General features: G+C 36.7%; 4 protein-coding genes and 1 pseudogene across 4 annotated transcripts; 1 reads left to right on the top strand and 4 right to left on the bottom strand.

Moving 5' to 3' along the window:
- Positions 1–957: 957 nt before the first annotated feature.
- Positions 958–44,981, bottom strand: LOC123723372 (annotated as a pseudogene).
- A 22,339-nt stretch (positions 44,982–67,320) lies between these two features.
- LOC106717180 (gamma-soluble NSF attachment protein) lies at positions 67,321–71,759 on the top strand. Its single transcript, XM_045685864.1, has 8 exons — positions 67,321–67,483; positions 68,094–68,161; positions 68,471–68,625; positions 68,727–68,882; positions 70,668–70,738; positions 70,827–70,974; positions 71,184–71,432; positions 71,658–71,759. Exons 1-8 carry the CDS (start codon positions 67,431–67,433, stop codon positions 71,730–71,732), a joined length of 975 nt encoding a protein of 324 aa, XP_045541820.1. The 5' UTR covers positions 67,321–67,430; the 3' UTR covers positions 71,733–71,759.
- A 4,441-nt stretch (positions 71,760–76,200) lies between these two features.
- On the bottom strand, positions 76,201–77,368 carry LOC106717147. The gene is made up of 2 exons (XM_014510872.2): positions 77,094–77,368; positions 76,201–76,592 (listed from the first exon to the last, which is right to left on the bottom strand). Exons 1-2 carry the CDS (start codon positions 77,224–77,226, stop codon positions 76,201–76,203), a joined length of 525 nt encoding a protein of 174 aa, XP_014366358.1. The 5' UTR covers positions 77,227–77,368.
- A 7,889-nt stretch (positions 77,369–85,257) lies between these two features.
- On the bottom strand, positions 85,258–89,995 carry LOC123723002. Its single transcript, XM_045685545.1, has 4 exons — positions 89,806–89,995; positions 87,942–88,163; positions 87,431–87,556; positions 85,258–85,454 (listed from the first exon to the last, which is right to left on the bottom strand). Exons 1-4 carry the CDS (start codon positions 89,855–89,857, stop codon positions 85,258–85,260), a joined length of 597 nt encoding a protein of 198 aa, XP_045541501.1. The 5' UTR covers positions 89,858–89,995.
- A 17,488-nt stretch (positions 89,996–107,483) lies between these two features.
- On the bottom strand, positions 107,484–113,379 carry LOC123723000. Its single transcript, XM_045685544.1, has 5 exons — positions 111,899–113,379; positions 109,703–109,936; positions 108,312–108,402; positions 107,964–108,071; positions 107,484–107,637 (listed from the first exon to the last, which is right to left on the bottom strand). Exons 1-5 carry the CDS (start codon positions 113,022–113,024, stop codon positions 107,484–107,486), a joined length of 1,713 nt encoding a protein of 570 aa, XP_045541500.1. The 5' UTR covers positions 113,025–113,379.
- Between the last annotated feature and the right edge of the window lie 8,517 nt (positions 113,380–121,896).

Here is a 121,896-nt window from a genome sequence, read left to right as displayed (position 1 = left end):
TTTAGCAAAGCTGGGACTTTGTGAAGCAGAAAACCCAGGTACAGATAGGTACGATGGCCAGGTATAACATTTTACAATTACGATACTCAGTAAAGCTGAATTTGATATAATGTTACATATCTAAATTTTTTTCTTACCAAAGAGTCACAGGCGGTAGATAATTAAATTACAAGGCTAATTTGATAGTTGTCGCTCAGTTAGTTTTAAATGAAAAACTGTAAATTAATTTCGATAGTACTGAACTTAAGTACCTAATCATATTTCTGCTGAAAAAGTCCCAGCTTTACGGAAATGACGTCCCAACTGCCCGCCGTGGGATCCTGACCTATCATCCTCGCCATTATCTAAATATTTAAGTTAATTACCGACGTATTGGCAAATGACCCGTGCGTTAGTTATAACGCATCTCGCACGCGCACCGCTTTTCCGCAATCATTGTAACCTAGTATTTATTCGATAAAAATCTACTTTTATTTTTATCATATAGAATATATCTTCCTCATCACCATCGAATACTTACCAGTTAACTTTTATATATATCTAAAGCTAGAATCATTCAACGGCCCGTCCACGAACGGTGTACAATGCCGGCTCTCTGTCCCCCCTTAAATTTTTTTCAATTTTGTTCAGTTAATTCTTATATTTTTTAATAAAATTTCATGAAGACCTAATGAAAACGGGTACAGGAAACCAATGGCACTTTACACGGTACCTAGGCATTTCATAAATTATGTCATAAAATGACGACTAAAGAACCTATATATATGTAAATTTTTACTCCGTGACTTATAATTAAGTTTCGTTATAATACCTAATCACATCGATTTAGAACATTTGTTGTGTGGTAGTGATAGAGCGGCCCACGGCTTGTCGCTTGAGTCCATGAAACAAGAAGTTGGCGGCGGCCTTGATGGGGGCGACCAGCGGCGCCGGCGCACGCGCAGCTATCTCCCATTGTCAGACGTTGCCGGGGGTGGGGAAGCGCGGCGGGGGCAGCGGGGGCGGCGCCCGTCCACCCTCCCCGGCTCCCGACGACTGCTCCGACACTACACACAAATACATACATAAACGTAATCTGCAGTCACACATCCACCTATGTCACTAAATCATATTATCTAATACACCTAAGAAAGTATCTATGCTACCAGCATTTAAATACCAATAAGCATGTAGCGACCAAATATTTCTCTTCGAATGGCTTGAACCGAATGGAACCTAACGGAGTCTTTGAAATGTTATTGTGACGCAAGGTGTCTCGTTATAGTACCGAATTATAAAATTATAATTATAATTGTTAACAGCCCTGCCATTACATTACTATATACCCGATTGCATCTTTTCGTGTTACAACTTTGCAACGTTTGTTTATTTTTACAAATGTCAAAATATCTTATGTTATCAATTTTTAACACGCTTTGATGAGTAAGAAACGTTAGTTCAAACTCAGCATTGTGAAAAGATCCGTTAAAAATATCACATATCTTAAAAATATTTAGAAAAACCAGAAAACAATACTATATCGAACGCAAAACAAGTTAAAAGCATTTGTACACTTTCGAATTAAAAATGTCACCTCAAAACAATTTTTAATTTTGTACAAATCGACTTCGTTTGAAAATAAACCGCAGCTCGCTCCCGTCGCGTCGTCTAGCTAGACCACGTAGTTAGTTTCGTACAAACTCGGGCACAACATTCGACAAAAGAATATTACTATATACGAGTATATTTTATGTTACAAAGCTTTCGATACCAAAAAATAGCTTTCCAGGAAATTGTATTACATCTTAGTTAACTGGTGGTGTGATTTATTAGCTGACCAAATGTTTAATTTTTAAAAATGCTTTTCGCAATTCGCAACTATGCAAAAGACGTATCGAAGAATCACAGCCTTTTACTAAACTGAAATATCTTCGTTTCTTCGACTATTGTTTTTCGTTTTAAAAAAGCTTTTCTCTAAACAGCTGTGTAAATATTTTCCTTCCATTGTTTCAGAGGCAGTCTTAAACAGAGTGCCCACTTATTAATATTAAAGTTTGTAACAATAACTTTTTTTTTCGCATTTGTATAAATTAAATTATTGACGAGATGATTACATTCAATGAATAATTGTTATAAGCAAAAGCATTGGAAGAATATGTTGGGCACAAATATTCAATGGAGTGCGAATTCTGGTATGAAAAGGTAGAGTAGCAAGATAAAAATGTACTTATGACAATGATCAGCTTGGGTTACGTTAACCTTTACACATAAAGCACATGGTACACAAATTAAACTACACATATGTCTGTGGGTTTTTACTGCCGTGGCACTTGTATTAACACATATTGATGTCTCTGTTTTGTCAAAAAGAATGTAATACAAGTGTCAGTGCAGTTGAGTTCAGGGTAGCAATAAAAGAAGGTATGTACGAGTATACATACAAGTTTTTCTGGTTTTATAGCGTCGATAAAAGGTAGGTAATAGAAGTTTTATGTTCATTTTCAGTTTTATGTTATTTGATTTAAAATAAACTTTTTATGAATTATTGAAACTGTTTTAAGAAATCAAAGTAATTAGTTTTGGCTGAATAAATAATTTCATTAAGTAATCAAGGTAGTAGACGAGAGTGCCTTTTTATGTTTCTTTAATAGAGGCTAATTCCGTTTTTAGTCGGACTAGCGCGTATTGCGCGTATCTCCAACTTTTCTAAGAGTGTCTAAGTTCGGGCGTTACCACAGCAACCTCGACCTGGGCCGCTTAATACCATTTAAATTGTTATTAATGGATATGATATATGATTGTGGATTGACTTTTGAGTTTATTAATAAGCGAATGTGTAAAGGAGGGTTTTCGCAATGTGTAATTTTACTGATGAGTGCTAAAAACCCGAATTCTTCAGAATCATGCGTCGTGAAAACCCGCCTTTTATAAACTGTGGTTAAGCTATGGGTTGTGATAGGACGTCGTGTGGTGTAGTGGGACTGGGTGTGGTGTGGCGTGGAGTCACTCACGTGAGTCGTGTTTCTCGTCAAGGGGCGCGGGCGGCGGCGGCGGCGGCAACTGCTGCTCGAGCGCGTTCACGCAATTCATCATGCTCCCATAAAGTCGGCTGTCCCGAAAACTGTCCCTGGACATACCACCATCATCGTCACCGACCACACACCTCGCTGCGGCTCGCTTCGTTTACTTACAGCGAACGCACGCACTCCCATTTAATTTCCCATTTTATATTGTTTTATTGTTGGTATGGAAGATAGAAGATATAATTTTTTGTTTTGTGCATTTAATTTGAATGAAAATAACAGTTTACACTGTAGTTTTATCGATTTTTTTGTTTTTTAACAGTTTCTGAAGTAGTTTATAGTTTTAAGTAATGTCCTTCTTGAAAATTGATTTCAGGAGTCTTAATATACTCGTATATCTTGTCACTGTAATGAGTATTGTAAATATTACAAATATCTTGATAAGATGTGATGCCTGACAATAACAGACTTGTACATGTTTCGGATTTGGGAGAACATTCGGTGGTGCTTGGCGTGCCGAAGGGGGGTCGTCTCACCGGCGGCGCAGGCACGGCGGCGGCGCGGCGGCGGCGCGGCGGCAGTGCCATGGGGGAATGCAGTGTTACATGGCGATGGTCGTGTTTGACAGGTGTGAGAATCACGAGTGGTAATGATTAAAATAGAAACAAAAGAAATTGTTACACACGTCAAAAAATTTACTCACCTGCCGTTAGAATTACGGAACAGTGCCAAAATCTCTTCGTAGGTCTTGTTTTTTGTTTCAGGAACTTTTTTGTACGTAAATATCCAAAAAATTGCAAGGAATACACTAAAAGGCAGGAATGTATAATTTTCCAGAAGGGCCTGTAAATGAAATTATTTTTTTACAAATGAAATTTAAAATGTTATTATTTTTGAACATAGTAAAATAATATATGTAAAGGGTCACCTTCATGCTTGGAAATCCGATTCCGACGACAAAGTTAGCCATCCAATTAACTAGGACAGCAATAGCCATCGCGCTGGGTCGCGGACCCTGGGAGAAGAGCTCGGCGGTGATGAGCCAGGGTATGGATCCAGGGCCCACCGCGAAGAACACCACGAAGCTCAGCGTAGACACCACTGACTAGTAGCTCATCCAGTCTATCATCTCCTGCACATACCCGAAGAACTCCTATCAGGAAGTAGTAATGATGCTCTTTCCCGTCGCCGACCGGTTAAGAAATAAACAACAAACATAAATGCACATCACGCGTCTATCGGTTTTGTGTGAATATGTCTGTAAGCAATTATTATCCTTTGCTCGGACTTGTACACTGTCTCTGCTGAAGTACGGCAAGGCAACTAAATGCACTGTTCCATTTACACGGGCTTTCTATATTTCCCTACAGAACGGTAGGTCAAGTTCCTTTGCAGAAATGTCGATTTAACTCAATGTACTGCACTGAACAGTTCGGAGGTCCAAAACTAGGCACTGCGCACTGCATGTTGAGTAAAACCGTCATTGTTTCGGCCAAAGAAGTTGTTGTATTCCATTGTGTACGTCATTACCGGACAAAGTGTAGTGAAGCCCTTTGTTTTATCTGAATGCGTATGCTATAGTGAGAAGTGCTACGTCTGCTTTTGAGCAGTGTTGTATGTAAAAAACTTCGCTTTATTTCAAAGGCGTGCGACAGAGCTCCACGTGAAACTATCGAATTGGTTTCGTCATTAATTCGTGTAATGACCAGAATATGTGTATGGTGCTTTGTGACTGATGTGACTTACATTTATATTTGTAAATTTATTCCTTTATATTTTTACTTTCCTACCGGGACTCCGGCATCAGTAACAGGAAAGTCGCAAAGGGGGGGGGGGTTTACTAGCGTTAAGCAAAAGCAAATCAACGTGAAGTAGTGAACTGGTAAAAAACACAAAAACATAAAAGCCTTCATGCAAATATAGTTAACTGGATTCGGAGATTTATTATTAAGTTAAAATTGAAGCTTTTAAGAGCAAACTGTAAGCGAAAAGATAAATTGAATCAAAGTATACGATACAATTATCCCATCAAAGAAATGGATACATGACAACTATATACAAAATCTTACGTAACAATTTAATTAAAAGCGAACAATGAGGGCTTGAAATGTATTCAGTATTCATATATCATGAAACAAAATTAAATAATTGAAAGAGAAATTCGAATGAACAAGATAGTTACTTAGTTGTCGAGCACACAATAATTTTAACAATGTGAAAATAACGAACAAAGCGGTAAAAAGCGTGCTTAAGCAAATAGTTAATTCTAGAACAATCAGCTTCATGTTCCGCGCATCGTTGATACAGAATAAACAACAGCAAACAACGCGCGGATTACACGAATTGAAACCCACAGGGGCCTGCTCCTTCCGTAACAACATTTGTGTTTGATTTTAGACTGTAATTAATTAATTCCTTTAATGTAAAATGGAAGGAACAAGCCAGTAAAATATTACCGAAAAAACTTACTCAAATATGAGTTTAAATGTACGTAATTCTTTAATTAAAATAGGTACTTGTAAGCTTGATGTTAAAGATTCCAAAATTCTTTTCGATGTAAATCGTCAAACAAGCCGTGAAATAACCTTTAAGTTTAAAAAACCATATTCAAAGATAATGCCGTGTAGGAATCGATGCCAAGTGCAGCTACCTATCTATTTTGCTTGTGATTTGTCACAAGCAAAGTAATATGTATTAAGATAAAGAAATTTGGTTTTGTATTAACAAGATTTTATATTATTTTAAATTCAATCCTGAATTCCAAGAAAACACGAAAGTGAATGGTGATTTTTTTGGTGAATTCAGAAGGTTCTTATTGTTCATTGTCATTCTTATATAAGACACACCTTTATAAGGAAAGAGATGGTAATGAATATGGAGAAGATGAACATTCCTCCGAGGCCGTAGAGGTGCAGTGTACGGCGGCCGGTCCGGTCCATGAGCGGCAGAGATACGAGCGTCATGCCCACCATGATCGCACCAATGCCCATCGTTGCGAACTTTGCAGACTCCTCTGTTAGACCAGAGGACGTGAACAGCGAAGTTGAATAATAGAAAACCTGCAGAAAACATACCTACAATTCATAACTTTTTCATGTAGTCATCAATTAAAACATATTACGGGGTAACTATTGCCTAAAATAAACATCAATTTTGAGAGATACGACAGGTTTTCGTGTACCAAAAAGAGTATGAACCCTCATTTTAATATTCACTTTCGATCGATATTCAATCAACAATTCATGTTTAAACAACACTAGTTCGAACCGCATTAATTCCGCTGAGTTGCTGAGAGAGTTGCATGACGACCCCGATAAGCAACGGCGCTCGAAGCGTGGGGGAGCAAAGCAGTTCCCTCATCGATATGGAGGCTTCCGCCTGCTGCGCTCGCTCCTCCGCCCGCATCTCCTCAATATCCTCTTCCACCTGGAAGCAATTCTATCTCAATATACACGTCCGCTTAACTCACAATGGAACTTTTATTTTTATTTTCATACCTGATTGCTGGCGCGTAATCTCCGTAGTGCCCTTCGTGCCTCTTCTTCCCATTGACGAGTAATCAGCAAATAACGAGGCGATTCGGGGCAGGCGGGCAAGAGCAATAGTTGTAGAATAGCAGGACAGACCGCTAGACCTAAATCATAACAGTTACCTAAGCACCAGTAGAATTTACTTAAAAAATATTACTTAATGCTGCTTCTGCAAGTTAGCTGTAAAATTCGATTTTGGTAATGATACCTTGTCCTCAACGCGAACAAAGTCGTAAATAAAGGCTAGCATAAAGAAAATAATTGTTTTCGCATTTACAAGTGGTTCGTGATGCAGTACTAGCACAAAATAAGGTGAAGTAAGATTTTTCGTAAAGTTTTATAATATTTATTTTTCTATGAAAGCAGTATTTAATCAGTGTCTTGAAAGTCAACGACGCATATTTATTCTGCATCGAAGTTGGTCTCCACTTGTACAATACTTGCCCTGACCGAGTCAAATGTCGTGTAAACTTTACTTAAACTTGCTCGTAGCATTTTCCACTAAGTTTTATTTATTTTTCCTAGTTCACTTTTTCAACTAAAATATGATACAAAATCCAAAACGTTTTATTTGAAATTTATTGAGAAATTCTTTATGTATTTATATACAAAGGTATATAAAGGTAAGTATCAACCTTCAACCTAAGGATTGTGACCTGCATTCATCATGTATTTCCATTTTAACCAATTTACACAAAGCCAATGCGAGTTTGAGTGATTATCATCATCACCAACATTTGAGTCGATGGACGATGCACATCTCTTACTTTAAACGTCGTACTATTCACCTTTAAATCATTTATTTTACAAGTGGACAGATTAAATTTTCTACTTTCTATTTCTGTATAAATGTGCAAAAATGTTGAATATTAATATTTAGCATACTACATTTTTGCACGTTTATATTAGGTCCTTACATATGAAATTGGCGTTTTGTATGGGAGGAACAAAAAGTCGAATATTTTTTAATATAATATATTTAATTAATCAAAGTATGAACCATTATTTTCTATGCACTTTTGCCATCTCATAGGTAGTTCATTGATCCCTTTACTAAAAAAACCAGTCGGACGGGAATCAATAAAATCTTTGAAGGCGATTTGGACTGCCCCATCGGAGTTGAATTTTTTCCCTTGCAAGAAGTTATCCAAATTTCGAAAAAAATGGTAATCTGTTGGAGCAAGGTCCGGGGAGTACGGAGGATGTCTTAGACTTTCCAATTGAAGCTCTTCTAATTTAGTAGCCGTCTGTTGCGCAGTGTGTGGTCTAGCGTTGTCGTGAAGCAGCAGTGGCGTGGAGCGATTGACCAGCCTAGGTTGTTTAGCCGCTAGCTTTTCCATCATGGTTTGCAATTGCTGACAATAGACATCAGCCGTAATAGTCTGGCCAGATTTGAGAAAACTGTAATGAACAATACCGGCACTAGTCCACCAAACGGTTACAAGTAACTTTTTTGGGGTTAATTTTCGCTTGGGGCAGGATTTGGCTGGCCAACCCGTAATCTGCACTGAGCGGACCGGGGGCCCTGCGCACTGAGCGCGGGGCTGCGAGGAAGAAAACCTCTCTAAAAAATTACCCGGTGGCAACACCACACTTGGCCGTCCACTGGTCATTTTGATCGGTGGACGCCAAGCAAACCGTAATCCGCACTGAGCGGACCGGGGGCCCTGCGCACTGAGCGTGGGGCCGCGAGGAAGAAAACCTCTCTAAAAAATTACCCGGTGGCAACACCACACTTGGCCGTCCACTGGTCTTTATGATCGGTGGACGCCAAGCAAACCGTAATCCGCACTGAGCGGACCGGGGGCCCTGCGCACTGAGCGTGGGGCCGCGAGGAAGAAAACCTCTCTAAAAAATTACCCGGTGGCAACACCACACTTGGCCGTCCACTGGTCTTTATGATCGGTGGACGCCAAGCAAACCGTAATCCGCACTGAGCGGACCGGGGGCCCTGCGCACTGAGCGTGGGGCCGCGAGGAAGAAAACCTCTCTAAAAAATTACCCGGTGGCAACACCACACTTGGCCGTCCACTGGTCTTTATGATCGGTGGACGCCAAGCAAACCGTAATCCGCACTGAGCGGACCGGGGGCCCTACGCGCTGAGTGTGGGGTCGCGAGGAAGAAAACCTCTCTAAAAAATTACCCGGAGGAGGAGTACACGCCCATTGGGCGGTGCTAGGCGCGGCGTGCACCGAGGTGCCGTCGTGCGGAGTGGAGGGGTGTTTTTCCCGCGGGGCTATGCCGGACAGGGCCTCCCATACCGGACAGGCCCGCGAGGAACACCAGTAGACCCTGAGGGGTCGGAGGATGGTGGGTCTTCAAGGCCCTCGGCGCGATAGGGTTGGTCAACCCGGCCTCCCTATTGGGCAAAACGACGTTGTGCGGCAGCACTCTAAACTGCAGAGGACTTTGGTCGGTGGATGGCGGCCTTATAGGTCGTGCGTTGATGGAAGGGGGACCTCACCCTGCTAACAAAGGCGGTTTCCGGTGTCCGATAACACTGGACAAAGTATGAGATGGCAAGCCTACAAAACATACTACCCCAGGAGGGTACCTCCGGCACTGCCGGGGGAGAATCCCTCCCCGTGGCCTCGGCCGCGGGCTGCCCCGCGTATTCTGGGGGGGGCAAGGACTGCTTTTCCAATACGACGACTCAGGCTAGAATAATGGAAACGATTGCACGTGATCTGGATTCGGAGGTGACGAGGCGCCCGTCGCTGGACGGCGTCAAAATGAAAGAGGCGAGAGTGCGGCTGGAACGCTTGCCGATCGCGGCACTCAGCGATACATCGGAGGGAAAGACAAGAAGTGACAGGATGGAGTGCGATGGTGGAGCAGCGTCCGATTCGGACTGCAGCCTCACCGTCGCTGCCGAAAGGGGGCCGATTTCGGACGCCATGGCTGCAATGCTCGGCGCGAAACGACCCCGCCTCAGTGAGGGGTCCACGGACGATGAACGGACGGCGTCCCCAGGGATGGCAAGGTGGCGCCAACAAGAGAAGAGGGCCGCGGCCAAGGCTCGCGCCAAACAAAAAGAGGAAGACCTGGAGAAAGAAGCTGAGCTCGCTCGCTTCCGGCGCGAGACGCGGTCTGCGTTGTTTCCCCGACCTGACGATAGGACGGGAGAGAGGTGTGCCGCTCAGCTCCAAGAGCAGGTGCAGGAGGACTTGGCCATTATTGAGAGGGTCGCGTCCAAGTCCTCCAATTTGAAGGGCAACTTTGTGCGAGCCCTGAAGGACGCTGCGGTATCAATCAAGGAAGCCGTGGAAGTCCTCGGGGCCCGCACACTATCGGAGGAGACGTGCCAGCTCCAGGCGGACAACGCCCGCCTGCGGGCCGAGATGGATGCACTCCATAAGGAGCTAGCAGCCATAAAGGAGGATCTGCGGAAACGGGGTTCCGCAATCTCCTCCCACCCGGATACGACAGTGAAGGCCGTCCCCGCATCACGGCCCCCACAAACACCTAACGAGACGTCCTCCGTGGAGGAGATCTGTCGCGCAGTAATGGTCCAGGTCGGAGGCATGATGAACGCCCGCCTGGCCTCGCTTGAGGACAGACTCCTCCCGGAGAGGAACCTGCGGCCGCCTCTCGCGGCCGATAAGAAGAGAGACGGGAGCACGTACGCTGCCAAGCTTGCGGGGCAGCCGACGGTGCCCGCCAAAGGAAGAGACCAGGGAGCGGCCAGGCAGGCGGCGCAGAAAGTGCCAGCCCAGCCAGGCACCAGCGGCACCCAACGAAAGGCTCCCGCTGCGCCATCGCAGCGCCCGCCGGGCCCCGCCCAGAGCCGGCCCGAGACACAGGGCACGAGCGCCCCCTCACCCGCTACTGCGGAAAAGGGGAAGAGTAAGAGAAGGAGAAAGAGGAGAAAGAATAAGAAAAAGAACTCACCACCCGGGCAGCAGCAGTCGCAGCCCGTGGTTGGTGAGTGGATAAAGGTGGGGCCCAAAAGGCGACAAAAGGAGAAGGCTGGTGCCGCCAAACTCCACGCGCCCCGGTCGTCTGCGGTGGTCATTACGCTGCAGCCGGGTGCATCAGAGAGAGGTGCCACTTATGCAAGCGTCCTCGCCTCGGCAAAGGAGAGGATTAACCCGGCCGAGTTTGGAGCCCAGGGCGTTCGCCTTCGGAAGGCTGCCAACGGGGGTCGTATTTTTGAGTTCCCAGGCGCCTCCAGTGGCGAGAAGGCGGACTCCCTGGCCCAAAGGCTGCGGGAGGTCCTAGATGGTGAAGTCGTCCGCGTCTCCCGGCCTACTAAGTCGGTGGCGCTGCGGGTGTCAGGCTTAGACGACTCTACCACCGATGCCGAGGTGGTCGCCGCGATTGCTGCAGTGGGAGGGTGCCCCGCCGAGCAGCTGCGGGCCGGCGTGATGTCCACCGGCCGCGACGGACTGGGATCAGTGGTTGTCCAGTGTCCCGTCGCGGCTGCGAAAAAGATCGTAACCGCTGGTCGTCTTCTGGTGGGCTGGGTGTCCGCCCAGGCTAGAGTGCTGGATGCCCGGCCAATGAGATGTTTCAGGTGCCTGGCTCCCGGGCACCTATCCGGCCTGTGCCAGGGGGTGGACCGCTCCGGACTCTGCTTCCGGTGCGGTCAACCAGGGCACAAGGCCCGCGGATGCACCGCTGCGCCTCACTGCGTGGTCTGCGCTGCGGCCGGCATGCCGGCGGAGCACCGAGTCGGCAATAAAGCCTGCGTCTCCCCACCCAAGGGGAAGAGAAGTAAGAAGGGAGGTGGGGACGGTCAGAACCCGACGGTCGGACAGCCCACTGCCTCACCCCTACAGGCGGCACCGCCGCAGGCCGAGGAGGTTGCTATGGTCGTGGAATAATGGCCCTAAACCTCCTCCAAGCCAACATCAATCACTCCGCCAGAGCTCAGGACCTTCTGTTCCAGAGCATGGCGGAGTGGAACATCCACGTGGCGGTGGTGGCCGAGCCATACCGGGTCCCAGCTGGGGACGATTGGGTGGGAGACGCAGACGGGCTGGTGGCCATAACATCCCGGTCCATCGCAGGCTCTCCGGCCTTCGCGGACGTGGTCCGAGGCCGGGGATACGTTTCGGCCCTCGTCGGCGACATCATGGTGGTCGGAGTGTACTTCTCGCCGAATCGGAGTCTCGCCGACTTCGAGTCTTTTCTTTCTGAGGTCGGCGTCCTGATAGGCGGAAGTCGCTCCTCCCGGGTGCTCATCGCGGGGGACCTCAACGCCAAATCCTCGGCTTGGGGGTGCCCGGCGACAGATCCGCGAGGCCGGGAGTTAGAAGATTGGGCGGTGGAGACCGGACTCGTGGTCCTTAACCAGGGGTCGGTCAACACGTGCGTGCGGCGTCAGGGCGGCTCCATTGTTGACGTCACCTTCGCCGATGCCGTCCTGGCACGCCGTGTTCGTGGCTGGCGGGTGGCCGAGGACGTGGAGACGCTATCGGACCACCGGTACGTGAGGTTCGACATCTCCGCGTCCCCGTCCAACCCGAGCCCAGTCCCAGGCCGGCCCCCGAGCGGGGAGGGCCCACGCTGGTCGCTGTCGCAGATGGACCGGGATTTCCTGGTCGAGGTCGCTCTCGTGGAGGCGTGGTTCTCCGCGCCCCGAGAGTCTGTGGTCGAGGTCGGTCAGGAGGCGGCGCGGTTGGGTGCGGCCATGTCGCGTATTTGCGACGGGGCCATGCCGAGGGTCCGTTCCGTCCCCTCCAAAAAGCCGGTGTACTGGTGGACCGCCGAGCTCACGCTGCTGCGCGGTTCTTGCGTGGCGGCGAGACGCCGGTACACCCGCTACCGTCGGCGGAGGCGTCGGGACCCGACGGAAGAAGAGCGGCTCTACTCCCTCTACAGAAGTGAGATCCAGGCCCTGCGGGCGGCGATCGGCGCGGCGAAGGACAAGGCGAATGACGAGATGCTGAAGACTCTGGATATTGATCCATTCGGGAGGCCCTACAAGGCCGTGCGGCGAAAGCTCCGGTCTAGGGGTCCCCCCATCACCCAGAGTCTTCAGCCTCATGAAGTCGACACGGTGGTCGCTGGCCTGTTCCCGCCAGCAGCTGCCGGTTTCGTGGCGCCGGAAATGGCTGACCCCACTGTAGAGGGAGGAGCGGATTCAGGTGCACCGCCGGTAACGGAGGAAGAGCTGAGGGCGGCGGTGTTGCGCATGCGCGCTAAAAACACTGCCCCCGGCCCCGACGGTGTGCCCGGTTGCGCCTGGGTTCTAGCGCTGGAGCCGCTCGAACCGTGGATTCGGGCACTTTTCCAGGCCTGCTTGGAGCGGGGCCAGTTCCCGAGTGAGTGGAAGAAGGGGAAACTGGTCCTGCTCAAAAAGGATGGACGTCCGGCCCACGAGCCGTCGGCGTACCGACCGATCGTTCTGCTGGACGAGATCAGCAAGCTCTTTGAGCGTGTCGTTGCCGCTCGTCTCGTCCAGCATCTGGAGAGGGTGGGGCCGAATCTCAGCGCCAACCAATTCGGCTTCCGCACTGGCAGGTCCACCCTTGACGCCATTGCGCGGGTGAGGACCCTTGCGGAGGATGCCGAGTCCCAGGGTGAGGTGTTGTTGGCCGTGTCTTTAGACATTTCCAACGCCTTCAACACCCTGCCCTGGGAAACCATCAGGGAGGCGCTGGGATACCACGGTTTCCCGCCGTACCTCAGGAGGATCGTCGCGGCCTACCTCTCCGAGCGATCGGTCGCGTACCCAACCAGCGTCGGCTGGTTGCAGAAGGCAACCTCGTGCGGTGTTCCGCAGGGGTCGGTTCTCGGGCCGCTCCTGTGGAACATCGGGTACGACTGGGTGCTGCGCCTGCCCCTCCCAAGCGGTGTCGAAGTCGTCTGCTATGCCGACGACACCTTGGTGACGGCGCGGGGCAGCACCCACAGGGAGGCCCGATGCAGGGCCACGGCTGGCCTGGCCATAACGGTGGCCAGGATTCGTCGCCTGGGTTTGGAGGTTGCTTTGCACAAGTCTGAGGCCATGTATTTCCACGGGCCTCGACGAGCACCTCCAACCCAGTCCGCGGTCATGGTGGGCGGAATTTCCATCGGCGTCGGGGGCACTATGAAATACCTCGGACTCGTCCTCGATAGCCGATGGAAATTCGAAGAGCACTTCCGGCGTCTCGTCCCGAAGCTCATGGGGGCGGCTGGGGCCCTTAGCCGGCTCCTGACAAACTTGGGCGGCCCGGGCTCGCGGTGTCGCCGCCTGTACACAGGCGTGGTGCGGTCGATGGCACTTTACGGCGCACCTATCTGGGCGGATACTCTGACCGCCCGGACTCGAGCCCTGCTGCGAAAGCCGCAGAGGGTCATGGCGGTCAGAGTAAGTCGTGGCTATCGCACCGTGTCGTGCGACGCGGCCTGTGTGCTGGCGGGGACGCCGCCATGGGACTTAGACGCGGAGGTGCTCTCCGGCGCCTACTGGCGGAGAGTAGATGCCCGATCCCGGGGGGAGATCCCTCCCCCGGATCAGGAGAGTGCGTGGCGGCGGGCGGCGGAGGCGCAGCTCGTCACCGAATGGCGGGAGCGGCTGCTTACGGCGTCCGCCGGCCAACGCACCATTGAGGCGATCCGGCCCGTCCTCGAGCTCTGGACGGGTCGGAAGCACGGGGCTCTCTCGTTCCGTCTGGTGCAGGTACTCTCGGGACATGGTTGTTTCGGGGCGTATCTGTGCCGGATTGCGCGGCGAGAGCCCAGTGCGAGGTGTCATGAGTGCGGCCACGCTGAGGACTCGGCCCAGCACACTCTGGAGTCGTGTGTGCACTGGTCGGCCCAGCGCGCCGCACTCGTGGCAGAAATCGGGACGGACCTCTCGCTGCCTGCTGTCGTCAACGCGATGGTGGGTAGCGAGAGCTCCTGGAACGCTGTCGCCTCCTTCTGCGAGGAGGTGATGGCGCTGAAGGAGGCGGCGGAACGACGGCGGGAGGAGGACGCAGCCGCGGACCCTCTTCGCCGTCGACGCGATGGGCGCAGGCGGCAGGCGCATACCCGCCGTCTGCCTCCCTAAATGGAAGAGCTCCGGGCGATGGACGGCCTATTGCCCTATCGCCCGCCAAACCTTCGGGTGCTAGGCGCGCCTGGTATCGGGTGCGCCTTAAGACGTGTGTTGTGGGGACTCCCTACATCTTTGTCCCCACAAGAGGAGAGTCCGAGTGGACAACGCCGGCTGGGTCGCGGAAGATTGCGCAAGTGTTCCCGTGACCCAGCCACAAGGCGGAATGGAGGGCCCGAGGGGTTTTAGTGGGTATGGCCGAACGACTTTAGGCGAGTCCCACACTCCCTGCGCCACTGCACATACAGGCCCGGCGCAGGGGTGCGTAACTGCATTTCCCCTCGTACAAAAAAAAAAAAAAAAAAAAAGGATTTGGCTGGCTGGCCAGGATCCAACCATTGCGCTGAGCGCTTCCGATTATCGTAAAGAACCCATTTTTCATCACAGGTAATGATTCGGTTTAAAATACCTTCATTATTGTGCCGGTTTAGTAATGTAACGCAACAGTCGACGCGCGTTTGCCGGTTTGCTTCAGTCAATTCGTGAGTTACCCACCTTTCAAGCTTTTTAATCTTCCCAATTTGCTTCAAGTGAATTAAAACAGTTTTATCACTAACATCGCAGCCTGCAGCTAACTCGGACGTGGTTTGCGATGGATCCGCTTCCACAATAGCCTTCAACTCTTCATTATCAACTTGAGTCTCAGGCCGTCCACGGGGCTTGTTCTGCAGATCAAAATTTCCAGAACGAAAACGTTGGAACCAAAAACGAACTGTGTTTTCTTTTGCAACACGACCGCCATACACATCATTCACCCTTCGAGTCGTTTCCGCAGCACTAGTGCCACGGCGGAACTCGTACTCGTAAAAAATACGATATTTTAAGTTTTCCATTTTGTAAAATGAGTGACGCAAACAGAAAAAAACAGAAGAAAAAAAACAAATGAATGACGGTCATCGAACCACAAATACATGAGTCTATAGCTGTACAAATTTGAATTTGGAATTCCTTACCAAAGAGGAGAAATTCGTGATTAAAGTGGCCAGTACGAAAAACGCCAATTTCATATGTAAGGACCTAATATATAAATAGAAAGTAGAAAATTTAATCTACGTTCATTGCACGTACAGAATATTTGCCACTTGCCGGGTGTATTATATTTGCGTTGAAATGCATACACAATTCACACGTGTTACGTTCCAGGCATTACCAAAATGATTTACCAATGCGCTGCGGTCTGTTACTATTTAAGTTATTTCAAAATAGACGTAAGCGGGTTAGACAGACGGGATTTAAACAATATTTCCCTAATATAAAAATGTGGGTGAAAAGCAAATACAAATTTCTTCATTCTTTTCTTTGAACTTACTCGTGTAAAAATTCAAGTATCGCCAAGTTGAAGGAATACATAACATCTGGTAGTGATCTCATATGCAATCAAAATTTATAACGTTTTGATTTTATAAAAAAAATCATCAAAATTTTATTTCACTAGTAATATAATCAACTTACTGCACTGCAACAGTATTTCGACTTTGGTGTTTATAATGTATTGGATGTTGTAATAGCTTACCGAGCAGTATGGGTCACCCATCATCGGTGCCGAGGATCTGCTCGATGCCCAGCACCTGCGAAAGCAGAAGACCCACGGTGACCGCCAACTGGTTGACGGTGCCCAGTCCGCCGCGCAGGTTCAGCGGCGCTATCTCCGATATGTACATTGGCACTAGTGAAGTGTTCAGACCTGCACAACACACACACAACTGCACTCACAGAATAATTTCATCACCACGAGAAACTACCTGAAAAAAATGTAAATGCTTAAAAAGGTAAAATAATGACGAATTTATTTCCATTTACATTTTACAAAAATAAGAAGGTAAACCAACTTAACAACAGGCTTCCATCGTTCACAAAATGCGATATTTTAAAAATTCTCTTTCACAAAGATTTTACAAAGAACCTTACCCGAGATAAAGTTTTATTTTTAACTGCAAAGCTCCCTTTCAAAAAACAATGTTTCCGCGATTTTCAATATCGCGGCAACACGTAATCCTATGCAATTTAAACAGAAAATTGCTGCGAGCGTCTTATGGCAACATAATCTGCTCTATAAAAGATTTGTTTTATAAAAGATCAGCGAAACCAGAGAATTTATTACTTTCTGTTTACCATCAACGTGGAGTTTTTAATGAAAATCGGTTACGTCGTAACCGCGGAAAGCAATCGCCACAGTATCGGTTAACATGGCTCAAATTAATCCTGTGGTTAGAATTCAGTTGGTGTCAATTAATTTAACGCCGCTGAGACCCGTCGCTTGTCACAAAGTTGTTCTGTCTGAGCGTGCAGCATACATCGGTTCAAACTATCGCTTGCTTTGTGTGTCAAAGTTATTGTAAGCTTAGAATAGTTACCGCAATTGACGCCTATTATGAATCTTCCGAAGAACAGCATTTCGTAACAGTGAGAGATTTTGGTGAAACCCATGAGACTTGCGCCGCTGATGCCGAGGATATTGTTGAGCAGTAGACCTCCCTTCCTATCATTTAACATAATAAATACTCAATTGATGAATGTTGAAATAAAGTAACGAGTTTTTGTGAGGTCGTTAATCATTTAAATTACCTTCCGAATCTGTTTGCAATCATTCCGCCAGAGAAACCGCCAAGCATTCCGCCGATAGCAAAGATGCTAACCGCTATCGAATACAATGTGTTCACAGCATCGTCTTGTATATCTTTGCCGTAGCGATCCTTGTATACGTCTTTCATGAAGTTTTCGATGTTCTGAAGATAAAGCAGTTGTTTAGCTAGACGAGTAAGCTAGGATAGCGGACCCACATATTTTACACGGTTTTATCAACAAATATGGAAAGGTTTTTCACATATGTTATATGTTATATCCGAATAAATGCAGGTTGGATGAAATGGCGACAGGTCACCGGTGTGACTTGTGATCCAAGAATGCCACCCAAGCTTAAGGGACAGATCTACAAGTCAATCGTAAGACCTGTCTTATTGTACGGATCTGAATGTTGGGCCACCAAGGTTTCGGATGAAAGAAGATTGCATGTAGCTGAGATGCATATGCTAAGATGGATGTGTGGTGTGACAAGAAAAGATAAAGTTAAGAATGTGCATATCAGAGGAAGTTTGAAAGTAGCGCCAGTTATCGAGAAATTGAGGAGCAGAAGGTTAGCGTGGTTTGGACATGTTATGCGGAGGGATGATAATCATATAAACAAAAAAGTAATGAGATTAAATGTGGATGGCTATAAAGGTAGAGGAAGACCAAAGAAAGTATGGATGGATTGTGTGAAAGAGGATATGCGTAAGAAGGGGGTAAATTCAGATATGACGGCTAATAGAGATGTATGGAGGAGTAGTACATACTGTGCCGACCCTCCATAGGGATAAGGGCAGGTTGATGATGATGATGATGATGATTTTCATTATTCAAGAGAAGAAAAATTGAGATTAAAAAAGAAGAAAAATTGAGACAAGAAGATTATTTATGTTATGGTAAAAGTTCATCATCACAATACACATCTTTGTTGAGTTGTAATCGCTTTTTTTATAAGAGAAGTGAGCAAACGAGCGGCGGGAACACCAAGGTGATCATCGACGCCCTTGGACATCCGCAACACTAGAAGAACTGCAGATGCGTTGCCGGCCTTTTAAAAAGATATATATATGCTCGCTTCTTGAAGGACCCGCTTTCAAGTGATTTCGTCTTGTACTTAGTTTGATCGACATTTATATTTGCCGCTCTTTTAAAATAGTTACGATTTTTAAGAAATGTACTAATGAGTATATTTTATATTTTATTAGTAATAAAATGTAAAAATGATATTTATATGAGTCTCACTCTGCCGGGAGCGTTGATAACACCGGTGTTGTAGCCAAACTGCAACATGCCGAGGACCGCCGCTAAGATGGCGTACGACAAGAAAAACGTGAGACCCTGAAACAACACATAGCAATCATACATCTCAACTAAACCATATTGCTATCTCTGTTTCATTAATAGATAATAAAACGTACAGAAATATTAATAGGAAATAAAATGCAATCCTATTCTTCAACTACGAATAGGTACTCGTAGGATAAATACTTCATCTTGTAAATTTAGTCTTTCTACTTCATAACATAAAAGACATATATAAGTTGGTCATATATTAAAAAAAGTATTACGTATCATACTTTTAATAAATCAAGTATCCTTAAAAAAAAATTTGTACAATTTTTATTTCGACCAAAAAGAAACAGCAATTCTTTTTGTATTCGTCCAATATATTTAAAAATGACACGTATTTTTTAATTAAAACGAATAATCTGAGCATGTTATAAATATATTCCTACTACTATCGTCCTGTGTCATTACTCTGTACATTTGCTAAACTCTTTGAATCTTTAGTAACTCCGGTTCTCTCATCGCACTTGAACGTTGTATTAAAACACCAACAACATGGCTTTAGTAAAAAGAAATCGACTATAACCAATCTGGTATCATACGTTAATGATATATCTACGTCCATAGACTCTAAATTACAAGTAGATGCAATATATACTGACTTCAGCAGCGCATTTGACAAGGTGGACCACAATATTTTAGCAAAGAAGTTATCTAGCTATGGTGTGCATGGGGTGATCTTAAATTGGTTTCATTCTTACCTCAGTAATAGGAGACAGTATGTAGTCACAGGTGGGTTTAAATCAGAGGCCTTTGTTGTTGCATCTGGCGTGCCTCAAGGTTCACACTTAGGTCCTATATTATTTTTAGCCTTTGTAAATGACATCGTTAATGTTATAAAGAATAGCAACTGCTCAATGTTTGCTGATGACATTAAAATTTATAAATGTGTACAAAGTTTAGCTGACGCTCAATTATTGCAGGACGACATAAACGCTATTGAGAGATGGTGCGAATCAAACAGGATGGTTTTAAACGTCAAAAAATGCTTTCATATAAAATTCACGAAAAAAACTCGGCCTCTTCCTACATCCTATTCGGTAAATAATGTGGTAATGCATGAAGTTTCCAGTATACGCGACCTGGGCGTTCATTTAGATTCTAAGCTCTCATTTATAGACCATATCGACAACATGGTCGGTAAAGCAAACAGAACTCTAGGATTTATTAAAAGGTGCTGCAGGGACTTCAAAACTATTTTGCCTCTAAAAATACTCTATAACGCGTATGTAAGGAGCGTGCTCGAATACGCCTCTCCTGTTTGGAATCCAATGTATCAGTGTCACATTGATAGAATAGAACGAGTCCAAAAAAGTTTCACGAGGTATTTAGTCTATAAAGATAAGACCTGCTCGCGCGAGCTCGATTATGTAAACAGATTAGATCGTTTTAAAATGACGTCTTTAAATCATCGTAGGACTGTAACAGATATATTATTATTATATAAAATTATAAATGGTATGGCTATAGCTCCAGATTTAATCAGCAAGATTGAGTTGCTAGTCCCTCGACATGCGTCTAAAAGATATAGTAGAAAAAGAGATATGTTGATGATTCGCCGTTATCGCTCGAATGTAGGCAGGAATGCACCTATCAATAGAATTTCACGTGAATTTAATGAAACGATTAATAAGTTATCGGATATAGACATTTTCTTTGATTCAGTGTCATCTTTTCTTAAAAAACTTAATGCAACTGTTTCCTTAAAACCGGTTAAGTAATATATACATTTTATCCTGTTTTCTTATATTTCATTACATGTTATTGAATTATATTTTTTTTTCTGATTGTCACTGCACTTTGTTTTGGATCTCTTTAGATGTGTATAAGTATAATGTTATTTATAGTTTTGTTATTGTGATACTCTCTTTGATTACATGAATGCTGTGTTTGCCTGTAATTGAAATATGTTTAAGATTACGCTTAGATGAAACTTATGTTTTAAATTATGTATAACTGTGTGTAACATATTTTGTTGGCAACCCTAAATAAATAAAAATAAAAAAAAAAATAAAATAAAAAAAATATTCCTCAAATGGAGTGTTTGCGATGAATTCAGCAAAACAAAATTGTACATAAAATCCGTATATTTGTAAGAAATTACAGCAAATTTTTAATATAAAAGAGCGTGCGTCTCACGTCGTTGTTGGTTTGCGACTGCCGGGACGGGGAAGCGGCGCTCGCGGCGGTGCCAGCTCGCTGCGGTGCGGTGACGTCACTCGCGCGGGCTCGTGCGCGTACATACTCCCCCCGTTGAAAGAGTTGTTTCAAGGATTGATAGTTTAGTGATATTTTAATCTTGCATTTTGGGGAGCAGGCATATTTTATTAAATGCCCTCCTTATCGTTCCTCTGGAAGTTTTAATGTCTGCTACTCTGTTTACTCCGTCCGGCCCAGTAAACAATTGAAGAACGCGCCCAAGGCGCCATAGTAATGGAGGTAAGTTATCTTCTTTCAGAACGACCATGTCTCCAACAGCTAGATCCTGCTGCCTGGTCTTCCATTTCGTGCGTTCTTGCAGTTCAGCTATAAATTCCTTTCGCCATCTGTCCCAGAAGTGTTGTCTCATCTTTTCGATTGCCTCATATCGGTTGGGTCTTGTGCTGGTGACAGGCAGAGATGGTACTGAGACCAGAGGTCGCCCAATAAGAAAGTGACCGGGGGTTAAAGGATATAAGTCGGATGGGTCTGAAGAAAGAGGAGTAAGGGGCCGAGAATTCAGGATTGCTTCTATTTGTGCAAATAGCGTCGCTAATTCCTCAAATGTTAGGGAAGCATTTCCTATAACGCGTTTTAAGTGACCCTTTGCCGATTTTATTCCTGCTTCCCATATGCCTCCAAAATGTGGAGCATAGGCAGGGCTAAACACGAATTTAATTTTTTCATTATTTGCGTAATCGGAAACACTTTGGCGGCTAGCTCTGATAACTCTACCTAGCTCATTCTTTGCTCCCACAAAATTAGTGCCGTTATCACAATAAATGACATGAGGTTTACCTCGCCGAGAGACAAACCTGCGTAGGCAAAGAAGAAATGCATCCGTCGACATTGAACTTACTGTCTCTAAGTGCAAAGCTTTGGTTTGTAAACACACAAACAAAGCAAGGAAACATTTGGTTATGTTATTGCCGCGACCCTTTTTACTAGAAATCGCGAAGGGGCCAGCAAAATCAACACCACAGGCCTCAAATACAAAGCTAGGAGATACTCTCGCGGCCGGCAAAGTACCCATTATAGGCTTGATAACAGATCCGCGCATACGAGTACAAATTACACACTTTCTAGTTACATTGCGGGCTAAGTTTCTGCCTCCGATAGGCCAAAATTCCTCACGCACCGCAGCTAGTAGTAGTTGAGGACCAGCATGAAATAAACGTATATGCTCGTGTCTCATAAGCAATAAAGAGAGGTGATGTTTGCCATCTAACAGTATAGGATGCTTTTTGTCAAAGTTAAAATTGGAATTCTGTAATCTACCACCTACTCGAAGAATTCCTTCAGAATCTACAAAGGGATCTAATGATAAAAGCCTAGATTTATGGTTCAACTTTTTATTATTTGAAATATTGTTAATCTCAGTTGCGAAAGATTCAAATTGGGCTTGTCTCACTAATAGATTCAGAGACTTGTCCAACTCCTCTATATCAGGAGCACCAGTCTTTTGAATAGCCGTCTTTCGACATTTGTTAATAAATCTTAATATATAAGCTACTATTCTTTTCAATTTATCAAATCGTGAGTATTTATTAAAGTCAATCAACGAACAACCCTTTGTGTCTATTTTCCCTTCATTTACTGTAAAAACTTTTAATTCCGGTAAGTTATTAATGGATATAGAACTTTGTTTTGGCCATTCCGATTCTTCCTTCAGAAGGAAGGAAGGACCTCGCCACCACAGTGTAGAATCCTGAAGTTGTTGTGGGTCAACACCCCTTGAAGCTAAATCTGCAGGATTCTGATCTGTTGGCAAGTTAAATTTGTTGAAAGAACACTCACTTTAAAAAAATACTTTATTTAATTTTACAGGTTATAATATAAAACTTATAGAAATGGGCGGATCCCCGATTAAACTAATATTAATGTAAAATACAAAATACTACAGAGTAATAACCATGTCTACGTCTGTCTTCTGAATCTCTCTGCACTGTCTGCCGGTCGACTTATATATTGACGATGCTTCGTGGTTTCCTTGGTGGTGGTAACAGTTGTGTGGTCCGCCGTGTGGTCCGATATGGGGTGTGGGGTATACAAATGGATCATTAGATCATATTAACACAATGCATCATAATATTAATGCGAATCGAGTTAGTCAAAACATCCTTAATGACTTCTGATAATAGCTCCTTGTGTCCATGGAGTGTTTAATGTCGGATTGCTTGTATTTTTATTTAAGTGCGTCAATTGGAGCACTTGACTCTCCCCCCCTAAATTTGAAGTTCCGGGTTTTCTGCAAACGCGGAATCTGCATATTTGCGATGAGAATATAAATATTAATATAACTGTTATTATTACTATCCACACATACTGTATAATGTTATGTTTCTTCTCATATGTAAAGTCTGGTAACTTCTTGATTTCTTTCAATTTCGATGTTATCTTGGATACATCATAATTCAATTCCATTTCTGTTACATCTTCATATTGTTTCAAGTCGACCGTCGCTATAATTATGTCCTCCGTTGATTCTTTAGTGCGAAATAATGTTTTATATCCTGAAATGTTTAGTTCACAATTTTCTCCATTTAGTACATTTGAATATTTTGACCACACAATTTCCTTATGTTTATTACATTTTATCTTTAGTTCAGTAGTACTATTGAAATACATATAAATTACTTTAGATGAAATAATATTAGGTCCTTACATATGAAATTGGCGTTTTTCGTACTGGCCACTTTAATCACGAATTTCTCCTCTTTGGTAAGGAATTCCAAATTCAAATTTGTACAGCTATAGACTCATGTATTTGTGGTTCGATGACCGTCATTCATTTGTTTTTTTTCTTCTGTTTTTTTCTGTTTGCGTCACTCATTTTAAAAAATGGAAAACTTAAAATATCGCATTATTTACGAGTACGAGTTCCGCCGTGGCACTAGTGCTCCGGAAACGACTCGAAGGGTGAATGATGTGTATGGCGGTCGTGTTGCAAAAGAAAACACAGTTCGTTTTTGGTTCCAACGTTTTCGTTCTGGAAATTTCGATCTGCAGAACAAGCCCCGTGGACGGCCTGAGACTCAAGTTGATAATGAAGAGTTGAAGGATATTGTGGAAGCGGATCCATCGCAAACCACGTCCGAGTTAGCTGCAGGCTGCGATGTTAGTGATAAAACTGTTTTAATTCACTTGAAGCAAATTGGGAAGATTAAAAAGCTTGAAAGGTGGGTACCTCACGAATTGACTGAAGCAAACCGGCAAACGCGCGTCGGCTGTTGCGTTACATTACTAAACCGGCACAATAATGAAGGTATTTTAAACCGAATCATTACCTGTGATGAAAAATGGGTTCTTTACGATAATCGGAAGCGCTCAGCACAATGGTTGGATCCTGGCCAGCCAGCCAAATCCTGCCCCAAGCGAAAATTAACCCCAAAAAAGTTACTTGTAAGCGTTTGGTGGACTAGTGCCGGTATTGTTCATTACAGTTTTCTCAAATCTGGCCAGACTATTACGGCTGATGTCTATTGTCAGCAATTGCAAACCATGATGGAAAAGCTAGCGGCTAAACAACCTAGGCTGGTCAATCGCTCCACGCCACTGCTGCTTCATAACAACGCTAGACCACACACTGCGCAACAGACGGCCACTAAATTAGAAGAGCTTCAATTGGAAAGTCTGAGACATCCTCCGTACTCCCCGGACCTTGCTCCAACAGATTACCATTTTTTTCGAAATTTGGATAACTTCTTACAAGGGAAAAAATTCAACTCCGATGGGGCAGTCCAAATCGCCTTCAAAGATTTTATTGATTCCCGTCCGACTGGTTTTTTTAGTAAAGGGATCAATGAACTACCTATGAGATGGCAAAAGTGTATAGAAAATAATGGTTCATACTTTGATTAATTAAATATATTATATTAAAAAATATTCGACTTTTTGTTCCTCCCATACAAAACGCCAATTTCATATGTAAGGACCTAATATTAACTATTTGCTTTGGACATTGTATTGGTATCATTTGACATTTATTACTTTCTTTTTTATACAAAATATCGGTTTCACAGTTACTTATATTAATTACATTGGTATACTCTTTACATATAAATTCATTTAATTCTATACAATTGTTAACTTCATATGTTTCTACATTATCATAAGCAAACGTTACCATGCGCATCAAAGGATATGAACAGGTAGGATTGTTTAGGATGACGGGTATTATTTTTCTCGTATTATAAATTTTATCTTTTACTAAAGGAATATTAATAATGAAATATACTATGTTATTAATTATTTTGCTTTCTACGTTAATAAATCGTTCTATGTCATTAAGGTTATCAGAAATCATCCTATCTTTAGGGATATTTTTAATAGTATCTTGTAAAAGTTGCGATTGAACAATGCTATAATGGTACATTCCATGTTCTGCGAAAGTTATAGCCGTTGTTAATCGTTCCGCGATTTCTTGTAACGTCTGCGCTTGATATAACAGAGACAAAACAATTTTCTGTTCATTTTTATTTGAAATAACATTGACAAATTGTTTACTTATTTCATTTTATATATTAGTTATGTTCGCTAATTGTTTATTAAATTCTTCTAGGGTGTCGTCCGTTATAGATATTTGTTTATTATACGTGATTTTTAAAGTTTCTAAATTATTTTGAATGCTATCTAAGTCATTGTCGTCTAAATTACCAGTGATATATTTAATTATAGTACCTAGTCCATTAATTAATCCTCTCTTAATTCTATTTTTACTTTGTATGTTTAAGTGCTTACAAATTTCTTTAACATGTTGTAATATAATGTTAATGCGTTGATAGATATGGAGAAAGTCATTATTCTTATCTCTAGTTTTAGCATGTGTAATTAGTGATTCTAAATTATTTAATTTTTCATTTATAGGTTCTATATTTAAATTGTGAATGATGCTCCATTTTCCTTCGATTATTCTCGTTGCCTTTTGATCAATTATTATGACATTTTCGTTTGGTCCTAATTGTCGGAATCGATATCCATGACTGAAGACGAAGAGTAATCTGTAACAAGAAGTTCTTCTATGTGGTATATTCTGCCATTGTTTAATTTATATTTATTTCTTGGTTCTATGCTTACTATCTTAAATGGTCCTAAGAATCGACTTTTTGTTTTGTGTCGTTCTGCCATACTATTTTTTAAATACGCAGTGTCCCCTATTTTAAACGTTTTTACTGGTTTCAATTGTTTACTTATTCTGTTATTCCTAGATTCCTTTTGCTTTATCAATAAATCATGTACATTTTTATTTAATTCGTTAGTAAACTCTCTATGTTGAGCGGTATATCGTTGAATAAAAACTCTTAAATTGTCGAAACTTCTTAATTTTGGTTTTCTACCGAAATGAACTTCGTAAGGAGTCATTCCTATTGAACTGTGTTGAGTGTTGTTATAGCTATGGGTTATAAAATTAATCTTTTGATTTTTATCTAAATCCATGTCTCTTTGCAATCTATATAGTTCTTGTATTGTATTGTGCAATCTCTCTACATCCGAATTAGACTTGTGATGTTGTGCTGTCGTTGTGTGATTGATTATATTATACGTCTTAAATAATTCATTTATTATTTCACTACAGAAAGATTGTTCACCGTCGTGTACTATTTTATTTGGTGACCCTACTAACGCAAATATTTCATATAATGTATCATATACTTTCGATTTTTCTGTTGGCTTAATAATTGCATACTTGGAAAATTTATCAATTATTGTTAAATACCAATCTCTTTCGAGAGACATAAAATCAATGTGCCAAACATCCATTGGTTCAAGTGGTGTTTCTGTTTCAATTGGTAAAGTAGAATAAGGGTGTCTATTATATTTTTCTCTTTGACATATTTCACAATTATTTATATATCTTTTAATAAGTTTTCTCATTTTTTCAAAATAATATTTTTCACGTAGTTGTTTATTTATACTATCTATTCCTGCATGTCGATTATTATAAAGATGATATTCTTTAATTAACTGTAATTGTTCCTCAATATCATTTATTTCAATTAAGGATTTAGTATATCTAGTAAGTTTTAATTTACTATGATCAAAATATTTTCTATAAACTTCCGAAACTTTATAATATAATTCATCATTAGGAATTATTAACGCATACTTATCTTTATTTAAATATTCTAACATTAATTCTTTAATAATATTTTCTTCATCAGAAGGTGGAATATAAAAATATAACATACCTTTTTCATTTTTTACTTGTTTAAACGGTGCAAACTCAAACACTACGCGGTTTAATCGTTTCGGCGGGTAACGATGGACTATTGGAATACCAGTATCACTATCCTCTAGACAAGAATGAACAGTATCCGATAATGATCTATTGTCATCGTCGTCGTTCCATGAATTAATACTGCTGTTGATTAAGGTTTCACTTCTTAATGACTCATTGTTATACTGCACATCAAGTGAATCGTCACTAAAATGGTTCAAATGAATTCCACTTAATTCATTTAAATTCAAATTATCATCGTTTGTTATATAATTAATTGAAATTTCAGTTTCAGGTAAATATAGTTTTTTATCCTTTAAATCTATTTTTGCATCTATTTGTATAATTAAATCCGTTCCTAACAAAATATCATATTTTTCACTAAAGTCATAAATATAAAAAGTCATAGTTGATTTATTTGATTTATTCTCTCCGAAATATTTATTCCAAAATGGAGTTACTATGATACCTTCATGTCGTGATATTCCATGTGATGTTTTAACAAGAAATTTTTCTGGTTTATAATATTGTTTAAAATATTGTGAAGCTTTTTTAGTGATAAAAGAACGTTCGCTACCGGTGTCTATTAAAATTTTAAAGTCTGGATTGTGTACAGTAAAATAAGGTAAATTGTTATACATTTGATTTAACTCTAAGACTTTGGATTCTCCTGGCGTGTTTCTAAAAAATCCTGGGGAAATTTTTCGTGGTGGAAAACTTCCTCAGCAACATATCCGTTTCCAATATTAATTTGACCTTGTTTTAAGTTTGGTGCCGTGCGCATAGATACATCTTCATTACTCAAATTATGATTGTTATTATTATTATTATTCATTTGGTAATTTCTGTTGAAGTGTTTATTCTGAAAATTTCTTTTAAAATAGCTATGTTGCGGTTGATTAAATACATTTTGAGAATTAGGTCGCCACGGATTTCTTGTATGATAAGGAATTTTATTGTTGTTATTATTATTATTGTTAGTATTAAATCTATCATAATTAATTCTGTTATTCGAAGGATACGAATAATTAAATTGTGGACGTGGATGGTGCATTTGATTTGGTGTAATACACAACTTCGAAAACTTCTGTCTAAAATTTTCAAATCGACCTTTCGCTTCCATTTGCAAAACGCGCGTAACGGCTTCGTTGAATGAACAATATTCAATTACGTTTTGTTCTGTGTACGGTAGGCTAGCGCATAACGTATTGTGTGCTATGCTAATATAAGTCTCCATTAACTTATCGACTATCACTTGTTGACCATTATTTTCTTCTAACAGTTTACTTTTAATAAAAAATAGTTTTTGTTTAATTTCAAATATAAAATCGTTATACGTTCCTTTCCTTTTTAAGTTTTGTAATTCACCTATTAAGACATTTAAATTTTTATAATCGGCACATTCCGTTTTTAATAATTGTTTGATATTTTCCCACTTATAATCATGGTTTACCATGCCTACACACATCGCTGCTTTTCCTTCTAACTTACTTAAAAGCATCATTACGTTTTGGGTATTATCGCCTCCCGCAACGTGTAAAAACTGTTGAGCAGAGGTGAGAAAATGATATAATCCGAACGTATCACCTGAGTACGTAGGTACGAAAGCTATTAATTGTTTTGCGTCCATTTTAATTAAATCTGAATTATTGGTATTACTAGGATTATTATTATTACTACTAGAACTATTAGAACTACAGGGGTGATCCGCCGCACCTCTTTTTGACTTATATACTAGAGTAGGAGATTTCAATTGGAATGGAATTTTGAAAGGAATGATGCGAATGGTACTCACATAAATATTACAGGCTTCATGAGGTTCTTCTAACAATCTTGATTTATTTCTTCTTTGAAAAGGCCCCCTTGCTTCAAGTCTTTAGAGACTTAGTTGCTGTATAAGTTGTAGTCTAACTTCGCAGGATTATTATAGTCGTGCTTGTGTCTGGACCAACAACCGAAGAATTCCAATCTTGCAGGATTTCTTATGATCGTGCTTTGATATTTTCTTCTTAACAACTGCTTTAGGGGCCCCACGTTGGGCGCCAGTTAAATTTGTTGAAAGAACACTCACTTTAAAAAAATACTTTATTTAATTTTACAGGTTATAATATAAAACTTATAGAAATGGGCGGATCCCCGATTAAACTAATATTAATGTAAAATACAAAATACTACAGAGTAATAACCATGTCTACGTCTGTCTTCTGAATCTCTCTGCACTGTCTGCCGGTCGACTTATATATTGACGATGCTTCGTGGTTTCCTTGGTGGTGGTAACAGTTGTGTGGTCCGCCGTGTGGTCCGATATGGGGTGTGGGGTATACAAATGGATCATTAGATCATATTAACACAATGCATCATAATATTAATGCGAATCGAGTTAGTCAAAACATCCTTAATGACTTCTGATAATAGCTCCTTGTGTCCATGGAGTGTTTAATGTCGGATTGCTTGTATTTTTATTTAAGTGCGTCAATTGGAGCACTTGACTGGCACATGCATCCAAGTAAATCCCTGAGTAAGCTCATTTATTTCATTTACTCTGTTACTGACAAAAGTTTTTAAGTTTCTAGATTGCGTTCTTAACCAACCTAATACAATGGTAGAATCTGTCCATATAGTTTTACTGCGGATGTTACAAGGAAGCGATTCTAATACTTTATCACATAACCGAGCTCCTAGTAAAGCACCACACAATTCTAGGCGGGGTATTGTAAGTGCCTTTAATGGCGTAACTCGGGCCTTAGCACATAACAGTTGTATATGTATCTGGCCTTCTTTGTCAATAGCTCGCAAGTATACTGTGGCTCCGTATGCGTGTTGAGCTGCGTCTACAAAACAGTGCAAATCAATTTCGCACTCAACAAATTGTATCACATGTCTAGGTATTTTTATAGATGACAATCGCGATAGACTGCGCATAAAGTCTGACCATTTACGAGAATCGTCAGAAGGAATGGGATCATCCCAACCAATTTTATTTATCCAGAGTTGCTGAAGAAATATTTTACATTTAATTATACAAGCAGACAATAAGCCCAAAGGATCAAATATTCTACAAGTCATAGAGGTTACTATTCTTTTAGTGACTATGTCCTGCACTTTCATATTAGCACAGAAAAACAGCATATCCTATTTAGGAGACCAGTTAAGTCCTAAGACAGTAGATTCTTTATTCCAATCGCGAACTTCACAGACGTTATCTTTACTATTAAATAACTCAGGGCAATTTGTGCGAAATTTGCGTAAAGGAAAACAAGCTGATTTTAAAGTATCATTAACACCATTGTATATTCGCCTAAGTTCCTGAATAGTGTTTGAACCCGTATTGAGATCATCCACGTAAAAATCACGCTTTAAAACGTTGGCTATAGTTTCATCTTGACATTCGTGTGCCAGTTGTAATAGACATCTGGTGGCCAAAAATGGAGCCGATGCCGTACCGTAAGTAACTGTATTTAATTGCAATGTTTTGAGAGGCTGCTCATCACTCTCACGCCACAGTATAAGCTGCAAATGTCGCTGAGAAGCGTCGATTTCCACCTGACGATACATTTTTTCAATATCTCCTGTTAAAACAAATTTATGTATTCTAAACCGTAATAAAATTGAAAATAGATCGCTTTGAACTACAGGCCCTACCAATTGTAAATCATTTAAGGACTTGCCTGAGGAGGACTTAGCCGAAGCGTCGAACACTACCCTAAGTTTGCTAGTCTCACTTTGTTCACGTATCACTGCGTGATGAGGTAAATAAAATCCAAATCGCGGCCGTTCAATTTCTGACAAATGACCTAAATCTTGGTATTCTTTTATGAAGTCTGAGTAATGTTTTTTAGTACGTTCATTTTTATAAAGTTTTTTCTCTAAATTAAAAAATCTACCCCTTGCACTGTAAAATGATTCACCTAAAGAGTGTTCAGGAGACTCTTTAAAAGGCATTTTAACTGAAAATCTACCACTGCTTAATCTAGTAGTATTTTGAATAAAGTGAGTTTCACATAACTGTTCCTCCAGTGAGAGTGAATTATTTTTACTAGATGCGGGTAATTCTTCCACCTCCCAAAACTTCTTCATTGTTTCATGTAAATCCGATTGTGTGAAATTGCATATAACTTTGCCTTTGGAACAAGCAACACCTACCGGACCAGATATAAGCCACCCTAGTTTAGAGTCTTGCAATGTTGGCAGGCATGGACCTAATTTTATCTGCTGGCTACCTATTATATCCCAGAAGACGTCTGCCCCTATAAGTATGTCAATTTCAGACGGTTCATAAAATTCGGGGTCAGCAAGCGTTATATTTAATGGCAATTTTAAGTTATGCAACTTAATTTCTTTACTAGGTACAGTCCCAGTAATGTTAGGAACAACTAAACAGTCTAGCTCAGTCGTGAAAGAGCTTACTCGAGAATTCAATTGAATGTGACAGCGCTCAGAAATATTGAAGCCTATATTATTTATGCCAGATACGTTGACGGAGTTTATTTTATTAATAGAAAGATCTAATTTATTTTTTAGAGCATTTGTTATAAAGCATGACTGGCTCCCAGTGTCTAATAAGATCCGAGCTGGTTTACACACATTATTTTGTGGGTTAACTATATCAACAACAGCAGTACACAATAAAACTTGTTTAGTGCTAGACACTGCCAATGAGACAGGCGCAGAGGTTAAAACATTTTCTTGTTCTATGTGAAGTAGACTATTATGTTTACCTTTACACGAGCGACAGCATCCCTTTAAACGACATCGGTTTACATTATGCCCTTCGCGAAGACAATTTGCACATAATTTCAACTTATCAGTTTTATCTTGTCTCTCTTTTAAGCTCATTTCTAAAAATGTAGGACATAGGTAAACACGATGATCGTTTTTACAAATACTACATATACGTTTTTGAGCTACAGTACTAGTACTTGCGGCTACTAAAGACTTAGAAGAATGTTGTGATTTGAAATGTGACTTGTTATCAGGCCTATCGCACCGGGTACTTTGAGTTGTTTCCAAGACATCAGCGCGATTTCTCAAAAACGTATTAAAATCATTTAAAGTAGGCAATGTGGTAAGACTGTTTTTGTGCTCCTCCCACTTTCTATTAGTTGTAACGTCTAACTTAGATGACATCATAAACACAACCAAAACATCCCATTGCTCCGTTGGCAAGCCTAAAGTACCGAGTGCCCTTAAATTCTTTGACACTTGATCTATAAGGTAACGTAGGGCTTTAAAAGACTCTCGAGTAATAGGTTCAATGTGATACAACGCCTTTAGGTGATTATTAATTAATATATTTTTATTGTTATATCTTTCACATAATAAATCCCACGCAACCTTGTAATTCGCCGTAGTAAACTCTATTGATTTTATTACAACAGTAGCACTTCCTTCTAAAGCTGATCGTAAATAATGGAATTTATTTATAGTAGGTATAGAATCATTGGAATTAATCAACGAGTCGAAGGTATCCCTGAATTCCAGCCATTTGAGGTAGTTTCCGTCAAAGGTAGGTAATTTAATTGTAGGCAACTTAACAGTGTTAATAGCGTGAGAACAACTACCTGAAACAGCAGAAGCCATGGACCCATCGAAACGCTCTTTAGTAACTGGAATTGCGTCAAGGATATCTTGTGCAGTTGAAATAGAAGAATAAAATTGATTCTCTAATAGGTCCCTCTCTTTAAGCTGTTCATCATCATCAACGCTTAACAATTCAATTTGACTCTGTAAATTATCAAATGATGAAAACAATTCTTGAAATTTTGCCAATCTTAAAGTAACTTCTTTAATTTGTAAAGTAGTCAAATCCACAGGCTTAATTTGAGATAAAACGGTTAAATACTCTTTAAATTTAGTCAATCGACCTTTTATTGTACTACGTTTTTTCAACAATTCTTTCAATCCATACGATTCACTCTCCGGCATCGTGTAACAGAAAGAATGAGCTATTTAAAAATTAAAAATGTGCAGTCAAACCGTGCGAGCCCCAAAGTGTTTGTTCCGTTGCTGACGCTGGCTGCGCCCCGCACGTTGTAAGCGTAATGATATTTCTTCCACAGCTGAAACGTTAGGCAAAACCGTTAAAATGTTTAAATAATATAATTTAAGATAACTGTTAAGAAAAAGAACAAAATTTTCAATCGAAATAAGCTTGGCAATCGTTTAAAAAATTAATAAACGACGTGCTTGTAAGAGCAAAATGCTGATGTACTATTTATAATTTAACTTTAGCCCTAAATAAAGACTAAAATATTTGCTGTTAAGCTCAAAGCAATTTACTTAGCAATGTACTAAACTATAGTAATTAATTAAGCCTGTATTTAATTAAAAAGATACAGAAAAAGTTATTCTTGCGAGTCGTAATTAATTATTATGCACTGTAAATAGTATCGAGCGGCGAGACGTAATTGCAATATTTAAATAACTGTAGAAAGTTTTGTGCACTTAGCTAGTTAGCGGTAGAAGAACGCATAAAGCTAGATCCTTCAATAACACTCAAGAGAAATTAGCATTCATTTACACAAAGAAACAGAAGAAAGAGGAATTTGTATAAGGAACGAATCACCTCCCTTAGGTTGACCTCCAGAATAGTATTCAAACCAGTATTTCCGTCGGCCCTGTTGCGAAGTGAATTCCGTTATATTACGACAACGTTTAACTTCGTCTTCTCGTTGAATTGTAGATTTGACAGTCCTGTCACGGTCGCCACTTTGTTTGCGATGAATTCAGCAAAACAAAATTGTACATAAAATCCGTATATTTGTAAGAAATTACAGCAAATTTTTAATATAAAAGAGCGTGCGTCTCGCGTCGTTGTTGGTTTGCGACTGCCGGGACGGGGAAGCGGCGCTCGCGGCGGTGCCAGCTCGCTGCGGTGCGGTGACGTCACTCGCGCGGGCTCGTGCGCGTACATGGAGAAAATAACATTTTCGATTTAAAATACGACGAATATCAATCAAATATTTTAATGAACACTTATAAACGTGAAAATGTAATTTAAATTTTAATGCCTATACCATGCTTTTATTCCTTTTTGGTATATGGAAAATATATTTAAGATCGATCCCATGCAAGTACTTCGGTGGAAATGTTCAAAGGAAAAAGTGTAATCAGTTCTAATGTTAAAGGGAACCAAATGAGTTGCAGCTGTTTTAGCTGACTTATATTAGACGTAGGAGATAGACGGCGAGAAGTAAAGTTTCACTTATCATAGGACGCTTAGAAGCAGAAAATCTCTTATCCTCTTAGTCTTTTGTAAAATAAGTGGTCGCCGATTCGTAGAAAGTCGATCATAATTCAAAATATATATTTTTTAATTTAAAACAGCTTTGTGTTCTTCTTCTTCACATTAATTTTAACTGTGTCAAATGTTATATTCATCCGTTGGCGCAATTTCCTCAAAAATAGGTCCAAAATATTTCGTTTCGCGCATCATTAAAATCATAGTTATAGTATGTTTCTGGTCGAAGCGGCCAAATCATAGTTAGCTATGATGTAGTTACAACAGGTGAGAAAATGAATAAGCTAACCTGTTCGAGAAGTCTCAGTTTCCTCCTTTGGGAATGTTCCTCCAGTCTGTCTACATACTCCCGCAGCTCTTCGATCTCTTCTTTGACTTGCTGCACCGTATCCAACTCCTGCTTGATGGCAACCATGTCGCGTTTAACCTAAAAAACGAAGACTTTTAGGACGGCGTTATTTATGACTATCCAATGCCATATTCGTCATCAAATCGACAAAAGGATAATATAGGAATTGTTTGCATGTAAATCTGCAAAAAATATTGCGTTATTATTTCCAGTTTAACCTAACCTGAACCTCTGTCCCTCAGGTTTACAGGCCAGTATGTAAAACTACATTCTAGAGATTTAATATACGTACTTTTAACAGTGGTAGATCCCGGAACAACAACATTTGTTGGGTGCACGAATGGGCCATTTCTACCGTTGCAATCATAACCACACAGAAGACAGCCGTGAAGTGGAAGCAAGTCCGCGTTTCGTCTGTTAGTGTGGTACCTGAGGCCTAATTTAAGTCCTCTTTTCCTTCCCACCCTTTTCCTATTAGCTAAGGATGGGATGGGGAAGTGGATTTGGCGTATGAGGGGACGCATAGTATGGGGAAATATTTTTACTATGGGTATCAGCATTTGCGGATGTCTATGGGCAGCGGTTGCCTCGCTATTTCGACGAATTCAGGTGGCCGTTTGCTCGTTTTGCACTTTTAGATATATAAAAAATACATTTTAACCGCAATGAAAAATGATCGTTAGGTTAGGAAAATTTTATTAAAGTTGAGAGAAAAATCTATGTTAAAATTTTATTTAGAGTAATGAGGACGACTAGAAAGCCGGTGAGGCAATTATTACGTAGCAACGATGTCTACGAAGCTACGGACGTGCAATTTATTTTATAATATTTTCACTAAGTTTTGAATTATACCTATCTTAATTACTAAAAACACTATATATCTAATATAATTTCGTAAGAGCAAGTTATATTTAATGAATGCATTTAAGTAAGCTTAAGATGTGTTTTTATTTGATATAAATCAATGTTACATTTAAATGCACGCAAAAATTTGCCAAATGTCGTGTCTGATAATTGTTCTATTCATAAATTTTTAACATAAGTATGAAAGATTTATTAAAAAGTAGCATTGAGTAATTGTATATAAGAAGGTAAATTTTATTGCTGAATGCTCAAAGTATAAAGTCATCGATAGTTGCTAAGCTGTCTTTCAGCCAGAACTGCATACAGCTGAAATTATGCCAAACTGCTTTGGTAGAAGTTTGCTTTCTGGATTCCCGCACCGGAAAACTAATTTCACTGGGGTTAATGCTTGTAGTTATACATTTCCATTACAGATCGACAGCGTATTGAAAGCTTTTTGGAGTCTGCGCTGAGCTTCGAGTGTAATAATTTTATATTATACGAGTATGACTGAGTGTAAGTGCTTGTGTGTTTGTATATTTGCAATGTGTGAGCGTCTTACCTCTGAGACTTCGCTTTGGCATGACTCAACGCTCTTCGTGAGTTCTTGCAGCTGCGTGCGGATCTCACAGAGCGCGACCGTCGTCTCCAGCTGACGGTCGCCGCGCTGCAGCTCGTCCAGCTTCGCTGACAGATTCATTCTCATCACGCTCACCTGTCTCTGAAGGCTGCCAACAACACCACACAGCTATTGAACACTGCCAATTAATATTATTATAGACTAGTAATTAAAAAAAAAACAATAGAAAAAACAGCTTGACTGTTCCCCAGAAAATAAAAATAATGACATCTCACACTTTAAAATGCAAGGTTAAGTTAATTTAAATACAGTAAAATTACAAAATAACCGAACATACAGTTTCTGAGACTTTTTGTTTTAATATCATAAGGTAGCAAACTGCCTCCTGAATACGCCTAAAAAGCGAAGCGATCGCTGCCCACATCCGCGATTGCAGATGCATCGACTACCTTGAATCGACAGAGGAGGGGACGCACATAAAGCGGATACATCCTCTTGCTATGTGTTCCTTCCTCTATAAGATCCACTTTCCCTTACCGTCCGTTCCTTATAAAAAAGGGTGGGAAAGTAACGTTGACTAAAATTAGGCCACCGACACGCACACTCATTAGACGAAACGCGGAATTGCTTCCACTTCACTTCAATTTTAGGCCACATTCCCTTCCCACGCTTTCTTAAAATGCTGGAAAGGGAAAGTGGTTTGGCGGTGGAGGAGATGCATAGGAAGAGAGAATATTCTCTTTCTGCGTGGTCCCTTCTTCATTGTTTAAAGATAGGTAACGCAGTTGCGGGTCAACGGGCATCGGTTGCTTCGCTATTTCGGCGAATTCAGGTGGCCGCATGCTTGTTTGCTACCTTATAATATATGTACTAGCTTTTACCCGCGACTTCGTCCGCACGGAATAAAAAAATGCACACAAGATAAAAAAGTTCCTGTGTCCGTCTCCTAGTTCTAAGCTACCTCCCCAACAATTTTCAGCTTAATCAGTTCGACCGATCTTGAGTTATAAATAGTGTAACTAACACGACTTTCTTTTATGTATATAGACTAGCTTTACCCGCGACTCCGTCTGCGCGGAATAAAAAAATGCACACAAGATAAAAAAGTTCCTATGTCCGTCTCCTAGTTCTAAGCTACCTCCCCATCAATTTTCAGCTAAACCAGTTCGACCGATCTTGAGTTATAAATAGTGTAACTAACACGACTTTCTTTTATATACGTGGGACACTCAGAAAGTTTTGCGACACTAAAAAAAAATGTTCTATAGGTAAATATATTTTTATTACATCTTTTCAAAGTACTCTTCTCCAGCCTCTATACAAAGTTTCATGCGTCTGAATCAGGTTTCGAAACACTTTTTCCAGTCCGCCGCAGACATCTCGATTACAGCCTGCTCGAACGCTGAGAGCGCATCATCCGGCGACGAAAATTGAATCCCTTTGAGTTGATTTTTTATTTTTGGGAATAAGAAGAATTCACACGGTGCTAGGTTAGGGTTGTAAGGAGGGTGACCCAGGAGTTTGACCAGTGTGCTGTCTAGGAAGTCCCTCGTTTTGATTGCGGTGTGGGCGGGCACATTACCGCGGTGGAGCAGTAGCTTTTGGTCACTTGTTGCTCACAACAGAGAAAACTTCTGCCAAGCATTTGGTAGTATACAATTCGGCGTTAATGGTTCTTTGGTTTCGTAAAGGAATTGACACTAAGTAGCCAGTCAAATTAAAAAAGTTCGCGATCAAAATCTTCCCCCCGCTTCTAGCTCGCTTTACTTTGGTAGGCGTTGATTCGTTTTGAAACACCCAAACCGTCGACTGGCGCTTTGTTTCTGGATCGAATTGATAAGTCCAGGATTCATCACCTTTAATGATGTTGTAAACACGCCGAGACTAGCCTGCTTCAAATTTGTCTATCATATCATGGCACCAATCCACCCTTGCCTGCTTTTGAACATCGGTGAGGTTGTGCGGTACCCTGCGTGAAACTATGCTCTGCACCCGTAGATGCACGTGTAGAAACTCGTTAAGGCTTCCTGATCCAATCTGTTGTATATGCTGAATCTCTTGATATGTAATTCGTCTATTGTCTTGGACCAAATTTTTCAGTGCGCTAGCACGTCTCCTTCCGTAACAGCCGTCAAAGGGCGACCACTTCTTTCTTCATCCCCAAAGTCAGTCGACCTCGCTTAAATTCATTATATCAACGATACACGGTTGCCTTAGAAGGGCCTTCATCCAATAATACCATTTTAAGTCTATCGTACGATTCGTCCGGTTTCAGGCGACATTTAAAATCGTAAAAAATCATAGCGCGAAAATGTTCTCGACGCAAATCCATTTTTCAATGAGACACGGTAATTTTAATAAGCTCGCAGAAAATGTGTAGGGTAGTTTTGAATTTAGAACGTACCTATTTTTACTTAAAACTAATCATATTTTTAAATAAATTATAACAGACCAGTCGCATACATAAAAACTTTTTTTCGCAATACTTTCCGAGTGACCTGGTATATATAGATACTAGCTTTTACCCACGACTCCGTCCGCGCGAAATAAAAAAAATAGAAAACGGGGTAAAAATTATCCTATGTCCGTTTCCTGGTTCAAAGCTATCTGCCCACCAATTTTCAGTCTATTCGATTTAGCCGTTCTTGAGTTATATTACTTTGCTGTTAATCGCGCAAAAATAGCTAATGTACTAATATAAAATTGTACGTTGTTAAGCCCTTCATGAATGTTTTAACGTGAAGGTATTCGTAGGTTGCTGGTTTTAGACTACGGAAACTAGCTCTTTGTATTGTCTATTTTTGTCTGATATAAATTTTTATAAATGCCAAATGTATACATTACGTATACACAAATTGTGTTTCTTATAAAGAAGAGGTATTAAAAATCCTTTAATAAACAGATTGATATGAAATATGTTCAGCTAATAAAATGTTCAATTGTTTATCGTTCGATCATGAGTTATTGAGATCAAAATCTCCGTTTGAAACTTATTGTTATCTGTGTTATGTCAAAGATAATGACAGGGATGACTATGATATATTTATACAGAGATTTTGGTCCCAGAAACCCACAGTTAGTATTGAAATATCATCAGCAAGCACCACAGTAAATGTAAAATGCAAAATACGTTTTTAAATCTAGACATAGAGTAAAACTCTTGTTAATGCCACGGTAATTTACAACTTGTATAAAAAAATACCCCTTGTATTTCAAACTTATATAATGTTTATACATAATTATATACGTATTCTACACAATATTAATTTATTAATTTGCAATGACAAATTAATAGTAATCATAATTAATTCCTGTAAACCAAAATGAACATCAAACGTCACTATAAGCAGCTGAAAAATTGTAGATTTTTTTCTGAAATGCATTGACATCGAATAGAAGAAGCATTCTTAGAAAGGAGTAAGTTAAGCCTAATATTATACTAGTCATTAATTTGCATAAACATGGTACAAATTAGATTTTTAGTGTGCTATCTACCACTATATGAAGCTATGCTCAATATTTGCACGTGTTTTCTAATCTGACCGTAGGTTTTCATTGCCGAAGGGCGTGTGCAAAACTGTACAGTATACGCATAGCAGTTTCGGCAGTGACCACTCACGATATGATTGTCTAAAATGATAAATACTTAATCATTAGGAAATAAAATTTATGTACAAATGATAATTAATTTTCTATACGCTATATTCAATACGCATATTATCTAGATGTTATTCTATTATTTACATTTTGCAATAAACAAATTAGTTCATACAGTGCAACCTTAATATAACGTACCTCAATATAACGACTTCCTCGATTTAACAAATTTCTCGTAATCCCCTTGAATTGTCCATAAGAGTCAATATAAAATATACCTTTACATTGCGAACATTCTTTGCGTACAACCTCTTTATAAAGAATTTTCAACTATCAAGAAAAAGTATTCATACCTCTAATTAACGAATTTTGCCAACCCAAAAACCTTTATATAAAGTTTCCACCAATAATATAACTCTTAATCTTATAATGTGATTCATGTCTCGACATGTTTCGACACGCTTTTGTTTGTACAGTAACCATTGTTGTTTTGATGGAAAGTAATGTAAACACCTCTGCTCGTCACTATTGTTAAAGATTTAAGTTAAAATGGCTCGGAAACGTAAAAGGTGTTCCTTATCGGTCGCAGAAAAGCGAAACATCATTAATTATGTTGACCAAAATCCCATGACGAAAAAATTAGACATAGCTAATAAGTTTGGGATTCCCGCAAGTACATTGGCTACAATTTTAAAATTTAAAGATAAGTTTTCAGAAGAAAGTGGTTTGAATGTAAACAGTAAAAGATTAAAATCATGCGAGTTCAAAGACGTAGAGGAATGTGTGTCTTTTACCTCTTTATAACGAATTTTAGACCAATCTAACCTCAACATAACAAACCTCAGTTCAACGAATTACTTGATATTACGAATATTTTCTTGTTCCCCTCCGATTTGTTATATCGAGGTTGCACTGTATTATTATACAAATGTAGATTCAAAGAAATAAGGTTCTAGAAAATGTAAGTAAATTATAAACGTAATAATTGAAAATTGATGACGCTAAAGAAAACTTAAACTATAAAATACAATCAATCATATTATATTCTGGTACGTGGTACAAAATGGTTACATTTGAGAAGCCGCACTCAAAGAAACATCTATATAAATTAAAAAGAAGTAATTAAGTATGCGAACTAGAATTATTCCGAAATTTTTAAAGTCTCGAGTTTTATCTATTGCAACCATTAAGGTACGAATAAATTACGATAGAAATTGTGACATTAAGGTCTGTACTATTTACAATGGTACCCCACCAATTGTATAAGGTAGCCTACTTACACTTTAAAAAAAAATTGCACTTAAAATCACTAATCTGTGACAAAAGCCTTGCTTTGCAATTGATACGTTCTGAACGTCAATTGTATCGTTAATGAACAATTACGAAATTGATACTTTAATTAATACCCCGAATACCTTCTTTGTTATGAAATGTTTATGCCGTTAATTTCAGGTCGAATATCGTTGATGTATCAAAATTCATTTATCATAATTTCAGTAATCAAATCCATCGTAATTACCACCGCAAAATGGTTACAAAGTGTGTTGATATTAAAATTTAATTTACAATTTACTTTCCATTTCTGATTCCAAATGTAATGTAATTAATATTATTCGAAAATATTTACGTATAAAATAAATTCTGTATTATTAAATAAGTGATGTTACCTATTTGTTTCGTTTTTTTTTTCTGCGTGCGTATTAATTCTTTGTGGTAGTGCGAAACATTTTATTATGTGGACATTTATTAGGACGGAATGTTTTAAGGGAGATATAGTGGGTGGAATCATGTCACTAGAATACAAACTGCGCAGTACATTTTATAAATGGATCGTCACTTGTGGTCGTTACTGATAGACTTCTGTTCTTCAGCTGTTATTAGTACGATACGATTTATTTAAATTATGTCTAATGATTCAAGGACAATTTAAGTATAGAGCTTCGATGGACTATCAAGGATCTTTTGAAAGGTCAATGAATTTAAGCTTTATAATTTAATAGCAACCTGACATGTCTCTCAGAAACCGGCCTATGACATAACCTACCTTTAACATTGCCAATAGCCAATAGTATCTGGTTGTAGAAAAATATTTTACATTTTTTTTTAAAATATACTCTGAATCTTCGATGATAAACATCGCTTGTACATTATTATGATATTCCATTTTAACAAGTCCTATTCATGATACTCGTATAATTGATTCCTGTTAAGAACTCGTTGGAAAATTGTAGCATCAAAATAAAATCCATCTAATTGGGAGCACACAGCAACGCACTTCACTTAAGCTGTTTATTATTTCTCTGAAATATTGATATAAAATGTTCTAACGAAACGTAACAACGTTTCAAGCCTCTTAAATACTCAAACAGGGAATAATTTCAATTCATATTTTATTTTCTCAAAACAAGCGCTTACAATTTGGTGTATAGTTTTGTGTCTCTTTATTAAAGGTAACAAATACGATTTTCCTTTTCATCATATTTTTTTTTTTAACTTTTTTGACCTGGATTATACTTTTCCCATTAGGATTATTTTTTGGATTCATATTTATCTCCGATATGCTGAAACTATTGATTCTTTTACGAAATCTTCAAAGATATGACAAGTAAAACTAAATAATCTGCAGTGTAGGGTTCGGGAGTGTTGTGGACTAGGCATGTTAGGTTGCATCACCAACAAATTACAAGGTAATCATTTTATCATTCTAATTTCAGATCAATCAGATTTATATATCACACACATGCAAGCTGCCCTATCTAACAAGGGGTCTCAGTGGACTTTGGATGTTACAAGTGTTTTGTCGTAATATGAACAGTATAAGATAATACGATGTGCTAGACTTATTGTCACAGTAATGTTATGGCCATCAATACTAATGTACGTACTCGTACGGTGGTTCTATGGTCCGATGTTATGAAGTAAGGGAAAGTGAGAGATGATATGCGTCGCAGATCGCATCAATAAAATATCTGCAATAATAGATATTTAGGATGCCAAGCCAAGGTGAAAAATAATTATTTTAAAGACACATCAATACACAGAACTTCATGAATCGACAATGCAATGAAGCCAATAGTAAAGGCGGAAAGCTAATGTTGTTCGACATGTCGCTAGGTTCACACGTACCTAAGTAAAAGTTCCCTGAGTGTCGCCTCGTCCTCCTCCGTCGGCGCATATCGTGTCAGCTTGCCGCCGGCCTCCCGGGCCACATGTTCAGGTACCACTGTATCAAAACTCCTTGTTTATTCTCCTATCGCAACCGCCAACGCCCACCGACCAATAAACCTACACAGCGAATTCCAGTCCCAGTTCTACCGCTAAATTTACATCCTACATCTAATTGGCCACTGGTAAAGGAAACTAACTAAGTGGGAAAGTAAATATACTCCTACTTTGACTTAGTACATAATTTAATATTTAAAAATGTATTAACGATTTTATATTATTAATAACTAATTAATTTCATTTTTTTTTCTCCCAGGCGACGTTTAAATTGTTTATTAATATTTTAAAATTACTTAAAATGTTGTAATGCATTTGAGGTAAATAGAAATTGCTTATTGCAACCATATGATTTTAACAATGTCATGAACCTGTACGCATAACATCGAACCAAAGAGATCACCGTACTGTCAATCAGCGGCAATGGCCACCAAGAACCGGTTCGTTAACAATTTAGGAAAACATTAACGTTGGTTTATTTTAATCGTTCGCAAAATGTTATTATTAAGAACCAAGCAATATACCTTATTTAACTAAAACATAAACGACGATTTACTAGAACTTAGATAAAAGAAGTTACAAATCATAGATCACGCTTACCTGGCTACGGAAATTATTGCTATTGTTTATATAATAAAATTTATGATTGTTGCATTCGCAAATAAAGGTTTTTCGCATAAGGAAAAGAAACAAACTGACTGCTTTATGTTACTATCAATTTAATGCACATAATTAGAATTATTAATAATTAAGGACTTCATTAAAATTGACAGCCAATTCATTTCGTTGTAAATGTTATAGACTATGTGCTTTAAAAAAAATAGATGAAACAACGAAAAATTTACCTGATAGTATTTTATAAGTACTTTTCGAAGCGTTTAATATTTGTTAGACCACATTCACTGGTTTAAAGTGTCGAATTAATCAAATTATCGTATGATATTTCCACTTAATTTAGGTTACTTGGTAATACAAAAATTGATGTCTATATTAATGGGCTAGGTGAATCCTTTTATCGGCGAATAACAGCCATTAATGAAATTACACTCTAGATTTCATTTAATTTGGGTTGTACGCAAACATGAGCACCACTGTCACCTATTTGAAGAGAAGTAACTTAGGTGCGGTTACTTTGTTAGTTAATCTACGTATTGGTAGGTTTTTGTAACAAGGTAAATGCTTGAATGTTAACGGTGCTCAGGTTTTAGTATGACCATTGATTACTAAGAGCAAATGATTACCTGAAATTTGATCGATTGGTGAGAATAGCGGGGGTTCGTCCCCGCCGGCTTGTTGGTGCTCAAGAAGACGATGACACGACTGTCTCATGAGCGCTCCCACACTGATGAAAATATCGCAATGTAGAATTATACAAATCTAAGAATCTTGAAAAGAGCAACAAAAATCGAAATAATTGAATGGCTCTGTTTCCTGTACTGATGACTAACTGTAAGTAGATGTAAGTAGTAAACAGCGAAATGTGCCAAAATAGCCGATATGGTAACGACAATTGCTCTTAAAGTAGTGGCAGGAGAGGTCTATTAACGTTGTGGTTATGGATTTGGAAAACCCCATTGGAGGTATGATATTAGGAAACAGATTAAAAACAAATCCTCCAAAAAATGATGACTTATTTTAGAATATTATTCACTTCGTCTAATGAACATAATGTCTTCAATACAAAACAGCGTTCATATCAAAACAGCGCCTTAATAATTCACCGATAGAAATTTTCCATTTCCATAGTTCTGTGAAATATTTAGCCGTATACTATTTAATACCTTTGTCAATGGACCAGCTATTTTGCATTGCAATATTACAGTAAGTTTATTTGATTAAACGCAGAAATGACGTAGAATTTACGAAATTCAGTAACAAACGAGGCTTAAAATGTTGTCGAAATGAAATATTTGTCCATTCCGGGAACATTCGTATTGCAACATTAGGTACATTAATTGAACTACTCGTATATGGAAGGGATTTTATTAAATTTGAGGAGAATATCATATTATATTAAACATTTTGGTAATAATGCGTCGAATTTAATTATTAAAATACAATTTTTTTTTTGTATTTTGAAATAAAACTGGAAAATCATATGAAATCAATATGATAATATATAAATCATAGAAAATCATACAAATACGTGGATGGAACTAAATATAACGTAAAGCTATGAAATAAAAAAACAATCCTCTCACCTTTATTCCAGTTATTGTCATTTGAGTACAAGCGATGGCAGTTTCGACGACATTTTGTCTGAAACAAAGAAACACAGAATTTGTATGATAATTAATTAAAGATATTAAGTGTTGAGTTGAACATTCATGAGTTTATCATTATCAATAGGCTCTCACCTATAATATAAGATTTGGATATAAAAAAAAAATAGCAATATCGCAACTTGCTATGCAATACTTTTACTATGAGTTAGTAATTGTAAACATTTTAAGAATTACTAGCTATCGCCCCCGACTCTGTCCGCGCGGAATAAAAAAAAATCTTAAAAAGTAGCCTATGTGTTCTTCTAAGCTATGTTATACGTCTGTGCCAAATTTCATCATGATCCGTTGAGCCGTACCCGAGATACCTTCAAAGAAACATCCATCCATCTAAACATTCGCATTGTAATGTTAGTAAAATGAAATCATACGAATCAACTTTTATAACTCAAAATCTGCAAAATACTTTTAGAACAGTTGGACATATTCTCATGATTTCTAGCATTAAAGTGACCTACCACTATACAACAACTCTATGTATGTGCATACATCTATATAAATTTATATGTCATTCTTTACGGAAAGATGTTATTAGGATGTGTAAAATTTGTGTAATTTCCTCTTTTCAAACAAAGTTAAACTATGTCGACTCGGAGATCAATAAATTAATAATTGCTGTTGTGATGACCGATAGTCTATAGCCGCTAGTTACTACAATTGTGAGCATGCTTCATGTCTATCTAGTCGAATGTTCTCTGACTGTTGCATGTCAATTGTTTCATTCAAGCGTTTACGTTATCAGTGTCACTTTCAGTTTCATCGTGACAAATAGTAGGGAATCGTGTTTCGGCCAGTTACGTTACCTGTCCGAAAACACTCCACAAATCCGACACTATCTTGCGCGCCCATTTCGCTCGAAATCGAAAGTGATTTTACAAATAGCTTTCTCGATTTAGGTTTCAACTAATATTTGTACAATTCGATGATTTAAGGGCTAAAATATACATTATTGACGGTCGAGTTGGCGATTGTAGCTTTTATGGCGAACACAATTATATCTAAGGACTTACTATCCAAAGTTTAAAGTTGCGGAGAGAGGAGTTTTTATTAAATAAAATCGTACTTAGGTTAGTTATTTTCACTACTTTTTATGTAACTTTGACAGTTTTATTTTATAAGTGGTCAAAGGTTTTTATTTTATACAGCCGTAAGTCATGTATGCTACTAAAATAAATTAAAAAAAATACTCTATTTAATTCGATTAAAGTTTTTTTAAACCAAACATATTATTTATTTTAATTTTTATTTCGAAATGTTATCTTAAATTGATTAAAAATAATAAAAATCTGACATTTATATTGTTTACTTATTTCATAATTTTGAAGACACGGAACGCAAAACTACGAAGTAGCAAAGAGTATGTACCCATTTCATAGTATACTAGCGAAATGTTTACATACTCTTTGGCATTATCTGTTATGGTTATTCAGTTGAGATTTAAACATACTTTTATGTTATGTCTGTTACTGTTATGGCGTCTCCGAATCCTCGGGATTTAGAATCAGGTGAAGCTGAGGTGATGATACCCGGAATATCTTCTGGGTCATCAGTACGACGAAAAAATCCGTACACGGAGGAATTGTTGTAAGTCACATTAACGGTAGTAAATTCTTTGAAAATTTGTATTGTAAGGTTGGATATGAGTCACAGAACCGAATCAGTCAACCCCGACACCACGTGGTACTTTCTGCCCTACCCCTAGAGTGTTTATGAAAAGCCGGAGGCGCGGAGGGGGATTAATAGGCACCCGCGCCTTGTTACGCTAGGGCGGAGGGGCTGCTCATCCCATAGCGCCGGAGACGTTGCAAATTTCTTTTGTTAGGGAATCAAATTCTGCCTATTTCATATGTTTTTTTGTTATTTTTAATCAATTTAAGATAATATTTCGCAAAAAAAAATTAAAATAAATTTGTCTTTTTTTTTAATTTATTTTAGTAAATAATAAATAAATTACAAACAAATGTCAGTTTTTTATTATTTTTAATCAATTTAAGATAATATTTCGCAATAAGAATTAAAATAAATATGTCTTTTTTTTATTTATTTTAGTAGCATACATGACTTATGGCTGTGGCTGTATAAAATAAAAACCTTTGACCACTTATAAAATAAAACTGTCAAAGTTACATCAAAAGTAGTGAAAATAACTAACCTAAGTACGATTTTATTTAACACGTTAACTGCGGATTGAGGCAGAACAGGCCCAAAGCGTGACTTCTCGCTGGTGCGGCAGTCAAAATCGGGTTGTTTCGCTCTGTGCGGGAGGCTACTAGATCAGTATTTCTATGAGTACGACAGAGTCAAATATATAGAAATGTTTCTCTTGCGATATCTAGCCCAATGTCGTAATTAGATAAAAATGAGGTCCTACAGGCCCCAAACGCACTGAAAATAAATTAATTACGCCTAGTGCGGATTGAGGTCAAATCTATCTCAAAATTTGTAGGCCTCATGGCCGCACTGCACGAAGCGCGGGCGGCGCGGGCGCCGCGCATCCTAGCTTAGTGTTGTGGAAAGTTTCGATAACGTTTCGAGTTTCGAGGACGTTTTGGCAGGATTTATTAAAGATTGAGCGTAGAACTTTATTTTAAAATCCTTAACGTTTTAAACCAATAATACCAAATAAGTCAGATGAAGTACTCATCTGACTTATTTGAAAATGTTTATTGGAGTTATGAGAAACTATGTTGACCTCGGTAAAAATTTTACTTATACCATACAAAACCTAAATTACTGCAACTTTGAATTTTAAGGGGGTGGCCTGTATCTATGATGAACCAAAAGTGCATAAATCGGACACAGAATGTATTTACGAGCCAGAAACACAACACTAATAGCCAAGCTACTATTAACTAATTCTACTTAAATAGCACGATTAATACGTCTTATACTTAATATAATATTCGCACGCACGCACATTCACCACTAACAATACTCAATTATCATCATTATTTTGTTTTGCACATGGGTGTTGCCTTAAAATGTGTGCTCAGTTGTGGATTATTCTTCACTGTTATTTTAAGCAAGTCACAGTTCCATTCGAAGTTTAGTCCATAGTGGCAATTTTTACCATTGTGTGCTGATCATCGTTTTTGTACAGAGAACGTTGAATGTTTTTGCTGATTATTCGCTGAGACGAGAGCAAAAGCTTGCTCTCGTCACACCATGACTAAAATCCAATATTTCAATAACAAAATCCCCTTTGCAATTTTGCCCTTTTTTAAGTGTGGATTGTTTTGCTAATGCTGCAGCATGGGACTTGATGTACCTATTACTCATATATTTTAATGTTATATTTATATTTCTGGTTTACAATTCCAGATTCCTTAATAGTAGGAAGTCTTATCTTCTTTTGGAAAGTTCGAGTTGTTTCTTCGGTGGCCACGGCTGCTATACTGAAATTAGTAACACTAGGTACATACATACATACACACAGACCCACACTCTCACATATGTACTACGCGGTAACGTAAACGCAAACAAGACATATATTAGTATGTTATGCTACTAGGTAGCAAAGTTGATTATTGCGTGCGAGGTGGCATTGTTCAAAGGCGACCTCTACAAGAAAACCGAGCGACCAACAATCATCATGCTCCCTCATACGATGTTTTTCAACACACTTGTGAGTAAAAAAAAAGAAGTAAACGCAAAAACACTTACGAAATCCAAAATAAACAACAAAACTCAAATTAAAAAAAAGGAAATTTCCTTTCCTTTCAGGTATAGTAAAATAACTACGCGCTAGGGCATAATTTGTACCATATATGCCTAAAATCGATGAACGGATAAGTACACGCACAGACAAAGCCACGCACACACACACACAAACACACACGCAGACACACGCGCACGCACAAACACACACACACACACACACACACACACACACACACACACGCACGCACACACACACACAAGAGATCTAAAATATATATTTTATTTCAAGATTTCCTATCGGCAGATGTGCTGATAATTTGTTCCAAAGAGGTGGTCAAAGAAAGCGCTGCGTAGGTTGCTACGAAAAATTAAGATTGACATTGAATGGCACGCAAGCTGCTAAGAAAACTAAAAACATTGTGACTTTTTGTGTCCAGTGTGACAAATCTTTTTGTTTACCATGTTTTAATGAAAAACATTTTCAGTGATTAATACTCAATAAACATTTATCGTAACTACAACTCTCTTTTAATCCCATCACTAGTCGAGGCATTAATTGACCTTCCTTTCAGTGCGATTTGAGGCAGAACCGATGACAAATTTTTAATTTTACTTTATTCATTAACGAAACGTCCTAACTCCAGGCGAAGCTAGATTCATATTATGCACATATTTAAGTTCATAAGAGTGAAGTTTCAAGCAAATATCGTCTAATTTGGAATTTTTAAAAATGTTTTTCGAAAACATAATTTTGTGAGGCAGGAGAGGCCTCAATAGCACTGGAAAAAAGTTCAACTTTGCCACGAACAGACCTCAAACGCACTGGCTGAAAGTTCCGCCAAAATGGCCTCGCAGCTAACGTGTTAATAAAAACTCCTCTCTCCGCAACTTTAAACTTTGGATAGTAAGTCCTTAGATATAATTGTGTTCGCCATAAAAGCTACAATCGCCAATTCGACCGTCAATAATGTATATTTCAACCGATTGTTGTTCTGTAACTGTACCGCCAGCTTGTCGAGGAGGCGCGAGAGTCGGCGCTTTTTGTGCAGGTACTTCGGACTGCCAGTTAGTGACGCCGTCTCCGCCATGCTACTTCCACTGCTGCTCTCTCCGATGACTGGCCTTTCCACTGGTACATGCCAACCTGAAACCGAAATACGTAACGTTAAGCAAAAATTATATGAATAATAAAAAATATGAGTTTAATAGATGCCTTCAAATTAAACTATTCTCTGAGTGTTTTCTACTTCATATGCTGCTATATGAGCCCAACTGGTCATACATATATGTCCCTCTTCTAGTTGTCGGTCAGAAGTTTACAAGTGTAACTTTAGACAGAACAGAATAGAACAGAACCTCAGTTATTATTGAGTAAACTAAAGGTGGGATTCCGAACAACGCGGCAGTCGGCAAGCGGAAGCGGTATCGCGACGATTCCGTAGCCGGCAGCGGAGGCAGACGCTTCAGTTGCTTAGCAACGATAAACAGTTATGGATAATCATATGCTACACTGTTATTTCAACAAAAAATTATAGAAATGTCATAAAACGTACGGAATATCTTTTTTTTAATCCAGTTAGTATGGTTTTGTTTTAAATATAAATACAATCTCCTTCTAAATATTTTCTTTATTATGGGAATAGTTACAATTAGGCTTTTAGCATTTGTATTATTTGCACTTAATGGAGTAAAACGCATCACTACTAAAGCGCACTAAAAGCTGAATTATTATTTAACCAAGGACCAAGGATTTCCACTGCCGAAACCACCATACTATCCTTTTTATTTCCAAACGTACTAATCGATGTTTAACCATAGCTATAATGTTAAAGCAATGGAAAACCACGTGTGCAATACATCAAAAAAACAATCCGTATCTACCTATAAGAATATTTTTACATGTTATGAATAGATTAAATTGCCGTAGAAAAAAACGATTTCACGTATTCACAAATTATTCAATAGGTCAATCATTTACAAAAAAAATTTAATCTTAAAGCAAACTTATACTTTTTTATTTAGCGAGAACCATAGCAAAATTTATAACAATAACATTGCAGTACATACAAAATACATGCACTAATACGTCACGCTCTAATACATAATTATTGTGTTCAAACGCGTGTACATTATATCTCAAGGTAGTTCAAGATGCACCTTTAGCGCATCTGTCATTCATGGACGATACTTATCTCTTATTCCTTATTGGCAATGCGTACAAGCATTTCGACCAATCGCAAGGATCTCTAGTGTCACAAAGATGATCCCCTAAGCTTTGGAGCTTGGTAACCGGGTGCCAGATGTTTTTTCTTTGGGTACTTAAGTATACTAGTTTTTGTCGTAGCAATAATAATACATGGGGCGTATCTACCGTTGTCGTTGTGGATTTTTTTCTTTAAGGGGATCAATATTTATGATAGAATTATATAAAACTAACTGTTGCCCGAGACTTCGTCCGCGTGAATCAAATCTAAAATTGTTTTTATTTTGCTTCGGAATTTTATTGATTATGTTAAATCAATAACAACTATATCCTATGGGAATTAAAGAACAAAACGGGAATTAAGTATATTTCCGTAGTAAAAGTAGCCTATGCATTCCCGCGGGCTGCTTTCTATTTCTATGTCTTTATTCAAATCCGTATTAATACCTACTTAAGCTAACAAAATGAAAAGATTTTTAAAAAGGTCCTCTAAAGGTCTAAAGTGGGAGATAAAAGTTTGTATTGAGTAATATATTTCCTTCAGAGGAATTATCTGATAATTGACAAACATAATTTAGCACAAATTATACGCGCCTATTTGTTTAAAAATATTTAATACGGATGGGAACGCAGACAGAGGTCTCAAAAGGTTCATCTCGCGTTCAAACCTACCTGTATCTACAAACCAAACACACTAATATATTCATCAACGCATTGCTACAAACCTTTTCATATAGTTTAAAAGTACTCTGATTGTAATCGAATACGTATACATATCTTTATTCAAAATTAAAAAGAAGGAAGAAAATAGTAAAGATAATTTGATGAAATATCTGAACATACTTTTTGCTACTCAAAGTGAACGTTACGGACCTTGAATAGCACAGTTTGTAGGGCTCACATTGACCACGACTACTGATCTAGGTATACATATACAAATGATAAATCCACGGATGTTATATTAAACGAGATCCTATAATTAGCCAGTCTGAGCTATATACTCACATGCAATTATGTAAAAACAGTACTAACAATTATTATAAAAATTAGAAATTTTGATTTGTGTTTTATCTGTGATATGGATAAAACTCTTACAGTACAATTAAAGAAAAATGATAACTTATATACATTACTTATATTTAAAACGTACATAGTATACATATCCCCGAAGGCAATGTCCGTAATTGTAATAAAGATGCATCAATATTAGAGTCCGTGTCACAGTAAGTTCTTGCGGTATTAAAGCACAGGTGTTGTATTTATTTTTTGCATTTCTGATCCTGGGATGTACTCGATGGTAGGAGCGCCGTGTTGCGTGCAGTGAACGGTACGTAAGGTCGGCGGGTCGGGCGCGCGACCGTCGACCGGTCCCGCCGCCCCCGCACCTTGCATGGAAACATTGGTCACGCACTGGACACGGGTGGATGCACTCACAGAACACAACCGTCCGACACCGCGCTTCGCAACCGACTGCGATCTGCGAATGCCTGATGCCGGCGCCGATTGATGGAAACAACGGCTGTTGACTTGGATTGGAGCTGCATGCAGCGCCTCCACCTGCTTGCGATTGCGAAAATGTTGCGTATGCGCCTAATCACAATAAGGCTAAGGATGTTTATCACAATAAGATTTTGTAGGACAACTAGGCAACCGTTAATATCTTAAGTGCTTACTAGTTTTTGGTTAATCAAGGGATAGAGATAAGGTAGAGTACCTACCCGGCGCTTGGGTTGGGTACTCTTATTACGTACTGTCAAATCATATACCGGGTGCTCTACTAAAATATTTCTTTTTCTTCTTTATCAACAGGTCATAGAGAGGAGAGGACAGATAAAGACCCCGTGTAACTAAGTTACTACAGGCTGCCTGACATTATAATATAATCATGTTTGTGTTATGCGAAACCTTATCGCATCATCTATTCGTTGTAAGTCTTGGAAACACTAAAAGCACTGGTGATGGCGCAGCTCAATTCCTTGATTTCACCGTAAACCACCGACCTTGTGTCCACGTTCGAGTGACAGATTAGATGAAAATCCAGACTTCCGCTTTGCTTTTTTATATGGAAATTCGTATTATATTATTTGTCTACCTATCCGAGTTACGGCTATATAACATAATATATTAATCTGAGCAATGTCGATTCCAACTGATGTTATCAAAATGTAATGTGGTCAAAAGAAGGCAGTCGTATATTTTTGTAAACTCGCTTCATCAAATCTAATGATTAACTTGAAAGTTATGTGTGATGATCAAAAAGAAGGATGGTAGTTTAAAGAGAGCGCTAACTCGCAGGCGTTAACTATTTAATTAAGTCCAATAAACACATTCATAGTTGACATAAAAGTAAAAAAAAGATCAGGAAAACGTTATGTTTACTATTTATTTGTCGCTTTTAAACGTAAACAAAAGTATAATATTCGTGGAAAGTCTTAGGGAAAATGAGAAAAATATGCTGGCGAAGCCACGTGTAGCTACTATTATAAATTAAAAAATCAATGATAGAAAGAAAAACAACGCCCATAATAATAATCATCATCGTCATCATCAACCTGACAGTCCACTGTTGGGCAACAGCTTTCTCCATTAGGTATACTTGCCACAATGTAGAAATTAAGTAAATATTTCGGACTATTTCTTATATTGTGTTTATTATTATCGCCTTCTCCAATAATGATTACTAAGAATCTTACAATATTAATCGGCTTTTCTCAATATTCCAAGTGGAAATTTCCTCGAAAGAACTAATTAAGCTCTGTTACTGCGTCTTATAAAATAATTATTTTAGTCCAGGCAAGACGTCTCGCCTCGCCTACTCTTATATCCAAGGTTGAAATTATTTATTACGATTATCCCTCAATATATTTACCGGTAAAAAATATGTGAAAAAACTACTTGTCACTTTTTCCCATTCACTAGCTAATAAGCATTACCTTTGGAATAAAGAAATATTTTTCTATTACCTGCCTCCTAGATCTAGTCTAAATCCAGATTATTATTAAGAACTTAGTGTAATTTTTTATTTTTGAAAATAGATTTTTTTTAATAATAGCGCTCGTTCGATCGTAGAGATTTAAAGCATCGTTCCATGGGCGTTTTGCTACGGATTGGAACAGCGTCTGTTTTCCGTTTTAGTATAACGTCGGGGCTTTCAAGGGTAGAGTGAATAAGGATTTATGTAGGAAGTTAGCAAATACCATCTTTCATCTCTTAACTTCAGGTGTGATCGTGGTTAAGCGCTGGTCTATAAACTAAAGTTGCTAACGAAGTTTTGGTATAGGTGATGCAATAAAACTGTTTCATATACGCCAGGATAACGTATCCTTGGTTTTATTGTTCAATTCATTGTACAATATTTACCACCAAATTCTCATCTACCTACAGATTGTTTCATTCCTGAAAGTCTGGTGAAAACTGATTTTAATTTAGTAAGCCATGAACAATTTTAAATCTTTAAGTGTTTGATCCATTCGTAAAACTTCGTCATATTATTAGGTACTTTTAAAGAATAACACAAGAGAGTCTTGTTTTAAATAGGAAATTTTTAAGTGTTACATACTTAATTTGTAATCTGTTTAAAGCATAAGAAAAACGTTACAACGTTTATTAATTCCGTAGTTTTAATGTTCACACAGCTGCGAGATTGAAAATATCTAGACGTACTGGCTTAGCATTCGTATAGGCACTCTGTGCATTCCGAAGACTTGTCACTTTTGTGCCTTATAACATTGAAAAAAATGGATGGAAGATTATAATGCATAAGCATTAGTTACAAAAAAGTATGACGGGAAAACAAATTGGAAAAATTACGTTGAAGTAAACCTCTCATATTTTCCAATATTAACATAATACATAGTCACTAAAAGATACGCAATATAAGTTTACATAAGTGTAAACAAATTTATAAAACCACATACCTGGTACATTAAGATATCTTAATTTCGACTTTTGAGCGTCAATCATTGCGTCCATACTATTAAAAGATCAAAGTTTGAAAAAAAATGTCCAACACTTCGCGAGTCGCAAAATCGACAATTAGTAGGTAAAGGGCAGCGGCCCGGAGACATACAGCACGCGCGATGCCGTCGCGACGAATGAGTCCCGTTACATGAAATCAGTGCTGGGGAAGAAAAATAATAAGGCCAAGTTTTATTGTTGTGTAATGAAGTTTATAAGAAGGGGTCCGAGGCCGAGGTGTAAGCAGATGTAGAGTGCGCGTGAGAAACGGGGGTGGCCCGCGCTCGCGACCCGAACAGCTGTCTTAGCTCGTGGGTGTCTTTTGCATGCGAAGATATCTTAGGCACTTCTTTAGCGACATTCACACGTTACGCCCATTTTATCATATCCTATTGTTTTTCTTTCTGACCAAGCTTACAACAAATAAGATTAGCATAATAAAAACTTAATTTAACTACAATTATCGCACTCCCTCCAATAAACTGTATAAAGATACTAAAATCATGACTGTAAGACAGACATACGAATATTATACATGTATACTCATACGAAAGATTATCAACAAAACTATTCATACTAAAATAGCATTTACTAAAAAAGATAAGGTGCAGAAAATTAAATTACGAAATGCTAACAAGCTCATATCCCGACCGCCAAGAACAAACTATGGCAGTAAAACAATTGAATACGAAGGAGTCCAAATCTACAATAAATTACCCGATTACATTAAAAACGCCAAGTCCTTACATAGTTTCAAAAATAGACTAAGATACTATCAGCTAAATAAAAATTATCACTAAACAGTAAATAACAATTAAAAAAAAGAAAAAAAAAAACAGAGTATATAAAAATAACAAAAATAAATAATTTAGTAAACATAAATATATAAAAATCTATAAAAAAAATTAAGTAAATAAATCATTAAAATAAAAATACTCCCTAAAAAAAATAAATAATAAAAAAAACTATGCTACCTAAATCTAAAGACAAGAAAAAATGTAAAGAAAAAATATATATATATATATATATATTACATTTGCATAATAAATTAATGTATTCCATGCCACATCTAGTTTTCGTATCTCTGTAAACTCGTTAAACTTCAACTTCAACTTCAACTTGTTTAAGTTTAAACTTACCTACATTGTATAAAAATAAAAATCACTACGCTTGCAATACAAATGTAAAATAATTCTTGTAGCCTTAAGTAAGTGAATTGTAATTTCGATTCTTATTAAGGAAAATAAAGATTTCTTAAACCATATAATAGACCATGTTTGGAATTAAATGTCATTATCTTACGATTATCAGCCTGATGTTATTTTACATCTATAGTAGGTATCTATCTATCTATATCTATATATATAAAAGAAAGTTGTGTTAGTTACACCATTTATAACTCAAGAACGGCTGAATCGATTTGACTGAAAATTGGTGGGCAGGTAGCTTAGAACCAGGAAACGGACATAGGATAATTTTTACCCCGTTTTCTTTTTTTTTTTATTCCGCGCGGACGGAGTCGCGGGTAAAAGCTAGTATACCATAAAAAAAGTGATTGAGGTTAGAATTAGCTATCATCTAATATTATAAAATTAAACTATAGTAGACGGTGAAATTAAATTTAATATAACAGAACATCTTTTTATAAAATTATATTCAACCAACATTTACTCTTAAATATTTTTGGGAGCAAAAAAATCACACATCTATTACAAAGTGTATGTTGTGCTGAATTAAATATAAAATAATTTACAACGTATTAAATTAAGTAAATTTTAGATGTTGTGATTTGACGGATTTGGCCAATTTGACGACAACTTTAGGTTGTCTCTATCGCTTCCTAGTTCTTTAAAAAGTTTACGCTTAGACATACATCGAGATTTGTCTAAGTAATACCACCTGACCGCCATTTCGTAATCACAATAATATGGCGAAAGACGATATCTTCATGATGGGAGGGAATGGAGAAACTATATACTGATAGAGATTATGAAGCCTACGTAAGGGTAAGGACCAAGAGACAATGTTGATGATGATGATATAGCATAAGGACATGCCTATGTCATCGTCTTGGAACATTCATATCGACATAGACTCCACGTGCGCGATCATCCTGAAAGAGCACATCTAGCTTCTTTTATACATTATTCTCATTTCAAGATCATCCTTTATCATATTATGCTGTAATTAAGTCGACAGATATTACCTGCCCTTCGTCACATTCAGCCCGTTAACTTGAATACTAGAAACATGTTCATTTTTTATTCTATACCAAAGAGTAACACCGTATTTAGCAAGTGCCTATTATATTCAGTTAAATTTAAAACATCGATATCTTTTAAAATAAAGTTATTCATAAAATAAAACTTAGAAGACAAATGAACAATGCATAACTTTGGCAGGCCAAAAGTTGAAGAGGGTGGGCAAAAATAAATATTAGAGTACGAGGCTAAATGAAAACTGAAACAGCCACAATGTTGGAAATAGGTTGGACATAGGGAGTGATAAACAAAAACGTTCTGCGATGAGTCGATCAAAACCAAGAAGTATCTCGGCCAAGTGCTTCGGCATGAGAAATATGATATCCTCCAACTCATCTTGATGAGAAAATCGTGGTCATGCAATATCCGAGAGTGGACAGGAATTGTGAATGTATTTTCAGCACTCTTATTTTCTTAAAAACACAGAGCAAGCTTTGTGCTTTTCTTAATGTAATTTGGCAGTGAAATCTCATAGTAAATAGAGACGACGAACTTTTACTTTGGCATTCAGCGTAATCCTCCGATCAAATCACTATAGCTTTGTTAAATGATCTTTACAAAAATAAAAAAAATAGCTGGTTGCATATATCATTACTACTTATAGTTAAACAGGGATACCTTTCTCGAAGAGTGTGGCGCGATCGCTGTTAGTTCCGCCAGAGAATATGTGAAACCAATATGGGCATAGAAAATTGCATAAAAAAAAAAACGACGTGACAGGTACAGTAGGAAAAGAGCTGTGATAAGAGTAGGGCGCTAATGAGCTAACCTAGCCAGATATCCTTGTCGGTCTAATTTCATATTATGTAAAAAAATTGACATTTCTTTTTATCATCTCGCATGCCTCCAGGGTGATCTGTAATCTAAATGGATACAAGTGTAAATAACTAAAGTGTATTAACTATAATTAACGAGCATCAGTAATCTTATTATAACGCGACAAGTAACCTCATCCGATAAAATAATTTTTATATTTGAAACAATTACCTTCATCTAACAAGCTCTCATAATGACTCGTTGGCTACTGACGCTGACCACTACTGCACCACTATTGCTTGATTCCAAGGATGAATTTGTACTATATGATTTTTAAAGAGTTTAGTTATATTGCTTAGTAATAATTGAATATCGACAATCACTAATTTTAATTACTTGAAACTAATTAAGATTATTACCCAGCTAACATATATGTATACTAGCTTTTGACCGCGGCGCCGTCCGCGCGGATTAAAAAAAATCTTAATTAGTAGCATATGTGTTCTTCCAGACTATTATCTACATCTACACCCGTTGAGCCTTTCTGGAGATACCTTCTGACAAACATCTATCCATTTGTACAAACGTCGTCGCATTTATAATATTAGTAAGATTGTTACTATTATCTTATAGTTTATTTATTTAACTTACTTATAGCTGGCTGCGGTATTCTGATACATTTACGGTTTTCTTATAGTTATTCTATTGAATTTGTTGCGATATTAATATTACTTAGCTGAATGTAGGAAAATTACGCGATTGTCAAGATTATTAACTATAATATGTCGAGCTTTTCACGTCTCGTTGGCGTGAGACAAACTGTAATTAAATATTCTTTGAAACGATAAGTGGACGGACAACTTACAGATAAATTTACTACTTATGAAATAGTTTTAAAGTATAGTTGTACAATTATCCATAGGTGTCCCCCTACATAACAATCCGTGAGATTCTCACGGGTGGCACCTGGCCACTAAAGGCGGTGCGGTGTGGGGGTCCGCGCTCTATCGGTAAAGGTAGAGTTAATTGTGCTTCGGCTTTCAATGCAACTTTCCACCTCTCCTTTGGATTAACTTATTGTTATTTTGCATTCATACCGTTACATCAGTCTTCTTTATTACGAGTCAGTTTCTATACGATATAATTAATGATAAGCATTATATTAAACAACGCACAAATCGTTAAGAGGATGATTTTACTGATTTTTCATTGTTTTGGATAAATTCCAAGATCTCTACACAACTCAATTAAAACATTGTCTTCTCAGCATGTAGTGTCATTATCATCAGCCAACAGTTAACCTTACAGTGGGTCAACACAGTAAGTTCTGCTCTTTCATACACTGCTATCATGTTTCATATCTGAAATCACACTGAGTAGTATACTTATAGTTATTATTTATTTGTCTCCATCCGAAAGAAGCTACGGTAGATTGCTATATGAATGTTGGAAACTGAAAATAATCTTTGAAATTCCGAATATGTACCGTTAGTGTTCATAACGAGACTTCATAACGATACCGTTAACCGATAACAAAAAAGTAGAACAAAAGAGACTCCGTATAAATCAATTCCCAGTAAATAAACACTATTGTTTGAAGGGAAAATCTCTTCCTGGTGTACTTACTTACCCCTTTCGTATGTTATTAGTCAAAATTAAATACAGTTTTTTCACTATATTATAAACTAGCTGTCGCCCGCGACTCCGTCTGCGCGGAACAAAAAAAACGATAATAAGTCGCCTATGTGTTCTTACAGACTATGTTCTACATCTGTGCCCAGTATCATCAAGCTCCGTTAAGCCGTTACGGAGATACCTTCAAACAAACATCCATCCATCTAAACATTCGCATCTATATATCTATATCTATATATATAAAAGAAAGTCGTGTTAGTTACACCATTTATAACTCAAGAACGGCTGAATCGATTTGACTGAAAATTGGTGGGCAGGTAGCTTAGAACCAGGAATAGGACATAGGATAATTTTTACCCCGTTTTCTATTTTTTTTTATTCCGCGCGGACGGAGTCGCGGGTAAAAGCTAGTTTATAATATTAGTAAGATGGATCAATAATTTAATGAGATGTTTTATTGTCGATTTTGAATGACGAGACACTTGTTTTGATACATATTGTTGTCGCTATTATTTTAAGGAGAATATGAGGGATGTCACTGCAGTGGCAACCTAGAGTTAAAAAGTTACACGCCACAATTTGTAGTGAATTTTTTTTTCCGAAATACTATATAAAGAAACTTACAAAATGAATTAAAGAATAAACCCTGTATTTATTTTACTATTTTGGAACATCAAATCACTCCGCCCTTGCGTGATTATTCATAGTGGCCACTCCGGCTTGCCGTGGGAACAAGTCAGTATAGCAATGCGAATAGCCCTCCGCCTGCTAAATACCTAGGCAGGGGTGAGATTTCTCACGAGCCACACCTGCGCTGCGCCCTCAAACTCCCTATTCCAACAGACTAAATGTTTATGTCACAGTCACATTTGAAACTTCTTTATTTTATAATCTCACTACTGTAAAGTTACGGCAAATTGTCAACTGATCCGCCTGGTTAGAATTGATACTCGTATGTTACGTTTGGAAAACTATACATGATATTTAGGTATGGGAAAACACGTGGAATGTGTAATAAACCATGTTTATCAGATATGATTGTTGTGTTTAGATGATACGTTAAATTATTGTATTGATTATTTTAGTTCACAATATGCTATTATGCTGAGATTATGCTGCAGTTTATAATCTCACTAGATAAAAGGTTAGGTTTAGATTTTTAAGAATTACAGAATATTAATATAATCTTACTAATATTTTAAATGTGAATGTTTAGATGGATGGATGGATGTTTGTTTGAAGGTATCTCCAGAGCGGCTGCATGGACCTCGATGGAATTTGACATAGAGGTAGATCATAGTCCGGAAGAACACATAGACTACTTATTATGTTTTTTTTCAATTACGTGCGGATGGAGTCGCGGGCGACAACTAGTAATAAAAACGGATAATATCACCTTTCTTTAGTAGATTCTCATTATAGGTAAATTGCCAGATAAATTTGTCGCACCATCAATCTCCTCTTTCTCATCTTTGTAATAGCCAAATATACTGATAAATACATGCATACATAAATAACGAAGCATTTTGCGATAAAAAATCAAAAAAGTCAAAGGCGTCTTCATATTTACCCCTATTCGAGTCAACCGTCAGTATTGTTTCATGTGAAACCGTACCTATGGTGACTGACCGTACTGACCTTTATTCCTACAAGAAGAAACCAATAGAAAAAAGTAAGATTAATTTTTAAAAGATCGGGAAATATTATTTCTCAGCTCAGGGTCCAGTCTTACTCGTAGCATCCGAATAAAAATACACCTATTTCGCAACAAATGGGCATAGCAACAGCAAAGTGGAATGTTTTAGTTTAAAATGTCGATTTCTGCAGAAGCTTTAGCGAGGGGTTAGAACTTTAAAGTTTATTAGGGGAGATTTACGAAACACGTGTTTGTTGAAAATCAAGTCTGTAGGTCAAAGTGATATAATAAGTATACTTTTTTATAATAAATATTAGGTCCTTACATATGAAATTGGCGTTTTTCGTACTGGCCACTTTAATCACGAATTTCTCCTCTTTGGTAAGGAATTCCAAATTCAAATTTGTACAGCTATAGACTCATGTATTTGTGGTTCGATGACCGTCATTCATTTGTTTTTTTTCTTCTGTTTTTTTCTGTTTGCGTCACTCATTTTACAAAATGGAAAACTTAAAATATCGCATTATTTACGAGTACGAGTTCCGCCGTGGCACTAGTGCTGCGGAAACGACTCGAAGGGTGAGTGATGTGTATGGCGGTCGTGTTGGAAAAGAAAACACAGTTCGTTTTTGGTTCCAACGTTTTCGTTCTGGAAATTTCGATCTGCAGAACAAGCCCCGTGGACGGCCTGAGACTCAAGTTGATAATAAAGAGTTGAAGGCTATTGTGGAAGCGGATCCATCGCAAACCACGTCCGAGTTAGCTGCAGGCTGCGATGTTAGTGATAAAACTGTTTTAATTCACTTGAAGCAAATTGGGAAGATTAAAAAGCTTGAAAGGTGGGTACCTCACGAATTGACTGAAGCAAACCGGCAAACGCGCGTCGACTGTTGCGTTACATTACTAAACCGGCACAATAATGAAGGTATTTTAAACCGAATCATTACCTGTGATAAAAATGGGTTCTTTACGATAATCGGAAGCGCTTAGCGCAATGGTTGGATCCTGGCCAGCCACCCAAATCCTGCCCCAAGCGAAAATTAACCCCAAAAAAGTTACTTGTAAGCGTTTGGTGGACTAGTGCCGGTATTGTTCATTACAGTTTTCTCAAATCTGGCCAGACTATTACGGCTGATGTCTATTGTCAGCAATTGCAAACCATGATGGAAAAGCTAGCGGCTAAACAACCTAGGCTGGTCAATCGCTCCACGCCACTGCTGCTTCACGACAACGCTAGCCCACACACTGCGCAACAGACGGCTACTAAATTAGAAGAGCTTCAATTGGAAAGTCTAAGACATCCTCCGTACTCGTCGGACCTTGCTCCAACAGATTACCATTTTTTTCGAAATTTGGATAACTTCTTGCAAGGGAAAAAATTCAACTCCGATGGGGCAGTCCAAATCGCCTTCAAAGATTTTATTGATTCCCGTCCGACTGGTTTTTTTAGTAAAGGCATCAATGAACTACCTATGAGATGGCAAAAGTGCATAGAAAATAATGGTTCATACTTTGATTAATTAAATATATTATTGTAAGATATTTGATGCAAAAGTATTTTAAAAGAATTAAACTAACAGCGAAACAGTGAATTTAACTCTACTTCATAATAATCCTCGCTGTAGTATAAACTTTAACCGAACGCAAGTAAACAAAAATGTCAGACGTTCCGCAATGACGAATGGAAAGAGACTGCCTCGAGCAGCAGCGCACGCTTCCTTATAAAACCTTTTGTGAGACTACCCTCAACAGTCCTAACACGGCCTCTCCTGACTGGAGGACGTCCTCGTCCTCCTGTACTTCTTTGCAACTTTGCGAACCATAGGCACGACGTTTGCATAGTTCGTTTACAACAACAAAGTGAACCATAGGCACGACGTTTGCATAGTTCGTTTACAACAACATAGTGAACCATAGGCACGACGTTTGCATAGTTCGTTTACAACAACATAGTGAACCATAGGCACGACGTTTGCATAGTTCGTTTACAACAACATAGTGAACCATAGGCACGACGTTTGCATAGTTCGTTTACAACAACATAGTGAACCATAGGCACGACGTTTGCATAGTTCGTTTACAACAACATAGTGAACCATAGGCACGACGTTTGCATAGTTCGTTTACAACAACATAGTGAACCATAGGCACGACGTTTGCATAGTTCATCTACACAAATGACTTCAGCACATGACATAGGCACGACGTTCGCATATCATGTGTCATCTACATGTGCATAACATAGGCACGACGTTCGCTTATTACACACATGTCAGATACATAACTACTCGTATAACATAGGCACGACGTTCGCATATTATACGCAAGTAGTATCACACAATCGTTCGTATAACATAGGCACGACGTTTGCGTGTCATACAAACATAAGATGTCTCACCGTTAAAAAAAAAGCAGAGCATGTCTCGGGAGTCCACTCCCCTCACCGTGGCACCATGTAGGGCAAGTGTCCCGCAGTCCGTCCTCTACATGATATTAATGGCAACCCGCAGTTTGTCAGTCCTGAAAATACCCTAGAAGCATCTCCTGATACAGAACGTCTCACATTCCGTTCACAATCTCACTTCTGCAGTTGGGTATCCCGCAGTCTACGCAACGCAGAGCATCTCGACAATACATGAACAAAGCAAACTGAACTAATAAAGGGCATCAATGACTATTATGACATAATGACATACGTCTGACTCAGGTAATGGCTTAACACGCTCAGCGCAACCGACTAGCCTTACAAGTTCACTTTAAAATGAAAAAATCATGTTGACATGTAATGTGTTAAATCTTGCCACGACTCGGCCTTACCTGACCCTCACTAATAAACTGATCGAGGTATTCAATTTCAATCTTTAGTAAAGAACACATCTTTAAATTAAATGAAAAGTCTGATGTTGACTTATTTGGCATCAAAACTTGAAATATAAAAATATTGGTTCAGTCTTACCGCAGTACAAATTGAATAGATCGCGTCGACAATCCTGTCTGCTGTGAAATACACAGACAGCGCGTGAGCCTCACTACTCACATATTCCCATGCAGAATACATGGCTTGGTCCACGTTACCCATGTTTCGCGAACACTGGTACAATTCTGATTTCGACTCAACTTACTGCGACTACAACGATTATCACGGTAACGATCTGACATTTTTCTCTTTGCATTTATTTTCACGAAAATGCAAACAAAAACACAGAGTGAGCAAAGTGGATAGAATCACGCGGATCCTATCCCACTTCTGATGTAAGATATTTGATGCAAAAGTATTTTAAAAGAATTAAACTAACAGCGAAACAGTGAATTTAACTCTACTTCATAATAATCCTCGCTGTAGTATAAACTTTAACCGAACGCAAGTAAACAAAAATGTCAGACGTTCCGCAATGACGAATGGAAAGAGACTGCCTCGAGCAGCAGCGCACGCTTCCTTATAAAACCTTTTGTGAGACTACCCTCAACAGTCCTAACATTATATTAAAAAATATTCGACTTTTTGTTCCTCCCATACAAAACGCCAATTTCATATGTAAGGACCTAATATAAATAGCACCTATGAGCAAACTGATTTTAATTAAATCTATTGCTGAATCTACATGGCAAAATGTTAGTAATTTTTATAATTTATATTCAAATAAGAGTAAAAGTATGATATTATTACATTTTTAGTGTTATTTATCACACTTTCCTTCACCACACTCAAAAGTAAAAATAATGATTTTTGATGCTTGAAATTTATTTGACCAAATTTGCCCTGGTTATAATCGAGAAAATCGTTTAAAATATACGAATGGTGAAATTTCGGTACGTTGACTATTTAAGCTGAGATGAAATAACAATAAAATTTTCCTTTTAACAAGTTAGTTTCGTAGAAAAATAGTCCGTATTATTATAAACGGTACCAACTTTTAAGTTATTTTTTTAACTATGTTATAGTCAATTAAGGGAGAGTTAACCCTTAAACCCTACACTGCCTGGCGTACACAGTATTCCTACACAGGGGTGACAAGGCACCCCAAAATAAAATAGTTAGTAAAGTGTAGAAATAAAAACAGTTATAGAAAATATACTTTTATTTACATATATTGACATTATGAGATTACGAATCAGCCTTAAAATTTTACATTACACATCAATTTGAGCACTTTTGGCATACTTCAACTTGGTGTTCCAAGCAAATTGGAATTTTGCACTTGGTGCACCTGTTTTTGCTCTTCCGATCCCTGTTTCTCGGACAGAAACCACAACGACCCTGTGTGTGACGTTCAGACCCAGAAGAATCGACAGGCATGAGTTGCTTGAGAATCGCAGCGATACTCTCATTTATATCCCTCTTCAAAGTTGGTGTTTGTAGGCGCATTTTCAAATGTTCATCTATAAGATTCATTCTTTTAGAAAACTCCGACGAAGCTTTATGTCAGGCTTATTATTTGCTTTTGAGCATGTGTAGAGAACCCAAGAGTTAATACCAACTCCATCCAATAACCCATAGAAAATGCACATTGGCCAACGTTTGGTTCTTCTTTGGACAGAGTATTTTTTAGCCATTGCATCGAACACATCCACTTCTCCCTTTGTTTTATTATCAAAATTAATAATTTCTGGAAGCTCAACTTCAATGTTGCTATCTGGGGAATCTATACGTTTATAATAAAATAATTCAACTATAGAAGTAAGCTTAAAAAATAGTTTGGAAATTTTTTAAAAACTTACGTTGTTCCTACACTGGGGTGCTACAGCACCCAACGACACTCGTGCACAAATCTACAACAGCCGGCTGTCGCCGCGACACAGGCCAATCCGTGGCGTGTAACCTCAAAGTAAAATACGCGGAAAGTCAAACACGTGCATTATTAATCAACGAAATAAATAAGAAAAATAAACCTTGTGGGGTGCTCCAGCACCCCGAGTAGGGTTTGAGGGTTAAGAAGGTATGTCATAATTCTACTTTACCTTACTTCCTTCAACACCCTATGTTACTTGCAAGGATAATAACTTTATCCGCTTTTAGGCTAATATTTGCGAGCACGTCATGTAGATAACGAATAACCATATATCTGATTTTCGACACCCTTAAAGTAAAATATATGAACTCTCTCTATGCCTAGCTCGTATCCCACATGGTGATGGTGTCGGCTTTCCTAATCAGTTTCTTCCACTTCGCTCTGTCATTGTTCTGCTCCGTTCTTCTACTCGACATCTTCGTCTGAGACTTAGCACTCACTCAAGTCTTTAGCACTACATCTTTCCATCTCGTTTTGGGTCTGCCTCTGGATTTGCGACCGTAGTCCGGCGGCCTTCTCTTTATGCAGCCAGACCATACCATCGCAGGCTAATCTCATGCATCTTGTCTGCGATGCCACGCACACCGAGGCTGCCTGGCAAGAATACGTTGCGGATCTTATCTAGTTACGCCGCACATCAATCTCAACATCTTCATTTCAGTAACTTGAAAGGTTGCATACCTTTCAAGTTACTGAAATGAAGATGTCTGATGATCTTTTAAATATATAAACTAGAAACTAACAATTATTTTGTTTTGAAATAATATTACTACCTTCAGCTTAATGTGTACTGCAACATAACTAATGAAAAATATAAAGTAAAATATCATAAATGTGATAAAAAAGTTTGGTTTGATCAACAAACTTTCTATCGCTTCTTTATTAACTTTTTAGTTTGTATCATTTTTTATTTAAATTACTAAACAAAGGAGCTACATCGCAACATGTTTGACTTTTATTTACTGCGGTACTCCAATACCGAAAACCTCAAAAAAAAAACATATTTTCATCACTTTCCTCTCGATAAGTAAAAGAACAACAGCATTTGATATATTGTCGAACCTGGATAAGGCAGAGTCCAAGGGACAGTGTTATTTCTTTCACCTATAGAGCCGGTTCTTGCTTATCCAGGTACTTACTAAGTGAAGTATCGGACACATTGTATGTTGCTTACAGTGTAAACTGATATGAACGACACAGCACAGCGGACAAAAATCCAACTATTTTTATTAACGTATTTGTATACCATTTTTTTAGTTCCTAAAATAAAAAAAATGAGTATTTTTGTGTTTAAACATTTCGCAATCATTAGTTTTGTTATAATCTGTATATATATAATCTGTATTTTTTATATTCTGACAAACAAATGACACACATCTTCCATCTTCTGACAACTTTGAATTTGAAAACGTCAAAATTGTGAAACGAAAAGTCTGGTTTGGTATTGATTTTTTGATATTCATAATACATAATCTCGCTGTTGCTGCATTCTGTTGGGAAATTGAACAGCAAACGGTATCTTCAGAAAAATGTCGGCGAAATTGAATGAAGCTCACGAACATTGCAAGGCTGCAGAAAAGTTGTAAGTATCGATACCAATTATAACTACCAATTTAAAACAAGAGTTCCAGTATGAAAGGTTCAAAGTTGCTGTGATTTTTTGATAAGTCCTCATTACCATGTATTGTAAGGAAGATGAGAAACATGTTCCCTACAATTCGTCACTCTTGCATTTTATGTTAAAACCGGCAAAGCATCTTAAATTATTCTTTTGTTGCGAATATTAATGAAAATCTGTGATTTTAACATGCTATAATATGCGATAGTATGATAATCTCCTTTCGACTCGCAAAAATTGATTTTTGCAAGGATGTTTTTTTTCTTTTTGTTGCTGGCTGTATTCATGCATGTTTGTTATATATCTACATGTTTTTAAAATTGCCACTAAATTTATTAAGCTAATAATTTTGCAAGCTATCTTGTTTTCGTGCAATTAAAAAAATAGTTATAAATATAGCCTATGCTCCTCAGTGGTAAAGTAGCTTTCTAATGATAAAGTAGTTTTTGAAATTGGTCCAGTAGTTTGGATGCTTATTTCTTAAACACAGAAATACGAATCTTTCTTCTTTGTGATATAAGTTTGTAAGTATAGATGTTATAGATGTTGGTTTGAATAATACATAATGTTTCAGTTTGAAAACTTCACTGCTACGATGGAAGCCAGATTATGATTCAGCAGCAGATGAATATAGTCAAGCAGGTAATGTTACATTTAAATCTGTCCATGCAATCCATGAAATGAGTTACAACTTATATGGTGATCCCATAAGAGATATACACCTTTTCATCTGACATGGTGATTTCATTGTATACATTTTCCACTAACATTGGTATTCCACTAGCATTAAACTTGTATTAATACATATTATCATCTTGATAATTATTTTTGAAAAAAAAAATAAGAGCACCATTTTGTGGCAGCTTGGCTGTGGAGTTTCATAGTAACAAAAATATTTGGAAATGTTTTATTTGCTTTTGTTTTAATGTACCTAAATAATATGTTTTCTAGCTCAATGCTACCGCATTGCACGTGATTTGAAGAGCTCCAAAGATTGCTATATTAAAGCTTCAGAAATGTACAAGAAAAACCATTCCTTTTTCCATGCCGGGAAAGCCCTTGAGAATGCAATTATTGTTAGTAAAGAAATTTCAACTCCGGATGAGGTATTTACTTACATTTTTTACTTAACATTAATTCATTGATTTTGTTTGATGTGAAAGTGGTTTCAAATTTACTAACTGATGAATTATTCAAAATCTTTTAGATTTTCACTTTGGCATGCGATTCTAGCAGTCTTTACCAGCAACATGGTTCGGGTGATTCTGGTGCGAATGTCCTTGACAAAGCAGCCAAGATTATAGAGGAAAATTCACCAGAGAAAGCCGTAAAGTTGTACCAACAAGCGGCTGATGTATCATCTGTAAGTATTACAACATCTATTAGGTCCTTACATATGAAATTGGCGTTTTTCGTACTGGCCACTTTAATCACGAATTTCTCCTCTTTGGTAAGGAATTCCAAATTCAAATTTGTACAGCTATAGACTCATGTATTTGTGGTTCGATGACCGTCATTCATTTGTTTTTTTTCTTCTGTTTTTTTCTGTTTGCGTCACTCATTTTACAAAATGGAAAACTTAAAATATCGCATTATTTACGAGTACGAGTTCCGCCGTGGCACTAGTGCTGCGGAAATGACTCGAAGGGTGAATGATGTCTATGGCGGTCGTGTTGCAAAAGAAAACACAGTTCGTTTTTGGTTCCAACGTTTTCGTTCTGGAAATTTCGATCTGCAGAACAAGCCCCGTGGACTGCCTGAGACTCAAGTTGATAATGAAGAGTTGAAGGCTTTTGTGGAAGCGGATCCACGTCCGAGTTAGCTGCAGGCTGCGATGTTAGTGATAAAACTGTTTTAATTCACTCTAAGCAAATTGGGAAGATTAAAAAGCTTGAAAGGTGGGTACCTCACGAATTGACTGAAGCAAACCGGCAAACGCGCGTCGACTGTTGCGTTACATTACTAAACCGGCACAATAATGAAGGTATTTTAAACCGAATCATTACCTGTGATGAAAAATGGGTTCTTTACGATAATCGGAAGCGCTCAGCGCAATGGTTGGATCCTGGCCAGCCAGCCAAATCCTGCCCCAAGCGAAAATTAACCCCAAAAAAGTTACTTGTAACCGTTTGGTGGACTAGTGCCGGTATTGTTCATTACAGTTTTCTCAAATCTGGCCAGACTATTACGGCTGATGTCTATTGTCAGCAATTGCAAACCATGATGGAAAAGCTAGCGGCTAAACAACCTAGGCTGGTCAATCGCTCCACGCCACTGCTGCTTCACGACAACGCTAGACCACACACTGCGCAACAGACGGCTACTAAATTAGAAGAGCTTCAATTGGAAAGTCTAAGACATCCTCCGTACTCCCCGGACCTTGCTCCAACAGATTACCATTTTTTTCGAAATTTGGATAACTTCTTGCAAGGGAAAAAATTCAACTCCGATGGGGCAGTCCAAATCGCCTTCAAAGATTTTATTGATTCCCGTCCGACTGGTTTTCAAAGGGATCAATGAACTACCTATGAGATGGCAAAAGTGCATAGAAAATAATGGTTCATACTTTGATTAATTAAATATATTAAAAAATATTCGACTTTTTGTTCCTCCCATACAAAACGCCAATTTCATATGTAAGGTCCTAATATATATATAAAAGAAAGTCGTGTTAGTTACACTATTTATAACTCAAGAACGGCTGAATCGATTTGACTGAAAATTGGTGGGCAGGTAGCTTAGAACCAGGAAACGGACATAGGATAATTTTTACCCCGTTATCTATCTTTTATTCCGCGCGGACGGAGTCGCGGGTAAAAGCTAGTTTATAATATTTATGTGTACACAATCAAATTTTTGTCAAATTTGCTCAAGATTTCATACTTCATACTAATAATGTAAATGCAAATGTTTAGATGGATGTATGGATGTTTGTTTGAAGGTATCTCCAGAATGGCTCAACAAATCTTGATGAAATTTGGCACAGATGTAGAACATAGACTGGAAGAACACATAGGCTACTTATTAAGTTTTTGTTAAATTAAGCGCGAATGGGGTCGTGGGCGACAGCAAGTATGGATATATACTTCAAAGTTAAGCACTGAAATGCTTTGTATAACAATTTTATTCACCTACCTTTATATTTCAGACTGAAAGCAGTCAACATCAAGGATCTGAATACATTAGTAAGTCATCAAGGATATTAGTCAAATTGCAAAGGTAATAATATATGGCATTCATTTCATATTACTTTATTATGATAGTTTTAAATATGACTTAGATTGTAAATATTTTTTTTATTCTAAAGGTACGACGAAGCAGTGGACAGTCTTCGCAGGGAGATTGGTTTCCATCAGGAGGCTGGTAACATAGGAGCTGTGGGTCGCCTCACAGTCGCCATTGTGTTGGTGCAACTGGCTAGAGGAGATGCAGTAGCTGCAGAAAAAGCTTATAAAGTAAGGAAGTTCATTAATTTTAACTTGAATACAAATAAAAAACCTTCATATCGCAGAAAAATATAAAATGTACTTCTTGTGTAGTTATACAAAGTGAGGTATGGAGGGCTTTCTATAATTCCTAATAAAATATAATTGTACCCATTTAAGTTGATGTACATTCATTATACTATTCCTTTGTCTATAATACAAATATATTATTTTACCAGGAATGGGGTAACAACTGCGAAGCACCTGAAATGCAAACTATTGAGCAGCTGCTGCAAGCTTATGACGAAGAAGACAGGGACTCGGCTAAAAGGGCCCTGGCATCTCCATTTATAAGAAGCATGGATGTAGAGTATGCTCGTTTGGCAGCCTCAATACCGCTGCCTGAAGGAATCGAGCCTCCACCTAAAGCTGCAGTCAGAGAGAATGCGGCACCATCATATGTTAGCCCCAATGCCTCATATATGCAGGTAAATGTCAAAGTTATGTATTGTTTTACCCATCTTATCCTTGGCCACACTTCCTTATCAATGTCATCAGAAAAACATAAATTTATTATGATATAAAAGAAAATTTAATATTGAAACATAGCAAGTGAACATGTATCCACTTCATATCTGCCTTAGTGTTGTGCAGTAGTTAAATGCTCCTATGGACCCTACTACCGGTGAAATTTTACTTAATGTTATTTGCAGGCAAAATCAGATGACAATAAGGCAGACTACACATATGAAGAAAAGAAAACTGACGATGAAGATGGTTTGTGTTAAATTAAATCAAAATTGTTGGGGATAAATATCACTTATATCTATCCCCCATATTTAATCTCTGTATTACAATGTTAATATTTAAAAAAATTATGCATTTATATTATAAAATGTTTCATAAAATTATCTGCTTTAGATAAATATTTGTAATACTAAATTATTTAAATTTATAATCTTAAGTATACACACTATTACTAGATTTACATAATGTATTGTTGGGTGTATATTTTGAGTAAAACATAACATTTTGTATGCCTTATATGTGTTATATATCTTAATAGTGTTCTTGTTACCCATTTATATTTAGACAAAATAAAAAATGACTTTTAGGTGACAAAGATATGTAAATGTTATTTCATGACCTTAAAAAATTATTATTATTACAAAAATAACGTTTTACTTTACTTCATATACTCGGGTCTGATCGAAGTTGCGCAGAGTATTTAAAAAATACAAGATTTTTTATTATGTTAAACTTTAAATCCAACTAATACAATATTACTCAGCTAGATATTGCTAACCACAAATTATAGAGTAGCATAAGTTCGCACGTTTTAAATTAGAATTGTCATTAACAATATATTGTATTTTATTGTTAGTATTTTGAATGCAATATTCACAAACATATCATAATAAATGATTATGATATAAAACAATGTGAACGTAATAACTGTGTGATTTCTGTGGTCTATGACTAAAATTGCTAAATTGCCTAAATGTTAAGCTAAAAATCTGTAGTGTAGGTCATTTTAATAATGTTCAATGTTATAATTACTTGGTATGTAAGTGACTATTAAGTCCGCAATAAATTTGCCTGAATATACTTAGTGGATTTTTGATATGTAATTGTGAACAAGTTGTTGCTTTATTTATATAAAAGTTTTTTAATGTTAGAAGAATAAGGTTATATAGACAATGTTTTAAATGAAGTTATTATATGTTGGATTATTATTTTTGATATTTATAAATTGCTAGAGATAGGTGATTTATGTGTTTAGTACTTGTAAAATAGTTAAGGGTAAAGAGTTAACTTATGTTTATGATATTATATGTAAATGTATGTTATGTTATAATTAAAAATTTATATATGTGTTTACTTACCGAGTTGCAATAATAAAAAATGTATGTTTAGATGACATGTACGCATTATTTAAATCACTCTTCTATGTTTTAAAATGTTTTGAAAGCTTTATGCACGTTATATAAATATGTAGATTATGTGCTGCTGCGGCTTTTATATTTCACTTATTTTGAAAGATATTCAGTGTTTTCTGTTACAATTTTGTAACACTTGTGTCACTAATATCTTTTTTTCTAGTCTTAAGTTAAACTAGATTCATTGTCAATTCAATAGTATTTAAATATTGCTTCTAAAATAAATGTGTATTAATGAAATAATTTTTCTTTTGTTCCATCCTCTTTTTTTACCTCAGTGTTTAGATTAGTTCTTGCCTTAAATATTTGCTTATTATGGATTGTGGTAGTGGACACACTGCCATCTGGAATTTTACTACAAAATGGATTCCTGTGTGATAATAACTAGTGATGCAACGGAAGTGTCTTACCGGAACCAGAAACGGAAACAGATGTCAAAAATAAATTTTAGCAGAAACGGAAACGGATGCGGAAACAGAAGTGTAAATAATAATAAAAAAAACATTTTTACAAAAATTTTTTTTTTTTGGAAAATCAGTTTGTATTCGTTTTTAATTTATTAAGGCATTGGATATCGGTATCCTTTAGCCTTCAATGTATGTATTTTTACTGTGCTTCAATAAGTTAAAATACGTGTTTTTTTTTAAATTTATTTTCAGGAAACAAAATTACACTATTTAAAAATTAATGTTCGCCAAACCACTCGTGTTGAAAAACAACAAATATATTTTTTTTATTAATACATTCACTGCTGACCACTGTTAAATACCTCCTGAAACCCATTTTGCTCTCCCTTCATTGCCGCCTTCAGAGCTACGTTAGGGATGCGATCCATACCCGGCGCCTTCTTATTCTTTATTGCGTTGTATGCGCCTACGAATTCCTCGTTCGTGATTGCAGGGACTTCGGCGGCGTTTGCGGGTATTTCGTAGTCCAGCTCTTCTTGTTGTGGGAATAATGTAGTAACAATGCTATGACACATGTGTGTATGTGTATGAAATGTTACAAGATCTTGAACCGAGAAGATAAAAGCTGGTTTTGATTAGTATCCTTCAGGTTTTACTCAATATTCTGGAATTTGATGAAAAACTTGACTTTGTCAAAATCTTGTAACATATTAGTACATAGAAATGCAATAGTGGAACAAATATCTACATATTAGTGAACTAAACCATTGCCATCCCTAGTGCTCAAAATGATGATCCCTAGTGCTCAAATGCAAAAAATGTGTTTTTTTTTAAATAATTATAATAACATTATTAATTTATCTATATGTTCAAACATTCCCAGATACTAAATAAAAATTCACCATAAAAAGTTTTGGCTCCCAGCTGTTACCTTTTTTTATTTTGTAAACAGTGAATGTGCCAAGTATCAAATACACCAAATCTAGATTAGAAAAAGATATAATTATTAGGCGTCGGTGGCTCGTGGCACTTGACTTGCAATCTGCAGGTCCTGGGTTCGAATCCCGCCATGTACCAATGTGTTTTTCGATTTAGATATGTACATTTATCCGACGTTCTTACGATGAAGGAAAACATAGTGATGCTGCCTGCACATATCTGAGAAAAAATTCAATGATATGTGTGAAGTCAACCCGCTGTGGGCCTGTGTGGTTGACTATGGCCTAATCACCCCAAATTTGGGGTAGGCTCCGAGCCCCTCAGTGGGGATGTATACTGAGCTGATGATAATAATGATGATGATATATTGCATGGTTATCACTTATTCAAAAGCACATTTAATAACTCGTAAGTATGAAATAGTCACATTTTGCCAGTTGTCAAATTTTATATGGACAACAACTAGACAGTCAACTCCAGCAAGAGAAGCTGATTGTTTCAAACAGCAGCAGAAAATATTACGCGCTTAAATTCACGAAAAAGTACGTAAACAAACAAATGCGACAAGTGCCGAAAGGCCGCGCGCGGACTGCGCGTCTCGCGCCGCGCATTTAGATCTCTCAGGTGTCGTAAAGTTCCGTTTTATCTCCGTTATAAAAGTTGCGGAAACAGAAACAGAAACGGATGTTGAAAAGGGTGCGGAACTTCCGCACTTGCGGAAACGGAAACAGACATCCGTTGCATCACTAATAATAACCACATCCACCTACATTCATAACAATTGCCACAAAGGTTGTCTCAACTGGTCTCCATAAAAATTTACAGACCTATATACCATACTACTTAATGATAAAAAGGCTGTCCGATATATTCCCTGCTTAAATTTTTAATTGAATAGAAATTAAACATATTTACAAAATGCAAACATTTAATAGTTTCTAAATTTACATGTCACTGCTTACTTATACATTCATAGAATCATTATTTAACATCAGTTAAAATAATTTAAAATACTGTTAAAAATTTCACCATGGATTTTTATTAGCACAAATTAAAGATATCAGTCAAATATTTTGATAAATTAATCACATATTTATAACATAAATATGTATATGTATTACCACTATTTACATAAAAATAGACCACATATAAGATTTTAATTTTTTGTAACAGCAACAGCCAAAATATGAGTATGTTACTGTTTAATGAACTCACAAATCTTTCTAATAACAGATCTAAATATATAATGCCGAATTAAATCTAGCTTACAAAATAGTCACAATATTTTTTATCAAATGATTACCCACACATCAGAGTTTAACTTATGAAAACATCTTAGAATAAAACAAATGTGCACTCCTGTGCTTGCAATTTGCAATTGCAACAAACTGGCTGTGGTAGGGAAAGGCGAGGGTAAAAGAGCAAGAGGACGATCGCCTATCCGTTGGTCTGACCAAGTCCAGACAATATTGGGGCTCAACATTCCGACCGCCATGAGACAAGCCGCAGACAGAGCGGTGTGGAAGCAGCTCGTCGATACATCAGTGTATGCACTTCAAGATGAGCACGACCTTCAGTAATGAAGAGCACAAAGAAGAAGAAGAAGTGGTTGCAATATTACTTATATTTTATACTGTAAAAACTTCTATACACCAATTATGACAGGCCTCACTTTATTTATTGTCACACTGACTGTGGGCTTCCGAGACCAAAATCATAGTTTAAAATATGTTGTTACCTCTGTTTTGTACAAGATAATGACATGGATGACAATATGTTTTATAAAGAGATTTTGGACTCAGAAACCCATGGTAAATATAATAAAAATCATTGCTTTTTCACATTTATGATTAAAGATAAAGATCTGTATTTAAATCAATACACTTACAAAACAATACATTAAAGTAATGTAATATTGAATAAACTACTGCTAAAAACTTCTTGATCCTAAAGTATAATACATTAATAGCTTAAGGCTTATGACTGAACATTGTATGAATGTATGGAGGAACTGCCGATGTTGATGCCATTGCAGGTTCCTTATCTTTGACATGTTTTGATTTCCTAAACTGAAATCCATTTTTGCGTAAAATTTTGCGAAGTGTTTCTCTAGAACCCTTGAAATTGATTTCTTCTTTTAGTATTTGTAACAATTTATTAATTGTTGGTACTTCTTTCTTGAATGCATAAAACTCATGAATTTTTCTCCTAATCACCTGCAAATCATATTCATCCACTTCAATTTTTCCTTTAGTCCGCACTCTTTTCTTAGGTGTTTTCCTCAAAGTTTCTGGATCAAGAAGACCCTGTTCCACTAATCTAGCTTCTTTTACAATGTTTAGTACTGTACGCTCAGAAACACCTAAAATAAAATGATAACTTTTTATCTAATACTGTCCTCATACATTGCAACCTCTTGATGAAAGCTGTAACTCTTTTCTTTGGCGGGTTGAATTGATTAAAATTATTATTTCAAGTTATATATTTGTTATAACAGTACACTATAAAAGTGCATTGATTATGGAGAGATTTTGTAGGATTCTGCACCTCACTTATTATTCTATATATATATATATATATATATATGTATGTATCTGTGCATTTAGCTTATCACCTTTTGTAATATTGTTTTTCCATAAATCAATAATTTGGCCATTGTTAAAATAGAATGAACAGGATTTAGTCTCTTTTACAATAACTGCAATTTTTGATAGTGCAATGAGGTGGAATAATGTATTATTATCTTTTACTAAATTAAATAGGGCGACATTTTTGATAAAAAAAGGAAGCTACAATTATAAGTTAAGGATATCTGTTTAAAACCTATTAAAAACAAAATATTTTTCTCATAGAAAGCGCTAACCTGTGGCAGCCGAAACTCTGACGTACACTTTACTAAGTGGAATTATTGGAGCTTGCATTCGTTTCTCTTCGTCCATGAACTCTTTAACCTTAAGGATTATTTCACGAACCTCACTAGTAATATTTTTCGGCATCTTAGATAATGGAAAACATTTATATTAAACAAAAATACAAGAACGACGCGACTATAATGGCCGATTTCGTCGCACACAAATTGTCTCTTCGCGTCGCCATCTGTCATAGATTAAATGAAATAACTTTTCTATGCTCTTTGGTTTAAAGTTTTAACAACAACGCCAGGACCTCAGATGAAGAATTATATAGATATGGCATGCGCGTTCACCCGTAAGGGACAGATAGAGAGTACTATAGACTATACCTATATATAAGTAAAAGGATTGGGGTTACCAGTTATTTGTTTTGTCCCGAAAATGAATAATTACGATATAATTTAATATATACCAATTTATATATTCCCAATTAAATTGTAATTAATAAACGTAATAAATATAAAAAACATAAACAAAAAATTTTTGTTTATGTGACTAAGATTACGTAAACAGATTTTTTTAGTAATACTTAGTCAGGTCATAAATTCTGTCACATGTTTAATATAAAATAATTGAAACAAGTTTATTCATTATGTGACCATTTATATACCAAATTGAACTTAACAAAACATAGATTCTTATGACACTAAAGTTTATTCAAAATGACATCCGTGATTTTGAATACAGGCCTTCAATCTGCTCGGCCAGTCGTCTATCGCAGCACGAACGAGGTCCATGTCAATATCGGCGGCTGCCTTAATCAAGGATGTCTTGAGTGACTCCAAAAAAAGAATTTCCCGATATTTTTTTCCCGCGTACCGCTTCAACAAAGCGCGGCATCTCTTCAGTCTTAGGTCCATTAGACGAGCATTCAAACGATGTCCTATTTTTCTTCGATATGCACGAAGCCCTAAGTCTTCATAAAAAGCTACAAAAAACATACCAATATTATAGTCATATAATTTTAAATTACTCTGTATATCATTACAGTGAACACTACATGTAAAACTACTTAATATTAAACTATTTTGATTGTAATTTCTAAGAAACAAAATTTACATGGGACAAATTAAAAAGCATACTCTTTAAAATCAACGGGATAAGAAAGTATTAAATATTTAAAAACACAGCATATACCAGAATTAAAAACTCCTTTTGAAATCTGTTGAAAATAGTATAAAAAATGTGAATTGTTTCATTTATATACATTATACATACTATAATTTATTTCCCCTAAATTCAGGGTAATTTTTACAACAAGATGGTGGTATTATTTTTACGGGTAATAACCAACCAATTTGAAAAGAAGTTTAATATGGCCGCTTGTTTCCCAGATCTACAGTATATTATTTGACACAAATGACATCTGCGTTTGGGCGCATAATGTTCGAAAAATACTATTTTATTTTAGCTAATTTTACCCGTATTTTAACATATTAGTTATTACAAAGACTGTAAAAAACAACTAGTTTGTATTTTCTTCCTTATTTTGTATGAATACATGTGAATAAGTGCGTAGTTTCAGTACTTACGATTGAAAGGTTATGTTTTTCTCTTTTCGCTGACTACGGCTTTTACAACCAACAATACAGCAGTATACCATGTTTTATACACTTGGTCTCACTAAAACTGTAATATCAAAATATTTTTGCACAATTACAGCCACTAAGTACTCACAATTTTCGAAAAATAGCACGAATGTCAAACTTTGTTAGGGACAACCTAGGTTGTTTGTAGGGGACAACCTTTGTTCCAAACAAACTCCAAAGCCTGGTACGCAGAAAGGGACAGAAGATAGTTATCCCTGTCTTTGTCACGTCACAGGAATTGGGTATAACTGTATCTCTCTCACTCACGGTATTATTATTACCGTGTCATAGACTTGGCCAGGACCTAGAAATCGCCCAGGACCGGGAAGTTTGCAAGAAGCAGAAAGTCTTCTCTTCTCTATTTTATGACGACTACGCACCGCACCGCAAAGCTTGTATTCCCATTCCCAGCAAGTGTACTGAAGTGTACGACTACTGCACGAAATTTTTTGCACGCAAACTTTATAAACTAACTTCTTTTGAAAAAAGTCTAATTTCACACCAATGCAGTGTGAGTTTTAATATTGAAGCGTGAGCTGTCATTTTCAAGAAGGATATAATGGTCCAATAATAACTTGTCAATAATGTTTTAAAATCGTTAGGTTTTTTTTTCAATTAAATTTACGTCACATTTTATTTGCAGAAGGCAGAAGCAGTTTTGCATGTTTTGGAAAGTTTACCTACCTTTCCAGATATGTACAAGAAAATCGTAAATTCGTATGGAGAATCCTATTACGACCACGCTTGTTCAATAGATTATGATAAAGATGTTTTGGATGTGGACATTCAAGAAAATAATTTTTATTGGTGGACACGCCTGAGACGTTGGTGGAGTGATTTGTTTCTACTTTCCTACAGTGATGAAAGATCTAGAAGTTATTATCGAAGTTCTCATTCTATGCGAATGGAAAGGATGAAACAATTTCGCTATCATGGGGCAAGCATTCATCCATTTAGTAAATTCAGGTATGAAACTTATTTTTTCAACAGTGGCGTGATTTGGTAAATAACTGAAAGACAGCTAAATTATTCATTGAAAGGCTTAGGTTTGAAATTATGGCATGGGTCATTGTATTTCCGTTTCCGCTCTTAATTTGTACTATTGTTGCGCCGGTCCCCTCACTCACCCATACCCGATTCGTATATGGACGGGTGGGAAACGGTGAACCTTGGAAATACATGTTGGATTGGGACCACTATCTACACCAACACTTACATGTATAATATGTTACATTTAAGAAATATCAAGAATTTTTAAGTGTACTAACGTATGAAACGTTGATACAAAATATATTAATTTGCAGGAATTTTTGGGAATGCCTTCTATTAAGTTCTGATCTATTAAGCAAAGCAATATTTCATCATAGTACTTCAATCTTATATGGAGAACTGACATGGGAAATTTATTTTATTGGAGTGATCTGTGAAGCAATTATCCTTATGGATTTATTTGTGAACATGTTGACTGGGTACATTGTTAAAGAAGATAGAAGCATTAACTTAGACGTTAAGAAGTCAACATTGAATTATTGCTCAACAAAGTTATTCCTCGCGGGCACAGCTAGTATTAAATATTATTAAAATAAAATATATACATACTAGCTGTGCCCGCGACTTCGTCCGCGTGAAATACTATTTTGGGTAGCATTTTTTTTGAGCTAATTATTTTATTTAACCAACGTGCTATGCTTTGATGTATGTAGAAGAACATAGAAAGAGGTGTGCCCGGACCGCGCCACATGTAGGTCCTGAGTCTCTGCCTACCCCTCTGGGTTACGGGTCGAGAATTATGTTGTTGTTGTTTTTTTTACTTAAACTTATAAAAAATGCCAAAAAATATTAAACTTACAAAATATTCACATAAACATCTTCCCATACAAACTTTCATTCCCTATTCCGATTTGTTACATTGCAACCTTGAGGGTAAAACTTTTACAAATTTCAAATGTCATATTTATTTATATCAAATCAGCAGCCTAAAAAATAAGTTTAAAGCTTCTAACTGTAAAAATAACGATACTTCCATACAAATTTCCACCCACACTTTCAGCCTCTTATAACCCTTTTTTCGCGTTAAAAAGTAGGATTTGTCCTTCCTCAGGCTCTAGACTAAATATTAGTAAGGGTAACATCAAAACATGTTAAGCAAAACATTCACCAAAACCTTACATATTGCCTAACAAAATTTCATCCCCTATTGTTATTTAGCACTCTTGGGGGCAAAATTTTTACAAAAATTTAATTTCCTATTTATTTATATAGAATTAGCCTTGAAAATAAGTTTCAAGCTTCCAACTGTAAAAATGACGATAATTCCATACAAACTTTCACCCCCACGTTCAACCCCTTGCAAACCCTTTTTCGCGTTAAAATGTGCCCTATGTCCTTCCTCAGGCTCTAGACTAAATATTGGTAAGGGTAATAGCAAAACATATTAAAGAAAACATTCAACAAAACCTTACATATTGCCAAATAAAATTTCATCCCCTATTGTTATTTAGCACCCTTGGGGGTAAAATTTTACAAAAATTTAATTTCATATTTATCTTTATCAAATTACCAGCCTTGAAAATAAGTTTCAACCTTCTACCTGTAAAAATGACGATAATTCCATACAAACTTTCACCCCCACTTTCAACCCCTTCAAACCCCCTTTTCGCGTTAAAATGTAGACTACGTCTTTCCTCAGGCTCTAGACTAAATATTGGTAAGGGTTACAGCAAAGCATATTAAACAAAACATTCACCAAAACCGAATATGTTGCCAAACAAAATTTCATCCCCTATTGTTATTTAGCACCCTTGGGGGTAAAATTTTTCCAAAAATTTAATTTCATATTTATCTTTATCAAATTAGCCTTGAAAATAAGTTTCAATCTTCTACCTGTAAAAATGACGATAATTCCATACAAACTTTCACGCCCACTTTCAACCCCTTACAACCCCTTTTTCGCGTTAAAACGTAGCCTATGTCCATCCTCAGGCTCTAGACTATCTGTGTACAAAATTTCATTTAAATCGGTTCAGTAGTTTTTGCGTGAAAGCGAGACAGACAGACAGACAGACAGAGTTACTTTCGCATTTATAATATTAGTAAGGATTAGCAACCTCAAAAATAAGTTTCAAGCTTCTAACTGTAAAAATGACGATACTTTCATACAAATTTCCACCCTAACTTTCAACCTCTTACAAACCCTTTTTCGCGTTGTAAAGTAGTCTTTATCCTTTCTCGGGCTCTAAACTAAATATTTGTAACGGTAACAGCAAAACATATTGAACAAAACATTCAACAAAATCTAAAATATTCCCAAACAAAATTTCATCCCTAATTGTTATTTAGCACCCTTAAGAGTAAACTTTTTTCAAATATTGAATATTAATTTCTTTATATCAAATTAGCAGCCTCAAAAATAAGTTTCAAGCTTCTAACTGTAAAAAAAGACGATACTTCCATACAATTTTCCACCCCCTCTTTCAACCCCTTACAACCCCCTTTTCGCGTTAAAATGTAGCCTACGTCTTTCCTCAGGCTCTAGACTTTTTGGCAAGGATAACAGCAAAACATATTGAACAAAACATTCACCAAAACCGAGCATATTGCCAATCAAAATTTCATCCCCTATTGTTATTTAGCACCCTTGGGGGTAAATTTTTTACAAAAATTTAATTTCATATTTATTTATATAGAATTAGCAACCTCAAAAATAAGTTTCAAGCTTCCAACTGTAAAAATGACGATAATTCCATACAAACTTTCACCCCCACGTTCAACCCCTTGCAAACCCTTTTTCGCGTTAAAATGTGCCCTATGTCCTTCCTCAGGCTCTAGACTAAATATTGGTAAGGGTTACAGCAAAGCATATTAAACAAAACATTCACCAAAACCGAATATGTTGCCAAACAAAATTTCATCACCTATTGTTATTTAGCACCCTTGGGGGTAAAAATTTTCCAAAAATTTAATTTCATATTTATCTTTATCAAATTAGCCTTGAAAATAAGTTTCAATCTTCTACCTGTAAAAATGACGATAATTCCATACAAACTTTCACCCCCACTTTCAACCCCTTTTTCGCGTTAAAACGTAGCCTATGTCCATCCTCAGGCTCTAGACTATCTGTGTACAAAACTTCATTTAAATCGGTTCAGTAGTTTTTGCGTGAAAGCGAGACAGACAGACAGAGTTACTTTCGCATTTATAATATTAGTAAGGATTACAACAAAACAAATGGAACTTACAAAATATTCATTTACTCTTATGCAAATTTTCATCCCCTATTCCCTTATTATATTGCAACATTAAGGGTAAAACTTTAAATGACCTATTTATTAATATCAAATTAGCAGCCTAAAAAAAGTTATAAGCTTCTAACTGTAAAAATGATGATACGTCCATACAAATTTCCACCCCTACTTTTACCCTCTTATAAACCCTCTTTTACGATAAAAATTAATCTTTGTCCTTTCTCAGGCTAGGCTCTAGGCTCTAGGCTCAGCTAAATATCAGTAAGTATAATAGTAAAACATATTAAACAAAACATTCATTAAAACCTCACATATTGCGAAACAAATTTTCATCCCCTATTGTTATTTAGCACCCTTACGGGTAAAATCTTTACAAAAATCGAAATTCTTACTTATTTATATCAAATTAGCAGCATTAGAAAGAAGTTTCAAGCTTCTTACTGTAAAAATGACGATACTTCCATACAAATTACCACCCCCACATTCAACCCCTTACACTCCTTTTTTCGCGTTAAAAAGTAGTCTTTTTTCTTTCTCGGGCTCTAGACTAAATGTCAGTAAGAGTAACAGCAAAACATATTAAATAAAACATTCACCTAAACCTCACATATTCCCAAACAAATGTTCATCCCCTATTGTTATTTAGCACCCTTCAGGGTAAAATTTTTACAGAAATTGAATTTCATATTTATTTATATCAAATTAGCAGCCTTAGACAGAAGTTTCATGCTTCTAACTGTAAAAATGACGATACTTCCATACAAATCACCACCCCTACTTTCAACCCCTTAAAACCCTGTTTTCGCGTTTAAAAATAGACTATGTTCTTTCTGAGGCCCTAGACTAAATATTGGTAAGGGTAACAGCAAAACATACTAAACAAAACATTCACCAAAGTCTAAAATATTTCCAAACAAAATTTCATCCCCTATAGTTATTTAGCACCCTTGAGGGTAAAATTTTTACAAAAATTTAATTTCATATTTATTTCCATCAAATTAGCAGCCTTAGAAAGAAATTTCAAGCTTCTAACTGTTAAAATGACAATACTTCCATACAAATTACCACCCCCACTTTCAACCCCTTACAACCCTGTTTTCGCGTTAAAAAGTAGCCTATGTTCTTTCTGAGGCTCTAGAATATCTGTGTATCAAATTTCATTTAAATCGGTTCAGTAGTTTTGGCGTGAAAGCGAGACAGACAGACAGACAGAGTTACTTTCGCATTTATAATATTAGTAAGGATTGAGCTGCATCACCTCCACATTTGCGTATTTGAGTGTCGTGCAAGTGCAACTCTGGTACAAATCCTACTGGTGGTTGCTTGAGACAATCCATGGTGGTCTCCAGCGTCTTCTTGAAACTATAATGGAAATATAGGATTTACAAAAGGTTTCATGTAGTACTTACAATAATTTCGTAAATGATTTTGTAACATAGTATTATGTTCAGATTGTAAAAACTTACTTCTCGACGACCCCAACATCTTATGGCCGTTAAAACTTGGATTTCAGGTGATGTACCAGAGCCTCTACGATCTAAGTTGAGATCATCACGTACCAGGTTGATTATATAAGTCGCAGTAGACTTATTGAAGCGATAACGCTTCCGAAAGTCTTCGTCGTCCAAAGAAAACGGATCACTCCTTGTTCTGTATACTTTTCTTTGACGCGTACTATTTTCTAGTTGTTCAATCACTTCAATGCTGTTTATAGCTTGCATTATTTTATAAAATCAGCAAAAATAATTTGTTTACAAAATAACATTGACAAACAATTGGTGTGTCAAATGTCAGACAGATTTTTAGTAATCAGCTGTTACGAGTTCGTCCATCTTGTATTTTATTCTTATAGTACTGTTATAGTAGGGTTCTGGCCTCCATAACTTTATGATAGGTTTATAGAACTCTTTGTCGTTATAATTAGTGATGCAACGGAAGTGTCTTACCGGAACCAGAAACGGAAACAGATGTCAAAAATAAATTTTAGCAGAAACGGAAACGGAAACGGATGCGGAAACAGAAGTGTAAATAATAATAAAAAACATATTTACAAAAAAATTTTTTTTTCGAAAGTCAGTTTGTATTCGTTTTTAATTTATTAAGGCATTGGATATCGGTGTCCTTTAGCCTTCAATGTATGTATTTTTACTGTGCTTCAATAAGTTAAAATACGTGTTTTTTTTAATTTATTTTCAGGAAACAAAATTACCCTATTTAAAAATTAATGTTCGCCAAACCACTCGTGTTGAAAAACAACATATATATTTTTTTTATTAATACATTCACTGCTGACCACTGTTAAATACCTCCTGAAACCCATTTTGCTCTCCCTTCATTGCCGCCTTCAGAGCTACGTTAGGGATGGAATCCATACCCGGCGCCTTCTTATTCTTTATTGCGTTGTATGCGCCTACGAATTCCTCGTTCGTGATTGCAGGGACTTCGGCGGCGTTTGCGGGTATTTCGTAGTCCAGCTCTTCTTGTTGTGGGAATAATGTAGTAACAATGCTATGACACATGTGTGTATGTGTGGGTGTGTATGAAATGTTACAAGATCTTGAACCGAGAAGATAAAAGCTGGTTTTGATTAGTATCCTTACATGTTTTACTCAATATTCTGGAATTTGATGAAAAACTTGACTTTGTCAAAATCTTGTAACATATTAGTACATAGAAATAAAATAGTGGAACAAATATCTACATATTAGTGAACTAAACCATTGCCATCCCTAGTGCTCAAAATGATGATCCCTAGTGCTCAAATGCAAAAAATGTGTTTTTTATTAAAATAATTATAATAACATTATTAATCTATCTATATGTTCAAACATTCCCAGATACTAAATAAAAATTCACCATAAAAAGTTTTGGCTCTCAGCTGTTACCTTTTTTATTTTGTAAACAGTGAATGTGCTAAGTATCAAATACACCAAATCTAGATTAGAAAAAGATATAATTATTAGGCGTCGGTGGCTCGTGGCACTTGACTTGCAATCTGCAGGTCCTGGGTTCGAATCCCGCCATGTACCAATGTGTTTTACGATTTAGATATGTACATTTATCCGACGTTTTTACGATGAAGGAAAACATAGTGATGCTGCCTGCACATATCTGAGAAAAATTTCAATGATATGTGTGAAGTCAACCCGCTCTGGGCCTGTGTGGTTGACTATGGCCTAATCACCCCAAATTTGGGGTAGGCTCCGAGCCCCTCAGTGGGGATGTATAGTGAGCTGATGATAATAATGATGATGATATATTGCATGGTTATCATTTATTCAAAAGCACATTTAATAACTCGTAAGTATGAAATAGTCACATTTTGCCAGTTGTCAAATTTTATATGGACAACAACTAGACAGTCAACTCCAGCAAGAGAAGCTGATTGTTTCAAACAGCAGCAGAAAATATTACGCGCTTAAATTCACGAAAAAGTACGTAAACAAACAAATGCGACAAGTGCCGAAAGGCCGCTCGCGGACTGCGCGTCTCGCGCCGCGCATTTGGATCTCTCAGGTGTCGTAAAGTTCCGTTTTATCTCCGTTATAAAAGTTGCGGAAACAGAAACAGAAACGGATGTTGAAAAGGGTGCGGAACTTCCGCACTTGCGGAAACGGAAACAGACATCCGTTGCATCACTAGTTATAATGCTGTTATGAATACAATTTTTTACCAATCTTCTTATAGCAAGCTTATAGAACACTTTAGGCGTTCTATAACTTTTTATAAATAAGACCGTTAGTCTTTAATACTTTTTTTGCTAACAGATATCTTTTATAAAATTTTTGTTTGCCTTTAAGACATTGTTGAAGCCTGAGCTGCAGCTTTTTCACTTTATTTTCATTACTTTTTTTTTTCAAGTATGTTTCTGTAAACATGAAAAAAATTACTGTAATTTAGTAAAGAATTAAGTGTTTTAATAAATAAATAATCACGTTATAATGCTACACAAGTCCAAGAAAGGAGTGATAGATGAATAGAAAATAGATGTCTGAACTAGGGTTGCCAACCATAATTTATAATAACATATTCTGCTCTATTTTGGCAAACATACTTTACAATTTTGCATAAAAATAAGGTATGTAAAAATATTATACTCCTTTAAAGTTTTTCATTATCCTTAAATACTCTTTTTAAGGATAATGAAATAATTTCTGTGTGCTGGCACACAAAAATAGTCTTCAAGAGAAGATAAATAAATTATAAATATATAAAATTTCAAAAAATACTTTCTTTTTCTTCTAAATACTTTATTTTTCCGAACTTGAAAAATGTGATACATTATTTTTCTCAAAAAATAGTTGGCAATCCTAGTCTGAATCATTAGTCAAGGATTAAATCAATAGATAATTTTTATTACACAAAATAGATAATATTTTACATATTCAAATTTAAAAATAAAAGGTTTTTTTTTCGAAATTCATTAGATATTTACTTTCTTATGAGTAAACATACCTGAAGTAAGTGGCCTGTTTATTACAGTTTTTCGGATAGGTTTCTGTCTTTCTACATAAGAAAGACACAATGTGACATTGTGAGATGTAGATGGTTGGTCTGGGAGGAACTGATCTGCACTTGATGCTGAAAAATGGAATTATAATATGATGAAAGAAATAAAATATTCAAGTAGTTAGATTTTATAGAAATCATTGAAGCAATTTTAAGTAATAAGTAATTATTTAAACGCATTTCATTTGTGGCATAATCACAATTTCTTTAATTATTTCCAAAATATTGGTAGTTTCCATGAGAAAATATTTAGATACAAATGTTTTCTAAGTCTCAAAGAGTCCCCCCACCCCTAGTTTATTGGGATTATTATACTTTCACATATTATCATATGTGAAAGTATTAAGATATATCTATCTTAATACTATCACATATGTGAGAAGAGAAGCAATAAGACAATGATGTGTCATTAGAGAAACATGATATTTAAAAATAAAACATCAATAGTTATAGTTACCTGATATTCCTTCAATAGGTAAAAGCAAGGATGGAACAGCTAATTTACAAAGTCTGTTTTTAGGATACAGAAATGCTTCCTTAAAGTGCTGTCTACAGACTCTGTAAGTTTTGTAGACAGTGGTGCTATCCAGATGAACAATATCGCTTTCAATTGTACTGACCCATTTTTGAAACCTTTCAGCATCTTTGTCAGGGTTTGGGAAGTAATGAAGAGGAACACCTTAAAGTTAAATTGAAAAGCTATATTATTATGTGATTTATAATCTAGTTTTGTAAAATGGAAAATAAAATAAATAGTACCTTGATAAATGGGTAAATGTACTAACTGTTTAAAGAATGACTTTTATTGTATTCTTTACCTTATTCATAAAATTATTGGTTGAAATATACATTATTGACGGTCGAATTGGCGATTGTAGCTTTTATGGCGAACACAATTATATCTAAGGACTTACTATCCAAAGTTTAAAGTTGCGGAGAGAGGAGTTTTTATTAAATAAAATCGTACTTAGGTTAGTTATTTTCACTACTTTTGATGTAACTTTGACAGTTTTATTTTATAAGTGGTCAAAGGTTTTTATTTTATACAGCCGTAAGTCATGTATGCTACTAAAATAAATTAAAAAAAATACTCTATTTAATTCGATTAAAGTTTTTTTTAAACCAAACATATTATTTATTTTAATTTTTATTTCGAAATGTTATCTTAAATTGATTAAAAATAATAAAAAAACATATGAAATAGGCAGAATTTGATTCCCTAACAAAAGAAATTTGCAACGTCTCCGGCGCTATGGGATGAGCAGCCCCTCCGCCCTAGCGTAACAAGGCGCGGGTGCCTATACTCGCCTCCGCAGCTGAGGCTTTTTGGTCGCCTTCGGCGACCAGCCTCAGCCGCTACGGCTCGCACAGGCCCCCGCGCCTTGCTACAGCGGGCGGGGGCTGCTCCCCCTCCGCGCCTCCGGCTTTTCATAAACACTCTAGGGGTAGGGCAGAAAGTACCACGTGGTGTCGGGGTTGACTGATTCGGTTCTGTGACTCATATCCAACCTTACAATACAAATTTACAAAGAATTTACTACCGTTAATGTGACTTACAACAATTCCTCCGAGTACGGATTTATTCGTCGTACTGATGACCCAGAAGATATTCCGGGTATCATCACCTCAGCTTCACCTGATTCTAAATCCCGAGGATTCGGAGACGCCATAACAGTAACAGACATAACATAAAAGTATGTTTAAATCTCAACTGAATAACCATAACAGATAATGCCAAAGAGTATGTAAACATTTCGCTAGTATACTATGAAATGGGTACATACTCTTTGCTACTTCGTAGTTTTGCGTTCCGTGTCTTCAAAATTATGAAATAAGTAAACAATTTAATGTCAGATTTTTATTATTTTTAATCAATTTAAGATAACATTTCGAAATAAAAATTAAAATAAATAATATGTTTGGTTTCAAAAAAACTTTAATCGAATTAAATAGAGTATTTTTTTTAATTTATTTTAGTAGCATACATGACTTACGGCTGTATAAAATAAAAACCTTTGACCACTTATAAAATAAAACTGTCAAAGTTACATCAAAAGTAGTGAAAATAACTAACCTAAGTACGATTTTATTTAATAAAAACTACTCTCTCCGCAACTTTAAACTTTGGATAGTAAGTCCTTAGATATAATTGTGTTCGCCATAAAAGCTACAATCGCCAACTCGACCGTCAATAATGTATATTTTAGCCAAATTATTTAACATTTACATATTGCAACTCACGTTATAATATAACGATAAGTTTTATGAGCGAACCGGTCTGGCCTAAGCGTATAATTATTACCACGTGTTAATGAGCTTACCGTCTTCTGATTTATTCGGGCATCCAGGAACACAGCAAACGTTCCGGGGCATAGTGAAAAATGTTTAATAGCACTACACTGAGATATAAACGGTCCAAACTCCTAACGGAGGGCCTATCTGCATGTATGTTACTAACACTTATACAAAAACACTAAACAATGGTAGGATTAACTAATTTGTGATGTTGATACGGAGCTCGACGTAATTATACGGACCTCAACGTAGTTATCAACAAAATAGATAAAATACAAGAAAATTGCGCACACGCATGTAAACACACCGGCAGAAAATTTTCTTGTGATGTTAAGTTAACGAAGAGTTGCCATTGCCAACAATGACTGCTGCCTTAAGTCTGACATCAATAATTTTTTTTTAAAGATATAATTGCATCTAATCTATAATTGCAACTAAAAAAATCGTTTTATTCATTTAAAACAATAAATTGAATTTTTAGGCACCAAAGTCGAGAAAATATTATTAATAAATATTTATGACAAATTAACCAACTATGGTTGCAAGGTAAAATGGTAACACTGTAATAAAAACCTCTATGTATCACGGATAGATGGCACTTTTAACACTAATATTTTTTTGTTCCAAGTTGCCAAGGCATGATATTGAGTGGCCTTTAAGCATGGCACGACTTGATTGGCATCAAAGTTGAGTTGCGTCTTTAACTGACTTACGAAAATTGCATATTGGAGTTTAAGCGTGGTCTTATAATTTAAGCTTTTACATATTTAAGTGACGTTTCAGTATTCGGGCATAAGTCATGTATGCTACTAAAATAAATTAAAAAAAAAAAATAACAAAAAAAAACATATGAAATAGGCAGAATTTGATTCCCTAACAAAAGAAATTTGCAACGTCTCCGGCGCTATGGGATGAGCAGCCCCTCCGTCTTTTATTTACACCACACATTTCATTTCAGTTTTACAAATACAGAAGGTAAGTAAGATAACACGGTTAATGGAAATCACAATCAAAAAAAGAAAACTTTGTTTTATAATTACGACTGCGCTGAAGATGCGTATGATTTTAAAAGTAGCAAAAAATGACCGTGACTATGTGATTTTTGAATGCACCTGAGCCGACGCAACGACAGGTAATTAACGCAAACTTCACACGAAGCGTTTCTAATGCGTCGGCTAGAGGGCGTTAGAATCGATATTTACTTATTAAATTTTTATTCATATTTCAAATAAAATATATAAAATGAAAAGTAATAATTTTATATAGTTGTAAATATAAAATTAGTAATTGTTTTTTTTTTTTATGTAAGAAATGATTGAATGAATGTGTACTTGTAGGGAATGATCTAATTAATGAATGTGTGCGGGTATCTGTGTGCGTGTGTGTCCGCCACGAGTTTAATAATAACGTCGGAAATAGGGCATGAATTTAATATTAGGTCCTTACATATGAAATTGGCGTTTTGTATGGGAGGAACAAAAAGTCGAATATTTTTTAATATAATATATTTAATTAATCAAAGTATGAACCATTATTTTCTATGCACTTTTGCCATCTCATAGGTAGTTCGTTGATCCCTTTACTAAAAAAACCAGTCGGATGGGAATCAATAAAATCTTTGAAGGCGATTTGGACTGCCCCATCAGAGTTGAATTTTTTCCCTTGCAAGAAGTTATCCAAATTTCGAAAAAAATGGTAATCTGTTGGAGCAAGGTCCGGGGAGTACGGAGGATGTCTTAGACTTTCCAATTGAAGCTCTTCTAATTTAGTAGCCGTCTGTTGCGCAGTGTGTGGTCTAGCGTTGTCGTGAAGCAGCAGTGGCGTGGAGCGATTGACCAGCCTAGGTTGTTTAACCGCTAGCTTTTCCATCATGGTTTGCAATTGCTGAAAATAGACATCAGCCGTAATAGTCTGGCCAGATTTGAGAAAACTGTAATGAACAATACCGGCACTAGTCCACCAAACGCTTACAAGTAACTTTTTTGGGGTTAATTTTCGCTTGGGGCAGGATTTGGCTGGCTGGCCAGGATCCAACCATTGCGCTGAGCGCTTCCGATTATCGTAAAGAACCCATTTTTCATCACAGGTAATGATTCGGTTTAAAAAACCTTCATTATTGTGCCGGTTTAATAATGTAACGCAACAGTCGACGCGCGTTTGCCGGTTTGCTTCAGTCAATTCGTGAGGTACCCACCTTTCAAGCTTTTTAATCTTCCCAATTTGCTTCAAGTTAATTAAAACAGTTTTATCACTAACATCGCAGCCTGCAGCTAACTAGGACGTGGTTTGCTCCGCTTCAACATTAGCCTTCAACTCTTCATTATCAACTTGAGTCTCAGGCCGTCCACGGGGCTTGTTCTGCAGATCGAAATTTCCAGAACGAAAACGTTGGAACCAAAAACAAACTGTGTTTTCTTTTGCAACACGACCGCCATACATATCGTTCACCCTTCGAGTCGTTTCCGCAGCACTAGTGCCACGGCGGAACTCGTACTCGTAAATAATGCGATATTTTAAGTTTTCCATTTTGTAAAATGAGTGACGCAAACAGAAAAAAACAGAAGAAAAAAACAAATGAATGACGGTCATCGAACCACAAATACATGAGTCTATAGCTGTACAAATTTGAATTTGGAATTCCTTACCAAAGAGGAGAAATTCGTGATTAAAGTGGCCAGTACGAAAAACGCCAATTTCATATGTAAGGACCTAATATTAGAGCAGATAGTGGCAGCGAATAAAATAAGAGGAACTTATTATAATAACTGTTTTATTGTGCACCATTACTCGTTACAAAATCACACACTACAGTCCGCCATTATTCAGAGAAGGAAGAGGAACATAGATTAAAAATATATCAAAGATTGTCAATATTGTACACATCAACACCCCCTTTCAATATTACAATCAGATAAGATTCATATCCTGACAAAAAGATCTAAACTTACTGTAACTCAACGACTTAGTCATTATATCAGCCAACTGCTTGTTAGTCTCTATATATGAAATTTCCACTAACCCTTTAGCAATCAAATCCTTAACAAAATGAAATTTTATATCAACATGTTTAGACCTCTTTGTTTCCCATGTTTTAGCCATTTTTAGCCGACTTCAAAAAGAAGGAGGTTATCAATTCGACTGTATTTTTTTTTTTTTTATGTGTGTTACCGCGAAACTCCGCCCCTGGTGGTCCGATTTTGATGAAAAATATTTTAATCGAAAGGAAGTGCTTGCAGGTGGGTCCCATTTTTTTGTTTTTTTTTTAATTGTAGACATGTTATCTTCAAAAACATATATTATCTCTTTATACTGAAATATCTCACTTAATATACTCTTTATGAAAAGACTTTCCACTAAACAACTTGATAATGCATAGTATTCAGACTCACAACTACTAAGAGCCACAACAGATTGTTTCTTAGATTGCCAACTCAAAACATTATCATTTAATTTTATAACATAACCTGAAATACTCTTTCTGTCATTTATATCAAATGCAAAATCAGAATCCACATAAGCCTTAATTTTTAGAACATCAGACTTAGATTTCACAAAATTCAAAGTAACATTAACAGTATACTTTAGATACTTTAAAACATTTTTCAACTGAGACCAATGTACATTATCATAGCAATTTTGAAAACGTCCAAAATATGACACAGCAAAACACAAATCTGGCCTTGACCCTATCATCAAATACATCAAGCTTCCGAGCAATTCTTTATAAGGTAATTTACAATTCACATTTTCATTACTCTTAGTTAAATTAAGCTTAGGCTGCATAGGAACTTTACTTGTCTTACAATCAGTCATATTAAACTTTAACAATATTTTCTGTATTAAATTAGTCTGACTCACAGTAATATTACCATTTTCACATTTTTTAATATCTAGACCCAAAAACTGAAATTCTTTTCCATTTCCCAAAACATGAATTTCCATTACTGTAGATAAATACAATTTGATATTTTCTAACTCTTCTACACTATTAGACATCATAAAGAAATCATCAACCCATATTAAAATATAAGTATTCCCTCTGAAATACAAGCATGGATCTATTTTGGATCTAACAAAATTTATTTTTAATAACTCCAGATTTATATGATCATTCCAACTTTTTGGACTTTGTTTTAAACCATACAGTGACTTTAATACTTTACAAACTTTACCATTTACATCACATTTTAAACCTCTAGGGAGTTCCATATAAACAGGTTCCTTTAAACTACTTTTTAAGAAAGCTGAGCGAACATCTAATTGTTGTATATATAATTGCCTTTCTACTGAAATTGAAAGCATAATACGGAGAGTAGTCATACGTGCAACGGGTGCAAAAACATCTTCCTCAACAACACTAGTCTGCTGATAACCACGTGCAACTAATCTTGCCTTTTTGCGAGACCTACCATCGACTAACTTCTCAGTAAAAACCCATCTTGAGTCAATAATCTCAGTATCTCTAGGTATATCTACAATTTCCCAAGTACCATTTGACTCTAAAGACTTTAACTCCTCATCAATTGCTTTACTCCACTCAGGTTCCTTAACTGCATCATCATATGTCTCGGGTACACCCAAACAAGTAGGTAGAGCCAGCATATCTAACTCAAAATCCTGTAAATATTTAGGTCTCTTTCTTATTCTAGACCTTTTATTCACTTCAAGCTCACTACTAGCTCCTGGTGTAGGCTTACAATTGTTACTTATGGAGACATCTGATGACCCAGAAGGTGACTTACTACCTTCCCCTGAACTATTTAAATCAGTACAAATTGACTTATCACTAGACACAGATCCATTGACAGGTTCCTCAATTATGTTATATTGATCATTACACATATTATCATCCTTAACATTTTTATTCCAAAACTCATCAAATATAACATTCCTCGCTGTCTCTACCTTTCGGTCCTCAGAATTCCATAATCGGTAGCCATTATCGCAATACCCTATCATAAACAATTTCTTGGTTCTTTCATCTAACTTCCCTTTTCTATCCTCTTTATGAATATACACATAAGCAGGACAACCAAAAACTTTAATTTTACTCAAATCAGGCTTAAAACCATACCAGAGATTGGCAGGAGTGGTGTTTTTAGGCAACACGGAAGATGGTAATCTATTAATTAAATACAAAGCACACATAACTGCTTCACCCCACATCTCCTTCGACATACCACTCTCAAATAAAAGACATCTAGTCATCTCTACTATAGTTCTGTTAAAACGTTCAGCTTTTCCTGATTGTGGTGGATTACGAGCCATTGAGTAGCTAACTCGTATTCCCTTCTGTTTACAAAAATTAAGAAATTCTTTAGACTGATACTCACCTCCCTGATTACATCTTACATTTTCAATAGAACAATTAAACTTTGTCTCTACTAATGCAACATAAATTTAAAATTTTGCAAAAACCTCACTTTTGTTTCTCATTAAATACACAGCACAAAAGTTACTAAAGTGATCAATAAAACTTACATAATAATTATAACCATCATGTGTAGGAGGACTTATTTTACCACATACATCAGTTGAAATACACTGTAAAATTCTTTTTGCTTTTCTATCTTCTGGCAACTTTTTAAGATATGGTAACTTAGTCTGCTTACCCTGTAAACATATTTCACATAAACTTTTAGATGGATACCTACAAGAGTGACCCATTCTCCTATGCCACAGATCTGTAATACCAATACTGTGAGTCGCGTGCCAACCGCCAAGGCGAACGCATCGCTCCGCGCGGCTCTAGAGCAATAAAATCCTAAGTTGTGGAAAAAAGTTTGAAAACAATAAGCAGTGAATATAATAGTGCAAAAACGGTGAGAATCCAGCATTCCAGCGAAAAGTTATAAGGTAAAAACCAAAAACTGTCACGGTTGAAAATTTCGCAAGAGAATATCTCAAGATCAGGATCGACGACATATAAGTTTTCATATATCATTTTAAAGAGCAAGAAGAGCTCTTTCTTGACATACATAGATCAGATTTTTCCCATAAATAATAAAATTTTTATAAACATTCTCAACTTCAAACTAGTACAGTTTAAAAACTAGTGAGTGGAAAGTGAAGTGAAATACACGTACGATTTCATCTCAGTGTAGTGCATCCATATACAATAGTGAAAACACAGTTTACAATAGATAAATACGAAAAAACACTAAAAAACAAAATTTTCATACTACGCGCAAGCAGTGACATCTAGCGGCGAGAAGTAGAAACCGCCCATTCCAAGGACACGACATAAAGAAGGTTGCACACAGCAGGAAGAGGATTTAAATTTTTAAATATTTAAATTAGTACATTAACTCTATTTTATAACATTTCATTGAAAAATTTATCAGAACATCAATACATTAATAATTAAAACTAGAATAACTATATAATTAATTTATTAAAGTAGAATTCTTAGAATATAAATAGCTAAAATAAAGATAAAAATTAATATTTTAACTTAAGTATAAATTAGAACAAAAGTTAGAAAACTAAAGCCGCGTTCACATTTGCCTGACGTGTTGTGTCGTGATGCGTCAGAAAGGTATCGGTCTCATACAATTAATATGGTTGCGTTGCGTGCACACTTCTCTGACGCAGTGTGTCGTGATGGCTTGTGTCGTGTCGCGTCAGTAGCGATCCCGGTCCGCGTCAGTTGGGTGAGGTGCGGGGGACGGCGCAGCGACACGACACAGCGGGTCGGACTAGTGTGCACGCGCACGTGTCGTGTTGTGACGCGTCAGAAGGTATGGACGACGAGCTGATCGAGTACGTACGACAATATAAAGCGATTTATGATACAAAATGTAAACAATATAAGGATCAATCTATTAAAACTAAACTATCTTTTTGTATTTACTGGATGTATCCAATATCTTCTTCTCTTTTTTTGTTTTATTAGAAGTGTTGCCAGTGCCAATAACTGCATATCTTCTTCATAATCTGAATCCGAATCGGATGATTCATGAAAAAACATTGCGAATGTGTAAACTCTCCGAGAGCTATAACGGAACTGATAAAAAATGCGTCATAACGCGTCACATAGATGTGAACAGTAGCCATCACGACAGAAAGCATCACGACACGACACGTCAGGCAAATGTGAATGCGGCTTAACAAATAAGATACTTTAATTATTCAAATTTAGATGAAAAATAGATTTTAAAAAATTTATAAATGTTATATTGAATTCAGTTGTGTGTAACCCACTTTAGCATTCTCGAAAATTCTACTCGTTCTATAACAACACCTAGCGGCGAGAAGCCGAAACTGAGTTCCGTAACCGGAAACTTATAGAAACATAAGGACTATAATACACTATAGTGGTAAAATATTTTAAAATTATATTCTGTCATAAATACAATTAATCTTTTTATTAATATTATATTCTTTAAAATAAGTTAATAGCTAAACTAGAATTAAAATTTAAGTACTAATAACTATATAAAACATAATTGTAAAAACTGTAAATTTAAAATATTAGTAATTTAAAATTTAAATATTAGTACTATAAAATTAGAATATCAATTATATGTAAATATTAATATTAACAACATTAGAGTAAAATTAAATGTTCTACTTTATATAAATATTATTGTTAATTACGTAAAATAAACTAAAATAAAAATTGTAATTCATAAATGTAAATTCAAAATACCACTATAGTGTGTCGCATACCGAAGTTTTAAAATTTCTATCTTATCAGTCTTATCAAGTTGGAATTTTGTTAAACTAAATCACGACATCTAGTGTTGAAAGTCAAAACTAAAGACTCTGTTTTTAAAACTTAAAACATTAGGGTCGTCACCCACTTCAGTGATAGTATAAAATTTGTTGAAATTATATTATATCATTTAGTATTACTTAGTAAATAAATTAAATATGTAACAGATATATGTAAGTAATTTTAAAAACATTAATAATTACGTAAGTTAAAACAGTTAAACACTAAATTTAATTTTTGGAAAATATTAAAATTGTAAATTTCATTATATTACTTTTTATTTTAAGGAATTAATATTAATCACTTTCTACCAACAATTAACATCGCTTTTCAAGAATAACAAAAAATATTAAATTGTAAATTGTCAACACTAGTGTGTCACTCACCTAAATTTATTTTAAAACTCGTGTTTGTGAATTCTATTTTTAGATTCCGATTTTAACTTTTGTAAACTACACAAACACCACAAAAACGCAACAATGTCTTTCATACCCAAATCACCAACCAAACCAACATCATCACGCAAAACCGTACATTCACCACCACCAGTACGTAAAAACATATTTACATCACCAACTAGGGAAACCGAAACCGATTCCGAACCAGAACCAGAACATCGCATCTTCCCCGTACATTCACCACCAGTACGTAGAAAAATAATTAAAACACCAACTAGGGAAACAGACACCCAAGACAAGACCCGCACAGAGGAGGCGAAATCAGCTTACCATCAAGCCATAACACACCTATACAGTTCCAGAAACCTCAAGACTGAAATAAAAGAAGGAATCAAAAACGCCCTACAGCGCCTCTATAGTATCATCTTAGAAATCGAAGAATCAAGCGGACCAGCCAACCCAAGAAAGAGCACAAGTTCCACCAATCTCCCCCCCCCCCCCTCTCCGCCCCCACCCCCAAGTACAGATGAAAGTAAAAATTTTTCACAAAAAATAGAAGAACACTCAAAACTCCTAGTAGAAAATAACAAAAAGATGGACATTATATGTAAAGAATTAGAAAAAATGGAAAAAGTTAACAAAATAAATTCAGTAAAATTGGACAAATTAAACAAACTAGACACCTTGGATAATTTAAATAATTTAGATAAACTTGAGAACTTAAATAAAATAGATGAAATAAGCAATCAAATCGAAACATACGCCAGTATAACGGAGAGGAGAATTAAAATAGCGCAGGACAATAGCAACAAAATAGAAGACATTAAGAAATTATTACATAGCAAACCAATGGAGAGTACAGATACCGAACAATCAGGAAAAAGAACATTCCATAAAAAAGAAACTCTCCATTCCATCATCGTCACATCCACCAACGAGATGCACACAGGAGAGGAGGTGCTGGAGCGTGTTAGGAAGACGGCGGACGCCAAAGAAGGATGGATAGAAGTCGAAAAAATCGGAAAGGCCAAAGACAGGAAAATAATAATAAGCTTCAAAAAAGAACAAGAAATGGAAAAAATGAAAGAAAGAATTACAAATAAAGCACCAGACCTCTGTATTGAAGAAGCTAAGAATAAAGACCCATTACTGATATTTTATGATGTTAACAATACAAACACGGAAGAGACAATAATAGAAGCCTTTAGGAAACAAAATAGAGACATCTTCGACTCTTTGAGCGAAGAGGAGGACAGGATAAAAATAAAATATAAAAAGAAGCCTAAAAACCCAAACACAAATCACATAGTCATGGCAGTGTCAACAAAAATATGGCAAAGAACCGAGAAAAAAGGATACGCATATATATACCTACAAAGAGTAAAAGTGAAAGATCAAACTCCATTAATCCAGTGTACCCGATGCTTGGCCTACGGCCATAGTAAAAATTTTTGTGAGGACTTGGATAAGGACATCAAGGGTCTATGTGGTTACTGTGGAGACGAGCATTTACAGGCAGATTGTCCAGTAGCAAAGGAAGATAATCCACCCAAATGTTTAAATTGCATGAGAGCAGACGCAAAACATTTCCATCACAACACCTTTGACAGCCAATGCCCTATCCGTAGGAAGTGGGACACAATTGCCCGCTCTACGGTGGTATACTGTTAGCTACTGAGACACTCCAGACACCACAAACACACACATATCACAACCATAGACTCTTAAAATACATAAACACTGAAACTACCACTCACTAGCACATAAAAATTTTGATCACAACATTCACACATCCAAAACTTAAAGTGATTAATATGAAGGGGCAGGAGGGCCTTCATCAGAAATTATATTGTGCGAGTATAAAAGCGGGTATGTCGGCAGGTGGGCGTGAACAGATTACGAGTCCTTGTTGCAATCGCAGTTGTTTAATAAGGGTTAAGTAACCAAAAATACACAGTGGAATGAACACTGTAGTGTCTAACCAACGCGACATCAACTTAATTAAGCGGTAGATTTAATTTGTTAATTAGATGCTAAGCGATTCGTCGCAAGCGTGGTGCGCGGGCGCCGTCTCGAACAACACTGTTCAATGGCCGCCCTCACAACCATCGACAGTGACGCTTCGCTTGGCTGAAAAAGTCAACCAGTCATTTGACTTTGGCGGATACGCCGACACGGCCGGACTGACATTCGACCGTCCTCGGGCGATTCTCTGAAACAATGAACTGCAGTTGTACCTATTCCGTTCGGCATCCTGACGGACTACTCATTACAATCCTCATATGATACTTAAGACTTAAGGCGAGCGTCTCGTAACAATTAAGTCAGATGACACCGCCTTGTCACTCAACAGCATGTAGGTTAACTGTTCACAATCGGTACTATTGGACAGGTCAATCCTTTGGTGGATGTGACCCGGACGACAACATTCGTCTAACCACAATCTGCAGGGCATCCTGAACAAGTCGACCAACTTAAAGGGCTCTAACTCGGACGACAATAATCGTCTTACCACAATCTGCAAGGCATCCAGAACAAGTCGACCGACTTAAAGGGCTCTAACTCGGATGACAATAATCGTCTTACCACAATCTGCAAGGCATCCAGAACAAGTTATCCAACATAAATGGCTCTGACTCGGACTACAATTTTCGTCTTACCACAACCAAAACATCTCTTATCTGAACTAGAACTTTGCGGTTCATTCTTAATTGTCATGAATGGTTTACGATTATCAGGTTTAACATTAAATTAGGTTTAGTATAGTTGGCTAAGAACGAAACTACACGACGGCGGCGCTGCGAAGAACGGTTACGAGCACGATCACGACCTCGCGTTCTATCACTACCTAATCTCGGATAATGTTTTCGACTATGCACCGAAGATCGTTCACTATCACTATCACTAGACGTAGACGTATACCTATTACGACCGGCACAACGCCTCCTCATGCGAGACTCGTTTGTTCGCAGAGGTGGAGTACCTTCCGACCTACTACGCGATCTAAACCGGTTACGCATCCCGAGCAAATTTTAATTAAAAACGCAAGAGATTTGATTAACGGCCGTTTGTTTTTTTCACCCTCTTCTAAAGTAATTTGGAAAGCAGATAGTGGGCTGAAAGGCTTATCCCACTTCTGATGAAGGGGCAGGAGGGCCTTCATCAGAAATTATATTGTGCGAGTATAAAAGCGGGTATGTCGGCAGGTGGGCGTGAACAGATTACGAGTCCTTGTTGCAATCGCAGTTGTTTAATAAGGGTTAAGTAACCAAAAATACACAGTGGAATGAACACTGTAGTGTCTAACCAACGCGACATCAACTTAATTAAGCGGTAGATTTAATTTGTTAATTAGATGCTAAGCGATTCGTCGCAAGCGTGGTGCGCGGGCGCCGTCTCGAACAACACTGTTCAATGGCCGCCCTCACAACCATCGACAGTGACGCTTCGCTTGGCTGAAAAAGTCAACCAGTCATTTGACTTTGGCGGATACGCCGACAAATATTAGTCATACTAGCATAACATTTAAAAGAAAATTACTTACAAAATATTGTAAAAACCAAACCAATAATATAAAAACAATATGTCATACAAACATAGATACAAAAAATGATAGAATGGTACAAATAATGTAAAATAGTATTAAGATAAAATAATGCTTTACCTCATAGGAAACCTGGAAAACTGGAAAACTGTAAATATAGATTAGGAAATTAGTAAATATAAATAGATAAGTAAAGAGGAAGAATCAGTATTAGATATAACATAGAAAATAAGAATAAAAATAAGAAAAATTGTAACTACATTAGAATACGATCACAGCTTAGAGTTTTGTTAATAAAGAGCCCCGGAGTAAACTTATTACCCCGAAAAATAAATAAAAAATAGTTAGTTTAGAATAGGATAGATCGGAAATCCCATCCGATAGAGCAGCAAAAGGTGAAGAATGAAAGAAAGATAAAGTATGAGGAATAAAAGTACGAGAGGTAGCGCAAGCGAGAACTAGTATGAAAGAGAAATAAGCAAATATAGGCTCGGACCACCTTGTCTGAGGTAAAAGCAGAGAAAAAAAAAATACCAATACTGTTACTCACATTGACATTTGCACATTCAGATATAGCTGTCAATTTAATTACATACAAATTGCCAAATGTGTGACCTGATATAATTACCACACCATTTCTTATTATTTTTACAACTGACTTTTCAAAAGTTATCTGAAAACCTTTTTCCTCTAATTTGTTTAACAGACAATAAATTAAACAAAATATTTTCACAAAACAATACATCCTTAATAGTGACACTGTTCCCTACATCAGATAAACATTTCAAATTACCTCTCTCTTTGGCAGTCACAAAGTGACCCGCTTTAGCTACATTAATGTCTACATAAAGCGTCTATAATCACTTTTTACTATATGAGAACTTGCCCCGCTGTCTATAACAAACACTATATCATCACAGGACTGACCAGCACTCAAAGCAGTATTTTCACTTGTAATTAAGGTACAACCTGCAGAACTATTTTCCTCAGCAACAGCACCTGTTTCATTCTGTGATCTTGCCTTATACTTAAAGCAATCTGCCTTTTTATGACCAACAGATTTACAGAAGTAACACCTAAAAGGCTTTCTTGAATGTTGCTTGTTATTCTTCACATAAGCTGACCTTGCCGCTAATGCTCCTGGGAACTGAGACGAGTCTGAAACCACATCTCTCTTGACATGACGCTCCTCCTCAGCCAGTAAAGTGTTCTTTACATACTCCAGTGTAACCGCAGATTTATCTTTGTTACAAAGAATATCCATCGCAGAAACCACACTGTCATATTCAGAAGGCATTGCTACTAAAAGCTGACTAACCATTTCATCCTCTTCAATCTTCCCTCCGGCACCCTTGACATCTGATGCCAATGACTCGAAGATATTTATAAAATCCTTAAGAGGTTTATCATTACGAAACTCCAATTTGCGCCAAGCTTTCTGAGCTGAATCCAATGACTTCATGCCCTTCTTCTCATAGGTAGCACTTAAGGTGTCAATTATTTCCCTGGCTGTCTTTTTATCTTTAATCATAGTCAATATACTATCAGCCAAACTTTGCACGATGAGATTCCTGGCTTTTACATCTCGTTTTTTAAATTGTGCCAACATTTCCGGATCTGTAGGCTGCACTTCGTCCAACACCGATAAAACTTCGTGTTGCTCCAGTACCAACCGGACTCTAAACAACCAGTTACTATAACTTACTGTGCCATCGAAAGGCTTTATCCCCATGAGAATTGATCTGCCTGCCAAATTCTCCATGGCTAAGCACGTTTCGATATTCAATCGCACAATACAAAATGTCTGCCAAGTTCACTCTTACTCACTGCGTCACAACTCGAAGTCGCTTCACGGTTATGGCTTCGGTCTTTTCTGGGCCCATAACCTATTAGAGCAGATAGTGGCAGCGAATAAAATAAGAGGAACTTATTATAATAACTGTTTTATTGTGCACCATTACTCGTTACAAAATCACACACTACAGTCCGCCATTATTCAGAGAACAAGTCTATGACACGGTAATAATAATACCGTGAGTGAGAGAGATACAGTTATACACAATTCCTGTGACGTGACAAAGACAGGGATAACTATCTTCCGTCCCTTTCTGCGTACCAGGGTTTGGGCTTTGTTTGGAACAAAGGTTGTCCCCTACAAAACACCTAGGTTGTCCCTAACAAAGTTTGACATTCGTGCTATTTTTCGAAAATTGTGAGTACTTAGTGGCTGTAATTGTGCAAAAATATTTTGATATTACAGTTTTAGTAAGGTAAAGTTTATAAAACATGGTATACTGCTGTATCGTCGGTTGTAAAAGCCGTAGTGAGCGAAAAGAGAAAAACATAACCTTTCACTCGTAAGTACTGAAACTACGCACTTATTCACATGTATTCATACAAAATAAGGAAGAAAATACAAACTAGTTGTTCTTTACAGTCTTTGTAATAACTAATATGTTAAAATACGGGTAAAATCAGCTAAAATAAAATAGTATTTTTCGAACATTATGCGCCCAAACGCAGATGTCATTTGTGTCAAATAATATACTGTAGATCTGGGAAACAAGCGGCCATATTAAACTTCTTTTCAAATTGGTTGGTTATTACCCGTAAAAATAATACCACCATCTTGTTGTAAAAATTACCCTGAATTTAGGGGAAATAAATTATAGTATGTATAATGTATATAAATGAAACAATTCACATTTTTTATACTATTTTCAACAGATTTCAAAAGGAGTTTTTAATTCTGGTATATGCTGTGTTTTTAAATATTTGATACTTTCTTATCCCGTTGATTTTAAAGAGTATGCTTTTTAATTTGTCCCATGTAAATTTTGTTTCTTAGAAATTACAATCAAAATAGTTTAATATTAAGTAGTTTTACATGTAGTGTTCACTGTAATGATATACAGAGTAATTTAAAATTATATGACTATGATATTGGTATGTTTTTTGTAGCTTTTTATGAAGACTTAGGGCTTCGTGCATATCGAAGAAAAATAGGACATCATTTGAATGCTCGTCTAATGGACCTAAGACTGAAGAGATGCCGCGCTTTGTTGAAGCAGTACGCGGGAAAAAAATATCGGGAAATTCTTTTTTTGGAGTCACTCAAGACATCCTTGATTAAGGCAGCCGCCGATATTGACATGGACCTCGTTCGTGCTGTGATAGACGACTGGCCGAGCAGATTGAAGGCCTGTATTCAAAATCACGGATGTCATTTTGAATAAACTTTAGTGTCATAAGAATCTATGTTTTGTTAAGTTCATTTTGGTATATAAATGGTCACATAATGAATAAACTTGTTTCAATTATTTTATATTAAACATGTAACAGAATTTATGACCTGACTAAGTATTACTAAAAAAATCTGTTTATGTAATCTTAGTCACATAAACAAAAATTACGCATTGTTTTTTATATTTATTACGTTTATTAATTACAATTTAATTGGGAATATATAAATTGGTATATATTAAATTATATCGTAATTATTCATTTTCGGGACAAAACAAATAACTGGTAACCCCAATCCTTTTACTTATATATAGGTATAGTCTATAGTACTCTCTATCTGTCCCTTACGGGTGAACGCGCATGCCATATCTATATAATTCTTCATCTGAGTCAGAGAAGGAAGAGGAATATAGATTAAAAATATATCAAAGATTGTCAATATTGTACATCAACATTTAATTAATGTTTCTAAAGAAAAAAATGGTTATTGTGAGAAAACTATAAAAGATAGATATATGCTATCGCGGACTTTTATTTAGCACATTTAAAGAGCTACAATTCGCCATACATCATTTTTATGTAGGTCTTATAGTTTAGCCTACGTAAGCGCTGAAAGCAAAAATGTCCCTAATTTTCGCAACAAATTTTGAAGTTATATTCAAAATCTACTAGTCTTCTAGTTATTTAAAAAAAAAAAAATGGGACCCATCTGCAAGCACTACCTTTCGATTAAAATAATTTTTATCAAAATCGGACCACCAGGGGCGGAGATTCGCAGTAACACACATAAAAAAAAATAAATAATTCAGTCGAATTGATAACCTCCTTCTTTTTGAAGTCGGCTAAAAAATAGAAAACGGGGTAAAAATTATCCTATGTCCGTTTCCTGGTTCTAAGCTACCTGGCCACCAATTTTCAGTCAAATCGATTCAGCCATTCTTGAGTTATAAATAGTGTAACTAACACGACTTTCTTTTATATACAGTCAAAATCTGTTATAACGACATCGAAGGGACTACTCATATTGAGTCGTAAAAACCGATAGTTGTAACAACCGGTGACAGGTATTAATAGGAAAGATATGTATATAACATTCAGCCAGGACCTTTGATTTTGGTCAATTTAACCGGTATGTTGTTCTAAACGATGTCGCCATAAACGGTTTTGACTGTATATATATTAGGGTGGCCAAAAAAAATATTTTTTTTGTTTTTTTCGATTCTCGTGTGAAAATATGTGAGTTTACTATGTTTTAAGAACCTCCACCAAAGGACAGGTTAAAAAAAAATCTTAAAAGGTCGCTCAGAATTTTTGAAAAATTCCGAAATTGCCGAAAATCAGATTTTTTTTGTTTTAATTTTTTTTTCTCGTCATGTCATCTTTTTAAGTGTAAAATAATATAAAGATTCTGAAAATTTGACGTCAAAATTTTATTTTCTAAAGGTCGCTCCGAATTTTTATAAATTTCCAAGTTAAATACTTTATATCTTTTTAAAAGAGAAATTTATAGAAATTCGGAGCGACCTTTAGAAAATAAAATTTTGACGTCAAATTTTCAGAATCTTTATATTATTTTACACTTAAAAAGATGACATGACGAGAAAATAAAAATTAGAACAAAAAAATCTGATTTTCGGCAATTTTGGAATTTTTCAAAAATTCTGAGCGACCTTTTAAGAATTTTTTTTAACCTGTCCTTTGGTGGAGGTTCTTAAAACATAGTAAACTCACATATTTTCACACGAGAATCGAAAAAAACAAAAATTTTATTTTTTTGGGCCACCCTAATATATATAGATTAGACATGATGTTTTATTTTTAAATGTTTTTTTAATTTAGGATAAAAAATAAATAGACCAATGTTTTTTATAGAAATATTTATTTTCCTTAAACTTTTATTTAAATTACATCTAAATTATATTAATAAAAACAAGTTTTATTTAAAAATCAAAGCAAAGAATTAATAAAATTTAACAACAAACAAAACATAGACATTTGTATAATAGACATTTCTCTGTTTTTTCTAAGAGATAACATATGACCATACAAATGTATAATAGTTTTCAGATATCTTGGCAGCTCTTAACATCGCGCAAGTCGCAGTAATGGAGCGCAATGAGTTTCGAAGCGCGCACATAACCTTGAGCTGCCAAAATATTTGAAAAGAACTATAAACTGACCAAAACCACAGTAAGGTAGAAGAATTAATAAGGAAATTGCCACAACATTAACACAAACAGTACTTACATAGTACTTCAATAAATTAAAAATAAATGCTGCCAAATTTAGAATGGTCAATAAAGGACTACTTGTTCATTGGTTTCTGAGACCAAAATCCGTGTATAAAACATATTATCTTTTTTATCAAAGGTATTTGAGAGGGATAACGATATGTTTTATTTAGGAATTTCGGTCTTAGAAACCAACTATAAGTGGTTAAAATTAGTATGTGAACTTTATTAAAATAATTGGAAACTTTAACCACAGTATTACGAGATATTAAGTCCGCTATACATCTTCAGTTAAAACTGTTATCACGCAAAATCGCGGTTCATTGGATTCTCACTTATCAGTTTTCGACTATAAATATTATAACAATTGTAACATAACTTTTATATGTAACAATAACTTGCAAAGTAAAAAATTAAACTTTAATATATTAGATATATGTAAAGAGAAACCTGTCTCTTATATTAATAATATTTAAATCAACTAAAACAGATAATAAAAGTACAATTCCACTGCGGAAATACGTATCACATTTAAACAAGTTTTTCAACAATGGAAGCCGACAGCATTGTTTTATTTGGCTCTCCTCGCGTTAAAGTCGACCACAGCCTGTACATCCTCTTTGAGGATTTTAACCATCGCTATATTTTGCTTTCTATCTTCTGTGATAACATCTCTCATTCTAGATATCATCTCTTCAAATATTGCATCAGACATATCTTGTAATCTACAATATCATTACTGGTCAAATAAATTAAACAAAAATGTCGACAAATTAAAATGATTTTTAAATTGCATAATAATTGTATTGTCATCAAAAGTACAGTTTAACAAATTTTTAGTTTCATATTTAAAAAAAAAATTAATTATAAAACACATTCATCCAAATAATTAGATACTAGACTTTGTGAAAATGTCATTTGACATTCAAAATGCAATTAGGTCGAAAATATGTCAAAGTAACATACATAATTGCAGCATTATAGCTCTTATGACATTTTTTGTAAGAGATTTAATACTAATTGGGAAGGGATTTAAATTCTCTGACTATACCTTTTGAATTTGTAATTGAGATCCCTCAGCGTCTCCTCGTACACCTCGTGGTGTACCCTCTTCAACTCACTGAACCTCTTCTGTGTCTCCACAAATGTCTTGATGAATCTAAAAAAATAAAATATTTAATGACTATTAGCGAATTTAGTTACACAATTTACTATCCATTACTATACATCTTCACATTTTGCTACCCCTTTACATTTTTAAATTCAAAATTATTTATTTTCGGACGAAAAAAATCTATATTGTGTCACTTATACCACTTCCAAGAAAATTTTACTAGCCCTGACCTTTTTACCATCCCTTTATTTTTTTACAGACAGACAAACATCAATACATTATTACCTTCTATCAGTATTATGATGTATTTCTACGAGCGTTGTATCCAATTTCTCCAAAATACATCGAATATTCCCATCGTAGCTATGTCTTTCATCTGGGGTCATTTAAAAAGCAAAAAATAAAAAAACAAAAAAAAATCAGTCATTTTATATATAAATTCAAATGGTTCTTTATTTTTATTTTTTTAATTTTGTCATCATAAACAGTGTAGATATTATTTTCTTGGTTTATACGTGAAAGTTTGATTTGAGCAGTTTCAGAAATTAATTTGAAATTTTCGTTTAATAAAAATGTTTAGAACCCCACATTTTGTGCCTCGATTCTTTGACATTTGTAATGTTTTCAGACATCTTAGAGGCTCTTAAATTCTTGCGAATCGCACATGACCTTGAGCCGCCAAGATATTTGAAATGACTTATACACATATTTGTCTAAAATAATAGAAAACTTACCTCTACTAGTGCTGGGTATACATTGATCAAACCAATTATTCACAAAAGAAGAGGAGATATTCTCTGAGCTGTGTATTGGGGTATTAGATAATACACTTTCTATTATCCTTTTTTTATTAATTTCTGGTAATTCAGAAGATTTTCTTTTAACTAATTTATTCACTAAATCTCTTAAAGATTCTCGCTTTGATGAATTTATATCTGAATTACGTGTAACTGTCTTCATTGTACTAGATTTATTTGATAGTTTTGTTTTGTAAAACAAATTTCTAACTTGTTTAATATTATCCGAATCTATAGAACCGTTGCTTTGTGATTGATTATGATTCGGTGGTTCATCGTGAAATAATATTATGGGAGATATTTGTGATTTCCGAGATATATTTCTATTTAAATTATCCGATATTCTAGAATTTATTTTAGATCTAGAAACAGACTTATTTGAGATGTAACTTCTAGGTTTATCTAGTAATTCATCGACACTATGATTCGAACTTGTATCAGAATTACGAAGAGATGGCAGATATTTAATAAAATCATCGGAAGGTATTTTTGTCATCTTTATCGGAGAATTTTTCTTCGTACTAACACTTTCGATATTATTTCGAAAACTTCTATTCGATGTTAGGTTTATTTGATCTTCTAGTCTTTCGTTTTGAAGTTGCAAATAAAGCTCTTTTATAGATTCGTTCTGTTCCTCGATTTCGAGATTTCTCGGTTCGATGGTTTTATTTAAAATAGCCTGATTTGGTGGTAAATCTTTATAGCACAGTTCGAAATCTCCGTGTGCGGTTATAGGACGTATACCAACTGTATTAATTGATATTTCTGAGTTGGAATCCGCTGATATATCTATGACATATCTTGTAGGATCAATCTCATTTCTTCTTTTATTCTTATTTTTATTTTTCTTAATGGATTTTATCAAATCATTTTTTTTACTGACAACAACCTTTTTAGTTGGCGTTTGTTTTTTCTGAGAACGCAATATTCTAGATGATTGTGAATTGTCCTGAGAATTTTGATGAATTTCAGCAAAATGTTCGATCTCTTGAACACCACATTCAGTAGTTTGATCCAAATCCATGAGTAAATTTTGTGTTGTATTACAATTTTCGAATTTCTCAGGACTCTCTACGAACATTTCTCTAATCTTTTCCAATCTTTTAGGTGAAGCTGAAACATTAGCTACATTCTTATTAGGAATTGTTTCCACGGTCAATCCCGGCAAAGGACTTACTGTGGTGTCAAAAGTTTCATTACATTTTATATAATTTGTAATTTTATTTAAATTTTTCTTTTTATTTTTCAAAGGAGATTTTTTCTTTTTCTCTAATTTAATATTAACTCTTTTGTTATTTGCTTTGTGTTTGGTTTTAACATCTTGTAAAACTTCCATTTCATGTTCTGTCTCAATATTTGGTATCGGTTCTTTAGCTATATTTCTTGGTGATCTTCTAAGTTCGAATGATGTATCCAGTGTTTCAGGAGGTGCTTCTCTCATTCTTTCATCTATAAGTGGCCTTTCTATCTTTATACTAAGTTTTGGTTTAGATTTGGAATTTTTTCTCGAATACGTCTTTTTCTTCTTATCCTGTTTAGATTTCTTTTCCAATGTACTTCTTTTAGGGGACAAATGTTTCACTGCAGATGTTTTAAAGTTGTCCTTACTGTCGCTAGAGAAATTGTAAACATCAAAATTCCCAAATGTGTTAGTTTTATTAACTAGTGTTACTTCTTGATTTGTATCAATATTGCTTTTAAGTGTATCAAATATATCATTCATCTTTTTAGTTTTTGGAGATATAAATATTTTATTTTCTTTGGATTGCTTATTTCTTAGTTTCTTTCTGTATTCATTGTGCATCAAAAATGTGCATCTAAACCAGTCAAGTGCATATTCACATTTGTCGTCATCTGCAGCCCTTCACAATCGAGCCACGCACGTCTTGGCGTTGATACCATCTGGTAGGCTTTATTTTACTACCTTTTATAATCAGTTAACCTTTGAATAGTTAGAGCAGACATTATCAAAACTGTTCTGTTAGTATTAAATTGCCTTTATATTTGTTTGTTTAGGTTCTTCTACAACCACGGACCTGCTCGGTTGTCCGAGTGGGCGGAGAGGTGAACTCCGACGTGGCGCGTCCCCGGGTGGTGGATAGGGGAACGCCCCGGCCTTCTGCCGGGGTAGGGCTTCGGCCCCGCGAACCAAACACTGGTAGGTTAGCTAGGTTAAGTAGGTTAGTTAGATTAGGTTGCGGGCCCCTTGTGGGCCCGCAAAAGAGAGGGCGGCGCTCGCCGCAAGGCGAGCGTCTATTAGGCTAGTTAGTTGTGTAAGTTAGATTAGGCTGCGGGCCCACTTGTGGGCTCGCAAAAGAGAGGGCGGCGCTCGCCGATGGGCGAGCGTCTATTAGGTTAGTTAGTTATGTAAGTTAGGTTAGGCTGCGGGCCCACTTGTGGGCTCGCAAAAGAGAAGGAGGTGACCCCGAGCTGAGTACCACAGGGAAAGGTGAGGGCGAACCTATAGGTTAGTTTAGAGTAGGCTAGGTTAAGTTAGTTAAGGTAGGTTAGGGTGCGGGCCCACTTGTGGGTCCGTACATGAGAGGGCGGCGAACCCGAGCTGAGTAACTGCCCTTTTCAGGGCGGCGAAAGGTGAGGGTAAGCCTTGAGCGTGGTGGGTGGCGCGGCCCACTAGGGTCGTGGCCGTCGGTCGGGACGTGGGAGCACGACCTCGGTAGCACTCTGCTTGCAGAGCTGTTATGCGATGGCGTGTGATCCTGCGTCCCATCGCGTAATCCCGGTGGCCATCACCGGGACCGCGGGCCCCTGTCTTGATCAAGACGGGGGCCAAGAGGCGGGGTCTCTATAAACCCTAGGCGGCACCAGACAAAGGAAGTTCCTCTCTTAAACGTGTCCATAATTTAACTACATCTTCAGGCGGAGTGTCATCCCAATCACAGTTACACAGCCAAAGCTGCTTGATAATTAATTTAACGTACAAAACGACAGGTGCGACAAATCCCATGACGTCCCATATTTTAGCGACACACGACAATATCGAACGTTTAGTACAAGTTTTTATGGGAGTATTAATTTTTATACTGAAATAATCGGACGTGGGAGACCAACACAAACCGAGTATCTTATGTTGATCTGACTCGTCAAATTCTTTTACTTCCGGTAGACGGTGCGATGGCGGAATCGAATCTAAAACCACTTGTGAATTACTGGACCATTTGACCAATTCAAATTGTCCCGCTTTCATGAGACTTATCAACTCCGAAGCGGTAGAAATTCCCAGTTCTTCAGATGGGACCGAGTAAACGAAGTCATCTATATATAGGCTTGTATCGATGACTTCCCTAGCCTGAGGGAACGAAGCGCCTTCGTCGGCCGCCAGCTGCTTAATAGTACGCAGCGCGTGAAAGGGGCTAGATTTGAGACCGAATACTACACGATTAAATTCATAAACCTGTAAAGGTTGTTGCGGGGAAAAACGATACAAAATGCGTTGAAAACGCCTGTCAGATTCTCTTATGCCGATGCTTAGAAACATCTGACGAATATCAGCGGAAAGAGCGATCGAAAATAAACGAAAATTATTAATTATGTTAAATAAACTACCTTGAAGATTTTCACCTCTATATAATAGGTCATTAAGAGAAAAACCAGTGCTGGTTTTACAACTACCATCGAGAACTACACGTAACTTCGTTGTGACCTTATCTTCTCGGATCACACCGTGATGCGGAATAAAATACGAACTTTGTGAAGAATTACAATTTATAGGCGAAATATAATCCTTTTCTAAGTATTCTCGGATTACATTGTCATATGCGATTTTTAATTGTGGAGAAGCCTGCATCTTTCTCTCTAGGCAATAAAACCGTCGCTCACTTGCCTGACGCGAGTTACCGAGACAGCTGACGTCAACCTTGAAAGGCAAAGCTACCACGTAACGACCGTCACTAGCTCGCGAGGTAGTACTCGAGTAAAAATCCTCACAAAATTTATCATCGGGACTAAGTACTGGAGGGGCGTCGACTTCTTCCAGCTCCCAGAATTTCCGTATAACGGAGTCTAATGGATCTGCGGTGCAGCAATACGAAACGGACTCGTGACTATCTACGCGGACCGGAGCGTCACCAACAATGACGTAGCCGAGGACCGTTTCTAACGCGAGCGGTGAGACATGCGGAGGTTGTCCTTGAACCTTATTCGATAAAAGAAGATGCGGAAAAATAGAGGCACCGATCAACATTTGAATCGGGCCCGAGCAATAGTAGGTATCGTCTGCTAGCGGAAGATCTTTAAAATTCGACAATAACGAAGGATCGACTGTTGCGGTCGGTAGCCGTTCTGTTATTTTATCTACAACCAACGAATCAATATTATAAAAAATGTTGCGATCGAAACGAGAATGAAATTTAAGTTTTACGGAACCTTGAATGGCTTTACTCGAACCTCCTATCCCCTTAACCACTGAACAAGCGGGTCTTATGTTTGTGTTTAAACCTAGAATTTGACAACAAGAGCGAGTAATAAAATTGCTTTGAGAAGCGCTGTCTAACAATGCGCGAACGCAATGTTCATTACCACGAGAATCTACCACGATAATACGCGCGGTTGCTAGTAATACCGTGGAAGGGCCACAGAAATCGCGACGAGTAATACTGCGACTATCCGCCAGCGCACAAAGCGTGACGTCATCGGTGCCTGCGGAGCGAGCGGGGAGCGTATTCGACTCGCTTGTAAGAGCGGGACGTGCGGCCGCGGCGGCCGTGAGTCGTGTGTTCTGTTGTGCGGCCGTCTGAGCGTTTCTCGCGGCAGCGGGTTCGATTCCGAAGCACAATAAAGTATGATGTTTAGCGTTACATTTTTTACATGAAGATGTCGAGGCACAAGCGGAAACACGATGACCAGAACTTAAACAATTTATGCATAAATTTTTCGACTTGACGAATTTAAAGCGTTCAATCGGTTTGTAGTTATTAAATACCTTACATTTATAAATGTAGTCGTGATTACAATTGCACAAAGTACATGCGGACGACTCGGAACTAGTATAAGCGTGCATAGTCAATGGTTTACGATCAAATGATTTTCTGTTGTTGTTAGCAACCTTTACCACGGATGAGGTGCGTTCCAAAACCTTAATATGTTCGCGAATAAAAGAAACCAGGCTTGAAAATTTTGGAATTTCACAACTCTGACTATGACAATGGTTGGATTCAAATGCACGCGCCGTATCAGTATCTAGTTTTTTAAGTGCGATATGCAAGAAAATTAAATCGGAGAGGTCATCGACTTTTATGTTTTTTAAAGCGGCTACTGACGAAGCGAATTTGTCTAAGAACGATTCTAAACTATTAGGGGTTGCAGAAGTAATGGATTTAAAATCAAATAATTGATCCAGGTATGAAGTGGCCGAGAGACGCTTATCTTCATACTTACTAGTTAACAAATCAAAGATTAATAAATAGTTATCAGCTGAAGGCGTGATCCCCGAGCATATGGAGCGTGCCCTGCCAGTTAATTTGCCTAATAAGTAATAAAGCTTTTCCGAATCCGACAACGACACATTATTGTGTACGACGTTTTGATAACTTGCAATGAACAAAGGCCAATTTTTTATGTCGCCATCAAAATCAGGAATCTCCATCGGAGGCAAATTCGGAGGTCTAGGTTGACAAGTGGGTCCGACATGAACACTGGTGTGAGAGGATTGTGATTGCAATTTTTTCGCCGCTCGTTTCACACTTCCTAATAGAATTTCGAACGAGGAAAGCGGTTGATAATCAACAACGTAATTAGGATTTACCTTCAACTCTAAAGTAGCTATTTTATCCAGCACATTTTCAAAATCATCACGCAATGAATCAACAGTTTCAAACTCGCACAAAAACGAATCTGCATCAAATGATTTTGAATCAATATCTTTAACGCGATCAAAAATATTTTGCATGCGGGAGAATATCCTATCTCTTTTAGCATATTGCAATTGCAAACTGGTATCGGCCGGTGCCATTTTTATAGAAAAATAGATGTAAGCAAATGTTTAAAAATGAAACAATTTAAGCGAAAACAATAAGAAGCGACGGAGAAACGAAATACCAAGTACCGGTACGAGCAAGCGACGTTAACGACAACTTTAATTTTAATTATTCTAATTATTCTATTCAATTTAATTATTCTATAATCGCGGTACGAAATATACGAATACCGCCAACTAACGCGGCGAGCGGGCGGCGCGGGGCTTGTAATAACTTACCCGGCCGGTGAGCGAACGATAATTTAAACGAAACGAAAACAATATATACGATACATACGCGGGATGAACTAATTATTGTACACTTAATGCGATTTAATGAACACAATTTTAATTACAACGACTTGACATTAGATATAAACTTATAAGCAAGTATAATATCATTACGTAATTTTGAACGACAAAATGGAGGGTTGGTGTAATGTATTTACACGACTTTAAGAGGCAAATTTTAAGTAATTGAATGGGTTTAAAATGCGGGTTAAGCGAACTAAATCAATATATAAGCGAACTAAATCGATATGTTAGCGAATTGACTAAGATATAGCGGGATGAACGAAAATTTATACAAGTAGGTAGGTAACCGCGCGAACCGATGCCACGGGTGTACGAACTACTTTGTACGCGGTTTTAATACGAAACGAAACGAAACGAAAACGAATTTAGATAATGGCTAGCGCAAATTTTAACAAATAATCCCGGCTCGTTTGGACCAAAATGTAAACGCGATAATGCAAAGGTTCTTATAGTTGGTCGTTGCACGGTGGGACGAATACAAAACTGCGGGAATACGATATTTGAGGCAGTTCTGGGCTAAAATATACATTATTGACGGTCGAGTTGGCGATTGTAGCTTTTATGGCGAACACAATTATATCTAAGGACTTACTATCCAAAGTTTAAAGTTGCGGAGAGAGGAGTTTTTATTAAATAAAATCGTACTTAGGTTAGTTATTTTCACTACTTTTTATGTAACTTTGACAGTTTTATTTTATAAGTGGTCAAAGGTTTTTATTTTATACAGCCGTAAGTCATGTATGCTACTAAAATAAATTAAAAAAAATACTCTATTTAATTCGATTAAAGTTTTTTTAAACCAAACATATTATTTATTTTAATTTTTATTTCGAAATGTTATCTTAAATTGATTAAAAATAATAAAAATCTGACATTTATATTGTTTACTTATTTCATAATTTTGAAGACACGGAACGCAAAACTACGAAGTAGCAAAGAGTATGTACCCATTTCATAGTATACTAGCGAAATGTTTACATACTCTTTGGCATTATCTGTTATGGTTATTCAGTTGAGATTTAAACATACTTTTATGTTATGTCTGTTACTGTTATGGCGTCTCCGAATCCTCGGGATTTAGAATCAGGTGAAGCTGAGGTGATGATACCCGGAATATCTTCTGGGTCATCAGTACGACGAAAAAATCCGTACACGGAGGAATTGTTGTAAGTCACATTAACGGTAGTAAATTCTTTGAAAATTTGTATTGTAAGGTTGGATATGAGTCACAGAACCGAATCAGTCAACCCCGACACCACGTGGTACTTTCTGCCCTACCCCTAGAGTGTTTATGAAAAGCCGGAGGCGCGGAGGGGGATTAATAGGCACCCGCGCCTTGTTACGCTAGGGCGGAGGGGCTGCTCATCCCATAGCGCCGGAGACGTTGCAAATTTCTTTTGTTAGGGAATCAAATTCTGCCTATTTCATATGTTTTTTTGTTATTTTTAATCAATTTAAGATAATATTTCGCAAAAAAAAATTAAAATAAATTTGTCTTTTTTTTAATTTATTTTAGTAAATAATAAATAAATTACAAACAAATGTCAGTTTTTTATTATTTTTAATCAATTTAAGATAATATTTCGCAATAAGAATTAAAATAAATATGTCTTTTTTTTATTTATTTTAGTAGCATACATGACTTATGGCTGTGGCTGTATAAAATAAAAACCTTTGACCACTTATAAAATAAAACTGTCAAAGTTACATCAAAAGTAGTGAAAATAACTAACCTAAGTACGATTTTATTTAATAAAAACTCCTCTCTCCGCAACTTTAAACTTTGGATAGTAAGTCCTTAGATATAATTGTGTTCGCCATAAAAGCTACAATCGCCAATTCGACCGTCAATAATGTATATTTCAACCAATGATAATGCTAGAAAGTGCATTTCATATCCTAAATTCCCTAAAAGCGATAACAGTTTTCAACAATTTAACAATCAACTAGCAGCTGTGATACGATGATGTGGGGATAAAACGTGAAATTGAAATGTATATAAATTATTTATAGTAGTAAGTATGACAATTATTACTTTTAAGGTTATCGGAGAACAGCATTTAAGTCTGAGTAAAACCTTTAGTCCAACTTTCTGGATTGATTGTTACTATTTGAAGCTATTTTTTTATCGCATACACGAATGAAATAGCAGTAGTGTATTATTTCATCTCTCAATAACATGTTAATAAAAAAATCAATCAAAGCAAGCAAATAGTGGCTATAGCAATGTTTTCATAGCGAATTGAACAAGCAGTAATGAAAATATGTGTGTTTTAATCAAAAGCGACCAAAAGGGTAGGGTAGAAATCGGGGGCATGTTTACTTCTACGCTAACATGATGGATAGACTAACAATAATTTATTTCAAACAAATACTGCGAGCGTATTGACGATGTCATCTGTTATTACCAAGCAAGCCGTAGTATCTTACATAATGTTTCTATGTGAATAACACTGCTTGAACCCGTGTTAATATCGTTCGTTATTGAATGAATATATTAAGAACAAATATGAATAACTCTTCGAACATAGCGTTGTGGTTGTCGATTGTCGAGTCGTTAACATTTTGGATAAAGTTACCACATAATTACTTAAAATCAGATGGTATCGTGGTCAAGCGCTAGCTTAATCAATATAAAAAAACACAATTTGTACTTAAATAGAGTCATTATTTGCGTTTGGAGCTGCAAACTGCGAGTCACTAGGCAGCTTGCGGCTCTTCGCCTCACATAGTTGTAGGTGCATCGCGATGAGCCGCTGCCAATTTAGTTGTTTAAGTCTAATGAACTTAACTTTTGAAGAGGTTCAGACCTCACCTCAAGGGAATGGCAAATAGAAGTAGACAGTATCCTTTTTATTAATCTAACTGTCAAGAAAAGAAATTGCTATTTGACAGTATTATAAAATCATTTCTGTTCCTGTCTTGATAATATATATATATAGTAAGTAAGTTATAACACGTATCCCATACACGTAATATATATAATACGTATATAATTTATAACACACAATTTTACTTATGTTATCTATCCTCATCTTTCTCTCAGTTTAAAATAATAATATTATAAAACTCAGATTATTTAGGTTGATGATTAGACTAGATTCCAAATGGTTTCTTTTTATTAACATCGGAATATAAAAGTAGATATCCTCCTAGGATAGATAAGGAATATAAAAGTAGGTCCTTACATATGAAGTTGGCGTTTTTCGTACTGGCCACTTTAATCACGAATTTCTCCTCTTTGGTATGGAATTCCAAATTCAAATTTGTACAGCTATAGACTCATGTATTTGTGGTTCGATGACCGTCATTCATTTGTTTTTTTTCTTCTGTTTTTTTCTGTTTGCGTCACTCATTTTACAAAATGGAAAACTTAAAATATTGCATTATTTACGAGTACGAGTTCCGCCGTGGCACTAGTGCTGCGGAAACGACTCGAAAGGTGAATGATGTGTATGGCGGTCGTGTTGCAAAAGAAAACACAGTTCGTTTTTGGTTCCAACGTTTTCGTTCTGGAAATTTCGATCTGCAGAACAAGCCAAGTGGACGGCCTGAGACTCAAGTTGATAATGAAGAGTTGAAGGCTATTGTGGAAGCGGATCCATCGCAAACCACGTCCGAGTTAGCTGCAGGCTGCGATGTTAGTGATAAAACTGTTTTAATTCACTTGAAGCAAATTGGGAAGATTAAAAAGCTTGAAAGATGGGTACCTCACGAATTGACTGAAACAAACCGGCAAACGCGCGTCGACTGTTGCGTTACATTACTAAACCGGCACAATAATGAAGGTATTTTAAACCGAATCTTTACCTGTGAAGAAAAATGGGTTCTTTACGATAATCGGAAGCGCTCAGCGCAATGGTTGGGTCCTGGCCAGCCAGTCAAATCCTGCCCCAAGCGAAAATTAACCCCAAAAAAGTTACTTGTAAGCGTTTGGTGGACTAGTGCCGGTATTGTTCATTACAGTTTTCTCAAATCTGGGCAGACTATTACGGATGATGTCTATTGTCAGCAATTGCAAACCATGATGGAAAAGCTAGCGGCTAAACAACCTAGGCTGGTCAATCGCTCCACGCCACTGCTGCTTCACGACAACGCTAGACCACACACTGCGCAACAGACGGCTACTAAATTAGAAGAGCTTCAATTGGAAAGTCTAAGACATCCTCCGTACTCCCCGGATCTTGCTCCAACAGATTACCATTTTTTTCGAAATTTGGATAACTTCTTGCAAGGGAAAAAATTCAACTCCGATGGGGCAGTCCAAATCGCCTTCAAAGATTTTATTGATTCCCGTCCGACTGGTTTTCAAAGGGATCAATGAACTACCTATGAGATGGCAAAAGTGCATAGAAAATAATGGTTCATACTTTGATTAATTAAATATATTACATTAAAAAATATTCGACTTTTTTTTCCTCCCATACAAAACGCCAATTTCATATGTAAGGACCTAATATGTATAATAAAGTGCTTACCAATATTATAAAAAGTATAACCCTTCTTAATACGCTAATTAATTTAAAAAGTGCTGGCAATGTTTTAATAACAAGAATAAAATACTATAGGTAGTGTTAAACACAGACTCATAGCGTGTCTAATAACAAGGTTTTAACGAGTCCAAATTACTTTACTAAAGAGCCCAACGTGAAGTCATTACTTGAATAGATAAAGGTCATTAACAAATTATCATACCACTGTTATTAAACGTTCAAGGAACTCTTCGAAATGCGAACAAATATTAACTTGTATTTACATAAAAAAATATAGTGATAACGAGAATACTAAATATGACACAGACTAATTATATTGATGATATATATCTTGTGAAGAACTTATTATAGATACTTTGAAGTAATAATAAGGATAATTCATTTATTATGGCTCTTTTATGTATAAACACTTTTAATAACACTCAATTAAGAACAACTATTACTCCATGCAATTTCTTTTCAGTGCAAAGAATTTATGGTTTTCTGGAAGAATCTATACATTCTTTATTAAGATTCTAAAACAGACTTGTTACTCGTCAGATTTGATAGAATGCAACTGCCAGTATGCCACAATTAATTGTTAAATTAATTAAAGACCAAAATTGCGAAGTTTTTCTTCGAAGCAAAATTTATTTTTGCTCTACTAAAAAAAACTTAAATGTACTTTTTTACCGGTGCTTCGACAACGGAAACTCGCTGTTAATAAATAGCATTTGTAATTGTCTGTCTGTCTTGATTAGTCCTTTTGAACTGAAACTGTAACACTTCGGTAACTAAAGTATACTCGTCTACCCGACATGTCTACTCAAGCACCAGTCCTATTTCAAAATTTACAAGTATTCGAACAGCGGAGTTAATATTGAATCTCAGAAATGAATCCAAATGGAAGTATTCTTCGAACCGTGTCATTCATGCATTCCACATTTTATTCAAAGAGTTTATAAGACTTGTAGTCTGTTTCCAGACACATCACGGTTCATACATTGGTCACGCTTAACGGTGCACAAGGGCTCCATCTAAATACTATGCAACTAAATTCTATACTTCAAAGGTGAATACCAGCCGAATTCCTTTTTTTCATTTACAACAAGAAATACAATTAACTCATTGAATAATGAATTACTCCATTTGTATTATTAGATAGACGTCATTAAAACCCTTGAGAGACATCATAAAGGATGAAAGTAATCCATTTACTTCTTGTATTGAAGTTGTCTTGAAACTGAATTAAATGACAGACCTCGTTGCCAATTTTTGACATGTTTTCGCTTAAAAAATATAGCGTAGATTTTAAAAAAATACTTTTAAAATAAATTTAAAAAAATATATATTAATATTAAAGCACATGTACCTCTTTCATGGGACTAGCAAACGTCGGATCGCGTGTTTAGAGAAACGTGCCTACAACTAGGTAATAAAATTACCAATTAAAGATTTTTCAAGGTGCTTTAAATATGATAACAACAGGCGATATTTACACTTGTTCAAACAATTCAATAAAAATATATTATGTTACATTGTACGCAAAATTCCACGCTTACATCTAGCTGTTGCCTACAACTTCGTATGGGTAGATAAAAATAAAACCGAGTATTTTGTTTCATTGAGTAGGTACCTAATTATAACATACGTTGAGTAGTTACAGGGTAACAAAAACCTGTATAGACTTAAGCATATAAAGTATTTGAAAGACAGAATGTTTCGAACTCAGCTTTAATAAAAAGGTTATACTTACAGTCACCGCTGCTGATAAAAACGATGAAGAATATTACGCTTATCGTAACGAAGAAGGTCGTGAAGCGCTTTCGAGGATTCGACGTTAAACTCCCAAAAGCGCGCGAAATAATTGGCCCATGAGTCATGGTGAAACTGTAACAAAATTAAATACACATCATTCACTACGTTACACATAATTTTAGTATTCTTTGCACGAGTCTCTTTTTTTGTTTTCTTATTGTAAATTACATTCGCCACAAAATCTTTGCAAGTAAATCATTTTCTTTTTCCTAAAAATATAGGAAGTCTCAACTGAATTACAATAAGTCTGTCAATAAGGTGATTGTCATCAATTCTTAAACATTTAAGCCCTTTAGCTGCTTACCATTATTCAGACGTTCACCTAAATTATATAAAACATCGTCAATATTATTTGGTTTTTGACCAATATTTGTAAAAGCACTTGCCAATATTACGTAGATTCGAATTCATGTTAATTAAACCGCATTATTTAATTCAACAAAATACAAAAATCCATAAACTCACAGAATGGAATAAGAAGTAAAATGTTGGAAAAC

Source organism: Papilio machaon, chromosome W (assembly GCF_912999745.1).
Source record: "Papilio machaon chromosome W, ilPapMach1.1, whole genome shotgun sequence".
In the NCBI taxonomy this organism is placed as follows: domain Eukaryota; kingdom Metazoa; phylum Arthropoda; class Insecta; order Lepidoptera; family Papilionidae; genus Papilio; species Papilio machaon.
Note: the sequence above shows the minus strand (reverse complement) of the source record. Positions and strands in the feature narration are given on the sequence as shown.

Bases quoted from the DNA above. Each gene is read 5' to 3' on its own strand.
- LOC123723002 (XM_045685545.1), bottom strand. From the start codon at position 89,857: ATGCCCCGGAACGTTTGCTGTGTTCCTGGATGCCCGAATAAATCAGAA. The intron at 87,557-87,941 runs GTAACTATAACT...TCCATTTTTCAG, and splicing joins ACCTATTGAAGGAATATCAG to CATCAAGTGCAGATCAGTTC. The intron at 85,455-87,430 runs GTATGTTTACTC...TCCCACAACAAG, and splicing joins AAACAGGCCACTTACTTCAG to AAGAGCTGGACTACGAAATA.
- LOC106717180 (XM_045685864.1), top strand. From the start codon at position 67,431: ATGTCGGCGAAATTGAATGAAGCTCACGAACATTGCAAGGCTGCAGAA. The intron at 67,484-68,093 runs GTAAGTATCGAT...ATAATGTTTCAG, and splicing joins TGCAAGGCTGCAGAAAAGTT to TTTGAAAACTTCACTGCTAC. The intron at 70,739-70,826 runs GTAATAATATAT...TTTATTCTAAAG, and splicing joins ATATTAGTCAAATTGCAAAG to GTACGACGAAGCAGTGGACA.
- LOC123723000 (XM_045685544.1), bottom strand. From the start codon at position 113,024: ATGTTGATCGGTGCCTCTATTTTTCCGCATCTTCTTTTATCGAATAAG. The intron at 109,937-111,898 runs GTTTGTGTTGGT...CTAATGTTTCAG, and splicing joins AGATCAACATAAGATACTCG to CTTCACCTAAAAGATTGGAA. The intron at 108,072-108,311 runs GTAATAATGTAT...TTATTTTTTTAG, and splicing joins CATCATAATACTGATAGAAG to ATTCATCAAGACATTTGTGG.
- LOC106717147 (XM_014510872.2), bottom strand. From the start codon at position 77,226: ATGCCGAAAAATATTACTAGTGAGGTTCGTGAAATAATCCTTAAGGTT. The intron at 76,593-77,093 runs GTTAGCGCTTTC...ATTTTATTTTAG, and splicing joins CAGAGTTTCGGCTGCCACAG to GTGTTTCTGAGCGTACAGTA.